At 38.0% G+C, this 142,308-nt stretch overlaps 16 protein-coding genes, 1 non-coding gene and 2 pseudogenes across 18 annotated transcripts; 6 read left to right on the top strand and 13 right to left on the bottom strand.

Moving 5' to 3' along the window:
* The first annotated feature begins 14,138 nt into the window (after positions 1-14,138).
* Positions 14,139-16,555, top strand: LOC103424673 (probable isoaspartyl peptidase/L-asparaginase 2). Its single transcript, XM_008362763.4, has 4 exons — positions 14,139-14,453; positions 15,064-15,297; positions 15,674-15,760; positions 15,858-16,555. Exons 1-4 carry the CDS (start codon positions 14,292-14,294, stop codon positions 16,350-16,352), a joined length of 978 nt encoding a protein of 325 aa, XP_008360985.1. The 5' UTR covers positions 14,139-14,291; the 3' UTR covers positions 16,353-16,555.
* Positions 16,556-22,447: 5,892 nt separating this feature from the next.
* On the bottom strand, positions 22,448-23,950 carry LOC103400151 (probable carbohydrate esterase At4g34215; annotated as a pseudogene).
* A 968-nt stretch (positions 23,951-24,918) lies between these two features.
* LOC103455937 (probable carbohydrate esterase At4g34215) lies at positions 24,919-27,566 on the bottom strand. Its single transcript, XM_008395549.4, has 2 exons — positions 26,895-27,566; positions 24,919-25,527 (listed from the first exon to the last, which is right to left on the bottom strand). The coding sequence occupies exons 1-2, from the start codon at positions 27,516-27,518 to the stop codon at positions 25,243-25,245; spliced, it is 909 nt and encodes a 302-aa protein (XP_008393771.2). The 5' UTR covers positions 27,519-27,566; the 3' UTR covers positions 24,919-25,242.
* A 17,665-nt stretch (positions 27,567-45,231) lies between these two features.
* LOC103431294 (transcription factor MYB44-like) lies at positions 45,232-46,533 on the top strand. The gene is given in 1 exon segment (NM_001328915.1): positions 45,232-46,533. A coding segment is annotated over 1 exon segment (954 nt). The 5' UTR covers positions 45,232-45,384; the 3' UTR covers positions 46,339-46,533.
* Positions 46,534-48,353: 1,820 nt separating this feature from the next.
* LOC103431295 (putative receptor protein kinase ZmPK1) lies at positions 48,354-50,878 on the bottom strand. Its single transcript, XM_008369434.4, has one exon. The coding sequence runs from the start codon at positions 50,871-50,873 to the stop codon at positions 48,489-48,491; it is 2,385 nt and encodes a 794-aa protein (XP_008367656.2). The 5' UTR covers positions 50,874-50,878; the 3' UTR covers positions 48,354-48,488.
* A 3,290-nt stretch (positions 50,879-54,168) lies between these two features.
* On the bottom strand, positions 54,169-56,729 carry LOC103424672 (putative receptor protein kinase ZmPK1). Its single transcript, XM_008362762.3, has one exon. The coding sequence runs from the start codon at positions 56,725-56,727 to the stop codon at positions 54,307-54,309; it is 2,421 nt and encodes an 806-aa protein (XP_008360984.2). The 5' UTR covers positions 56,728-56,729; the 3' UTR covers positions 54,169-54,306.
* Positions 56,730-57,335: 606 nt separating this feature from the next.
* Positions 57,336-59,985, bottom strand: LOC103424671 (putative receptor protein kinase ZmPK1). The gene has a single exon (XM_008362760.4). The coding sequence runs from the start codon at positions 59,962-59,964 to the stop codon at positions 57,490-57,492; it is 2,475 nt and encodes an 824-aa protein (XP_008360982.2). The 5' UTR covers positions 59,965-59,985; the 3' UTR covers positions 57,336-57,489.
* Positions 59,986-60,957: 972 nt separating this feature from the next.
* Positions 60,958-64,138, bottom strand: LOC103424670 (protein MRG2-like). The gene is made up of 9 exons (XM_070814755.1): positions 63,889-64,138; positions 63,710-63,760; positions 63,047-63,192; positions 62,618-62,658; positions 62,361-62,462; positions 62,194-62,270; positions 61,712-61,887; positions 61,443-61,527; positions 60,958-61,298 (listed from the first exon to the last, which is right to left on the bottom strand). Exons 2-9 carry the CDS (start codon positions 63,751-63,753, stop codon positions 61,208-61,210), a joined length of 762 nt encoding a protein of 253 aa, XP_070670856.1. The 5' UTR covers positions 63,754-63,760; positions 63,889-64,138; the 3' UTR covers positions 60,958-61,207.
* Positions 64,139-64,512: 374 nt separating this feature from the next.
* LOC108172162 (putative receptor protein kinase ZmPK1) lies at positions 64,513-65,759 on the top strand (annotated as a pseudogene).
* A 4,016-nt stretch (positions 65,760-69,775) lies between these two features.
* LOC103455930 (F-box protein GID2-like) lies at positions 69,776-70,872 on the bottom strand. The gene has a single exon (XM_008395543.4). The coding sequence runs from the start codon at positions 70,593-70,595 to the stop codon at positions 69,999-70,001; it is 597 nt and encodes a 198-aa protein (XP_008393765.1). The 5' UTR covers positions 70,596-70,872; the 3' UTR covers positions 69,776-69,998.
* A 15,168-nt stretch (positions 70,873-86,040) lies between these two features.
* Positions 86,041-86,167, top strand: MIR1511 (microRNA MIR1511). Its single transcript, NR_129526.1, has one exon. It is a non-coding gene; the product is annotated as a microRNA MIR1511 (primary transcript).
* Positions 86,168-88,172: 2,005 nt separating this feature from the next.
* Positions 88,173-89,156, bottom strand: LOC103415426 (MFP1 attachment factor 1-like). The gene has a single exon (XM_070813502.1). The coding sequence runs from the start codon at positions 88,949-88,951 to the stop codon at positions 88,448-88,450; it is 504 nt and encodes a 167-aa protein (XP_070669603.1). The 5' UTR covers positions 88,952-89,156; the 3' UTR covers positions 88,173-88,447.
* A 653-nt stretch (positions 89,157-89,809) lies between these two features.
* Positions 89,810-93,706, bottom strand: LOC103431293 (cytochrome P450 81Q32-like). Its single transcript, XM_029094321.2, has 3 exons — positions 92,846-93,706; positions 92,090-92,426; positions 89,810-90,690 (listed from the first exon to the last, which is right to left on the bottom strand). Exons 1-3 carry the CDS (start codon positions 93,418-93,420, stop codon positions 90,076-90,078), a joined length of 1,527 nt encoding a protein of 508 aa, XP_028950154.1. The 5' UTR covers positions 93,421-93,706; the 3' UTR covers positions 89,810-90,075.
* A 9,633-nt stretch (positions 93,707-103,339) lies between these two features.
* LOC103431291 (cytochrome P450 81Q32-like) lies at positions 103,340-105,632 on the top strand. Its single transcript, XM_008369429.4, has 2 exons — positions 103,340-104,402; positions 104,806-105,632. The coding sequence occupies exons 1-2, from the start codon at positions 103,494-103,496 to the stop codon at positions 105,421-105,423; spliced, it is 1,527 nt and encodes a 508-aa protein (XP_008367651.2). The 5' UTR covers positions 103,340-103,493; the 3' UTR covers positions 105,424-105,632.
* A 3,712-nt stretch (positions 105,633-109,344) lies between these two features.
* Positions 109,345-113,408, top strand: LOC103431289 (WD40 repeat-containing protein HOS15-like). Of its 2 annotated transcripts, none has more exons than XM_008369425.4 (14): positions 109,345-109,642; positions 109,742-109,890; positions 109,989-110,325; positions 110,407-110,501; positions 110,591-110,637; positions 110,914-111,064; positions 111,150-111,213; positions 111,360-111,518; positions 111,599-111,720; positions 112,006-112,080; positions 112,280-112,333; positions 112,411-112,484; positions 112,706-112,780; positions 113,007-113,408. In XM_008369425.4, the coding sequence occupies exons 1-14, from the start codon at positions 109,582-109,584 to the stop codon at positions 113,224-113,226; spliced, it is 1,683 nt and encodes a 560-aa protein (XP_008367647.2). In that variant the 5' UTR covers positions 109,345-109,581; the 3' UTR covers positions 113,227-113,408. The 2 variants fall into 2 exon arrangements, with proteins under 2 accessions (XP_008367647.2, XP_028950305.1); XM_029094472.2 differs by having other exon boundaries at positions 109,425-109,642; positions 109,981-110,325.
* A 1,472-nt stretch (positions 113,409-114,880) lies between these two features.
* Positions 114,881-117,524, bottom strand: LOC103431290 (putative cyclin-A3-1). Its single transcript, XM_008369426.4, has 8 exons — positions 117,019-117,524; positions 116,275-116,507; positions 116,111-116,186; positions 115,933-116,009; positions 115,787-115,820; positions 115,538-115,687; positions 115,323-115,457; positions 114,881-115,229 (listed from the first exon to the last, which is right to left on the bottom strand). The coding sequence occupies exons 1-8, from the start codon at positions 117,340-117,342 to the stop codon at positions 115,122-115,124; spliced, it is 1,137 nt and encodes a 378-aa protein (XP_008367648.2). The 5' UTR covers positions 117,343-117,524; the 3' UTR covers positions 114,881-115,121.
* A 4,030-nt stretch (positions 117,525-121,554) lies between these two features.
* On the bottom strand, positions 121,555-124,403 carry LOC103424667 (putative cyclin-A3-1). Its single transcript, XM_008362757.4, has 8 exons — positions 123,815-124,403; positions 123,348-123,580; positions 123,181-123,256; positions 122,991-123,067; positions 122,845-122,878; positions 122,602-122,751; positions 122,386-122,520; positions 121,555-122,296 (listed from the first exon to the last, which is right to left on the bottom strand). Exons 1-8 carry the CDS (start codon positions 124,121-124,123, stop codon positions 122,225-122,227), a joined length of 1,086 nt encoding a protein of 361 aa, XP_008360979.2. The 5' UTR covers positions 124,124-124,403; the 3' UTR covers positions 121,555-122,224.
* Positions 124,404-124,975: 572 nt separating this feature from the next.
* Positions 124,976-128,347, bottom strand: LOC103424812 (probable LRR receptor-like serine/threonine-protein kinase At3g47570). The gene is made up of 2 exons (XM_008362907.4): positions 125,828-128,347; positions 124,976-125,576 (listed from the first exon to the last, which is right to left on the bottom strand). Exons 1-2 carry the CDS (start codon positions 128,277-128,279, stop codon positions 125,182-125,184), a joined length of 2,847 nt encoding a protein of 948 aa, XP_008361129.2. The 5' UTR covers positions 128,280-128,347; the 3' UTR covers positions 124,976-125,181.
* A 9,772-nt stretch (positions 128,348-138,119) lies between these two features.
* LOC108172171 (probable LRR receptor-like serine/threonine-protein kinase At3g47570) lies at positions 138,120-141,568 on the bottom strand. The gene is made up of 2 exons (XM_017329428.3): positions 138,792-141,568; positions 138,120-138,593 (listed from the first exon to the last, which is right to left on the bottom strand). Exons 1-2 carry the CDS (start codon positions 141,445-141,447, stop codon positions 138,232-138,234), a joined length of 3,018 nt encoding a protein of 1,005 aa, XP_017184917.2. The 5' UTR covers positions 141,448-141,568; the 3' UTR covers positions 138,120-138,231.
* Positions 141,569-142,308: the final 740 nt, after the last annotated feature.

Here is a 142,308-nt window from a genome sequence, read left to right as displayed (position 1 = left end):
GAGGATTTTGTAAAAGGAATAACATGCAAGCTTTGGGTTCTATTGGCAAGGTTTTAACTTTTGAGAAAAGCTTCACAACCTTGAAAACAAAAACTCTTTCATTTTGCATATCCTTGCACATTTAATATTTTGTAATAGACTAGTAGTGTATGGATGTTTGTTTATTAGGCTCTTATTTTCAAGTGTAGATGTAATACTTAAACGAAAAATGTGTTTTAATGTTTTGAAGTAATATTTATGTGGCAATGTGTGGTATGTGCAAATTTAAGAAAAAAATTTATTTTTTTAACGGGTCATAAAGGGTCATAACGGGTGTGACACGACACGACACGACCCGTTAAGATAACATGTGTTACACGAAAATGACACAAACATGACAGACATGACCCGTTTGCCAGGCCTAAATCTGGTGAGTGTGATTATGGTATAGTCAAACTCAAATTTGAGAGGATTTTAAAAGACATTAAAATTCTAGTGTAGTCAATTAAAAGATTTTAAAATCCATTCAAATCTAGGTATAGTCAATTAAAAGATTTTACAGGATTTTAAAATCCATCCAAATCTAAGTGTATTAAAAAAATTAAGATTTTGGAGGATTTCAATAAGTTGTGGATTTTGTGGGATTTGAGAGCAAAAAATATATATAACTAAGACTAAAAAGAATCCAACGTCACCCTTTAGGATTTCAAATTCTTTTCCATCTGGGCAGTCCTCAAGTCTTTACCAATCCCAACCATACACAGGTAACCACCATATACTTTGGTGGACTCTCTTTTTGTAAGCATTTCGCAGTATTGCACACACATTAAGCTAGGTTTTTGGACGAGTTCGGTCGGTGGTGATGGCTGTTGATTGCAAAGACTGAGTGAGCTTACACCATCAAAGGACTTTTATGCCCTTTCCTTTTGGCCAATTTTAATATAATTACCATCCAAAGGCATTTAAAACTTGGAAGACACTCTGTGTTTGCGGCATCATCTACATAATACCGTTTGCAAAAACCGAACTCAAACCGACAAGCTCAAGCAATCCAAGCAAGAACTCAACCATGGCGGCTAGGATGTTGCAGAGGCGCTTAGGCTCACTCATTCTCCACAATCAACAGCCTAACTCTTATCTCTTCAAAGGTTAGGCCCGCCCTCTCAAAAGTTGATGGATGTTGATGCTTAATGCTCAACAGCCTAACATAGTCAGTGGTGATGGTTGTTGGTGGTATAGTGCTCAAAAGCTTACCAAAGTTATGTTGATCTATCAATTAAGAAAGAGATGGAGCCGTGGTTATATGAAAGGGGACTCGAAAATGGAGGTGATAAAGTGGCTATCGAGTACAGTAGGGTGAGGGGAAGGATTTTTCCTTTTTTTTTCAATAAAAAAATTATATGAAAATCCACCACAATCCACCAAAATCTACAAACTAAATTCATTCAAGTTCTTTAAAATCCATATGAATTTTGTAGGAGTCTTAAATTCTATCAATTCGACCACTTTTAAAATCCTTTAAAATCATAGTTTGACTATACCCCTTAATTTGGCGCCCTAAGTTGTCTGACCCTGTATTAGTAATATGTAACTTTTAATTTATTGGACTTGAAGAATTAGGGACAATAGAATAGGCTATGTGCTCCATAGCCTTGTGCCTATCTGGTGTCTGTTTGCCTTGTAACTTTTCTTCATCCTTTTCTTTGTCTCGTACTTGTTAAGGTCATCTCCAACTGAATGGTCCAAAGAACCAGAGGGCCGAAAATAGCCTGAAAATCATCTCCAACCGAGGGTTAGGCCAGAGAGCTGTGGAATCTGAGAGGGCCCCACAGAATCAGAAAAGGCTGGAGGGCTGGCCAGAAAAAATGGAAATCCTGTCAGTTCTAACCTATAGGAATGCTTTGAATTTTTTTAACAATTTTATGATTTTTTTTATTTACAATTTTTTTCCTATAACTTCTATTGTTCATATATATTTTTTTTAAATCTATTTTTTTTCCTATAACTTTTATTTTACAAAATTTGTTTCATATATTTTTTTAAATTCCATTTTTTCCTATAACTTCTATTTCACAAAATTTGTTTCATTTTATTTTAAATTCTATTTTTTTTCCTATAACTTCTATTTCACAAAATTTGTTTCATATTTTTTTTAATTCTATTTTTTTCTTATAACTTCCTAAGCCCTTATACAACATTAAATTAAATTAAGTAACATGAAACAACATTAAACAATATGAAACAACATTAAATAACATTAACCAACATAAAAATTATACAACATAAAAAAACATTTAACAACATGAAACTTAAACAACATTTAAGTTGTAGTTTTTAAATAATAAATTATGTTTGACCCTATGACCCTTTAGCCCTCGGTTAGAGACGGTTTCTTGTGACAGGGCTAAAACAAGCTCTTTGGCCATTTGGCCCTCGGTTGGAGACGGAGGCAAATATGGCCATGTACTGTTCATTAAAATATTAATATCTTGGAGGGCCAGAGGGCTAAAACGAGCTCTTTGACCAGCCTTCGGTTGGAGAGGGCCTAATTCTGATCTATGATCCATAAACCAGCATAAATTTACTAATACGCAGATCTGAAAAAGCTGTCCATTTGGTTTGTCTATGTGAAAAATACTTGTCTATAAGTGCTTATTTTTTTTTAGAAATGTCTTCGTAAAAATGAGTTTGTAAGCTTCTCTTTAAAAAAGCTCCTACGGCCCAAAGATACTGTTAAATTTTTATAACTACGGTAAGCAACGTGAATAACCACAAAAGGGATGTAGTTCTGTTGAAAACCAATGAGATATTTCGTATATTTTGTCATATATTCACCTCTTTGGCGTCCAACACATAACGTTGTTTAACTATACGATTGGTAATGGCTATTACCAATTAGGAGATTTGCTTGTATTTTATGCATATGCGGGATTGTAACTAATAAATCGTTTGCTCACATAAAATTCTATTAATTGAAACTATAGTTGACTTGATGGAATTTTTATGTTCCAAAAAACTTAATCTTTTGAACGAATTGAAATGTGTGAGATGTGGATTTTAGAAAATTAAAACTCTTGAAATGTTGGACATTTTTTGGTGATGTGTTGGAATAGGCTTAAACCTATCGAACCAAACCAATTAACAATAGTTTGGTTTTATTCGGTTACAATAATGATATTAGTCAAATCAAATAAATCGAACTGGTGAATGATAATTGAATTTTTTTTAAACAAACGATATTATCTAAACTAAAAGAATAGATGAGTGAACTAAGCCTCATAATACGTTAACAATACAAGTAAAACATAATACTAAGTGGCGAATGGTAATTGAATTGGTTATATCTTCTTTATGTCAAACCGAGCCGTTTTTTTCCTAGAGAATTGAATTAAGGCCCACACATTCACTGATAAAGCTTTTGGTAACAAATTTGGTCGATGAAACTTAATCTTTTGAATGAATTGACATGTGTGAGATGTGTGGATTTTAGAAAATTAAAACTCCTGAAATGTTGGACATTTTTTGGTGATGTGTTGGACTAGGCTTAAACCTATCGAACCAAACCGATTAACAATAGTTTGGTTTTATTCGTTTACAATAATGATATTAGTCAAAATCAAATAAATCGAACTGGTGAATGCTAATTGAATTTTTTTTTAACAAACGATATTATCTAAACTAAAATGATAGATAAGTGAACTAAACCTCATAATACGTTAACAATACAAGTAAAACATAATACTAAGTGACGAATGCTAATTGAATTGGTTATATCTTCTTGAGGTATTCATCAATTTCCCACTTGAACTTGTGACTATTGGCCAATTTCCCCCCTCAACTTCAATTTTGGCCAATTTCCCCCCTCAACTCTCATAATTAGTCAATTTCCCCCCTCAACTTTAATTTGGCCAATTTCTCCCCTCAACTCTCATAATTAGTCAATTTGCACCCTACTGTTAATTTTTTAATTTGATCATAATTAAACAAGTGTGTGTAAGAAACTAAATAAGATGTATGTTAATCATTTTCCTATGTCTTTATCCTATTACAAATAGATTAAAATTTAGAATTTTACAGTTTATCATAGATAGTATTATTAGTCATAATAAATCAGTGTGGAGTAATTTTATTTGATTTTTTACTATACAAAATTGATAACGAAAAGGATTGATGTGTACATTTTTGTATGTGAATACAATTTTCTTTATAAAAGTGAAAGCTAAGTTAAAGTAAATTGCGGAGAATCGAGCTTTAGTGCAAAAATGGCTAGTCAATTCATAATTTTCGACTCCTTATTAAGAATAACCCATTTTATTGAAATAGGTCTGATCCATGAGTTTAGGATTATTATTTCTTCTTCTACATGCTTTAAACCCGATTCATAACTTTTTCTTATAATCAACCCATATCACATACTAATTGTATTATGTTTTTGTACATTTTACCCTATATTATGCAGGTGAGTTTATGTTAATTTTAGTACTTTGTTGGAAGTTATTAGAAAGATTGAAAGAAAAAAAAAAAAGAATAGATGGAAAATTAAAAAAAAATTAACAGTAGAGTGCAAATTGACTAATTATGAGAGTTGAGGGGGGGGAATTGGCCAAATTAAAGTTGAGGGGGGAAATTGACTAATTATGAGAGTTGAGGGGGGAAATTGGCCAAAATTAAAGTTGAGGGGGGAAATTGGCCAATGGTCACAAGTTCAGTGTGGGAATTGATGAATACCTCTATCTTCTTTATGTCAAACCGAACCGTTGAGCCCTACAGAATTGAATTAAGGCCCACACATTCGCTGATAAAGCTTTTGGTAACAAATTTGGTCGATGAAAGGTGTTGTGATTAGCCATAAGGTCGGTGTGTTGAATATCTAAAGCCCAAATAGAAGTAAGCACATTGAAACTTGAAGACGATTTAGACAAGAAAACTTGGGCTTCACATGAAAGAAGAAGTGCTTGGACCTTTTCGAGAGATTTTTTAATATTTTAGAAATCCATAATGTTACACCATATATTATTATACAAGTAGATGAAAGTTTTTTTTTTTTTTCAAGAGTTCTTCCATTTGTATAATGACATATGACGTAAGTGCCCATCCTTTTGGTATTGAAAAATCTCTCAACCATTTGCACTTTATCAACTATCAAGTGTCATTTTGTACACAAAAAAAAAAAAAAAAGCTTTGAATGATTTTAGCTAGGGATTAAAGACAAAAAGCATAAAATATAATTTAAAAGCATTAAATGACTTATTTTTGTATAAAAAATGACACATTAGTCTAAAAAAATGACACGCTTGATAAAGTGAGAAGATCAAAATGCAAGATTAGTCTCAAAGAAGAAAACTAAGGGGAAAACTCCATTGATCATCACTTGAAGAAAACTGAGTCCAAGCATGCATTCATATTGTCCGTCTGAACTATGTAGGTCCAATATTTTGGGTTGGGTGAAGCTCAATGGACCTTTTGGTAGGTTTTTTAAACTTAAAAATCTCGGTGCAGTTAGTAGTGGATTGCCTACTTTTAGTATATAGATTCTCGTTGAGTGAAGCTACGCAAACAATCTCCGCATCAGCAAGATTCAAGCCAAGGTAAGCCGTCCACTACAGCACTAACTTCCCTCAAGATTGACATGGTCCCTTGCTTCACCGACTCTTGCTGCTCCTAGGATTTCCTTAGGCCAACCTGGGTATCAAAATTTTGTTCACCAAGAGCGTTCACCTCTAACCACTTGCGTCGTAGCCAAACCATTCACCTTAAACCATACGTGTTGCACTCGAAGCACCCTGCAATAGGGATTGTTGTGTGACGAGCCCTACCATAGCCCACTCCTATGTCCAAGCATGCATTGATCAATATTTTACTCACGTTAATCATTTAGGTCCAATACTTTGAACAGAATCGCCCTTAGGTAAGGGCATCTAGTGCCACTGCTCATGGCCCCAAACTTTTCATTTATTGATATATCGATATAAAAAAAAGTCAAATCAAGCTTTATTATACACCCTCCAAACAAACCCAATCCAATTTGTTCGGACTTCATATCAGTTGGGTGATCTGAATCAAGCATCAACGTATAATGCATGGAATGGATGGTGAGGAATGTTAGTTGTTCTCCCACTTGCCGACCTCTCTGGCTGTTGGAATATGCCTCAATGAAGAGTCGAAGAGTCAAGAATTCGTGTCGACTTATCAGGTGATACAGCACAAACACAAGAGTATGCATATATTTTTTGTTTTTCTGGAAGATCCATGCTCGTTCAGTGTTCAATCTCTTTCAAAATCTAAAATTTATCAGCTCTCCAACTATTCTCAAAGATTTTAAAGAGCCAAATTTGATTTGGATTTTTGTAGTTATCACGATTGTTGTCCCAAGTTTTGGCTCCTCCCAACCCCACTGACCCACTAGAATTGTAAAGGATTAATTTTCAACACTCAAAATTTGAGCAATATTAATTGTACAAGTCATTGTTTTGTATGTAATTATTGATAGGATATAATGCAAAGCACCTGTCCCAATTCTTCTTCTTCCTTGCTATTTTTCAGACCGTGATAAGTCAAATTAATTAGGCATGCTTCGTTGTTGTATACCGAGCTATCTCTTACCACAAAAGCGAGGGAATAATCTTTATTTTTGGAAGGCCAACAACAAAACTCATATTTTGACATACTTAGACCATCTTCAAAGAATATGTCAAATCTTAAGTGAAATATCACACAATCAAATTTAAGGATAAAAAAAAAAAAACTCCAACTAATATGCCAATCATACGTGGATTGATATATGAGTATTTTGCTATCAAATTTTACATACGAAAAAAGTATTGTCAATTAATTCTTTAAATATTTTATTATGTGGATTCTATTAATGTACCAATTATAAATCTTGAAAATGGTATAAATTCTTAAAATTAATATCACGGTTAGAGCTGAAATTTTTTAATTATTACAAAGACCTCTGAATTTTTCCAAGTAAATAAGGTGGCGTTAATTTCGTTGAGTACGTACCGACATAGGTTAAATATGAGTGACAAAGATCTATGGATCCATTAGCAAATCAAGAATATATCTTGCATTCCACATGATCTTTTCATTTCCCTAATTACGGGTTGGTTAAACTAATCTTCTCTGTAACACTGATTTATAAGAAAGAAAACTTTAATTGACCCATCCCCAAACAAAAAGGAAAAAAGAAAGAAATATCAGTGGCCAATAGCCGAAAGAGCCAGGATTAGAGGCCAAAATTAGGAGACAAAACTCACTAAAATAGTTAAATTAATTAATATTATTTTAAATAAGTGTGACTAGGGTTTGAGGGGGTCCCTTTTGTCTTTTTCACAAGAGTAGCGGAAAGTTGGGAGATACTCTGCATGGCAATGGGACAGAACATGTGATGCGTATCTTTTTGGGACAAGGATTGTCTACTCTCCCGTGACCTTATGTTTTGTGTGGTTACGATTAAATCATTTTAATATTTTATATTATTTTTTTTATAGAGATAATAAGACAAAAATAAATAGTAATATAAAATGTTGACGTGATTTAATCGTGACCAAACAAATAGGAGGGCACCAGAAGTGGGAGGGCAGACAATTCTTGTCTATCTTTTGGGCGCGAAAAAAACAACACAACATACTAGCACTGTGGAGCCATCAGATAGACAGTGGTAGCCATGGCCAACTCAGCAATTGGGTCCAGAAAGCGATTGGAGGAAATGGAATAGGATTGTCTCTGGATCATTTTTTAGGAATTCGGATAATCAATCAATCGTGTTCGTTTATCATATATCATGAGGCTAGAAATTATTTTAAATTTAAATTTTAAAATTAAATATAAATAATACATGATAAAAACTGACCACATAATATATAATGAACGAACACGATTAATTGATCTTCCAGATCTCCCACAAAGAAGATCCAGATAGGATACTTGTCCGGAGTAAAGGAATCATCTTCCAGGATTCCATGGCTCTAGTGGCCATGAACGACGTGACGTTTACCAATTTACAACGCATTTATTGCCGCCTCAGCATGCAGCTTTGCATGCTTGGCTCGAATGCACGACAACCTCAAAGGTCTTTGAACATGTGATCTGCATAGTCCTCCATTACCAAGTTTACAACTTGCTCTAGTTATCAGCTTAGCTTCTTGACGTTGATAGTAAAAGTGCTATACACACAAATTACTTTTTTCATGAATTAGTAGAGAACGCGAGAATTAGTCTCATGTAAGTGTTTGATATAGATTTTAAACTTATATTGATCATTCCGTAAATGTTAACATCAATTGTGTTCAAAACAAGCATGCATACAACCCATATTTAATTTATGTGTGTTTATATTTATAATTTTATACTAATTAATTAACCCAGTGTACGTACATCTCATACGACTATGTACTATTACATGATGTCAATACCAAAATCTTTTTCCAAAAGTTAGTAACATTAACCCTCATCCTTTATACATGAATAGTGACAAGTACGATGAGTTTAACTTTTTCTTTGTGTTGCGTGGTGTGTTTTGTGCCTAGCTAGCTAGCACAAGGTCCAAACCCACATCCAAATATGACCGTCATTTTCAAAAAAATCGCAATGACCTTATGGTGATAAGTAGTAGATAGCAATCGCTGACGTGAAACGTTCGTTGTGGAAAATACATAACATGTAGATTTCGACTGCTCTATAATTTAGTGATAAGTAGGCTGAAATTTAAGAGGAAATCTGATCAGCACTAGTTTTTTTTTTTTTTTTTTTTTTTTTTTGTACAACGATATTGTAGAATGGAGTTGGGCTAAACCTCACAGTGCGTCACAAATAATTTGATTTCAAACTCGATAATTCATAAAAGTTAAATTTATGACATCTTACTTATAAGTATAAAAAAAATATCAATCTTAATTACAAGTGAAGAAAAATACCTAAAATAAAGTTGTATGCCCCTACCTTGGTGAAGCACTTTAAAGCAAATGCATTTTGGGTGGTGGGACGCAGCAAATATATAAGCCACAAGGTTAGTGGATGTTTACGTGTTCCATAGGCATGTAGCAATTTCTAGCTAACAAGGTACAAAAGGAACCTTACTGTTAAAATGAGGCTCTAATTTTCCAGGCTTTTCCCCCACCTAATGGAAAGCGAGGCCAAGAAAATAAATCATAGATGTGGTATTACAGTATTCAACCGGGTCAGATGACACTTGATGAAGGAAAATGTTATTTTCTCAACCTACACAGCACAGCATATGATCTGGCCAGACTACACCCACACATTTGAAAAGAAGAAAAACTAAATTACAGTTTGCATTATTAATTAAATTTGCATGCAATTGCAACTTTATATATCATTTTAAAAATTTTGCATTGTCATAAACAAAATTGTAATTAATTGCAATGTCATACATCCGTTAAAAATTTGTTAAAGGAATTGTTAGTAATGACTTGGCAAGATAAATATAATTTTAGAAAATAATTATTTGAAGTAATTAAGGAAAAACTACACATAGAGCCAAATTATAAGAGCATAAAGAGAGACAAAGATTTTGGTTTATTTCATATAAAAAGGGCAATTTATTTATGTGATAGGTAATGTCATTATTATTTTTTATTGTCTTTGCATTTACAATTTTACTCCCCTATTTTTTTAAAGATGGATCTCTCCTTCTCTCTCCTCTTCTGTCTTCGACACTTCTCTCCTTCTTCCAACCCCTCTTTCTTTCTCTCCTCCTCCTTCTTCTTGGTCCTTCTCGCTCCTACTTCTTCTTCATACTTCTCTCTCTCTCTCCTCTTCTTCTTTTTTGTGTTGTTCCCTAGATTTATGAGTTTTTTTTTTCTTTTATGAGGACGGTTGAGATTTTTAGTTTTTGGTTTATTTTTGGGTATTTTTAAAAGTATTTGATTTTGAAGTTTTGATAATTTGGATGTATGAATTTTGAATATGGTCATGTGACATTGTATAATTAGCTTTAAGTGCTGAGTTTAATTATAAATCAAAGATAAGCCTCTCCACTTACACATTGGCTTACGTGCGTAATGTTAGGTATTATATATAATTAACATTGTAAAAGTCTTTGGGCAGAACAAGTGAATTTGTTCATGTCCCCACCAAAATGTACATAAGACAAACTGTTAGTGGGTACAATGTATATGACCACTAAAATGTGTTGCTTCCGTGAAGTCTCGTCCCCAACTTTGGGAGTTAATGCATTTTCCATCAATCAGTATTTGTTTAGTCCTATAGTAAGAAATAAAAATTTCAGAGCACTCTAGGTGTGTTTGTATATGCAGAGAGGATAATTTATCGAGTACGTCCGGCTCTTCAGTGAGGTCTGTAAATTTCATTTTACTGTGAGACAATTGCTCTATGCGAAAATTGTACCAAATAATCTTTTTATAGATGCATAGTATGCCCTAATATACGTACGCAGGGAAATCAATGTTGTATATATGCATCATTTAAGAAAAAACATATTCGTAGGTTTGAATGAGCGTTCCGTGTGTCTGAGAGCTTCATCCTTAATACATTGTCATCAGCCTAAGCAAGACCATTTAACCAAACAGTCTTATCATGTCATTATCCTGTGCTAATTAAAGTGATAACGCTCATGTGGGGATATATACTTTAACGAAATTCAGAAATAATCCTGCACCGTTGGGACCCATCTCACCTTTGAATTCATAATTAGGTCTCCGCCGCCAGGCCGGCCACACCTACTCGGCCTCTATGGAAACGTGTAGAAAGAAAGTCACATGAAATCAGCCAGAAATTTATAAGTCGCATGAAATTAGAATGTTTAAAGAAAGTGAATTGAACACAGTTTCATTTCTATAGCTTTCATCAGAGATGATTAATCCTTTCAACAGTTTCTCATTTAATTGTTAATTATGTTTCAGAATGGAGATTAATAGGGTATTAGCTGTAGCATGCAAGTTTAACATCACTTTCATAATCAATTCATGTTAAAGCACGAAGGCAAGGCAGTAAAAATTACAGATTCTGTTTCCAAACTATAAATTTATACATGGAACTGTAAAATATTAGGAAAACTAATGAAAAATGCTTGAAAACATTGAGTTTTAATAATAAGGACAAAATAAAGAGTAAAGTGAATAGTACCAAGTTTGACTTTTTAGTGTAAAAATATGATTTTTCGTTAAAGTGAACAGTACCGTGGGTTTTTCGTTAAAACTCTCTAAAATATTTGAAACAATAATTTAATGAAAGAAATTGAAAACTCTGTTCTGCCATCAATATAAAAATTACAGATTCTGTTTTCCAATTATAAATTAATTTAAAAATCAAAATTCAAAAGTATATAAATATATATAAAATAATGGACCAACTTGGCCGGAGAGACCATAGATATTTTTTTAGTTTTCGCTATTGGTTATTGGTCGTCCCACTGAAATGGAATGAAATACAACGCATTTGGCAGATTCTGATAAGAATCTTTAAGCTAGCTAAATGGCTAGACATTTTAACTTTGTAAATATTAACTAACAAAATTGAGCTAAAGGAGAGAAGACGTTAAATTTAGAAAAAACAATATCAAATATTTTAACTTAACCTGAAATATCTAGCATTATTAGAAACAAGGCTAGCTAAATTAACATTTAAATTATTTAGATTATATAATACAAAAATTTAACTAATATTTTATTGGAGATGCACTCACGAGTCACGACCACAAACGAAGAAAAATCAAGGAGAAAAGAAACAAAATAGTTATGATAACGAGGAATTTTCTACTTAACTATTAGCTCACGTTCAATGTGGTTACGAAATTGGGAAGAGTTATTTGTGTCCATTTGCACGAGTTCCAAAGCGAAAATATATTTTACCCTAAACTAGTATTTACTTGACCGAGTTGTTCGTGACTAGACTGCCCTGCGAGGTTATAATTATTAATCCGGATTCTCGTGAGATTCTCTTTGTGAGAATTTCAGGAATCTATCAATTTTATTTATTTATCGTACATTATACGGTAAAAAATTATTTTAAATGTTTTTATTTAAAATTAAACAAAAATATTATTAACAAAAATTAATCGTATGATATACAATGAACGGATTCTCTAGATCCCCACAAAAGGATCTGGAGAGGATCATGTTGGTATAATTATCAGTGGTGCTATAAATTTTTTATACACTTAAAATTTTTTGGTGTCCGACGAATGAACTCAAGAAAAAATGAACAAAATTAAGAAAGAATGTTTGGAAGATAAAAAAAAAATGTGTGAATAACACCTCTCATAATCATAAATTGTTTCAAAATAGATTGCGCGAGTGGATTGGTGAAAGTTTGATGAGATTGGAATTCACAAACCATGAAATATAAGTAATGTTAGAGTGACCATATTTCTAAACTAAATTTTGTAAACCAAATGATGTGGACATTGATGATTAGATTATTATTTAAGTGTTCATTAACATGCTTAATTTCTATTGATGCCACATCGTTTGATTTGCAATTTAGTTTAAAATTTTAATTTCCTTAGTATTACTTGAAATATATATATATATATATATATATATATATCGTCATTATTACGTACAGTGCTCTTAATACAACACTACGTATAAAGAAACTTATATATCATTCTAGGGTTAACTACTTTTCACATCTCCATTTTTGGAGTGATTTTAAAATCCATCAGGAGGTTTTACATTTCTCGCATTGTCATAAGGTTTTAAAATTGTATTAGTTCACATTATTTATCTAATGAATTATTTTGAGTCTTCATTAAATTGAAGACATTTTAAGCATGAAATATGTATCGCTATGATACTCACATGTAAGTCACATTTGCATCATATTATCTTTAAAAAATCATACTTAATGAATATTTAGACGTTCATATATTCCTAAATTGTAAATTGATATCATTTTAAAACCTTAAGAGACAATATGAGAAAATTGAAATCTCACGTCTCATTTTAAAAAATTACTCCAAACTTTAAAGGTGAAAATTGTAATTAGCCAAATCATTTTATTATTAACATAAACGTCATGAATCATGATAACTATACATTCAAGTATTTCCCCTCAAAGATAGACATGCTTTCTTTTTCTTGGGAAAAACCCTCATAACTCATTTCATTTAACATGCTTCCCAATCAAGTAGATTTGAAATACGTGCAGTCAATGGTAAACTTAAATTGGTTCCCAAAATTCCAAAAATCACCTTCCTTGCTCGATTTCACCAGCCTACCGTTGCATGCGCAAAATTCATGACAGTAGTGGCAAGAACGAATCAATTTAGGGCATTTACATAAAAACAAAAAGATAGGTTGGGGGCAGCTAAGAAATTAAGTGGGTTAAACTAAGTGATTAAGGGAAAAGACAACCCAAAAAAATAAGCAAGACCCTAAAAATCAGGGGTTATTAAAACTTGGGGTGTGATATCCACACATCCTATTTTACTTCTCACACATTTTTTTAATTTTCGACCATCGGATCAGATGAATTGAAGAAAATCAATAGATATAAATTATCAAAAGATGTGTGAGATTAAAATGAAGTGTGTAGATAACACATTCCTAAAACTTAAATACGAAACGATGCCATTTTGGAGTTTCGTGCGTCCCCTCGTTCCCAAGGCAAATTCTCCCTCCCACTTCATGTGTCATCCTGTTTTGTGTGGTCATGGTTAAGCCATATCAACATTTTATATTATTTTTTTATAGAGATAATAAGACAAAAATAAATAGTAATATAAAATGTTGACGTGCCTTAACCGTGACCACACAAACAAGAGATCACGAGAAATGGGAGGGTAGGGAATATACTCCCTGTTGGACACGGCTGGGACCAGAATAACCTCCCGTAACAAGTGGGGCACAAAAACAAATGCCATGCAGAGGAATCCTAATTTTTAATCAAGAAATATAAATAAAATTAAACGAAAATAGTGAATATAAATTTAATATCTCCGACCCAGTTTTATATATGAAATTTTAACGAAAAACTTTCGGTACTGTTCATTTTAACGAAAAATCATATTTTTACATTAAAAAATCAATCTTGTTACTATTTATTTTGTTCCTTATTTTATCCTTATCGTTTAAACTTAAAATTTTAAAATAATTTTTATTAGTTTTTTTTTATATGGGCCGAACCTTGGAATCAGCACGACCCAATTAAATTAAAATTTTAAGATCCGACTCAAGGGGCATTTGGAATCCGCCACGCCTATAAAATCCCCCCAACCCTGGCATTTCATAGCCACAACACAAAGAAAGCAAAAGAGAAAGAGATCTAGGGTCACACCAAAGCAAGTCCAGAGAGGCACAGAGAGAGAGAGAGAGAGAGGCAGAAATATGGGTGGTTGGGCAATTGCAGTTCACGGCGGCGCGGGTGTCGACCCGAACCTCCCCATGGAGCGTCAAGAGCAGGCCAAACAACTCCTCACCCGCTGCCTCAATCTCGGCATCTCTGCTCTCCGCTCCGATCTAGCCGCCATTGATGTGGTCGAGCTTGTCGTACGTCTCCTTCCTCCCCCTCTGCATTTCCAACCCCTACAAAATGTTATTCATGTTTTCGTTACGAGTTCAATGGATGTGATCTACAAAACATAGTCTAAAAAGATGATCTAACTAACATTTTTCTTTCGTCAGATCACAAGACGATATTCTGAACTATCCTATTCTATGAATATGAGATCAAACTTGAACGTAATTGACCTAATTTGCATCTGCATTTTATTTCGTATTGTTGTTATTATCGATTTTAATCCCTTTGATTTATCATTTTTCATATTAAAATGGTACTTTAATCTTTCACTGGTGATTTAATCCCATATCTATGTTTGGTTCCTGTGTTTTTCCATGACCAAACAAACCTTAATGATTTTGCAAACACATTGAAAACTTTCCTGTTCTGATTTCCGAGTTTTTAGTCCATGTTTTTATTTGCATGGCGTATTTTGGACCTCTCCTTTGTTTTTTAACCTAAGCTGGCGCTGCATCATGCATGCTGGAATCTTCTTACTAGTTTAAACTCCTCAAAACATTTTTTATTTTTTATTTTTATGTTTACAAAATATTGGTTTTATTATTAATGTTTGTGATTTGTTATGTTGTCTAAAAATAGGTTAGGGAATTGGAAACCGATCCTTTCTTCAACTCTGGCCGTGGATCAGCTCTCACTGCCAAAGGGACGGTTGAGATGGAAGCCAGCATCATGGATGGACCCAAAAGACGATGCGGCGCCGTTTCGGGATTAACCACGGTTAAGAATCCCGTTTCACTCGCCCGCCTCGTCATGGACAAATCACCTCACTCCTACCTCGCCTTCTCCGGCGCCGAAGACTTCGCCCGACAACAGGTTTGTTATGCTTTCACTTTCACCCCTTTCATTGTCCATAATAATATTCAATACCCAAATGAAGAATCAAAATCCACTTTGGATTCTGTAAATAAATCCTTACTAAAACATAAAAAATAAAAGTATAAACTCCTGTCTTTTTCAGGAGGTGCTTGAATCTAGTCCAAAGATTCCACCTTACTGTTTATCGTGCCACACGTCTAATTAAATGTTATTTTAACAGATGTTGAAATTTGGTAATTTAATAATAATAATAATAGTACTATTTCATATGTGTTTTTTGTTACTATTTTGTATTTATTTTTCTGGACAAATATCTCGTTTGTATATATTATTATTGTGTGGAATCTTAATGGGGTTTTGTGCGATATTTTAGGGCGTTGAGCTCGTGGACAATGAGTATTTCATCACAGAGGAAAATGTGGGGATGCTCAAATTGGCAAAGGAGGCCAACACAATCTTGGTAAGTATATTTTGATTTCATCAGTGGGTAATTAATTAATGGATTAGGTACTTAGTACGTTTTGTGTCATATATTAATTAATTTTGGTCACGTGCAGTTTGATTACAGAATTCCGTTAGGATCGGAGAGCTGCAGCGCAGGTGTGGAGAGTCCGTTGCACATGAACGGGCTCCCCATTAGCGTTTACGCACCCGAGACCGTTGGCTGTGTGGTGGTGGATAATCAAGGACGTTGCGCTGCAGCTACATCCACCGGTGGGCTAATGAACAAAATGACCGGCCGAATTGGTGACTCGCCCCTCATTGGTGCCGGTACCTACGCGTGTGACCTTTGTGGGGTCTCGTGCACGGGTGAGGGCGAGGCAATCATACGCGGGACACTTGCGCGTGAGGTGGCAGCAGTGATGGAGTACAAGGGCCTAGGCCTTCAAGATGCAGTGGATTTTGTGATCAATGAGAGGCTTGATGATGGCAAGGCCGGACTCATAGCTGTGTCTAGCAAAGGTGAAGTAGCTTATGGGTTTAATTGTATGGGGATGTTTAGGGGGTGTGCCACTGAGGATGGGTTCATGGAGGTTGGGATTTGGGAGTAGAGAGGGACTTTGAAAGTGAAAAATCATTCTGGGTTTGCTTTGTTTGGGGCCTTAGATACTAAATGATCTGTATCTAGGCTTTGCTTTTGATGTTTGTGTAGGCTAATATCAGAAATGCATGCCTTTCATTAGGTGTAATTTTTAGTTGAATTGGCATGTATTTTTCGACCATCATTGAATAAAAAGCCAGAGCATTTTCATAATCTCTGTTTCTTTTTTCAAAAGACCAAAGCATGTATTCTAGATTATTCTAGTTTACGAACACATAATTACAATTTAGGAATAAAGGATGGGAATCTAGATCCTCTCCGGATCTAAGGATCAATTGATCCGGTCCGTTAAAATTTGATTCAATGATTACAAACAAGGGGTCCCATTAAAAGTAATAATAATTGTAGCCGTTGAATCAAATTTCAACGAGTCGAATCAATTGATCCTAGGCTCAAGATCCTTAGATCTGAAGAGGATCTGGATCCTAAAGGATGGGCGGCATACGTACTCTCCTGATGAACTGGCACAACACAACTCTTCGTAATCTCTAGTACCACACCTTATTAGCTGTTAATTGGATGAAATAAATGTAACTAATTTTAGGTAGGGTATCCGAAAATTCTTGTTGTCACAAGTAGCCAAATGAATTCAGATTCTTGTAGCCACTTTTATGGTGAAAGTGCCGAGGGTTTGTGTTTGTCAGATTGCTGATTGTGATTCATCTGACATGTTTGATACCATAGCCTGATAAGGTTATAGGAGTACCTCAAACAAGTTGGCCTGAATTCCTCATGTGAAGAAAATGAAAAGGCACAAAGGGATCCATAGCTGGCCCATATTGATTGCACTAGATATTCATCCATACACAACAAACTTAAATTGGGACAATTTGGGACCCGATCAAACAAAACGTTGACAATTTGGGAATAATTTGGTCCTTTGGACATTATTAGTTGGGCATAGCTTGGCTGGATCTTTCTTGACCTTTTATAGATGCTCTTGGGAAGAAATTACTACTCGACTTGTTAACGAGTAAAGATTTTAAAGAGACGCACCAATTACCACATGCATAACACCGCATATGTGAGAACCATGGACTAGATGGCACTAAGGTGAAAGTAGGGTCTAGTAAAGTGGCCTAAACTCTTGTCTCCTGCAGACTCTGGTGGAAGGAGTTAAACTAGAGAGTTAACACTAAAGTTTCAAAGAGACGGTCTAAATGGTTAACACTTATATTTTCTCAAACTTAACTACTTATTCGTGAAGCAAAGTGGTGTTTTATCTTAAGAAATACAATCATGCAATTATAAATTGTAAATTATTTTGTCAAACTCTCGGAATGGATTTTAAATTAAAAGGAGGTAGGCAATTGGCAATATGGAGGGCACAACATCAGTGAGGATGTGAAGCAATTGAATTGGGCAAACGCTTATGCCATCTTTACTGGAGCAGTAGAGACGCAATTGATTTGAAGCAGCATTCTTTGGCTAGACGCCCTAATAACTTGTGTTGCATAATCATGTCAATCTTCCAAAAAAATTTGGTCTTGTATTATTTCATATGACTGCCCATTCGTAACATCAGCATACTTCCAATTGTTTGGGGTCACGGCTTTTGACTGCCGTAATTAATTTCGCATATTGCATTGATATTGTTGGGAAACTTAGCCAAACGTTCAATATCAGGTTGGACATGCCCAATACACTTTTAGGTGTAGGGTGTTCGTCAAAAAATCGTTGCAATATAGAGAGGACAACCAGTTAACAAGTCCATTTACTCAATTTTTCTTGAGTACTTATAAATATTCAGTGTCGACACATATTTGATTGTTGAATTTGATGTAAACGGTCATCGGTGGGACAATAGTATTTGATGCATAATTTCTAACAAAATTTTGCTATAAAAGAAAACCATATATGTCACAATGTCTTATCATGTCATATAGAACATATAACATGCCTAACTAAGCAAAAACAAAGAAATACAAATATATATACACTTGAACAAACAAACGAACGTTACATAATATCATGTCATCATGCACCAGCTGCTTTCACTTATTCAGCGGTCTTATCATCTTTGGATTTTTTGGCACCGCCTGAGATGGCATCCTTTGCTGATTGAATGGTGTTTGCTACGGCAGCAGCTGCACCTGCAAAAGGGTGAACGCCCTCACTCTTTGCTCCGCCGTCTCGAATCTCATGAACCACTTCATCGCCCTCCTTCTTCGCTTCTTTGTCTTCTCCCGCTGGGGATCGGTAATCTACTGTCTGCACCTTGATATCCTCGTTTGTTTCTCCAGTTGATCCCTGCAAAATTACCAGTTACTCTTAATATTAAAAAACCAGAATTACTACAATTAATCAAAACACTAACAAAACATATAGCACAAATAAAAGGAAGGATAAAATTCTTTACTTTCGAAGTATTCATTTTCGCAAAATTCAACTCAGACAATTCTAAAACTCCCACTTACAAATTATACAAAATTAGTTGGCCAAACCAGTAGATATCATGTGAGCTGTACGTTTCGTGTCCACGAATCTCATAGTGTTGCAGGTCAGCACATATTTCTTATGCTTTTTTTATTTTAGTAATGTCGGTAAGCAGGACATTGTAACGGAGGCTCACAATATATTTTCTGAAAAGCATACGAATATATGGGCCAGGGGAAATATTGCACCGGCCGGCTGCTATAATTTCAACTTGGACATAACACAACTTTTAAAAGCTCTCGACCTCAATTGTCAATGAGTCATCTAGTTCCCTCTTTCTGCACTAGGAGAGGGAAGGGATTTGGGATGGCTCATAGGTACCCATTTTATCCTTCTGCAGACATTAGGAGGATTTTGTGATTTTGTCACAAAAAAGGTTAGTGTAATCGATAAATGGACTGGGATCACCTCCGGATCCCATCAAACAAAGAACATGCACATGTTACATATTCTCATATCTAATGGTCTCACTCATTTGGTGATCTTATATTTGTCACTTCCAGAAATGGAATCCTTGGCTGACTTGAGGGTATGTGCAACTGCAGCAGTTGCATCAAGATCAACAAAGTCACTACCTCCTCCATCTCGAATCTCATGAACCACCTCAACCTTCTCCTTCTTGGGCTGTTTGTCTTCCCCTGCCGGCGATCGATAATCTACCGTCCTTACTTTGATCTCCACTGCTCCTTGCTCGTTTGTTTCTTCACTTCCCTAGCAAAAACACAATTCAAAACAAAACATAAAGTTACTACATTTAATCCAAATAAATACTACTTAAAAAAATCCAAATAAATATTAAACGTAGTGGTGCAAAAGAAAATGAACTTGGACAACTCTGAAACTTGCACCTCCAAATAAAAAATGATCAGGCGGGCGACCATAGATGATAAATATAGTGCCGTTCGTAGAGAACCAAGCTATAGTGTAGAAATAAGGGGGCACCAGGGCCGAGCACGTATCATGTGAGCTGTTCGTTTTGTGTCCACGTATCTCATTGTGTAGGTCATTGTGGCTAAATCCACCATGAATTTTTGTAAAATCATAAAACCAATGGAAGTCTTGTACGGAAAGAGATCTTCATCGGATCTCTTCCTTCAAAGCTATCTACTTAAGTGATACAGATCTTTGAAATTTAATCAAACGGTTAAAAACAGAGAAGTTGGTAAAAACTTTTAAAAGTTATAATAATTTTTTATTATTAAATCAAATTTTAAGGGCTCAAATGAATTGATTTGATGATTTTGGAGGAATAGATCTAGAGAGGCTCTATGCTAGTCTTGCACTTGATATATGTCCCCAAGGAAGTGGATCCTCTCCTGAGCTTTGGATGAGATCCTCCTGACTACGAAATCCAGACCGTTTAAATTTAATCCAACGATTGCAATTATTATAACTTTTAGAGGTTCCCTATGTTTGGAGTTGTTAAATTAAATTTGAATGACCAATATTTCATGATCAGGAAGATCTCAATCCTGAGCTCAAGAGAGGATCCTCTTCCGTCCCCAAGAACCGCAATTAGTGACTCAACTAGTCTAGTTGCCACTATCTACAATAGGAGATGGAACGGAATTCGATGAGACATAGGTACTGTAGGGTTTGTTTGGCTGAGAAATTTTCACATTCCAGGGTAGTTGGGCAAAATAAAGAAGAAATTGATTACAAAAAAGTAGCCGAAAAATTAGAAAATGCACAGCATTGCAAAAGCATGTGTGAGGCATTTCTAATCCATCATATATAACTTTTTGTGATCTAGGAGTTTGTTGGGTAGTGGTGTTGATGGAGTCGTGAGCTTTGAGAAATTTAAAGAATAAGTCTTCCACTTTTCTTTTTAAAATAATCTTTCAAATAATTTTTTAAGTTGTATCATAGTATTATTTTAGTAACATTTTTAATAAAAGAATGTCATTAAAAAATTAACCAAGTGTTATGAAAGTCTTATTTTGTAGCAGTGTCTCAAACTACTAAGCAAAATAATGGACCAGGATCCTCTCCTGAGCTAAGGATGAGGATCCTCCTCATCAAGTGATGTGGGTCATTGGATGAAAATCCAACAGTTACAATTATTATAACTTTAAAGGGATCTCCTGTTTGTAGCCGTTGAATTTTCATCCAACGGTCCACACTCGTTGATGAGGAGGATCCTCATCCTTAACTCAGGAGAGGATCTGGTCCCAAAATAATGCCATATATTCCTTCCGGCATTTGCCAAATGAACAGTTTTAATTAGGCCCATGGAGGAGAGTAACCCACGCTCCCAAAGAGGCGAAGACAGAATACCTCTTGGAATAAACCTCGTACAGTACATGAACCAAACTTTTAAGAGCACTTCCAAGAGATGTTTTAAAACAACTAAAATTTTATTTTAAAGAGTTAAATTTAAAAAATTCATCTCCAAGTGATGTTGTAAAAGATTATTTATTGGGAGACTTTGGATGCGGTCCTTAGTTATGAATAATATTTGACTGAAACTTTGTTGGTTTTCAATTTTTGATCCAAGTCCCTAAAATTAATTGATAATTTATTTCTATGTACGTTACTATATTTTTTAAATTAAAAATTAAAATTTATAGTTGTTTATAGTAATGAGATTTTAAATAAAAAACATAATTTTTGGGATTAAAAATATTAAAATATAAATATACTATTGTGTGTGTGTGTAAACATGGGTACATTCATAAAAAATAACCAAAAAATTATTGTATCAAAACATGGGTACATTCTTCAAAATGGGTACATTTAGCAAAAATAAAAATGGGTACAAATAAATAAAAAAATATGGGTACAATACAAATAAAACTTTAAAAAATATGGGCACAAAAAGAAATTAATATATGGGTACAAATTAAAATTGAAAGGAAAATTGGTACAAATTAAAAAAGGGTTGCAAATTAAAAATGGGTACAAACTAAAAATAAAAATATATGATAAAAAATTTAGCTATAAATATAAATATACTAATTGTAACATTTTTAATATTAAATGAATATATTTAGAAATAAAAAATATTTTATTATTGAAATAATTAATGATATTATTAATACAAGGGACCTTGATCAAAAATTGAAAAGTAATAAGGTTTTAATCGATAGAGTAGTAAAAATAAGGATGAAAACCTAATTACTCCTTATTTATTATTGCAACATAAACAATAACTCTTTAAATTTAGCGAGCAACTATTCACTTGCTAAATATTAAAAAAAAAAAAAAAAAAAAACTTAAGGGTGAATCCTTGATCAAGGAAAAGAAGGAAGAGATAGAAGGGTGTTGGGTTGAGTTTGAATTGTTAATTATAAACTATTTAAAGTTTCTTAAAATAGAGAGTATTGTTGAAGACAAAAAGTTAAACTGAATAGCTAAAATAATTTTTGACATTGTTCAAGTGCTAGTTTAACCAAAATTTTTGACATTCTTGCAAGGCTCAACTAGGTCACTAAACTCACTATGGATTATTTTTTAAATTCCCAATTACTGTTTTTAGACACTCAAGTTGACTGTGTATAGAACCACTCTAGCTACTGCGAGTATTTGCTTCATTCCAACTGGATTGATATTTTTTTACTTTGTTGTTGGAATTTTTAAAGACTAACCCAAAAGTGTGAGCACAGTAACGACCAAAACAAAGGATTCTATATTTGAACAAGTTTCCAAGGTATGGGGTACATCTCGGCTCTCAGAATCTCACCATCTGATTGGATATTTAGGGTTGATTTTGATCAAAGATGGTGGCCATAAGAATCAAGGAAGGAACGAGCAAGCTTGATGCCCAAGTGGACTTCAGATACAGTAGTAAGGTGGAGGCCATCTTCTTTGAGACGCAATCCTTTGGCATCAACGCATTTCACATTTGGTAACTTGACATCCAACTGACCTTTCCTCACTATTTCTACAAATTTGCCTTCTCCAGAAGCCAGTGCCACCTGCAACCACAATAATTCAAACGCTTAGTTACAAGGCACATCGTGTATTTTCATGTGTATTCCTATAAAACCGTTCTTTAGGAATGATTAAAAGCATAATATGATAATTAAAATGCTTTGGACAATGTTTAACTTAAAAAATAGTCTCACTTTTTTAAAAATTTAGATGACTAATTAGTGTAATTTCGCTAACAATTGACGCTAGTGAGAAACATTTAAAGTATCAAACTCTGAAAACAAAAATGTATGTATTAACTCAGTAACAAATATTTATAAGTTAATATCATATGCAATAACAGGTATGTTATGAAAAACCCAATTATAATCCCACCTTTTCTTTCGATAGGTATCACCACACTTTTTAAGTATCGCAAGGTTTTTCGACATGCTTCAATCAAAAACACTTACAGTAAAAGAATTAATGTCGAAACAAAAGCACTTTCTATGAGAACAAGATTGCTAGTCCATAATGATTTGGGATTACAAACAAACTAAGAGCAGTGCTGCAAACCTGGATGACAGGAAGGTTAGGGAGATGAAGACCAGAACGCAGGTCCAAAACAAGCATCTCGAAATTCCCTTTATACCCCTCAGCATCCTCCTTTCTCACGGTGTCACTCTCTCCCTGAAACCACAAAAGCGCCCGGATAACTCCACCGCCCCTGACCGACTCGCGGGCTCGTCTCACCAACTCACTATACAACCGAGTCACTTTACCCCACTCGCCTATTCTAGTCCCGCCTACGGCGCAAGGAACCAGACCCACTTCCCCAAATCCCGACCCCTTGGCTCGGAGGACCTCATTGGCAAATGTCATGCCTGGTCCAATCCCACACGTCTTTCCCAGGTCGATGTCGGCGTGGAGTGGCTCGTGTGCTTGCTCCCATATGAGCTGTGCACTGAGCCGGAGGATTGATGGGTTGGGACTGCACTCGGTTGGGACGTTCCCGTCCCACTTGCCGCGGCTGACACCCCCGCGCCATGTTGCTCTGACCTGCTAGGATGAAGATGCTCCTGGCAACGGAAGCAGCCCCATTGAATTGGGTTATTAGTAAAACAGAGAGAAACAAAAACCATTTGGACATGCCCATGATTTGATTTTTGCAATGGCCAATGTGGTTTGTTTTTTGTCTCTCTTTACTTGGGACTACGAGCAGCAGAGTAATTGTTAATTTCCGCTCAGGGCTTCACGCTGTAATTATTACTCGTGGTTGATACTGCGTTTTTTTTTTTTGCTTTTAGGGTTTCTATCTACTGCCCAAGGTGGCAGTGGTGGTGAAACTATAGCAGTGGATTTGTTTCTGTAGCATACTGACAATTGGATTATTTTCCATGTTTTACAACATCTATTCCAAGTCTTTGCAAGGAAATTTAGATATAAAACCAAATACTATTTTAGAAAAATGACATGCACAAATGGAATAATTGGTTGTAAATTTTAATCGAATATCAAATTTTGGAGTACTAAACAAACAACAAAATAGGCATTAAAATGTTAATATGTATTTAGTGTCCACTAATAAAAATGTTACTCTTATCTCATTTTTCATATCACATTTGTCTTATCTCATTTGTACCATCTTTCTAATAGATATAAAACACACATATATTGATAAGTCTTATATTAGACAGGTGATACAAATGTAGTATAAAAAATATGGTGAGTGGTATTCCTTTTTACTTGTAAGTGAGGGGTCTTAGGTTCGAATCTCGTGGATGGCGAATTCGATACCAAATTAGGTTGCTCATTGTGTGACTTAACCGAACTCTTCCTCTTCATAGTGTAAAATATATCGTTGTACTTAAAAAAAAAAGTAATGCTATTCATACTATGTTTTTGTACCATATTTTCATGCCACCTTAGGTGGCATTTGATGTGGATAACCATATCATTTGAATTAATCAGATTTTTAAATTTAGTTCATTATTTAATAAACTAATAATTAAGAAAAACTAGTTAATTAAATGATAATTGTGGTATAAGAGGAGTCTTTCTTCTTCCTTTCCTTAGGTTTTGCAAATTTTTCAAATGATGTGGCTGTCTATATCAGATGCCACCTAAGGTGGTATAAAAATGTGGTATGAATAGCATTACTATAAAAAAAAATAGTTAAGTCCAACTAGAGTTCCAAGTTCCAACATACATGAGAGAAAAACAAACTGTTGGGTCTATTTAAAATTTGGATTAAATTTAATTGGGTATTTGGACATATGGGCTGTGTTCTTGTCAGTCTCAAAGCTGGTCCTTAAGCAGACCCAGAGCAGAGAAAGGAGATCATCTAGGCTCCCAATCGACTCGGTTTAATGAATCGTTGGGCCTTTTGGATTTGAGTTCTTCATACTTTTTCGTCGTGATCGATGAATTCTTACAATTCTAATGCTTGAAGCACAAGGGTCCTAAAACTGTATCAATTAGGATAGTAGCTTGGCCATTACTCTAAATACATTTGGATTTGTGAACACTGAATAAAGGAAGTAACAAATTAGCTAGCTCGTGGTGAGAACTTTCAATACCAAATAAAGTAGAAAATGGAAAATATAATTAGGATATGTTACTGGAGCATGACTTATGGCGCTGGGCAGGAATTGAAGATATGCATCAGCCAACATTTTCCCAAGTTGAACCTGGGCAGGGGTGGTGAGGTGTAAGCCATCAGGTTCCAACGGAAGACCTTTCGCGTCGACGGTTCTCACGTTTAGAAAGTCGACTCCCAGCTGGGCTTCTCTCACTATCTCTATCAGACTTGCTTCTTCCCCAGATGCTAGAGCCACCTATTTATATAACCAAAACACATCCCACACTGTTCATTTTAGACTTGCAGATCAACCAATATTATCCAACTAATTAGTCCATCATTAGATAAATAAGTAATATGTTATTTGACCAGAGATTCTTTCTGTAAGACGTATGGTCTTTTTTAAGGAGTGTAGAGATCGAACGCGTTGCATTTCAATTCATCAACTCAATCATCAAATGACATTATTAATTTGATAGGTTTTGTTTTCATATATATTAGGGTAGGACCTCGAGATGAAAAGAAACAATTTGCCCATCAATTCCCTGTCTCCATTCCAACTCTGAGCTTAGATGTGAAATGAAATCCCTTGATTCAGAAATTTTAATATTTCAATTAAGAAATGCCAAGTTGCACTAGGTTTTCATAGGAATCGTCCAAACTTGTAAATAAATTAGTTAACAATGATACCGACTTCAACAACTTGTTACATTTTATAAATATCTAAACCTAGCTAACAACGTTACATCATATAGGAATTAGGAAATACTGCTTTTGCTTACTTTGGATTAACAAGATCAAGGACTAAGTGGAAAAGCCATGGCAAAAAGCCAAAGAGCTAAAAGAATAAAGTTAAGTATTAAAGTAAATGTGGTTATCAATTTTTTTTTTTTTAATATGGGCTTGTCTAGGTTTGGCATGACTCTTCTATGCCGGCAGTCTGTTCTTCTTGACATTCGGATTTTCTTGACTTGACTGTGCATTCCGATTCACATGTTTGTCCTTCATCATGATGTGTGTTTTTTCCTGATTTCCTAATCTATGCTATTGGTGCTTTGGAACTTGTTTTGAAGTTTAGACCTAATAGATTTTTCTTTAGAAAGGTTTGGCGCCTCGTATTTTTATTTATTTTCTTAAGAGGGATAAGATTTATGTCATCCTTTTTTTTTGAATTTCATGTTATTATTTTTTTCTTGTGCTATGAGGACCAATGTTCATGTCTCTGATTAGGTGTAACTTCATTTTTTTGATTCAATAAAAGTTTTCTAGTTAAGGTTTTTTGAAGAAAAAAAAAAGTACTAATGTAAATGTAAGTTACGCTAGTTAATTAGTTAGGGAAGTGTGTTCATTCTCTTATATTCGAATGCCACTATGAGTAGTTTATCTTTAGTATAAACAAAAACAGAGTAATTAATTAACAATACTAAATGTCATTTAGTACTATGTTCTAGTGATATTTTTTTTCACTTTGAAGTGAGAAGACTTATGTTTGATTTTTAACAAGGATAAATTTGAAGCTCATAATAGCTAATTCATTATGAAACTTGGCCCATTTTTCCAACTTATAGTGTAAATAATATCGTTTAAAAAAATAATAATAAAAACAATACTAAATAATCGTACCTGGATAATTGGGAGATCTGGAGATTGCAGATCCAAACGTACATCCCCCAAAAAAGTTTCCAATCTGTTTTTGTAAGACCGAGCGTCTTCTCTACGAGCTGTATCGCTCTCACCCTGATACCACAGAAGTGCTCTGATCAAACCACCATTCTGCAACGAAACCTTGGCCCTCCCGATCATCTGGTTGTACATAAAAGAGCCTCGTGCCCACTGGGTTATGTTAGTTCCACCGATCGCACAAGGGACTAACCCAATCCGGCCAACCGTACTAGAGTGATTGGCCAAGACCGCATTGGCAAAAGCCATACCGGGTCCAATCCCATTGGTCTTCCCTACGTCGATGTCGGCGTGGAGAGGCTCGCGTGCTTTAACCCACCTGAGATTTGCGTCGAGCCGGAAGACTGACGGGTTGGGGCGGCACTTTGGCGGCACGACACCATCCCAGGTGACGATGCCTGTGGTGGTGTCGTTAACCACACCACCTCGACCTGCCATGTTGCTCTGTCCGGCCAGGATGAATATGCTTTTGACATGTTGATCTGTTTTTTGGTTTGGTTGTTGGGCAGTTGGAGATGCTGAGCAGGCTTGAGCCACAAGGGACAAGACAAACACGAAAAGCAGCATTGTGGGACAGGTAATTGTGGGTTCTCCTTTCCCTTAAGTTTGAAGGCATTTTGATAGCAAAGAGTCTTGCTTTTTTAAATGATAGTGTTACTTACCACCAAACCAAACATGGACAAGTATGGTTGAGCAAATGTTAGACATTGAACTACGTTTGATCCAATGGCCGGCCATAAGCATGCTACTTTTTGGATCCTTTTGAGCTTTCCGCGACGTTGTCCTTTTTGAGTGTGAAAATGTATCTTTTCTCTTTATAGGGTTGGGGAAGCAGGATGTGCATATGGATGACAATTTAACTCGTCAAATTCGATTCCGGCAAATAACCGATTCGAATGGTTTGGTTTCAGGCATAAGATTCCGGGTATACAGTTATGGGTAACCGTCGGTAAAATTTTCTGTTTCGGATTCAGTTATGGTTATTGGGGTATCCATCCCAAACCCATACCCGAAACCGAACCATTTCATAAATGAATAAAAAAATATAAATATTTATTATATGAAAAGGGATTGTTAAATATCATAATGGGGAATACCGTTCCTTGATCAAAAGTCCGTCACCCAATGGGTTCGGTTATGGGGAAAATCTATTCGGGGATTCTACAGGTTCGGATTCGGGAAAAATAAACGGGTTCAGATATGGGGATGGCACATCTGAACCAAATTCGCCCCGGTTCCATCCTAGATGTGCATGTGCTCCATCGTTCCTGAATTGCATGATTTTTTTTTCATTTGTATCGTTTTTTTTTTTTTTTGCTTGAAGGCTTTTCTTAAAGCATTTGATTGCGTTTTTTTTCATAACGAGATATTTTTGTTGTAGATTTCAAATTTTTTTTGAGAGATCTAGAGGGTTTTCTAATAGACTTACTCTGATTAATCACGATAGCATTTTTTTGTTAGAAATTAACCCCGATCGCTAAAACCCGACAATGTTCCCCTCTTTTCAGACTCTATATGATCCTAGGTTCCTCGATTGATTTTTTATTATTTTTAACTAATTCGAGTAATGTTATTAGACAACAAAAACCTGAAACAATCACTAATAAAATCCCTAATACAAGTCCCGCATTACTTCACCTTGGTTCGACTGGATCAGGAAAGACCAAACTCTCTGTCGACTCAAGTCTACAAAGGCTTTCATAATGAACAAGGCAAGCCCACAAAATCCAAGGTTTTAAAAAGAAGTGGGATATCCACCAATTGGACGCGACATCTGTGTCTGAAAATAATGGAAAGGAAGCTCAGGCTGCATGGGAAAACTTAGTTTTGAAACCAACTAGAAATTAAGCCTGCGCGTTGGTGCTGAAATCAACTGTTTCAGGCATAATCGGATAAATAAAACACATTTAAGTCGAATAAATTCAACACAATTATGAACAAACAAAGAGATACATGAGTGAATAAGGTCAATAAGATAAGCAGTTTTGCTTTTATATACATTCAAGTGAGTTGATATATAAACACATTGTACAATGAGTGGGAAGAAACTGAACGTCTTTGAATAGAAATAGATGATTTCCAAAAAAGTTATGTTTCCTTAAGAAACAGAAGAAATATAAGCAACATGCAGTTCACACATATTTTGCCCTTGTAGTTAAGATGGCAAAATATGTGCAGTTAATAAAAACATAGAAAGTGTTAAGTACTTGTTCAAGTTGCTAATTTTCCAAGCACAAATGTTCAAAGCCAAAAATATGCAGAAGCCCTGTTTCCATATGAAAGAGAAGCAACATGCAATTCACACATATTTTACCCCTGCAGTTAAGATGGCAAAATATATGTCCTGTAGGCTAGGCATCTGTTTTAGCAGTTAACAAAAAAAAGAAAAAGTGTTCCATTCTTATTCGAGCATCTAAGTTGTCAAGTAAAATAAAAATACGAATGAAATACACTACAAATTGTATATTTTGTCTTTAAAATGCGATTCAAATCCGAAAGTAATAAAGATGGTAAACTGTAGTCATGGGTGGCTGCATCTACCGCTTGATAATTCACATTCTTCATCCTCCAATTTCTTGCAACAAATTTTAGTAATTACGAACGCCCCAAACTTACTAAAAGATTTTCAATAACCTTCCTTCATTGTAGGGTCCAAGAAGAACCAAACGATTTCGAGAACTCGCATTGCAAACATAATAGAACTAATTCAAATATGAAAACCCACAAATCACAATGCTCCTATCAAGTGAATCATCTCCATGGACCGCATCTTCTAAAATCGTAAAAGGCCTTTCTTTCTCCACTATTTGAATCTTACATGTCTTTTCTACTATTGATCTATGAAACCAAACTTATCACTTAATTAAATCTCAAACACTTCAACTAAATCTTAAATTAAATAGAGCTGTTTAATTATATTAAACTACATAAATTAAACTATAGGGAGGGGGAAAGAGAGGAAAGAGAGAAAAAAGAGAAAAGAGAGACCTGGAATTATTGGATCCTCAATACTGACCGGGCCATAATTCTGATTGGGTTTCAAAAGCGAAGTGTATACCAAATGCTATTCAGTGTTGTTGGATGCTGAAAAGTAATTGCAATCCAGGAAACCATTTCATTTATAAGTATAAAAAATAATAGAAAGAATCAGGGAAAATCTGCGATGGTGGAAAACATAAAAGCCAAACCAAAACTATAAACCTGTATTAGAGGTTTATTAAATCCAATGTTGAAACCCATTTAATAGTATTGTTCAAAACCTAAAAAAAGGATTGAATAGTCATGGTAGAGTGGAGGGAAAAGAAGAAGCAAGCCACTATAAAATTACAAGCATCGTCCAGCTGAGAACAAATATGTAAAAAAAGTTGGCCACTTATTTGCAAGATGGAGAATATATTAAGGCATGTTCATGGATGCGGAGGCTAATGAACATTGTTAGATACTGGGTATGCATATCATTCATTTAGTAGATATAGAGGGTAGGAGAATGTAGTTTCAAAATTGGAGAAGACCACTTACGAAGAAAAATATAATATAAATGTGAATTGCAAATATAAATCCAATTTTCAAACAAAATTCATTAATATAAATCTAAAATTTGAATTGTCTATGTTTTCTATTAAAACCCATTATTTATCTTCTAGCCATCATACGTCTCAAACAATACATTTTCATCAAAAATTTTAAAACCAGTCATACTCATACCAATCAACTCTATCATGCTCAAACCGGTTCGGTCTAATATGTAACAAAAAAGTTGTACTTCATATTTACTATACCATGTCTCATTTGTCCCTTGGTGAAGTCAATATCGTCCGACCAACTGACCATTATTTTGCAACAGTTAAACTCTACCCCACGGGATCTTGCCACTGGAGGAGCAGCTTTTGCCACTGTAAAAAGCATCGCTTCCTCTTGCTCCATCCTTTACCAAATTGTTGGAACCGACGCTCATATCTACTGGTTTAGTAGCTGGTTGTTTTGCATTTTTCGCAACCCAGTCTTCCCTCGTACCTGAAAGTTCCCAAGAAAGTTAAAAGCAGAAAGAAATAATAACCCATACATTCTCCACGTTGCACATAAAGCTCATAATTAATTTTAGAAAACAAGCAAGAATAAATTTCTCAATCCTACTTCTGTCAAAATTTGGTGGCAATTCTTTTTCCCAATAACTGTTTCCCTTTTCATTACCCATGGCTACACAAAAGTACATAGAAAGTTAACTAACAGGATAATGAATCAGAACATAGTAGTTGATCAGAAAAGATTAAAAACACACGAAACAAGAATGAGAACATTGAACCCTAAACCCTATATGAATACTATCAGACCATTCGTAACATGCATAATAGTTTTGACAATATGAGGACATTGAGGACAAACTTCAACACTGATGAAATCTTATAAAATTGCATTGTTTGATAAGAATCAATTATGTTTGGTTCTTTCTTGTTGAGGGAGATGTTACAACCAACTCAGCTAGAGAGTCATTCCTACAACAACATCACCCTATGCAAAATACGACACATGCACATACTATGCCACATATAATTTCTCCTCTTTTTTTTTTTAGAGGCTGAGCTGGTATGATATTTAGCATGAGAAATTAAATGAAATTTAAATAAGTTTCAAAGAGAAGAGAAGGCAGCAGATAATATCTTAATTCCCCATAATTTTGACAAAAACGGTAAGAGGAGACATATAAAATAGTGCCTGTAATTCACATTTACAATAGATATTGGCTTTCATTAGGTGAGCTCAATTTCAGGACACCAAAAATATAAATTTGAAAGGCCATCAATTTGTATGCCTTTTTCAAGAATGCCCGACAGATTGGGGAAGCATAAGAGGAATAAAACATTATTAGGCATAAGCCACATGATGGAAACATTGCTGTACACATAGATATGCAAGGTGCAAGACACATGAGAACTGTTCTCCAAATATAGTTCTTACAAAGAGTTAATTAGACCAGTACAATGATACACAAAGAAAGACATGAAAGAAGTGGGAGAACATTTATCGTCAAAGAAATTATGTGATAATCAACCATAGAATGCATTTCCCTGCATGTAGGTGTTTCATTCAAGAAAGTAATTCATGCTCCTGCATGTTATCGAATGTTAATGAAATTGAAAAGACATAACGAATTAAAGTAATGCAACTTAACAAAAAACAAAGACATCTGGGCTGTTCAAGAAATAAAGTCAAAATATTACCTCAAGAGTTTGATGAAACCTAGATATATTGTTGGGGGTGATCCTTGATATAGAAATATGGCTCAAATCCATGAAAATGGCACCAAACACTATGTCCTAGGATGATGCGACAACTTATCAAAGTCAGAAAATGCATTATCTCAGTTTATATTAGTTTAGTTTAGTTTGGTAGCATATATGATCCCGGTGCAGCAACATAGAATGCTTAGTAAATGTTGCATTTCTGAGAACAAATAACCAACATGATTGACCGAAAAAACAATGCAGATGCTTTAGTAATACAAAATTACAGTTTTATTGAGGTTTCTCACCAACCAAACATTGTCATAGCAGAAAAATAATCCTAAAAGAAATTAGGAGCACAAACTAACCTTCCATTGTCGAGCAGCAAGGAAGAGGGGGAGAAAATTGATTCCTTGAGGAGCTTTTTCGTTCAAAACTAAGTCGAGCAGCAAGGAAGAAGGGTTGAGGATTGTTGTGAGCTGGTGTTGCAGGTATAAACATATAGAAAGCTCCACTGTCTCATAACAAACACAAATCGAATATGATCACCATCTCACATTAATTACCTAAAATTCAAATGGTTATATACTATGTAGAACAAATTAGTTACATTTCATTAAACTAAAAAATTTACATTATGAGAAATAAAAAATTTGTATTGTTTATATGAAAATAGAATAACAAAGAACATCATTGACTACCATTTTATTCGGTAGTTTCCTCCAACTGCAATTGTTGAGATTGTAGGAAGTCTTCGAATAAAGCCTTCAATTCAACCATCCGTACACAAACATAATAGACAATGTTTTTTAGCGAATTATGGACAAAGCTTAATATTCAAATGCATGGAAAACAAAATCCAATTCTAGGACAAATGGGTGAGCATGACTTTCAAAGCTGGTTTATGTTTAAATTAGTGAATCACCATAAACTTTGCTGGTTGATTTTCACTCATGGCCTACTTTTTATTCAAGTTCCTGTAAACAAAATTGGTCTTTTAACATGCTATTTTCTAAATTTAAAAAGGATCATTATTTGTAAATAAATTCAAATCCCAAATTGAAATTGCAGTGTAACCAAGCCACAGTTTATCAGATGGTTTTTTTATCCTAGCCATAATTAGACTAATTGCTTTTTCACATGCTTTTTTCTCTCATAATTTATAGAAATGTGAAAATGATCATCACAAATTTCAAAACCTGCATTAACCAAAATTAATGCAGCTTTCGCTTGTATTGACTGTGAGAGATGAGGGTTTCTACTGTTTGAGAGGAAGGAAATCGATCAGGTTTTTTTCATAGTTAACATCACTAATTACTGTGTGAAGCTTAATTATCTAACTACTCCTTATATAAGTCCATACATACATATATATATATCAGAATGATGTTTTCAGATAACCTACCAGGCATGATACAGACCTAGAGGTTATGGATGCACTGTTCAGTTTAGAGATTCGAACAAAACACATCTTCAACATAAAGATACTTTATATAAGCCGATAAAATTAGTAGTCTTTAATTGAAATCAAGCAAGATGGTATCTTCTCCAATATTCAATCACATATTCAATCCAAACAACATGGCTAATATTCAAGAACATGTCCAATCTTTAAGCACATTTACAAAACAGATATAGAACATTTTAAAATCCTCTTAGCAGCATAACATAAACATAAAAATCCAACAGAAAGACAAAGCAACATACCAGTTCTCTATCTTGTATGTTGTTTTCATGTGGATCTTCCTAACTCATCCCAAAAAACCGTGCACATAGTTCACCTGCAAGTATCATCCCACAACAAAAAATTAGACAGAACCAAGGAATACATAAGGAACCAAGAAATGGGAAAAAAAACTCAACCAACAGAAGAATGAGAAGCAAACACCAGAAAATTTTGAAGAAGCACAGAAATGAGCATAATGAAACCCAAAAATCAAATGATGGTTCTAACAAAGCAAAAGGAAAACAAAACAATAAACAATTATTTTGAAATAGTGCATAACCTATTGAATCAGAGGGAAAAACCAAAAACCCATACTCTACCATACACCCCTTTGTGATTCTCTCCTCGATGACCCTGCTCACTAACCCATTAATTAATCCCAAAAAATGCACACAGCCATGCTTTCTCCTCCCTCTGTCTATCTCGATCGAAGGCAGATTCTCTGCCCTCCCACTTCCTGTGCCCTCCTATTTGTGTGGTCATAGTTAAGCCACGTCAACATTTTATATTACTATTCATTTTTGTCTTATTATCTTTATAAAAAAATATATAAAATGTTGACATGACTTAACCGTGACCACACAAAACATGAGGGCACGGGAAGTGGGAGGGCAGAGAATCTGCCTCCATCTCAATCTCCCTATCCATCTCTCTATATAAAATCACAAATCCCCCAAAACCGGACCTAACATACTAAACAATTAGAAAATCCAAGACAACATTAAAGAATACAATTTAAAAAAGAAACTTATCTTTGGATTTAAGGCATGCAGCTCAAGATCTGGCATACCCCACTCTTAGTAGGGTTTGTTGATGACCCCTACCCCGTCTCCTTGAAATCCCGACGACCCATATGGTCTTCTCTGACTATACCCACCTTCCCATCTGCATCAACAGTGCCGAGACCCCTACCCCTCCCCCTTGCTCTCTTTCCATCGCCATCTCTCTCTCTCTCTCTCTCTCTCTCTCTCTCTCTCTCTCTCTCTCTCTAATAGACCCTCCCCAAAACCGTAATTGAACGACAACAAATGATAGCTGCCCGCTGACCCCCTATCTCACCCAAAACAGAGTGACAAAATTGCCCGTCATAATAGACCATCCCTACCATTGGATTGTAATCTTTGATGGCAAAAACATAATTAAATAATTTGGGTCTTACTGAGGGTCGGGCTTCCCAGCTAAAGCCAACACATCCGGCTACTGACCCAAAACCAACAGAAATACGAATGGCATGGTTGTAAAACCTTTCTTTAGACTAAAGTAATTTGACCATCGTGGGCAACTTCTTAAAGAAAAATGGTCAAAAAATTTTCACAACTCCACATTTCATGTCACATTTACTTACGCTCGAGAGTAAGATTTTTTCCCTCCCATTCCCTTTTTTTCTAGTTCTCTCCTCTCTCTCTCTCTCTCTCTCTCTCTCTATCTATCTCTCTCTCTCTCTCTCTTCTTTTTCTTTTTCTCTCTAAAAGAAAGCAACATAATATGCTGACATGACTTAATCGTGAACGTTCAAAACTTCAAATAGGAGGAGACAGAAAAGAAAGGAAAATGGGAGGGAAAAGATCCGGATCCACAGGCCCTGGCCCTTTATGCAATAGAGCTTTCTATAATCACTGGAATGATTAATGTTCCTTCTTTATTTTTTTTGTCAAATTCAAATAAATATTAAGTACTTATACCAAGACACACATTACTTGGCTTCTTAGCTAAAAAAAAAGTTTACGCATGTTTGTACCATATTTAGGGCCTCCGTATTTAGACCTCGTATAAATACTCGAGGGACTCAAATGTAATTATGTAATAAATGGAGGGGCATATATGTAATAAGTGAGGAGCCCTTATTCTATAAAAGGGCCTTCTCACCCTCACAATAAGGAGGGCTCACTCTTATAGTCAGAGCTTTCATCCTCACAGAGAAGCTCTCTCTCCCTCACAATCATCTCACAAACAGAGAAATACAATATCAGTGTGGACGTAGCCCAAATATTGGGGTGAACCACGATACATCTTGTGTTATTTACTTTCTTACAGATTCACGGTCGGATTTACGTTGTTCCAAGACCTTCGGTTTTGTGCATCAACATTTGGCACCGTCTGTGGGAAATGACATGAAAAGCTATGTCGGTTCTCTTTCATTTTTTCATCTCACCACCGTGAAACCTTCACAACCTCACCAGAACAGCCACTGTGAATCTGCAGAAACCCAAGTTCCAAACAACCCGACACATATTATTTTTGTCAAGTTATAAGTTCCTCATCTTTCCAGTTCCGTGACTCTGGGTTCCAATTTGTCCAAATGTCTTCTGGTACTGAGTCTGAGCTATATTCTCCTTCTTTTTCGTCCTCACCTGGGTTACCTGACACATGTCGTCCTTCCACTTGTCCAACTATGTAGTTGGTCCCAAAATCTACCTCCGATTGACTTCTGCAGAAGTTCTTCGATGCCACGGTGTTCGACTTTGATTACGAGCAGAGCGGATTTTGGTCTCCTCCGGTCCAGCGTACGATGTTCCTTAGCTCTCAAGGAAAAATCGTCACTGAACAAGAAATGCTTGCCAGACTTTCAACCCTGACGGATGCTCATTCTGCAAGACACGATAAAGCTTGTTTTGGGTAGCAGCAGCTTCCCAATTCGATGAGCTCCTGGTGGACGACGAAGAGTTTGTTTTAGAATGAGGGCTGCATACCAAGTCTCCTGATCTCACATTCACGCGATCCACTCATCTGTCACCATCAACAACTGCATCGACGACCCGGAAAAGGCTTTCGGATCTAGGTTCGGACTCAAAGATCCAGTTTCAGCTCCATCACACCTTTGGGGATTCTGATTTCTCACCGGTTGGTACCTTCAGTGCCCGCTTAAAGACGTGGAATCACGGTGGTCAGAAATTTAAGCTGAAAATCGATTACAAAAGCATCCGTGATGAACACAACACCAACTGCACTTAGGTTTTTGGCTGTTTCTAAGGATTTATTGATGGTGGAGTTTCCTAGCACAAATCGAATTAAGTAGCTACAGATCAAGAAGTTTCCCTGGATCAAATCTTGATTAAAGTTGCTCACCGACAAGGACTTTAGCGGCAAGACTTTGATCAAGCAAGACTTCAAAACGTCGATATTGAGATCTAAGAGTTGTGGACTTTTCTTTGGCCAATGTGACAAAGCACAGAGAGAGAGAGAGAAGCAATGGAAAGCAAAAGGAAAAGAGAAAAAGAAAAAGAAAAATGAAGAGTGAGAATGGATGGGCACGACTAGGCTATCCAAGAAAAGCAAGTGGTTTGCAAGCAAAAGATACCTTACAAAGCAACATGAGTGGACAGAGAAAGAGCGGGGAGATCAGAAAAGCAGAAAGCAAAAGAAAATAAAAAGAAGCAGACATAATTGCGGTGGTGATGGCATGCAGAAAAGAGAATTATGGGCGTGACCCATTGAGCAGAGGGTCGGATTTATTTTTGAATGATGTAATTTATTTTTTTTATCTTTCGAAAACATCTGTATAAACCCCATCAGAGGGTAATCACAAAAAAAAAAAAACGGCAAGCCCAAAATAATGGGCTGGAATGTTATGTAGAGGGCGAAGACCCATATGCCCAAAAGAGCCAGGCCCTCTATTATTACCAACCAGGTGATCAAAAGTACGTCCAGTACTCCAAATTTATTCGGCACCCTGCCACTATTATCACCAACCAGGTGATCAAAAGTACGCACAATACTCCAAAATTATTCGGCACCCTGCCGATATTATCGCCAACTAGGTGATCAAAAGTACGCCCAGTACTCCACAAAATTTATTCGGCACCCTGCCACTATTATCACAAACCAGGTGATCAAAAGTACACCCAGTACTCCAAAAATTATACATGAACATCACTCATGTCAATCATACATAAACATTCATGAGCATCACTCATGTCAATCATACATAAACATTCATGAACATCATTTATGTCAACATTCATGAGCATCACTTATGTCAACATTCATGAGCATTACCTATATAAACATTCATGAGCATCACTCATGTCAATCAGCTTCGAAAACTTCATTTACAGAGCTCTAACTTCGAGAGCTTCATTTATAAAAGCTTCATTTACAAAAGCTCCAGCTTAAAAGCTTCACTTGCAAAGCTTCACCTACAAAGCTTCAGTGCAGGGTATACAAATACCGCCTCCAAACAACCGCCACTTCGGCTCATACATGGATTAAATTTGAAGTCTCCAGCCAACAGTTTCTATTGACTGAAAACTTGGGGGATTACATTATGTACCATATATTGGGCCTCAACTGGGCCTCATAAAAATACTTGGGGGACTTAGCCCATCACTTATGTATTGATGAGCGAACCCTTATTCTATAAAAGAGACTCCCTCACTTTCATTAGAGAGCACCCATTATTCATGTATTGAAGAGCGAGCCTTTATTCTATAAAAGAGACTCCCTCACCTTCATTAGAGAGCATCGCCATCAGCTGAGCAACCGCCTCGCCGCGAGCATCAACTCTAACCCATCACTTATGGATTGAGGAACGAACCCTTATTCTATGAAAGGGACTCCCTCACCATCATTAGAGAGTATCGCCGCCTGCTGAGCAACTGCCTCGCCGTGAGCATTGACTCTAGCCAATCACTTATATATTGAGGAACGAGTCCTTATTCTATAAAAATGACTCCATGACCTTCAACGCCACAAGCCGAGCCAACCAAGACAACATAAGCCACAAACCGAGCAGCCTCGCAACATGTGCTACTTCTAGTTGAGCATCATTTCAGATTGGGCACCGCCTCATATCGAGTATCAGTTCTAGACAACATCTAGTTACTTCGGCCCACACATGGACTGAATTTCAAGTCTCCAACCAAAAGACTCTATTGACTGAAGACTTGGGGGGATTACTGTTTGTACCATATTTAGGGCCTCCGTATTTAGACCTCCTATAAATACCCGAGGGACTCAAATGTAATTATGTAATAAATAGAGGGCAAATATGTAATAAGTGAGGAGCCCTTATTCTATAAAATGGTCTCTTCACCCTCACAATAAGGAGGGCTCACTCTCATATTCAGAGTTCTCATCCTCACAGAGGAGCTCTCTCTCCCTCACAAATAGAGAAATACAATATCAGTGTGGACGTAGCCCAAACATTGAGGGTGAACCACGATACATATTGTGTTATTTACTTTCTTGCAGATTCACGATCGGATTTACGTTGTTCCAAAAACTTCGGTTTTGTGCATCAAAAACGCATTCATGTCAAATTGCAAGTTGTTGGCAAAAAGGTTAATTCCTTAAATTTAAAGCATATCCATCAATGATGGAGAAATTTTTAGCTGTGATGGGAACACAAGTGGTACACCACGTGTTTTAACAGAGGTGGTGGAAATTTTTATTTTTTAAGTTATTAACTTTTTAGCACACATATATCACCATTTCTATAATGACACGTGGTGTACCATCACGTATACCGGTCACACTGAAAAATCTCTCACAGTGATGTCCAAATTTGACCTTTGAATTACACAAAAATTATTCATAGACTCATAGTTGGCCTCATAGTTGGCCATTTTAATAATATCACTCCGACAATACTCTCTAAATCTATTTCAAATTTTTATTTATTTTATAATGAGATCGAATCATTTGGATAACTGTTCACAAAATGAGATCTAGCTATGCCTTTGAATTAGTCTTTTGGGTGTGTTTACGTCAAGTTTTTCTTAAACGTCGTCCGCTAGGCTGTTTGAGATGCTCTTTTAACTCCAAATATTTCCATACCATGCCGTGTCCATAATCTCATGCTACGATGGTATGGGTCCCTTATATATCAACTTGTCCTTCAGTTGGACCAACCCGTATCTAGATTGCATATTCCATGTTGCGACTGTCGCTTATCAAAGACTTTCTTTTGTTGACAATCCTCTATGCTTCCTCGTGATCGGAATTGTTTAATTTTTATGTTATGTTTCAAAAAGTTGTACGTGCCAAAAATGGGTCGACTAATCCATGAATATTTAGCCATTTGATTCAATTTTATGTGTTTTTATATTTATACAATTTGCATGACTAAACATTTGCAAGCTTGGATTATATTACTATTTGTTTAACGTGCAGATCGAGAGGAGAGGAGATCAGGGTGCAGGGAGCCGGAATGTAGCCTTGATACAGCCTTAGATTTAAAAATCGATAATATTGGTACGTTTTTTTCATATAACGATATTTCGTGAGTATTCCTTTAAATTTCGTTAATATATTGCGATAATATCGATATTATCGATAATATCGCGATATTATGAATATTATCGCGATATTATATAATATATCGATAATATCGCGATATTATGAATATTATCGCGATATTATATATAATATCGCGATATGAACCTAAAAATATTTGAAAATTTCTGAAAAGTCTCAAACATGCACATAAAGGGGTTCAAACCCCTCCCATCTAACTCCTTCGGCGAGTTGACCACCATACCACTTACGTTTTTATGAAAACATGCTAAACTATTTATATATATGGTTTTGTTTTGAATTCTTTTTGCAAGAAACAAATTTGCACATATTCCAAATTTTTTGTGGTATTATATTTTAAATTGTGTCAATTAATTACTTAGTCAATGACATGTGGTTTTTAATTTTTCTATTTTTTATTTGGTCACTTACATGTATGATTGGAAAAAATTCCCGAAAATCCCAAACCAAACCGAAAAAGTCCCAAACCAAAACCATCCCGAAAAATACCGAAATTTTCGATATGGGATTGGTTTCCAAATCCCATTTGTTTGGTAATCCTAAAATCCCGAAAAATACCGAAGTATTTGGTTTCCTATTGACTTTTGGGTTTCGGTTCTTGAAAGCCATTGCTATGGTTGTTGACTACTCTTCACAATACACTTACTCTACACATAGTGATGATGAAGATAGTGAAAATTTTGAACCTCATAGGAACTCTATGTGGTACTTAGTCACTCATGTATCTTACCATGCAATGTATAAAGTGTAAAATATTGTACTAATTCATTATATATAAACGATTATGGTGTGTTTAAACTTCTTTCATTAATTATTATATATTTTCTACACTCACAATGTTTGCCAGCTCGCTATATAATCAACTTAAATCAGTTAAATCCATCATGCAATGCATTTCCTTCCAAATTTTTATGATAAATTAATAGATAATTGACTAAATAAACATCCTGTAAAGTTTCAATAAAAATTTCCAAGTTTTTCTTACAATTTCAGTGGTTTCCATGTAATTTTTATCGATATCGATATTATCCCGATATTTCCATCGATATTTCCGTGTTTTCGGACTACTGATATTTCCGATATTACCGATATTTTCTTCCTTGGATACAGCTTATGAGAAAGAAAGGACTGGCTGCGGCCCTGCCACATTTGTCCCACAGACAGACATATTAAACCCATTGGGGAAGGGAGAAGGTATTGCTTGTAAAAACCCATGCTATGCTATCCACTAGTGTGCCCACGTTTTGGGATAATTCTTCCATCCGCCATGTTCTCTAATATCGGCCAATGGTCCCTTATTCTTTTGCTTTTTAATTTTTTTTTTCTTTTTCAATACAAGTAATCAAGTATCACTTAGTACTATGATTTAGTGATATTTCTTTTCACTTGTAAGTGAGAGGTTTTAGGTTTAATTCTCACCAAATGAGGTGTTGAACCACATTATTCTAGCTAACCCATTGTGAAACTTGACCCACTTCCTCACCTCTTAGTATAGATACTATTTTTTGTTAAAAAAAAAAAATACAAGTGATAAAGTAAACTCGAAACTTTAGATACTGGACAGGAGTAAAAATTCTTAACAAACTAAGCCACATGTTTCTATTTTCCAATAAAAACACAAATTAATTTTCCTTTTAACAAAAGGCCTAGTATAAAAAAAAATAAAAATTCTACTTCCATTATAAATAAATTATTAGCATTATTCAATTTGGGATTCTCAATATAATGATAACACTAAACGTTTGATTATATATATAATTAAGGAAAACCAATACAAATAGGAAAAAAATTTAGTCAATGTCATAGAGGATTAGGTGAGACATACTACATATCAAGATCCGGACTGCAACTGCCAACGCAGTCTACTTCCCCGCTTAGAGCAATTGGAACCATGCCACTATGACATGAGCTAAGGAAACTCAATTACTAAATAGCAAGGTAAAACACATCCTAAAATATTTAAGGTTGTACTATAATTGTACTTAATGGCACAAAACATAATTATTACCATAACAAGTAGAAATGTATTTGGTAAAACAAAATAAAAAATAAAAAGGCAAAACCCATTGGCATTGCAAGTTGCAGTATATTAGTGGCTTCAAGATTAATTAGGCGCCCATTAGCACCTTGGGCAGGTGATGACTTCACCATTACCTTCGGCGTGTGGGGCTGCGTACCTCACGTGAGGTACACTCGTGTGGCAGTGGAAGTCGCGTGAGGAGTACGGCTAAAGGACAGGGTTAGGTGGGAGGCGGGTGCGGGTAACAGTGTGCCTACGTGTATTTGTTTATTTGACAGCTGTTTCCCGCGTAACGACATTTGCATGTTGGTTAAGTTAAAGATAGGGGAATACTCACTAGAGAGATAATAACCCTTTTTTTGTTGCTTTCCTTGCTCTCCTTTTCTCAATTTGTTTGAATGTACTATACACACATCTATTTTTACTTCTTATATATCTTTTATTAATTTCTATCATTTGATTTTCTTCAATTCATCCGATCCAACATCAAAAAATTATAATAGTTTTATTTTAGTTCTAGTAGCTCTCGTTTGCTATTGTTGTGAGTGAGTGAGTTGTCATATAGGCCAATCATGCTTAAGAACATCTTTCGTAATCAACGTTGGTCACACTTTGAACTACATTTGTAATTTTGCGTCTGATCATGTTTTATGTTCAACCAACTTCATATAAAGTTTGGTCCTTGTATTTTAGTCTCTTCAATGGTGTTGAGAAAGCTGATATATGCGACAATGCTACCAAAAATCTTTCTTTGTATTCCATATTATATTATATTAATATTTGAGTGAAAAAGACAGTGTTATTACAAAGTTAATCGAACCTAAAATTTGATGAATTTAGATTATAAATTCAACTTTTGATACGTTGTGTTGAAATGCTTTTGTGAGTCTTTTCGACTCCCGGAATGGTGGATTGCTGTGGCAAAACCACTAACGGGTGCCCTTTTATAAATAAAATAAAAATTCTTATGTACATCCTAACAAATTATATATGGTAATTGAAAATGTCAAACCATACTAACTTCTTTGAACCATTAATTGATGGATTTCTTTACATTCTATATATTAATAATTAGATGTGGTATTAAGTTGCAAAGATGTAACACCGTTGCTATAAAGACCTAAGGCGACCTCCACCAGATTGAAATTAATTTGAAGATCAAAGTCCAAAGGGATGAAGCAACCAGGAAGGGACCAAACAACAAACCATTCAATTGAATCAATTCCGCCGGTTAGACGGTGGGGTCGGTTATGGCAGTTCAGTTTCAGGTGGGGGGAGCGTGACCGGCACGTGGCGGTTGGAGAAGTAGGCAGTTAGGGAGATGGCCGCTGCCCACTGTAGTAGTGTGGGCCTGAGATTTTACAGGCTGGACCGGACAGATTTGCAATACCTTCGTCCCCCGATTCTGCTACTTAATTTTGGTCGTTTCGTAAGTCAGCTCATCAGCACTTCCGTGCGTCCGTTTCCCTTCTCTCTTAGAAAAAATCTTTTTCTCGCCCGCCAAATCGCCAGCCTGGCATTTGGTCAAAATCATCCGTTTGCTTACGCTTCCCATCCAATTCCAACCCCACCACCCCCAACTAAACCAAACCCTACCCTTCCCTTTCTAATTAACATCTAATTTCTCATTTTTCAAATTCAAAATTTTAGATCTTATTGTTCCAGATAAAGATCACAAATGTTATCTGGAGAAGTTTTTGAGCGTGATCGTGAAATTGTAAGTGATATTCGTGATTCATTTATAAAATAAATTTTTTATTTGATTTGTCTGAATTTATAATATATTATGTTGTCGTTTAGTTATATAATTACGGGTTTGACAAAAATGATCGTTTGAAGGCGACACTCAAATATGTCTTCCTTATATTGAACCCCATGATTGCGTTCAATTTAAATATATATATTTTTAATAAACAGTATTACTTACACTAAAATGAAGGAGGTGACTTAGCCTCACAATGAGTTAATAATAATATGATTCAAATTCTCATTTGGCGACAATCAAATTTTAAGACCTTAAAATTGATTACCACCAGACCGTAACTAAGTGACTTTTCAATTTAAATATTTGACAAAATAAGTTATTTTTGTTGGTATATTTAACAAAATAAGTTAAACAAAATAATAAAAAATCTAATAACAGCAACTTCCCGGTCATTGTTTAACTTCCAAAACGGCCGCTCAACATTTAAATCCCGCGGTTTTAGAGACGTGACATATCTTCAATTGTTTACTGTTACCGTCTTCACCTCCCACTTCTCATTTAAAGTTTCTCAATTAAATATGGGAACTTTAACGAAAAATCACATTTTTACACTAAAAAGTCAATCATGATACTATTCACTTTACCCTTTATTTTGTCCTTATCATTAAAACTCAAAGTTTTCAAGCCATTTTCATTAGTTTTCCAATTAAATATTTATTTAAAACTCAAATTAAATAAAGAAAAAAGGAAAATAAAACTAGCGAAATAACCATTGTTACCCGGTTATATTAAAAAAAACTAAAACTATTAGAAAAAAGGTGAACGTGAATGCAAAGAACAGAACAGACTGTTTTAATCATCTAACATAACTTACGTTTTTATCAATCAAATAAACGGTGATCATCGAAGTCAGTCAAGATTCATTAACTTGGAGGTTGTTGAACCGTTGGGGGCTCCACCATTGATCATCATCTCGGAGCCTATCGTTCAAATTTGAGAAGACTTTACAAGATTCTAGTGAAAAGAGTAGGGCAATGGCAAGAGTAGCCGAAGATAATTTTGAAATCACTTTTATTTTAATTTTTCCCTTTGTTTTTTTTTTCATAAATAAAAAAATAAAAAGGCTAAACAGATGGAGTGATTAGATTTTCTACGTGTAGGTTAGAGGGAAAAGGAAGCGACGCGTGGTAGTTGACAGCTGTATGCTAATAACTGCCTTGCCTGGAAAAATCCACACTCGCAACGGCTCAGACCGGTTACTCGGACCGGCTATCCCCAGTTACCTATATCTCTTTCCTCGTATATATCTATACCCACCCGCATCTGTATCACCTTCTTCTTCTCAGAATAAGGTGAGGCTCCGCCACCGCCTCCACCGCCGCCAACGCCGCCACCTCTTCTCCTTCTTAAACCCTCTAGCCTGCCTCTAGAATACTATTTATCATTATTTTCGAGCTTTATTTCAATTTCTATTTAATTTGACAAAAATTTAGGATTTGTTTTCTATGGCTTCCACAAAGAAGGTGGTGGATCGGATAAAGGGTCCATGGAGCCCCGAGGAAGACGAAGCGTTACAGAATCTGGTCAAGATCTACGGCCCAAGAAACTGGTCGCTGATCAGCAAGTCGATTCCTGGTCGATCCGGCAAGTCTTGCCGTCTGCGGTGGTGCAACCAGCTCTCCCCGGAGGTGGAGCACCGCCCCTTCAGTCCCGAAGAGGACGACACCTTAATCAGGGCCCACGCCCGGTTCGGAAACAAGTGGGCCACCATCGCCCGGTTGCTCAACGGCCGCACCGATAACGCCATAAAGAACCACTGGAACTCCACCCTCAAGCGCAAATGCTCCTCCATGTCCGAAGATTTGTGCTCCGACGTCCATGACCACCCGCCACACAAAAGATCCGCCAGCGTCGGTGCCGTTTCGGGTACGGGTCTCTATTTTAACCCGGGTAGCCCGTCCGGATCCGATTTGAGCGATTCTAGCTTGCACGGCGGTGTCTCTCCCTCGTCTCAGGTCTTCACCCCCATTGCGAGACCCGTACCTCCTCCCATTGCTCCGCCGCCGATGGAGGCCGCGACATCAGCTGTGGCCGTTGATCCACCCACCTCGCTCAGCCTCTCGCTTCCCGGATCCGAGTCGGAGTCGTGTGACGGGTCGAATCATATGGGGTCCGGATTCGGATCCAATCCGATTGTTGGTCCCACCCAGATGGTAGAGCAACCACATGAGGTAGCAGCTCCACCGCCGGTGGTAGGATTGCTGCCGCCGCCGCGTCAGAGCAATTTGAACAACAATCAGCAGTTTTTCAGCTCGGAGTTCCTGGATGTGATGCAGGAGATGATCAGGAAGGAGGTGAGGAACTACATGACGGGGATTGAGCAGAAGGGGCAGTGCATGCAGACTGAAGCCATCCGAAACGCTGTCATAAAGCGTATCGGGATTAGCAAAATCGAGTAGCTACAGGAAGGAACCAGATAGAATGACGTAGTAGTGCTAGTGATGATGATCATCAAGATGATCGAGAAGATGAGTCCGACCCGGATAAATTTAGCCCGAAAGCTCAAACAAAAAGAAAAAAGATCCAACTCTGTTATTAAATTTCCCTTTTTCGTTTTTGTTTTTATTACTAGTGAAAATAATTTTGGTAGTGTACAGATGGCCGAAATGCGCATGTTTATTAATGGAGGGCACAACTGGGTAGACGCAAATTTCAAATTTTACCAATTTGTTTTCAAATATTTTTTTTGGTAAATCAAAAATATAAATTGGGAAATTTTGAAGAATTGAAATTCTACTCAATTAGGTTGGTTAACAATGAAGATGTTGACGGAACCACAATTGGTTACAGCAGGCAACCCAATTAACTTGTTCTTATTCACACTTTGTATGATACTTATTTTATTTTAGCACAACCAGACTTGTAAACGGGTCAGGTTCATTGGGTTTGGATCAGATTCAACCTGTGAACCTGATCCGTTAATTTAACAGGTCATTCAAACTTAACTCGTTAAGTTAACGGATCATTTGTTTTCTCCGTTAATAATTTTTATTTTATTTTATTTTATTTTTATTTGTACATTTCATCCAAATCAATTACAGCCCTGTTTTATATAGTAGAATTCGAATTCCAGAGAGGAAATAACCAGATCAAGGATTCAAAATCGAAGGGCTTTCCCTGCTGCACAATGTGAAGTACACAATAAGAATACACGATGATCGGTTTCTTAGTCTTTTGGTTTAGGGTTTATATCTCAAATCACACCATCTCGCATATCCCATTCAAAATTTCAAGCAAATTCGGAACTGAAATTCCGAACAAACTTTCAATTAAATTATAACATCGTCTAAACTGTGGAATTTGCATATAATCGTTCCATAAATAAACAATTAAAAATAGATAAGAAAAGGAATTTTATGTATCAGAAAGACGATAGGTAGGAATTGGTCACCAGCAATTTCGGTATGGCTTCGATCTTGGGTCTGGTAGCTTTGTGCTTCTCTAGAGAGAGAAACAGTGAGGAGAGAGAAAGGACGTACAGAAACACGGGTGTTAAGTTAACGGGTTTCTTTTAGGACTATTGAAATTACATAAAAGTCTTTAATAACGGATGGTTAACGGGTTTTACGGATTTATCTAAAATGATTCGTTATTTAACGAGTGATTAACGGGTTGATCCATTAACCACTTGACCTGTTTATCACTCACCAAAATACTAATTTTAACTGGTCGAATCGGTCAGGTTGAAAATGTTAGGTCTATGTACAACTCCATCATTGTTAAGGGCAATGGCATTACTATTTATAAATATAATTTTTTACTTTTTATACTCTGTAGGTGTGATGATATTTTTAATTACGCTCGTTAACCTTTGTAAGTTTGTTTAAGTGTGAATATTGTAAAATAATAACAATAAAATTCATAATTGTTTCCTATTTTATAATTTTTGCTGTTGTATCATTTTTTACAGTCGATATCCAAACTCATGAGAAATTCAATGCACCTAATTTTTCCACGACTTAAAATGGTAATTTTTCCACACTTTTTTGCCATTTAAAATCATGCGGTCTAGATCATCGGGTCGTTTAGAAATCCAACGACTGAGAATTTGCTACGTCAAAGAGGCGTTGGGATGCTCTAGTGCAATTGTTGCAGCTCTTGTTGGTTCACACTCTCTTCTGCGCATGAATTGCACACACCACACACAAAAAAAATTAAACAATGTGGCTGACGTTACGCTAACATTAGCTTTACTTGCTGGTGCAAAGCCGGACGTAACTTGCTCGGGCTTGACATAGCCTACCACTTGCCTTATTCTTCCTGGACCTGTGGCTTTTTGGGCTGGGGGGTACTCCAAATTTAGGGCCCTTACCCTTGTCTTGCACCAACCGGAGATGATGTATGTTTGAACCATTTTCTCAATAATTTAGTTTAATTTAAAGAGCATATTAATAATTTAAATAATTAAAAAAGATTATAGCCAAGGAAAAAATAAACTGAGTAACATTATTGGACATCGATACAGTTTTTATCAAATTAGGGAAGAAAAAAAAAACCTAAGCGGTTTTTTTCCAAAATATAACCTTAAAGAGTTTCCAATCTCGGACTCTCAGTCATCTTGATACTGTAGAAGCATCTCAACTACTTGCGTCATAGTAGGCCTTGCATCTCTGTCTTCCTCCGAACACCGAAGAGCCACTTTCATGAGCCCTTCTCCCTTCTTGCTCTCTGTATTTTCAAATCCTCCGTTCATGTTCTCCCTCACCCGTGAAACCATCATCTTCTTCTGCGTCTCCCCTCCACCTTCCGATGATTGAACACCTTCCGCCGGGCTTTTTCCGGTCACCATCTCCAATACAACAATCCCATAGCTGTAAACATCCACTTTAGAAGTGATGGGCATGTTCTGAATCCACTCCGGTGCCATGTAGCCTCTTGTTCCTCGTATCCTCGAAAACTTCGAGTTGCTGACTTCACTTCGGTTTAAAAGCTTGGACAAGCCAAAATCCGCCACTTTCGGGTTATAGTTCGAGTCCAAGAGTATGTTTTGAGGCTTCACATCACAATGTAGTACCCATTCCAAGCATTCTTCGTGCAAATAAGCCAGCCCTTTTGCTGTCCCCACAGCAATTTCGAACTTTTGATTCCAATCGAGCACATTGGAAGATAACTTCTCAGCCAAGGAACCATTCTTCATGTACTCATAAACCAGAAGCCTGTGCTTGCCTTCCACGCAATAGCCCCACATTTCGATCAAGTTCATGTGGTAAAGCTTCCCAATCAGGCTCACTTCCGCTAAAAACTCTGCTTCCCCTTGGGTTGCAGCATTCAACTGCTTGATTGCTGCGACGCGTTGATCAGACAATGTGCCTTTGTACACAATTCCTCCCCCACCTCTCCCAATTTCTTCTTTGAAACCTCGTGTCGCCTTTTTCAACTCGGAGTAGCTAAATCTTCTGAAACCGGTTACAGCATGAAGGTAGCCTTGTGTAACCACATCCGACTCTTCTTTCTCTTCGCTGCTTCGCATCACAAAATACCACACAACAATGATACAGATAAGTTCAAGACCCCCCAATGCAGATGCAAATTTCAGCATAAAATTGACGGAACCATTTGTACTTTTTTTCTCATATGTTCTGGAAAGCTGGCTTGTGAGTTTGCTCGAGCACATGTTGAATCCTTTTGCAGTAGCATTATACGAAGAAAGGATGGATTTGGGCAGCTTCAGATACAGCTCTCCTGTAAAACCAGGCGTGCGATAACCGTTTCGAAATTGAGTCTTGGGATAACAATTGTGATGGCCACCTCCAAACTTGTAGTGGAAACCTGGACAGTTGCATAACTCTAAGCATATAGCTTTGCACTTTTCTAATGACGTGTTAACGTAAATGAAGTAATCGTACCCGAAATATTCAACCCTCGGAAGATACATAAAGTCGAACTGATCTCGAGCTGTACTACTTTTACAAGACACATTGAAACCTTCTGTAGTAGGCTGGCATCCATAAGCCCAGTCGTTTTTGTTTCTCATTTCGTAGCCTGGAAGGCACGAGCATTTTCGACCCGAACTAGGCTCATACGTGCACAAACCATTAGGCCCACAAATGCCATGAATTTTGCAGGGTTCAGCAATTGCTTGCCATGAAACAACCCATCTATCTCCCGGGCTTTTTCGACTGTACAATCGGAGATTACCATCAACATCCGCCTTCACTCTTCGCTGCAACTTCACGCCATAATCTGATGACATAAAATTAAGTCCATCCGATGCACTGAAATTCCCCAAAGCATCTAGCACTGCAACCCTAGAGTTGTTGTAAGTTGTCCTTCCAGCTTGCAAACTTAGCAGCCAAGGATCATGCCAGTATATGCTCGAAACCTCTGGGCCGTCGTAAAGAAGCCGAAGCGTGTTATCATTGTCGAAAAATAGAGAGTAGAACCCGGATGAACAGTTAGTGAGGCTTCTTGAAGAGACAAGCTTTGTGTTCCTAGTAAGTTGCTGCTGTGGTAAAAGTGTGTCTGTGGGGGAAGCAAAGCTTTCCCACAAAGCAACACCCTTGAGAGTGAGAAGTACAAGATTTCCGTTGTCTTCGAGAATTAACTGGGCCAGAGAATTAGAAAAAACAGTGTTGGAGGACCAAATGGTATATTTTCCAGCATCGGTTAGAATAAGGTTGCCGTTTTTTTGTAGGGTGAACTTGGATCCCCTACCGTTGACCAGCTGGTCGCGGTTGGCCGTCCAAACGACGGTGAGGTTTTGAGTGGCGGCGTCGGCTGCTGCTGGCTCGGTGAACCATATCCCGAAACAATACGCATTTTCACCCACCGGAAAAAATCCAGCTGAAAACATGCCATTTGTTGAGATCAATTTGTCGGCTGAATTTTCGACCGAGAGAGACGATCCGGGTTTGAGATTATTGGACGCTGATGATGCCAACGGGGAAGATTGTGCTAGAAAAAGAAGAACAATGCACAAAAATGTAGAAGCCATGTATGCAAATTGTGATTGAAATTAAAGAAAAGGCTTAAAATGTTGTGGTTATTATAGAAGATAGAGTTGCAAGTTGCATGAATTAGGGTTTTTTTTATTTATTTTTTGGTCAATAGAGGTTTTTTTTTATTAGTTTGTATTCTTTTGACTATTTTTTTCTTTGGAATTGGAACAGTGGTGGTTGTTGAAGCCTTCTTTGAAAAATTGTGGAAAGGGAGAAGTAATTGGACTTGGATTGTCTGCCCTCTTAGTTATGGTGCCCTTCCATGCCCTCCTATTTTGTGCGGTCACGGTTAAGCCACGTCAATATTTTATATTAATTTTTTAATAAGATAATAAGACAAAAAATAATAAAAATATAAAATATTGACGTGGCTTAACCGTGACCGCACAAAATAGGAGGGCATGGAAGGGCACCACAACTAGGAGGGCAGACAATCCAAGTCCGAAGTAATTAGCATCTGCCCAAGAGATTTTTCAATGTAACTGGTACACGGGGTGGTACACCATGTATCACTATACAAATGATGGGATATGTTCAAAAATAAAAGGCCTAATCGGATAAATGGTCCCCGTGGTCATAAGGTATTCGGATGATAGCCCCTGTGGTAAAAAAATTCGGATTTAAACCCCTGTGGTCTAAATCTGTTAGGATTTATGCCCTTCTGTTAAATAATGCTGACGTGGCTGCCACAAATATGCCACGTGACTGCCAAATGTCTGCCACGTGGCAAAAATAATAATTTTTATTTAAAAAAAAAAAACTGAATTTTTACAAAAAAAAAAAAAAAAAAAAAACCAGGTCTGCAAGAAGAAGAAGAAGAAGAAGAAAGAGGGAGGAGTCGCGAAGGGAGACCGGCGGGAAGAAGAAGAAGAAGAAGAAGAAGAAGAAGAAGAAGAAGAAGAAGAAGAAGAAGAAGAAGAAGAAGAAGAAGAAGAAGAAGAAAGAAAGAGGAGTCGCGAAGGGAGACCGGCGGGAAGAAGAGGGAGGAGTCGCGAAGGGAGACCGGCGGGAAGAAGAAGAAGAAGTCCGACGGGGGGGGGGGGGGACGGGTGGAGGGTGGGGGAGCTTCTGGGTTTTTTTTGTTTGTAAAAATTCAGGTTTTTAAAAAAACTTAAAAATTATTATTTTTGCCACGTGTCAGACATTTGTCAGCCACGTGGCATATATGTGGCAGCCACGTCAACATTATTTAACAAAATGGCATAAATCCTAACAGACTTAGACCACAGGGGTTTAAATCCTAACAGACAAATTATTATTTTTGCCACGTGACAGACATTTGTCAGCCACGTGGCATATATGTGGCAGCCACGTCAACATTATTTAACAAAAGGGCATAAATCCTAACAGACTTGTACCACAGGGGTTTAAATCCTAACAGACTTAGACCACAGGGGTTTAAATCCGAATTTTTTTACCACAGGGGCTATCATCCGAATACCTTATGATTACGGGGACCATTTATCCGATTAGGCCAAAATAAAATTTTCCACCACTTCTATTAAAACACGAGGTATACCACTTGTGTTCCCGTCACAATTAAAATTTTCTCCACCTGCCCATGCATGTAATAATTGCAAGTAAATCCAGCGCTTCAGTTTGAAGATAGAATTAGACTATTTGTGTTATCTAGTTTCAAAATAAAATTAGACTATTCGTATTATTTAGTTTCAAGATGGAATTAGATTATTCATGTATGAATAAGAAAACGACGTAATTCATGGAAAAGAATTAAACTTTTGTTATCAAGTTCCAAGTGGCTAGAAGAAACGATGGAAGGGAAGGTAGTGGGTAGCTACCTTTGAGTTTGAAGGCTGCTCCTTGTGTAATCGATGCATATGATTCAACAGGAGCCGCTGGGTATTATAAGCATCCAAAGTTCTTTTATATATTTAATATTTACAAATTGCAGCACAATATTCAGTGATATCTTCAAATAACATGCAACTAGTATTTTGATTTTTCAACTCATGTACACTTTTTTAATTAATGAAAACGTTTCAAGTATATGCATTAGAGCTACTAATTAGAACTACTAAAAATAAAAATAAAAAAATTGAGAAAAAACCTCATCCGTAGCCGACCCTGCCTTTAGCCTTTGGGGTTAGCAACAGTCTTTCTTGGCATTGTCCCTCTCTTCCCTTCCATGTTTTCCCTATATTCTAACTTCTCCGTCTTCATCTCCTAGTTGCGGTAGCTCCTTCACTCTGGCAAGGAGAGCGCCTTCTATGTTTCTTATGGTTTGTGTGGTTAGACAAAGGACCACAGAAGGAAGCTCGACCATTGTCTCTCATGGTTCTTTGATGACTCATACCATGGCTTTTTTGTCAACTGTTACAAGATCATCAGAAAGTGGTGAGACCATTTCCCTCGTGTGGTGCATTCTTGGTAGTATTCGACTTGCAAGGTTTAGTCCTTGTAATACCAACTCCAATTGTTGGGGTTAAAGCTTAAAAATTTAAGCTAGAAAATTGTAAGCCATAATCCATAAATTGTTTTTCTCCTTCAATGGTTATGGCTTAAAATTTTAGGCCGAGATTATTAAATAATGATTTTTGTCTAATTTTTTCCGGTAACTTAAAAAAAAAAAAAGATATATAGACTATCCTAATTTATTTTTATGAACATTTTTACCTAAAAATTTAAATTTCGATAAATAATGGAAAATCAAACGACATACCCCATTCTTAAACCCAAATCTATAATTCAATCTTACAACAAATACTAATACAAACAATAATTAAAACACTACATACAAATTAAAACACGATAATTAAAACAATAGACATTAGTAAATAAAAATTACAAAAATTAGGTACATGATCTTTTGGAATCTTGAAAAATTTAGGAAAGGGAAGAAATAGTTTGAAAGTGGATGGAAAGAAAAATGGGAAGAATTGTGTGAAAAAAGTGAATTTCTTATGGATGTTTCAACAAAAAATAGGTATTTATAGAGTTTTTGATGAAATTGATTTACCACTATAACTTTTTCTAAAATCGTTGTAGCCGTTGAATTTTAGGCCATCAAATAATTTTTTTACCATTAGATTTAATCTCATTTAATCACAATCGTTGGATTATAAGTAAAAAAAAATTGAAATATGACGATTGGATAAACCTTTCTAGCCCCGACTCACGAAGAACCGTTGCTAGTGGCAGACAACTCTGTCCACAAGGACTCCGCCATGATCTGTTCGGCGTGTGGCGAGTTGGTCTGGGTTTTGGGCTTCAGTTGAGAGCCCACACACGCGATCGAGATGATTTGGTTGGTGCAGAAAGAATTAAGCCAAATTTTTGGGGAAATCTAGGTTTAATGAGTTTGCCGATGGCACTGATTTAGGTGGAGGCGATGGTAAAGGTAACATAGTACAGTAATAGTATGCACAACATTACATATATAAGAAACAAACAGATGTGTAATAAGACCGCTTAATGGTCTCTGTGTTTGTGAATCCGCAGGAGCTTTTCAACCACTTGGGTCATGGTAGGTCTTGCATTTTTTTCTTCCTCTACACAACGCAAAGCTACTTCCAACAGAATCTCCATCTTTCTCACATCATAATTCTCTCCAACTGAACGGTCTATGATCTCTCCCATCCTTGATCCAATCCCACCACTTCCATCAACCTTCTCCCTCACCCAATTAATCAGTCCTCTCTGCTCACCCTCAACGCCACCAACGCCAATGGTAGGGTTCTTTCCGGTCAACATCTCCAACACAACAATCCCATAGCTGTAAACATCCACTTTCGACGTAATCGGCTGGTTGTACACCCACTCCGGTGCAATGTATCCTCTCGTTCCTCGTATCCTCGAAATGCTCGAGTTTTCAAGGCCGCCCCTGTTGATTAGCTTGGAGAGTCCAAAATCTGCAACCTTTGGTTGGTAATCTGAGTCCAAGAGAATGTTTTGAGGCTTAACATCACAGTGCAAAACCCACTCCAAACACTCTTCGTGCAGATAAGCAAGGCCTTTCGCTGTCCCGACAGCAATCTCAAACCTCTTCTCCCAATCAAGAACATTGGAAGATAACTTATCAGCCAAGGAACCATGCTCCATGTACTCGTAAACGAGAAGCTTGTGCTTTTTCTCTGAGCAATATCCCCACATGTCAATCAAGTGCATATGGTTCAGCCTCCCAATTGTGTTAGCTTCACCTAGAAATTCAACTTCTCCTTGATCAGCCTCGCTGAGAAGCTTAATCGCTGCAACTCTTTGATCAGCCAGCACGCCTTTGTACACGATTCCTCCAGCCCCTCTTCCAATCTCTTCACTAAAGCCCCGTGTCGCCTTCTTAAGCTCGGCATAGCTAAATCTTTTGAACCCTGTTCCAGCAAGAACATATCCCTGCATATCCTCGTTGGAATTTCGCCGAGTAGTATTGCTTAACAATCCCCAAACCAAAAGGATACAAATGATCTCAAACCCGCCAACTCCAATGGCAAACCAGAGCAGGAATTTCACTGAACTAGCCACACTGCTCTTCACATAATTTCTATTTAGACCAACAACAACTCTGCTTAAGCAGCTTAACCTATACTCTTCCTGGGGCTTTTGATAATACGAAACATGGGTTTTAGGCACTCTCAAATACAGGTCCCCAAAAAAGCTAGGGGACCGGTATCCATTGAGCAATACCGTCTTGGGGTAACAGCTAAATATCGGTCGGTCAGGGATGCGAGAGTATTGGAACCCTTTGCAGTTACATAGTTTCAAGCATAAATTCTCACAATCCGTATAGGTGTAGTTTTCAAAGTAACCGTAATCATACCCGAAAAACTCAAGCTTTGAAAGTTTAAAGAAAGTTGACTCACCTTTGTTGCAAGTGTAATTAAATTGAGGCTCACAACCATAGTACCAATCAGTATGATTTTTCATCTTGTAACCCGGAATACAAGAGCACTTTCTACCATGAAATGGATCGTAGCTGCAGACGCTGTTAACTCCGCAAACGCCGTGAATTTTACATGGATCGGAGAAGACTTGCGCTGAAACGCTCCATTTGTCTCCGGGCTTTTCTCGACTATACAATCGAACATTTCCATCAGAATCAACCGTCAGTCTTCTCTGCAATCCTGCACCATAATCAGCTGCCATTAATGTGAAACTATCAGACGAAGTAAAGTTGCCTAACGAATCAAGCACTGCAGTTCTGCTGCTGTTATCCGTGGACCTTCCAGCAGTCTGGCCTGTAAGCCATGGCTCAAACCAATATACGCTTGAAATCTCAACACCATCGAAAAGTAGACGCAGAAGATTGTCATTGTCAAAGAAAAGCTTGTAGAAGCCAGAGGAGAAGTTGCTCTGGCTTCTCATAGAGACAATCATTGTGTTTCGGGTGAGCGGTTGATGTGGAAGAAGGGTGTCGGTTGGAAAATCAAAGCTCTGCCATAAAACGACAAGATCAAGGTTTAGTAAAACCAGATTGCCTGAGTTCTGGAGGGACAAGTGAGCTGCCGAGAGTGACGTAGTGGTTGTTGCCCAAACAATAGACTGGCCGGCATCAGTTAAGATGAGATTGCCAGAACTTTGGAGTGAGAGCTTTGAGTATTTCCCGTTCACCGGTTGGTCGCGATTCGCCATCCAAACAACCGCGCGGTTTTGGTAGTGATTGGAAGAAGGCTCGGTGAACCAAATGGCGAAGCAAAATGAGTTGTCGCCAACTTGGTGAAAGCCGGCAGTGAAAACCCCATCCGGTGAGATTAAGACATCATTGGGTTTCTCCACAGAGAGGGATGAGCCTCTACGCAAAGTGTCCGATGCTGAAGACGAAGGAAGGGGACTAATGGCTAGAGAAAGAAGAAAAATGAGAAACAAGGTGCCCATGTGACCAATGAATGAATACAACATTTGAGATGCAGCACTTAATAAACCAGTCCTACAACAAATGGTATTATTGCTATGTAGGACCACAGGCAACAAAGATTTCTGCTTCCAATAATTGACCAAGACTAATATGGTTTTCTGTTTCCACTCTGTACTTATGGTGGTAAAAAGGAGTTTCTAATAACTCGACTGATTGGAAACGGAACTCAAGTGTGTGAACTATGTCAAGGCGGCCATATATTTTACTTGAGCGAGGGACTGGGGCGTTCTATCAGGGGCTAGATTTCCTCCAACTGCTTTGAGCAAGAGTAGGTAGGCTGCTTTACTGCTTTAGTAGTTGGATAACTTGGCCTAGGAGTGTAGTTCCGCACCAAGAGATGGTATCATTGCTATGCTGAGGAAAATTGGACTCACAAAATTATATTTTGTCTTCAAGTCTTAAAGACTGTTTTTAAGTCATCGTTTAAATGGTCCAAAATTTCTCAATGATTTCATCATTTCCGCCATTAGGATTTTCTCAATGGAGAACAGGAGAATTGAGCAATTCCTGCTAGAGAAGTTGCGTACAAATCGTAAAGTTGTGTTTTTCTACCATGATAAAACCTATTTTCAAGACATTTAACTGGTAGAAATTTGAGAGAGAGAAGTTGAGCAAGCATTAGAAAATCGATACGACAAGCAAACATGGCAGAAACAAAACTACCAATCAAAGGAAATAATACTAAAATTATATGTGCTGCTGAGTCAAGCGAGCCTCACAGCCTAAACCTCACAAGACATAACTACCTAACAATCTTCGTCAAGGTGTAAAAGCATCTCAACAACTTGTCTCATGGTTGGTCTGTCATCTTTGTCTTCCTCCACACAGTGTAAAGCTACTTTCAGAAGAACTTCTACCTTCTCCACATCGTATTCGCCTTCAAACGAAGAGTCTATGATCTCTTCTATCTGTAGTTTGATAGAGCTAGTTCCATTTACCTTCTCCCTCATCCACGAGATCAGTCTTCGCTGCTCACCATCAAAGGCATCCCCTCCCATCATAGGATTCTTTCCTGTCACCATCTCCAACACAACAATCCCATAACTATACACATCCACTTTTGATGTGATTGGCAGATTGCACACCCACTCCGGCGCAATGTAGCCTCTGGTTCCTCTTATCCTTGAAAAGCTTGAGTTCTTAAGCTCGCCTCTGTTAAATAGCTTGGAAAGTCCAAAATCTGCAACTTTTGGTTGGTAGTTTGAATCCAAGAGTATGTTTTGAGGCTTAACATCACAATGCAAAACCCACTCCAAGCACTCCTCGTGCAGATAAGCAAGGCCTTTCGCAGTGCCCACAGCAATCTCGAACCTCTTCTCCCAATCAAGCACATTCGAAGACAAATTTTGGGCCAAAGAACCGTGCTCCATGTACTCGTAAACAAGAAGCTTGTGCTTTCCCTCTGAACAATATCCCCACATTTCTATCAAGTGCATATGGTTCAGCCTCCCGAGCATGCTAACTTCTGCTAGAAACTCAGCTTCTCCTTGAATAGCTTCATTAAGAAGCTTAACCGCTGCAACTCGTTTGTCATCCAATACACCTTTGTACACAAATCCACCTGCACCTCTTCCAATTTCTTCAATAAAACCCCGAGTTGCCTTCTTGAGCTCGGTGTAGCTAAACCTTTTGAATCCGGTTGCAGCAAGAAGGTACCCTTGTTGCATATCCTCATTGGACTTTTTCCGAGTTCTACTATTTAACAAACACAAAAACAAAAGAATACAAACGATCTCAAACCCTCCCACTCCACAAGCAAACCAAAGCAGGAACTTCACTGGCTTACTAACATGGTTTTTCACGTAATTTCTGTTGAGATCAATGACTCTGTCTGTACATATAAGCCCGTAGTCTTTTGGTGCCTTTATGCCAGAGCCATTCGAGAGGAGGAAGGCTTTAGGCAGTCTCAGATAGAGGTACCCTTGAGAATCCGACATGTGCCCACTTCGCAATTGCGTCTTGGGATTACAGTTATAAAAACCATTTCCACGGTCAAATGTGTACTGAAACCCCTTGCAGTTTTCCAGTTTCAAGCATATGCTCTCACACTCCATGTAACTGTAATTTGTGTAGGAGTTGAAATCATAACCATTGAACTCAACTTGTGCAAGTTTGAGGAAGCTAGACGCATTACCTTTCGTGTAAGAGAGATCGAATTGAGGTTCGCACCCGAAGGACCAATCAGTAAGATTTCTCATATTATACCCTGGAAGGCACAAGCATTTCCTACCAAAACCGAGGTCATAGCTACACACGCTGTTTGCTCCACAAGTCCCATGAACCTTGCATGGATCCGAAATGGCCTGCCATGAAACCACCCATTTTTCCCCCACCCTTTCGCGACTATACAATCGAACATTTCCATCAAAATCAATCCTCAATATCCTCTGCAACCTAGCACCGTAATCAGTTGACATAAAAGTCAAGTTGTCCGACGAGACAAAACTGCCTAAAGAATCGAGCATGGCTGTTCTGGTGTTGTTGTAGGTGGACCTTGCATTGTCCCAGCTCACACGAGAAGGGTCGGGCCAGTAGACGCTGGAGACCTCGAGACCGTCAAAAAGTATACGGAGGAGGTTGTCATTGTTGAAGAAGAGCTTGTAGAAACCGGAGGAGGAGTTGCTCTGGCTTCTTGTGGAGACAAGCATTGCATTCCTGGTGAAGGGTTGGAGCGGAAGAAGGGTGTCGGTCGGAGAATCAAAGCTCTGCCACAAAACGACATGATCATCGGAGTTTCGTAAAACCAGGTTGCCGGAGCTGTGGAGGGTTAAGTGAGCCGGTGAGAGTGATGTGGTGGTTGTGGCCCAAACGATGGACTGACCAGCATCAGTTAAGATGAGGTTACCGGTTTTGAGGAGGGAGAGTTTTGAGCGTTTTCCATTGACTGGACGGTCGCGATTGGCAGTCCAGACAACGGTGGGGTTTTGGTGGCGGTCGGAGGATGATGAAGGCTCGGAGAACCAAATGGCAAAGCAATATGAATTGTTACCAACTTGGTGAAAGCCGGCGGTGAAAACTCCATCAGGTGAAATTAGAACATCTTCTGGTTTCTCGACAGAGAGGGAGGAAGCTCTGCTCAGAGTGTTGGAGGTTGAAGACGAAGGTGGAGAATTAATGGCGAGAGAGAGAAGAAAAATGAGAAACAGAGTAGCCATTTGAGATGAGAGAGGGGAATGGGATTGGCTGCAGAGAGCTGAACTAAATTTAGAGAACACGGTCATGAACTGTGCGTATGTAGTTGTAGGACCACACCCGCATCAATTGGGTTGATGGAGACCAAAGTTGGAGCAAAACTGGACATTTTTTATGTACATCAAACTACGGAGGGATTTTTCAGTGTTCCCGTTACACGATGTGTTACACCACATGTTCTTATATAAATGATAGGTTATGTGTGTTAAAAGGTTAATAACTAAAAAATTAAAATTTTTCATCACTTGCATAAAAACACGTTGTGTATCATCCATATCCCCGTTACAATTAAAAAATTTAACCGCACTAAATATGATTCATTATTAAAAGAGAAAAATGAAGTAAAATGTCCGACCATGTTATTCGTAGGGCAACAAACAATCTTGACCGTTGAGAATTTGCAACAGGCAAAACAGTTGTACCACTCAAGCGACACGGTTTCCAATTGGACGGTCGGAGGCCAAAGACCCGTTGCCCGCTTAACGTTCTGCATCTTAGGGTTCAAGTAGCAGCTTGTGGACCGTCACAATCTCACAAGATGTGACACGATCGAAAAGACAACGAGAGGCGGCTGCCGCAGAAAGAATAGGACATTTACATGTTGGTCCTACTTAACTTTACACTAGTCTCACCTAATATGAAAGTTGTTTGATCATGCAGTCTACCTTAACTTATTATTTTTTGTTCCAAATTTTCAAGTAGAACTTCATCTTCATGTGAAGACATCGTTGGAAATTCAAGACAGCAATTTTGACGAAATGATCTGCATCCACTGCTTGTGTGTGACGGAATTGAATTAAAAAATTAACTCAATTATTTGATGTGTTGGAAATTCCAACGGAATGAAAGGGCTCCTCAATTATTTGATGTGTGAAATGAAAATTTTCCACCCTTCATTATCATGGAGGTGCTAGAAAATTAGACCTACCCAAACGGATCAGCACGGTTGCAAAATTTGACAAGAACGCCGAAGTATCGAATCCCCCGGGTAACAAACCATGATTCTTTGGCCCTCCCCCACATTAGCAGCAAGCCAATGTTGTAACTAGATTAATCACAAAAGATACAACCTCGACGGCATAGGGCCGCAGACATTTATAAGGCATCGGCCATGTTCCAACTAGATATTTTACATGATAATATGTGCACCCAGAGCACATTAAGTTTCAACGGCTTTTCGAACTAATGAAATATTCAAAATGGTGCCGAGACATCATGAACAGCTGCTCTTCTGCGGTGTTACGTACAAAAATGTTGCGAGTGTGCCCGCGCTTAGACATCTGGTTTGTTGGTGCTGGTTTCAATATCGTCTGGTACATAATAGGTAGAAAGGAAAAACGCACTCTGGTTCGTCTGTAGGAACCTTCATGACAAGATGCATGATCAATCGGCAAGAGTAAAAATGAGGTCAAAAAAGCAAAAACTCGTGGGATTACGAAAACCTGCGTACTATAAAGAAAGATATAATTTTGGGTATTTATGTAGGAGAGCAAGTAGAAGTAAGTACTTGAGAAAGTCGACCAATTTTTGCTGCAACGCTTTCGACGTCTCCTCTTCAGTGTTAGCATCCAACAATAACTCGGGTAGTTTAACTGCAAATACCAAAAAATTACATCTCAAGTCCAGATCTTATGATGACTACCTCTTAATATAATAAAGACTTCAAAAGCATAAAAAACCACAAAATCAACAGCATGCTCAAGCATGATATGCATTTTTCAACACAATTCTATTTAGAAACACACCATTTGGTTACGTAGTAAAGTATGTTCATACCGAAGAGCCGTAATAGATGCTCGGCACCATAGACAGATGACGGAGAGACATCATCTGTGATTGCTTTCTCATACTGCTGACGTTCATTTTTGTACAAAAGCATTGCCGGTAGTGCTTTGTCAAAGTAACAACACAGTCCTTTCAGGATTTCTTCAACAGATTGAGCTTCAATCTTCCTGGATTCACATTAAGAATAGTCCATCAGCTAAAATCAAGTGCATATCTGCAAACTGGATTCTAGAAAATACAAAAGTTGAAAGTTGTGAATGTTGTAGGTCCAAATTAATTAAATTAGACCCCAAATTCCAGTTGATGACCAACCGGTAGAATGTATGAGAAGCGGCATTAGTAAATCCTTGAGAAAATTAATTTACTCTCTCAAAAAAAAAATCAAAATGGATAAATATTTTGTAAAATGGAACCCGAGAAAAGAATTTAAAAAAAAATATAGGATGCCAAGGGATGGAAGAAAGGAAACTTACTTACTGTCCTTTGATCTGTAATCTAGATACTTCTTGAATATGTCATCCACATTTGGAGTACGTGGAAGTTTAACAAGCTGCAATAAAATATGGATATCGTTAATTGGGATTTCATCATGAATAAATCAAATGTATAAATTCAGGTTCGAGTAATGAATTCACAATACCTTGCCCAGATGAGTAATAAATTCGCAATCATCAACTAGTTGTTTCTTTAGTGTTTGTGGCATTTGAAGGACAAGATCTTCCATCGGTATGGCACCTTTGTCCTAAAATTTGAAAATCAAAAGAAAAAAACTGTAACATTCATGTTGGCCTCTAAATTAAGTACAAACTTCTGTATAGTGATGGCAAAATATCTGGAAGAGATAAGCCTGGATAGGCAATCTAAGGATGGTTTAGGAGACAAATGAACAGAGCATACCTTACAGACAGAGTCATTCTTTCGCTTCTTCCCTCTAGACGCTGCACATAATTTCATACCAACAGTAAGAACAATGCAGATTATATACACCTTCAAATTGCAAGAGAAGTTAATAAAACAGGATATATTTTCAGTACCTAACCTCTTGGCATCCTAATTCAAGAACCATATTCAAGTTATGATCGTGAACGAAGAATGCATGTTGGTAAATTAGTTAACTACATTGTTACTTTTTCAGTATCCCATATCCATTATATTTACCCCTACGAAGGGTAACACTTATGACCGTTAAACCTCAAAGGTCGCCCAAAAATAGGATGGTTCATGTAACATGCCAGAATTTCCACACCCTACATCTAACATTCAAGAATAAATCCAAACTTCATGATTGGGCAACAACAAAAGAAAAGTTAGAGATGATAAACCAACCATTATAACTTTTTGGTTTAGCATGCGCTGTGCGTATTAGCTTCGCATTCTTGTCTGTTCCTTGTTTCTGGTTGAGGTACTGGTGTTTCTTCTTATTCTCGTCAGTGTTTTTCATCAGACGATCCAACCCTACCCACTCATCCCAACTGTTGAGAGCAAAAAAGAGAGAAAAGGTCAATAAGATAAATCAAACAGAAGTTTCAAGAGATATTAACCAATGAAAGCTTAGGCATTAGCCTTCATCTCCGATAAACCTCCGTCATCAGAATCAATTACAATATAATGGTCCCATAATAACATCTGCTGCGGTCTAATAAACTAAGGCGAAAATACCACTTAAACTGAAGCGAAATGGCAAATGATAACCGAAAAATAAAAAACACACAAACTGAAGTAGGGCATGCTTCCAAAATCCACCATCTTAAATCAATGAACATGAACCCAAAATTCGGAAACCTTAAGCAGGAAGGCGGGCTCACCTTTTGTTCCATCCCTGCAGGACAGAAGAACATACAATCAAGAAATGCAACCACACACAAATCAGACGGCATTTAACTTCCGAGAAAAGATACAAAATTTGAGCTTACAGATGAAACAATCACGCATTTAGTATGTTTGATCAAAGAAAATCAGAAATTATAGAAAATTAGTGTTCATACTTACAGCGTAATGAACATAAAACTCCCAATCCATCTTATATCGGACATCGGTTACCTTGCAATCAAAACGCACAGCACGAGCGATTAATCAGCAAAAAGTTGAAATTGTTGTCACATTTAGGGAAACAAAACCCTAATAACCATACAGAAATACAATTCAATCGCCTGCAGAAAAGCGAGTACCTTGGCCTCGTACAGTCGTGCCTTGTGAAAGGCGAGGGCCTTCTCGCCCTCGGTAAAGGGGCAGGAATCGGGGGAAGGGGGCGAAGCGTCGTAGTTTTCGTCGTGGATCTTGTCGGAATCGGTCTTGGTGGCGGAGCTGTCGGACTCGGCGGCGGACGAGTCAGTGTCAGTGGTATCACTCGCCGCAGTCTTGGACTTGGAGCCTTTGCGTCTCATTTTATTATTGTTCAGGGCAATTTGTTTTGGCGCTAATGCTTTGCATCGAGAATTGTGAGTATATACAATGAGGTATTCGTGGAATTTGCGGAGTCAATAGCGCATGCAGATATGATCCAAAATATGGTAGGAAATGCTCTTGCATTCCAGGCTACGAAAAATGACTAATCACATTGATTGGCAATATGGTTGCGAGCCCGAATTTAATTTCAAAGGGTTCCAATACTCTCGCATTCCCTGGCAGACCGAGTTATAGTTGTTACCGTAAGACAACCTTGCTCAATGGACACAGGTAACCAAGCTTTTGGGGAGACTTGTACTTGAGAGTGCCGAAATCCATGTGTTGTATTACCAAAAGCCCCAAGAACAGTATCAGTTAACCTGCTTAAGCAGAGTTGTTGGTCTAGATAGAAATTATGTGAAAAGCAGTGTAGCTGGTCCAGTGAATTTCCTGCTCTGTTTGCCATTGGAGTTGGCGGGTTTGAGGTCGTTTGTGTCCTTTTGGTTTGGGGCTTGTTAAGTACTACTACCCGGCGAGATTCCAATGAGGATATGCAGGGGTACGTTCTTGCTGCATGGGTTCAAAAGATTCAGCTACACCGAGCCCAAGAAGGCGACGCGTGGTTTTAGTGAAGAGATTGGAAGAGGGGCAGGAGGAATAGTGTACAAAGGTGTATTGCCTGATCAGAGAGTTGCCGCGATTAAGCTCCTTAACGAGGTTGATCAAGGAGAAGCTGAATTTCTAGGTGAAGCTAACACAGTTGGGAGGTTGAATCATATGCACTTGATTGACATGTGAGGATATTGCTCAGAGAAAAATCAGTCCGTTTTTTACGAGTAATGGGGCATGGTTCCTTGGCCGGGAAGTTATCTTCCAATGTTCTTGATTGGGAGAAGAGGTTTGAGATTGCTGTCAGGACTGCGATAGGCCTTGCTTGTCGGCATGAAGTGTGTTTGGAGTGGGTTTTGCACTGTGATGTTAAGCTTCAAAACACACCCTTGGACTCAAATTACCAACCGAAGGTTGCAGATTTTGGACTCTCCAAGCTAATCAACAGGGACGGCCTAAAAAAATCGAGCTTTTCGAGGATACGAGGAACGAGAGGATACATTGCACCGGACTGGGTGTACAACCAGCCGATTACGTCGAAAGTGGATGTTTACAGCAATGAAAGTGGTGCGATTGGATCAAGGATGGGAGAGATCATAGACCGTTCATTTGGAGGGAATTATGATGTGAGAAAGATATAGATTCTGTTTGGAATTTGCTTTTCAGTTTTTCTTTTTTCAATTTTTAAAAATTCAAATTGATACAAATTGAATTTTTTATTTAAAAAAATAAAAACTAAAATTTGAAAAATGAAATCGTAATCAATGACTCCTAAGATATCATGATGGACTAGTGACATATGATTCATGAATGTTGATTAATTGTTTTCATGGCTGCATGGTTTTTGTGAGGACAGGTGTTTCTTCAGGTTTGGTTTCTTCATTTGCCGGTCAAAAGCATGCACCATCCTCAATGAAACAGAGCCGCCCTACACCTTGCAGCTTCGGATATTGTTTCCATAAACAATTGATACAACGTGTCCCGGCGGCATACTTTACTCCTTGTTAGGATTCCAATTGGACATACCTTCTGAACCATTTGCTCTTTACCCTCCATGACAAGGATGAAACTACCTCATTTGGAGGAGAACAATTTAATACTGCCACATAGAGTTACGTATCAATAAAACAAGAATATATGAACAAAAAGAATTTATACATCTTTATTTTATTATTACGAGATGCTATTATGATGATGTACTCGTGTCGTATATGTTTTCTACTTTGTGATTATCCCAAATCGGAGAATGAAAGTCGAGTAATAGCAAACCAACTTATGTGCCTAGCGGTAGTCTAGGTATTACAAATAAAACATACTTTTATTATTTTATATGATTACATCATAGCTGAGCTGCATTACATTACAATTAAAATAAATTGAACTTGTTTATGCAATATACCTAAAAACTGCATAAAAATATTTAGCTTAAACATCATGAAAGAGTCAATCACTAGTTCGAATGGCAATGGCCGACTGCAATCAGTGTCCCGGACCGCTAGGTCCAGGACCAGAATCTTTTATCCCTCCTAGGGTTTCCGACTCAGTGAACGCATGACCCTTTCCTGCGTCGCTCGGACCTTCATTCTTCATTGTTCCAATATACAATCCATCGAACACACTCTCCATCTCTTTGTCTATGTTCCCCAACTTAAGAGGACGAGCCTCCAACATACACGAAACCAAAGAGCTTACGACGAGAAGAACAACAAGTGAGGAGCACAAGGCTTTCAAACTTTTTGCCATCTTGAAGAAGAATATATCGCAAAATGATCGACGATGGTTTGATTTGGTTTGGAAGAATAGAGTGGGGATTCGGGTGCTATAAATAGTAGTGTCCGAGTGCGTGGGGAGGAGGTGGGAAAGTGAGATTCATATTTTTGACTTGGGAAGGAAGAAATGGCTGGGAAAGTGCACGAGGGTTGGTTCAAGACTTGAAAGATTCACTGGAGGACGTAATCTGATGGACTCGGATACCGCAAATCCACCCCAAGTTCAGTTCGGAGTACTTAGATATTGAATATTAAATTTTCTTTGACAGGAGAAAATGCTTGTTACTATTAACTCTCTCTCTCTCTCTCTCTCTCTCTCTCTCTCTCTCTCTCTCTCTCTATATATATATATATATATATATTGTATGATTTATACGTTTTGTCTTTTGATTCCGCCCACAAATATTGATCCAAATTAGTTGTTTCTGAGTCTGCACACATGATTTGAGCTGGGTACCCCGGCCCAACTAAGTATATTGAAAAGGTACAAGAGCATAACTGATACAGTTAAGAGTATTTTGCACTCGATAATTTCTGTTTAATTTCTTCTCCACAGTTGGTCTTGAATGGAGGTGGACTAGAATTGATAATGGTCTGAATCGAATTTTAGTAAACATTCGGTTTGTTGATGTGTCAAACTTTAAAGTCTCAATTAGGTATGGACATTGCTTGGCTCCTGCTATAGAAGGTGTAAGATCCCACGTTGGCCAATCGAGAATGGATAATGTGCCTTATATGTACATGCTCACTTCCATTTAGCATGAAGCCTTTTGGGAATTCACTGGCTTCGGATTCTATTGGAACTTCGAAGTTAAGCGAGTTTGGGCGAGAGCATTTCCAGAATGGGTGACCCACTGGAAAGTTTTCATGTGAGTTCTCAGAAACAAAACCGTGAGCGCGGGGCCCAAAGTGGACAATATCGTGCTACGGCGGAGCCGGGACTGAGATGTGTTAGATTGGTATCAGAGCTACCGTTGGGTGTGGATGTGCCGACGAGGATGCCAAATTCCCCTTAAATGGGGTGGATTGTAAGAGCTCGCATTGACCAACGGAAAGGGGTGATATGCCTTATATGTACATGTCCACCTCCATTTAGCACGAGACTTTTTGAGAACTCACTAGCTTTGGATTCAATCGGAACTCCGAAGTTAAGCGAGTTCGGGCGAGAGCATTCCCAGGATGGGTGACCCACTGGGAAATTCTCGTGTGAGTTCCCAGAAACAAAACCTTGAGGGCGTGGCCGGGGCCCAAAACGGACAATATCGTGCTACGACGGAGCCGGGACTGGAATGTGTCAAAAAGAATCACTCATTCGCACAAATTATAATTTAACACATGCATAATAACTCGTCAAATACATAATATAAATTGTTTTGTATACATTTCGAAAATGTGATACGGTTTCACACTAAGTGAGACGCCCCCTACCCAAAAAAAAAGAAAAGAAATTCTTACGAAAATGATTTCTCTCAAAGAAATGAGCCAAATATTCTACTTCATATTTGATCTGAACTTTTGAGTGGAGACATTTTCCACAATCAGATTTGAAGTATTTTCGGGTCAAAATTTCATGTCATAAGTAGGAGTCTATCCAAATAACAAACGAATTTGCCCGACGAAATTGAACAAATTATCTATGTTTTACTTCTTTGTACAGCAAATGCATAGCAAGGATGTCAAAACTGGAGGAGAATGTGTGTTTCAGTGGGAAGCTACAAACCAAAAAAAAACTGAAGAAACCTGGGAAATTACACAAAAGTAAGGTGGCGAGAATTGAAATATTAGTACATGGAGTTGGGTGGCAAATCTTTATACGCTGCCTACGAATTCCAAACTAGCATAATTCACAGTTGGTTCAGAATTCAGAAGAGCAATGAGTAATGGAGTCTAGAAATTCTTGGTCCAAATGGGAAAAAAATTCATGGAAAGGTATGTCTTGCCAAACAGAAGACCAAAGAAAATATTTTTACTCGTCACTCACCGCATTAGCTATCGCCTATAGACTGCATTGGTTAAATTCCGAGTTTTGTATAGTAAATAGACTAATCACACTGGCCTAACTAAAATCAATGCAGTGAAATTATTAATCACCGATTTAGGACGATAGCAAATGCAAAATGAAACTACAAAGGAAATAGAGAATCTGACAAAAAGCTAATTTCAAGGAGACCAAAACTCTTGAAGTTTACCGGCCAAAGAAAAAAGAACAGGGGGGGTTTAAGCAAAGGGACGCCACAAAAGACTAAAACGGCAGTTCAGTTTACCAACATCCATCGACCCATCGATTCTCTCTATTTTGTTGTGTCGTAAGCCTCACCCTTTTGCTTGCCGTCAACAACATGCATCCAAACCTCAGCATATTAACAGTAGTAAATAACTGAGAATTCTTATTAGTTGTCCATCACGGTCACGGGCCAAGATACTGTCACTCTGTGTTTTTATGCAGTACATGTCCATGGAATCGAACATGTATTCGCTTCTCCACGGATAGGGTTTTGTGCCTTTTCATGTACAAGTATACAACTTTGTACGTACAAGGTTATTTTCTTATGCAGACTGAGAGTTTACATTTGATACGTTCTATCTACGTGTCCGAGCCATGCACTTCAAATCAGAATGAAGAGATTCACCATGTAGCAAATGTTTCTTGGACTAGTAGCTTATTTTTTGTACACGTGACATTAAATGGATGGCTAAATTGGCAAGAGAAAATCTATGTATTATATAGAGGACTAAATTTTATGCTTTTGTGCTTATAACCCTCTTATTTGGTTTTTTTTATTTTTTTATTTTTTTTTTAAATGATGGCGTTGAAACGCCATCTGCCCTACTACTTGAATTTGGCTCTCTCTCGCATTGATGACATAATCTATTGAAACACAAGAAGATGGCATTCCCTTCCTCCAGTTGGAAGGAAAACCCCGTCAAAGTCTGCAGCGGCAAGCCAACATGAGGAGACAAATGGGCACAAGAAGCCAAAGACAAAATTACGACAGAAACCAATGCGGCAGCAAGCAGTCTGGCAATTCTCCAAGAAATACGAGCACTCCCAATACATACGACAACTTGGTCCTTCGAACCTGCCATTTTGCTATTCGCACCCTTTCGAACCCGCCAAATACCCAGAAACAAGCCTTTTATTACGACCGTACCCCCCCCTTCCGCATTTGGTATCTCTTCCCCTTTCTGTCTGTCCGTATTCGCCAATCGAATCATCCGCCCCGCGAATCAACACCACCACCGCCAAACTTCCCCCCCCCCCCCCCAAATCCCCAGAAACAAACACCAGATAGAAAGCAAACCCAAATTCCAATAGATCAAATTGTGGAATTACAGTGCATAATAATTCAGAAATTACCTTAGTTTACACAAAAGGATTCAAAATCTAACAAGAATTACAGATCCAAATCAGGGAAATTTAGAGAGAAAAAACTCAAATCTAAAGAGGGAAAACCCAACTGAAATTACGAGATATATATAATATATATAATTTCATTGTGGAGTTTAATTTCTGATCATCTTCCCCTGTTCGCGTAGTTCATCTTCTCATAAAACCGAATCGAGAGAAGCGAGAGCGACAGATTCACCTCGTCTTTTCCCCAACGAGCGGTTGGCGGCTTTGGATTCGGCATCGGCTTCACCGGAGCCGTCGCCCAAGGCGAAGCCGAGGAGGACGCACCCGACGAGGAAGAAGAAGGAGCAGAGCTGGAAGAGGCGGAGGAGGGCTTACTGAACGGCCAGATGGATAGGGAGTGGAGCCGCCGGAATCCGCCAAGCGCGAGGACCACAGATCTCAGCTGCTGGTTGCCGCAGCCGATGTTAGCCCATTGCCTGGTACATATCAGCTCCCAGAGCCGCTCGTCCTCCGCCGTCTTGTGCCACTGCTTACTCACGCACGACGCCACCCCCAACGTCCGCGCGTCCACGTGCTTGAACACCTCGAAGATCAGATTGTCGTCCAGATTCGAAAACCCCGCCCCTTTCAGCTCATCCTGGTCAACGCAGTCAACCACCATCTCCTCCTCCTCTTCCTCCACCTTAATCCTCTTCATCTTGACATCCGCCGAACTCGCCGCCGCCATCGAATCGTCCCCCGATGATGCTCTCTTCATCGAACGATTACAACCCACCAGTCCGAATCTTCCTATCGATCGCTTACAATCGGAGGTTTTAAAGTAATTTAGGGAAGATTTGGTGGGTAATCGGAAAACCCAGAGCCCAAATTGTACAAGCTGTGGGGGTGTGTGGAAAGAAGGGGGTGGGTAATGCGGAGGGAGGAGGAGGAGGGTGGGGGTGGATATAGAGGGGGCGGGGGGGAGTGGGGGACCTGTTTTCGTGCGTTTTGGAAGACGACAATTTTGTGAAATGAATGCGCCTTTGGGTTTGTGTGTCTCGTTTGACGAATATTCCCACTTCTTTTTACTATGCTTTTTCTTATCTTTTACCTGCCTATTCTCCTTTTTATTTATCTGGCTGCTTCCTTAACTTGTTTCCTGCGTTAACAACAAAAATTAAAATTACTTTATTAATCCAAAACATATGGCCAACTGTGTCCTAATTCGTCAATATATATATTTTAAGGATTTAACTATAATATTCACATAAATTTGTTTAATATTGCGTAATATTAAATGATTTGTGAAATGAATGAGTGAAATTGAAAATCAAACACCTAACAGTTGTAAAAATCAATAATTATTTTTTCTTTAATATGACATCTTGTTAGGATATGTATAATAATATTTTGGGTAAATTACATAATACCCCATCAGATTTGAGGTCTATTACAATCTCATACAACATCTTTAAAACATTTCACTTTCATACCTCAAATATTATTTTATTTCAATATAATACGTCTGTTACATTTTTCATTCATTAATCCGTTAAATACTGACATGGTTGCCACATTTATACCATGTGGCTGCCAAATGAGTGTCACGTGGCAATTTTTTTTTTTTTTACCTGAATTTTCTCAAAAAAAAAAATTGAAATCCATTACATATGCCCGCAACCCCCCACAAAAAAAAACCCAACCTAGATTTCGTTATCCCACCAAACCCTTTCCTTCACCACCCCCCCCCCCCCCGCGCCACCCTCTCCCCTCCTTCCCGGCTTCACCCCATTCCCCCCCCCCCCCGAGTGCAACGCACCTCACTCAGAACCCCCAACCCCCTATCAACCCAGCTCACCCAGAACCCGACCCCCACCCTTCTTTCATCTACAACCCCACCCACCATTTTCTCCTCTCTGCAACTCGCACTCACCTTTCTTTCCCCATCTGAATCCTGCTTGTCGGTGAGTCGGTCGACTTCAACAACGAGGTATGCATTTAATTTTGTCCTTCAAATTTTGAAATTTTCAGTGCTTGGTTGGTGGTGGTCTGGATGGAGTTAGGTTTGCTGAGGGTGGGTGGGGTTGCAATTGAGAGAAAGGAGAAAGGGGGTGGGGGTGAAGAAGAGAAAAGGATCAGGGAAGGTGGGGGTGGGGTGGGGCTTTGCTAGGTTCTTTTATGGGATGAGAGGTGAAGAGAGTGGAGGAGAGGGAGGTGGTTCAGGGGGAAATGGGGGTAAGGTTTCTAGGTTTGTTTGCAGGGGTGGGGGGTTGCTGGAGGTGGGTTTCAGATTTTTTATTTTTTATTTTTTAAGAAGATTCAGGTGGTTTTTTTTTAATTAATTTTTTTTTTTGCCACGTGGTGTGCCACATTGGTAGCCACGTCAGCACTTAACGGATCAATGGATGGAAAATGAAACAGATGTATTTTTTTTTAAATAAAATAGTACTGAGGTAAGAAAGTGAGATGTTTTAAAGATGCTGTATAGAGTTGTAACCTCAAACTTGAATGACTACTATGTAATTTACCCTAATATTTTTTACAATAACCTTCATAGCTTTTACCATAAGAATAATGCTTTCGTTTCCTTTTAGAGCTCATTTTCCCACTTGAAATATGTATCTTCACCATAAAGATTTTTGTAATTGGAACAACTCAATCTCTTAATCTCTATACGAAGATTCTCTATACAAAAAAAGTCATTCAATAATCAAAATAAATTAACAGTTCATCATAAAAATGTTACCTAGTATTTAAACTGTTGAATAATCAAAATAAATTAACGGTTCATCATAAATATGTTACCAGTATTTAAACTGTTGATTTATTTTGATACATTTAGATGACTAGAAGATTTCTGATTTGGGTAGTGTTTGTAGATGATTTTCAAATGACAATTAAGTGATTTTAGGTTCCATTTACAAAATTTTAACGATAAAAATATGTTATTTGCAAGTGGAAAAATAAGTGAATGCAACGAGATGATATGAAGACTATTACTACTATCCATCTTTTTACGTTCTTTTCCTCAATTCACTCATAGTTTCTTTTTTAATAATTCCTTGGTTAATTTTAACGCTAGATATAAGAGAAGCTGTAACTTGTATTTAGACTCAAACTCTAACATTCTTTTCTTTAACATTAACCCAATCATGAGTTCATTCACACAAATCGATTAAAATAAGAAAATGAATTATTCTCTCATTTTTCTCATTGCGCTTTTTTCTAATCGTTGAATTAAACAAATTAAAAACAAATCAAGTGGCAGAAACAAAATAATATCATAAAATAAAATAAAATAAATCGGATATCATTTTATTAAAAAAATAGGATAGAAATCTGCATAACTATTGCTTGATCATCAAATCGAAGGCCACATATTATTTTATAGAAAAAGATGAAGCTTAAGTTGAGGAAAATGAGAGATTTTTCAGTGTGATCAGAACACGAAGTGGAACACCACATGTCATTATACAAATGATGAAATATGTGTGTTAAAAAATTAATAACTTAAATATTAAAAAATTTCACCACTTATATAAAAATACGTGATGTACCACTTGTGTTCATGTCATAATGAAAAAATTTCTCAAACAAAAGCTCAAAGGAGCGTTGGGGCGGAAGGGGAAGCCAATGCCTCCGCCACACTTTCTGCCGTTTCATTGGTCCAATGAGATTAAATAAAAAATAATTTAAAATAATTAATTCGTTTATGAAAGGGTCTATGTCGAGAAAAAGGCAGAAAAAACAACAAAAGGAAAAAGTAAAAAAAAGAGAGAGAGAGAGAGAGAGGGGAGTGGTGGGCACTAAACCACGTTCTCCTCTTCTTTTTGAAGCAGTCTCTTATCTTTATCGTCTAAATCCAAATTTATTCTTGTTTTTTTGTATCAAAGATTCCCAACAATTTTTTGTTTTCCAGTATCGTCAATGAAATTGACGTTTCTGGCACCACCCAACTTTCTACCTCAAGTCAACCGAATATTTATCCGGTTTCCTTCATCTTTTTATGTTTTTATGTTCCCATTAATTGAGTTTATTATTTAATTTCAAGCTGATTTAAGCAGACGTCGCCCTAATTACATCGGTTAAATTGGATGCACTTACACTTGTGCACTTTATTTTGCAACATTTTATTTCTGTGTGTTTAGGTTGAATTAAAGTAGAATATCATTTGTATTAAGCATTGAAAATAAATTAAGTTGATGCTTTTCAAGGTTTAATTATAATTATGCCCCGTGAAACTCAACTCGTCTCATTTTATCCTTGAAACCTTAAAATGAGTTGTCCATGAATAAGCCTCGTAAAGTTGAAACTCACTTTGATAATGTGGATGTGGATGTGGATGTATCTATATTGGCTAGAGGAGATTCACTTCTTCTTATGCATCCAAGCTCTAATTCTCCTTATATTATGGCTTATTTAAGTAGGAAAATCCTACTTAAATGGTAAAATTTTAGGAAAACTAATAAAAAAAAACTTGAAAACATTGAGTTTTAACGATAAGGAAAAAATAAAGGGTAAAGTGAATAATACTATGATTGACTTTTTAGTGTAAAAATGTGATTTTTTGTTAAAGTTCTCTAAATTTTTTATATAAAACATTATATTGGAGAAAACTCACGGACCAACTGTTAAACTGCACTAAATCTTTTTTCCACCAGGCTGCGCAAAGAACATCCTTATCACTCACAGTGGACTTCACCGGGTACAGAACCAAGGCCAATTTGGAAACAGATATAGAAGTCTAACCCAATTGCAAAACTTAGGTAATGAGCCCAACCCAATTGCAAAATTCAAGTTAGTTGTTTTAAGGTACATTGGCCCAGCCCAAATGGAAGCATTATATTTATTTATTCTTAATTAAATACATTTATGCTTATTGTATGAATTGTTTTATTTTTTAATTTTTATTTCAAATTAAGAGTATTGATTATTATTTAATATATGTGTAGAGTCCAGTTTACTTGGTCACCCGATGGCTAAGAATTCATGGTCATTCACGGTTAGATTTGATATTAAGGGTGGAGATTAAAACTGTGAAAATACATCTAATTATTTTCCACCCTTGATATATGATATCAAGGTGAGTGACCATATATTACCTTATCACCTACCATTTATGTATATGCCATGGGTAATACTATTTCAACACGCAAGTTAACACGTTTTCAAAATGCAAGCGAATCCTTGTATTATTGATAACTTTAATAGAATTATTTATTTGTAAGTAGTGCAAAACAAACTTCAAAAAGAAACTTGTGAAATATTATATGCATGCTAAAATTAAAGTGAAGTGGTAATCCTACTTCTAATTATTCTTTTAAATTTCCAACAAGCAAGTTACAATCTCACTTTTGCCATCACAAATCTTGTTTCCCGCACACAACCACCATTCCTTGTTTCCCCTTCTCTCGTTTTGAGGGGAAAAAAAAACTTTAATTTGATTTGAACATGGACATGAACACAACATCTTGCTTGACATCCCAACAACATTTTAGGAGACCAAGAGAGTAAGCAGTACAAAACTCATTTCTGCACAAACAACTGTCAAATGTTTCTCAACAGAAACAAAAAAATAATAATTTGTAAGATGGAAATGAATAAATTTACAAATTAAAAATAAAATTGTGATGATCCATCGGGGCAATTGCTGCACGGTGAGTTTGATGATCTAGTGGCCAACCCCGCCTTTAGCCGGACCGGAAAATGCTTTAGCCGTGGTCAACTTCTTGACTTGAGCTCTCGGAGAAGAAAGATTGATATGCAGAAAAGCATGGGCAGCCCCTCTCCTACTAGGACCAGAGTATGCTTTAACTATCTTCAACCTGTTACTTATTGAACTAGTAGGAGATATCAGCTTATCTACAAGAGACCTCGAGCCTTCGATTTCCATGGCGGATGAGAGGATGAGGAGAAAGATGATTACAGACAAAATGGAGAACTTCATTTGGAAGGGATGTTTAATGGTGCCAATCATGCCATGCTGCTTCATTTTGTTTTGGTTTATTAAGGCATGCAACACATTGTGCAAGTATATATATAGGCCATTGAACAAGAGGGGCAAACCCTAAAACATTGGAAGAGTTTTGGACTCTTGTGAAACATGATCTGTTTGTTTATTATATTAATCATTATCTCCCTCCAACCCGATCTTATAACAACCCTAATTTAAATTTTGGTGGCTTGTAGAACCAAAACATGCAAGCCATTGAGTTAGTTAAGTTACTTCCCTTTTTTTTTTTTTTTTAATTTGGTTGATGGTACACGTTTCTTCTGTTTTTTTTGGGACATATACAAATAGATTTTGTCTTAGAAAATGCACCATGATTCACATGTTAACATGTTAGGATTAACGTTGCAACTAATAGGGGTGAGATTTTTATGAAAAAGCCTTCATACAATTAGAAGTAGAACTGTTTAATTGAAATTTGTTTTATAAGATGACTGATACAAGACTTTTAATATTATTCAACACATTCTTTATATATAAACTCAACGTTTGTCTGTAATCTACATAATATATATGAGAGAGGTGTTGTACAATTCCAAGTTCAATAACCTTAATATATAATCAATCAGTTGATCCGGTGGATCAATACTAGAGATATAATCTAAATCAACTTGTAGGTTATATCATTATTGCTCGTTTAAGGTTCTATAATATGTATGGTTTCTTATTATTATACATATTAGCATGTAACATCAATTCCGGCTGGTTCACAATAAAATATGAACAAAGTATAACACGAGCTATATCTAATTCATATCTAAATCAGAAAAGACAATTTCAACACTGAGTTATAAGATCTTTTCGGATGCATTCATATGGAAGTAAATCGAGATCTCAGTTGCAAAAAGTAGAATTATATCAAATCCCGTGAACATATGAATATCCGATGGAGGATGTCAACTGTCAACTGGGCAGATAGATGCCGCCTCAGGCGGCGGTTGCCGGGTATGGTGGTCCGTGGTCCTCAATTGCGGTCGCCGTCTTTGCTTGACATATCACATATATGTACTACTCTTTGGTTACAAACCTCACGAGAGTCTTATTTAGTACTGGTTTGATACTGAGGTGCTTTTATAAAAAGTGAATATAAAAAAAAACTGAGTTCAAAAATGTGTTTGGTAAATACTTAAAAACAGCTTATTTTTACAATTTTGGGTGAAAAAAGGCTGAAAAACGTGAAGCAGCAAAAATGAGTTTATTCTCACACCACAGCAAAAATCAGTTTTTTTTCAAAGCACAGCAATACCAAACCAGCCCTTAATATGTTGTTGATGTTGAGTTAGTTGACCAAAACACACAAAGAACAAAAACATGCTGTTGGAGTTAAAAATATATCATATTTTCATTCCTTTACACGCCAATTAGGTCAATATTTTATGACCCATATGATACACAACTCACTCCTAAGTCCTAATTAAGTTGTAATTAATATTATTTTGTTTATGACTTCAGTTGTCAAGCTCATGACTCACGAGCAGGGTTGCTAATTTTTCATGGGCTAATTGCTAAGCTGTATCGCCAAAATAATGAGGAGGCTGGTGTGTTTAGCAAGCAATGAGTGGTATATTCAAAGTTGTCCATTAGTTAGATCTCAGTTGTGGATTAAGAATAATTCTGCTGAAATTATAGTTTTCCCAGAATTAGTAATATGCTTGGTTAGGTGACAAGCGCTATAATATTGATTTAGGTTGAGAGTAAAATATTCATGTATTGAGTATTAACCAGCGATGAAAATAAAATTAATTGACTAAACACAGTTGAGGGTATGAATCTCATATTAAAGAAACAAGAGGCTTGCGTGTTTATATATAAAGAGTTGAGTTACTCTTCATATTGCCAATTTATCTTATGGCGCAACCTCAAATTTCTTAAAAAAACGAGTTACAAAATTATTTATTAACCTAAATCAAATTTGATATTACTATTAGGATTTTTTTTGTTAATTTAGTTAGCCATGTAGAAGGAATATGTAAATGACATCTTATTCGCAGCCATAAAAAACAATTAACTAAGATTAATAGTTTCGATTTTAGCATATATATGGGGGCTTGGGTGAGTAATGAATATGTGATTAGTGGTAAACATGAGAAACTAATTGTCCAATGGTGGGTATAATTAAGTGGCATTTGTCATTTGAAATCTATTGTATATCATTGGTAGCAGAATTTTCATCCTCTAATCTCTTTTGTTCGTATTTTTATGCTCTCTATTTTATTGACTACGCAATTATCATGCTCACGGAAGCTTGAATTATATACTCTCTTTTTTTTTTTGCTTTTTTTTTTCTAATTTAAAAAACCTTAATTAATTTATGTTTTGATACAAGATCTTGTTTGGTGAGATTCTCCTTCTGATTCCATTTTGGCGTATTCATCGTGATTATATAGGGCTTGCACACTACTGTTTTAGATAAGTCATCTTTTGTTGGCCTATCTTGTATTGGTTGTTGGGGATTTTGTTTGTTATGGTTGTTTTCATGGTTAAGATTAGATTTTATGCCCCTCTTCGTAGATCGTATTTTCCGTCTTTTCTAATAAAATTATCTCATTTTCACTTCTCATGATAGTAATGCTGGAGTGAATTGACTTTGTGGTTGTAACAAAAAAATAATAATTATCTAATGATCTGCATTTTATCCATAAATTAAACAAGTGGGTATGCGGGGTCATGGCTTGGAAATCAAAATGTCCAACTTTTCGTATACATGCTAAAAAGCTGGACAATGTCACGGTTCCATACCAACTCCTCTTATTCATACTTACCTGTAAAACGGGGAGTGAATTAGAAAATCCACACAATCAAAGGAGTATGTTTTTGAAAAGTGGCTCGTTGAAATTCTTGCACATCCGAATGCCTCCCTTTGAACAGCCCTTGAAATTGGCTCTCTTTGGACTAATTTAAGTATGCTTTGAAAAAAAGAAAACACACCTAATATGGCACATACGTAACCCTCTTTTTAAAGCATTTTAGCCAACCTTGATTTCGGAAAATCAATGTTCCCTGCTCTCCCCTTTGTCCCCACTACACACATCACCGTCTTATCTTTTATTTTCGAAGTAATATTTTCCACCGTCACATTTGCATGGGGTGTTATCAATTCATCATTTACCATGTGTATCTCTTTATTAATATTATATAATAGGTTTATGAACTACTAATTAGTTATCTTGTGCATCTATATATACTATAACACATGAGTTAATAACACTATATAATGGTACGACTAGTGAAGAAATGTGACACATAGAAAGTTCACCAAATCTTGCATTCATATTTTATAAGGAGTTGGACTAATTTTAGTAATGCTAATTGGTTTTTCATTGGAACCAACTTTTTTTTATCATATATCAGAGTGCATGTTGGCCCATTTGCGAAAATCAATGACAGCACGTTATTCACGTCACCTAATCTGTATTCTCCACGTCTTAAGCTTAAAATTTCTCAAGATGCGAGGGTGCATGTGAGGGTATCTCAAAAGTTTACCAAACTTCATATACATGCCCTTTCAAGCTATTATCTATATTACCAATTAATTTATGATGTAATCTCAATTTTTCTTCACGACGATCATTATCTGAGTCGACTGTTCAATAAAGAAAATGGATTTCATAAAAATTAGATATATGTCATACATGCCACTGCTTTTAATTGTCCCTCTCAAATTGGCTGTCCTGCATTTTTATGTATAAAAATAGAAATTAGAATAAGGAGAGACAGAGTTACAGATGTAATGTAACAACACACACGCGTTAGATCGATCATAGATGACGACCATGGTGTGAACCTTTTAGGGTATCGAACGTGACCATGCAAAAGGCTCCTACTAAAAAACACAGACACACTTAAAGGATTTTTAGACCAACAAACATATTCTTGCTCTTTTCGTTTGGAAATATTAAAGTCAAATTCCACCAGCACAAACGAACCAGAAATTTCAACGTAAAAGCTCACCTCCCTCGCCTTGCTCGCCACTCCATTCCACACACACAAGTAAACTAGCTACAACGAAAAAATAAAATAAAAAATACAGGAAAACAAGGGAAAGTCAAACGTCTTGTTATTTGACCCCAATACATGAATAGCTAAGCCACACCGTCATCAGCAACTAAAATTCTTGTATATATACAAGTGGCTATCCCTTCCTTTTCGACACAACAAAATAATTAACCAACCAGAAAATTGAAGAGAAAATATTGTGTGTTTTGTTAGTTGAAGATGTCAATGAAGAACTCAGCAGGTTCCAGCTGCGTGTGGGTTGTGATGGGGCTCATGGTGCTGATTGTGTTGTCGCAGTTTGCTCAAGTGGATTGCCGAACCCTAAAATCAAGGACGGCGAGCGATAATGCCACCACCACTCGTGGCGGATGCAAAGGTGGTGATGGGGCTGAGAAGGCAGGAGGAGGAATGGCTACCTTTGCTGTTTCTTCTAATTACAGCTCGAGCAGCAGTACGGATCGTCGTCCTTCGATGAGGAGCTTGGCCTTTAGATTGGCCTCTGGACCTAGCAAAAAAGGCCCTGGCCATTAACTTAATGAATCCCTGCCTCTCCTCTCTTTCTCTCATTCATTTGTTTGATATTTATTATATGTTCACGCTGCACAAAGGTGTGACGTTTTGGATCTTGTTTTTGATCCGCCTAGGAAATTCACAAATATACTTGTAAGTTTTCAGTCTTAGTTCATCATCAGTGAAATAATTAGGAAATCTGTAAAACGGATTACGCATGGTTTGCTGTTACCTAATTAAGCTCCAAATATTAGTAACTGGATTCGTTAAATTCGGTTTTTATTGTCTGGCCTATTACATTGTTGTTTCCGCACTGTGTTTATATCATGTAGCTGATGAGTGACGAGTCTACCAAATAATCAAAACCTGGCTCAGTTTCTACTTTCCTTCTATGGACAAGTTGGACTTTACTTTTTTTTTTTCTTTTCTTAGTTCAAAGTTGAAGTTTTCTCGTTAAGATCACACAGGTCACTTAGTATATATGTTACTAATCCACTTGTTATAACATAAAAGGACAAAAAAAAAGTTACATCGTCGTGCAATGTTATTAATTCACATTTTGTATATATGATCACGCAATGTGACAACCCTACTGAAATTTCACATTGATTACTGTAAGAGTGGGAAATGGAAATCCTTTTCGTCTCCTACTCGTTGGCCTGATTTGGTTTGTGGACTGTATTTCTGTCCAGAAATTGGCGGTACTTTTGCTAATTGGAGACAGATTAGACCAATTTCATAACCGAAGCTTAACTTTATGAACCCATAACTTAGCTGCGAGGGATGACATTGAATCATCCGGAAAGTGAAGCCCAACCCATGTGTTCGAAACCAAAGAGTAAAATCTGAGCTTTTTAACCACATTCTCTGAAAGAAAAAACAAGGAATTCTTAGCAATATGAGTACCCAGTTAAAAAAACAAAAGAAGTGAGCAATGATCTGAAGATATACAAGACAAAGTACTGCATTCGGAAGAAGCCTATTAATCAACCCCAATTCAATCTGTCTGATGCACAAACAGAATTCCAGTCCAACAAGGAATCCTCAGAAGATGCCCCTGCTGCACCGCCTACTGCAGACCATGTTTAATCCTGATTCAACTTCTCTTTAGTCCACGTGTTGTAATCCTAGTTCTACATATGTATGACTTGTAATCCTATAAATATCAATGCACATTGCTCACTCGATCATTGAGTTGAGATTCATAATTACTATGTTTCATGGTATCACGAGCCAGTGTCTCACGACAAAGGTTCATATTATAATTTTTTTTTCGGTCTTTTACAGTTATGGCGTCTTCTTCCTCCTCCGCTGTTGCTACTCCCTCTGTCACGAACTTTCTCACCATCAAGCTCGACCGCAACAACTACCCTCTCTGGTGTTCTCAGTTCCTTCCCTTGCTGCATAGCCGCAACTTATTGTCTTTGGTTACTGGTGAAACCAAATACCCGTTTACTTTTCTTCTTGATGACAATGGAAAACTCACTGACAAGGTTAATCCATTATATAGTGAATGGATACAAACTGATCAGATGATCATTTCTTGGATTACGAGTTCACTTACTCCCAAGGTTCTTGCTACGATTGTAAAAAAAAATTGACTCAGCCTCTGCCTGGTCGTCCCTTCAGGAACAATATGCTTCTAATTTTCACAATCATATTATCTAGATGCGTACTGAATTGATGAATACTTATCGTGGTGATCTTTCTATCGCTGACTATCTTGACAAAATCAACGTCATTGCCGACAATCTTGCTCTTTTTGGTGCCCCCGTCTCTAAATCCGATTTAGTCGCCATTATTATGAGTAGAGTCGGTCCTCAGTATAAGACCATTGTTGCGTTTGCACAAGCTTGTGACACTCCCATCACCTACAATTCATTAGAAACTTTATTACCAAGTGTCGAGCAACCTGCCACCAGTCGCACCCACTTCACCGGTTTCATCTACTCTCGAGGTAAGTGACTTGTCTCATTCCATGGTCACTTGAGGCAAAATGGGCATTGGCAAACCTAATCCCAAATATGCTTGTGTTACTACTTTTGCTAAAGGCTTAGTTGAGCCTACATGTTTTAGTCAGGCTAATAAAGATTATGAGTGGCGAAAGGCGATTGCTGACAAATTCAATGCCTTACAACGTAACGACACTTGGACTTTGGTTCCATTTCAACACACTATGAACATTCTTCCGAATAAATGGGTGTATAAAATCAAGCGGCGCTCTGATGGATCAATTAAGCATTACAACGCACAGTTAGTGGCTAACGGGTTTCATCAACAAGAGGGTTTGAACTACAGTGAGATGTTTAGTCCCGTTGTTAATCATGCTACTATCAGGTTAATTATCTCCATCGTTATTCATTTCAATTAGCCACTTCGTCAACTTGATGTTCAAAATGCGTTCCTCCATGGTTCTTTGAGGTACCGTTTGGTACGTGGGATAGGATGGAACGGAGTGGGATGAGGCGTTCCGTCTCACGTTTTGTGATCCTAAAACGAGTGGAACGCGCTGTTCCACTGGACGAATTTTGGGTGAATTTTCGTTCCGCCTCACCCCCATGGAACGACTCGTTCCACATCCGTGGAACACAAAATTATAACCTCTCTGTCTCCTTCTTCTTCCTCCTTGTTTCCATCCGAGGGCATCTTTGCTCCCTCTCCGTTCCGTCCCGTCCTGTCCCGTCCTGTCCCATTCCGTTCTGTCCCGTCCCGTCGGCATACCAAACGATACCTGAGTGAAGAGGTCTATATGCGGCAACCACCACATTCATTGATCCTCAACGTCCATCTCATGTGTGCAAATTGCAGTGTTCCTTATATGGTCTTAAACATGCTCCTCGCGCATGGTTTCAATGTTTTTCCTAACACTTGGAGAATTTGGGTTTCATATATTCTCATGCAGATTCGTCGTCATTTACTTTCTTTGATGGTTCAGTGGTTATTTACCTCATTCTTATTCTTGGTAATAAAATGCACCATATAACTCGTTTGATTCATCAGTTGGGCACATTATTTTCCATGAAGGATCTTGGACTACTACATTATTTTTTAGGCATGGAAGTTCATTGTACTAGCACCGGTCTTCATCTTACGTAGACAAAGTATATCATTGATCTTCTCAAACGCACCAAAAGGTTGGAATGCAAGCCAATTTCGACACCATCAATTAGTGGCCAACACCTCAGTCTTTTGGATGGCGAACCATTGTCTGATAACATCGAGTTTCGTAGTGTTGTGGGTGCCTTGTAGTATCTTCTCTTCACTCGTCCTAATATTGTGTTTGTCGTTAACCAGGTTTGTCAGTTTATGCATAAGCCCACAACGATTCATTGGGTTCTGGTTAAACGAATACTCCATTATCTTAAAGTTACTCCAAATCATGGGATTGTCTATCACCCGAGTTATTGCCCAAGTTCCCTTCAACTCACTGCCTATGCTGATACGGACTATGCTGGGGATCCTGATGATAGTCAGTCAACTGGTGGTTATTGTATTTTTCCTGGTGACAACCTCATCTCATGGAGCTCCAAGAAGCAAAGCGGTGTCTCACGATCAAGTACAGAAGTTGAATATCGTTAATTTGCCTACACTGTCGTTGCTCTCTCTGGGTATCATACCTTGTTTCGGGAGCTTCATCTCCCTCTTTCTCCACCCCGCATCTAGTGCTACAACATTAGTGCAATCTCCATAGCCTCCAATCCCGTTTATCAACAGCGTATGCGGCATGTCAAAGTCAACTATCACTATGTCCGTGAAAAAGTAACTCGCAAAGAGATCATTGTTGGCTATGTCTCCTCCACTGATCTCCTTACCAAGGGATTGTCTGCAATTCGTTTTGAATTCTTGTTGTCCAAACTTCCAGTTCGTGGCCTCCATATCAGTTTGCAGGGGAGTGATAAAACCAACTCCAATTCAGTCTCTGTCCGATGCACAAGAGAATAATCTGCTTCCGATACTACTCCATAGCATCTGTGATCATTTGTTTTTGAGCCAGCAACACTTGACCAACTTTATTAGGTAATGGAAGAGAATCACCCTCAACCTGATCAATCTTTTCAACCGTATCCACCATCGGTTTCTCTTGGGGTTTCTCAGATTTAGAATCAATCGAGATATCTTACATGCTGAAAGAAGATGTACAATGTTGCGATATCTTGAACCTATATCACTATTTATCCGTTCTACTCGAAGTTACGTTAGAGGAGCAACGACAAGATCAACATCTATTAACACTTTGACAAATAAACCAAACGAACACATTGCTTTGCATTGGTCTGAATAGAAGTAAAAAATAAAAATAAAAATAAAAATAAAGCATATTGAACGTTTAAAGTTGTTTGGAGTCACCAAAGTCCGTTTCATTTTTTTTTTGAAGTTTTAACGAAAAACCCGCAGCACTGTTTACTTTAACGAAAAACCACATTTTTACACTAAAAAGTCAAACATGTTACTATTCATTTTACAATTTATTTTGTCCTTATTGTTGAAACTTAAAGTTTTCAAGCTCTTTTCATTAGTTTTTTTTTTTTTTTTTTTTTTTTTTAGTGTTTTTTTTTGGAAACTTCACCAAAGTCGGTTTGTCTCATGCATAAAACCTAAACTCAAACTCAAGGTTTCAATGAAGAAAGAATCAAATATTGTGTGAAAATAATATTTTAATTTCATTTTAATCTTTAATTGATTAAGTAAAGCTCTTAATCTGGGGTCTGCAACAACAAAAGTACCACCAAGTGATGCGAGTTTTATGCAAAATTTGAACGTTGCAATGATTCATTACATTTTTATATAAAAAATCTATTGTTAATTTTTCAAACCATTTACTAACACGTATCATGAAAGAAAAATTGCTCAATCGAAAAGAAAATAAGCTGAATTCGACGACTATATTAGCAACAAGACAAAAATTTATCCACCTGGAGCCAGCGGCCTGCTTACTTTTACTTGGCAACATCTTATCCTTAAAATTCCAAGTCCAATCCACCTAAAGTAATCAATCCGTTGATGACCGAATAATAAAAGAAAATTAATTGAAATAGTTTGAAATCATTCTCTTGCGGCTTCCTAGGGAATGATACAGGAGACCAATTAGTCAATCGAACAAAATAAAAATGTGTTATATAATAACTTAAAAGGTATTTGATTATTTTTAATTTAATCAAATTTTGATATTGCAGTATTCTCTCTCTTATGAAATTTTTTAGTGTGATCGGTATACAAGATGGTACATCACGTGTTATTATACAAATAATGGGATATATGTGTTAAAAAGTTAATAACTTAAAAAATAAAATTTCCTACCATTTATATAAAAACACATGATGTACCACTCGTATTCCGGTCACAATGAAAATTTTCTCAACCTAACGAATCATAGGTTGTCTAATTTTTGTGCTACTTCGGGTGTGGTGAAATTTTGGTGGCCGAGTTACGTGACATCTTATTTGCTCTCCAACAAGCTTGGATTTCAGCCATTCTTTGGATTTGAGCTACATCTAAACTTGCGTTTTGAGGATATTATTGGGCAACATAGAACAAAAGACAAGTATTTTACATCATAACAAGATAGAGAGAGTATAAAAATGGAGAAGCTCCGAGTGTTGTGTTGGTGTGTTTTGTCGCTCTGGTGACAACTAGTTTTGTTGTCCCACATCGCGCAATAACAATTTCGAATTTTAATTTAAAAACATGATTTCTCCAACCATTGGCTGTGGGTCTAGTTCTCATTCCATTGTGGTATCAGGACTATGTTATGTGAATGTTGTTACACAATATTGTGTTACTCATCTGTATAACCTAGCTCTGATACCATGAACAAAATTAAATCTACGACCCATAGAATTTTTTTTAACTAAAGAATTTCGTTACGGTGTGGAGTTTACAATATATTATGTATTGTTCTTGTTCATGTGCATAACCGAGCTCTAATTCAATAGGAATTCTTTTACTAAAGTAATATTGTAATCAACTCTAGTACTAAAGAATTTCGTTACGGTATAGAGTTTACAATATATTATGTATTGTCCTTGTTCATGTGCATAACCTTGCTCTAATTCGATAGGAATTCTTTTACTAAAGTAATATTGTAATCAACTCTAGTACACAGAATGGGAAGAGATTTAAAATTAGGTGCAAGTAGTCGATCCGGTTAGATATACTGACGTGACTAATTGATTTAACTCACATCTACTAGTTAAGAAATTCTTTAAAACTGATTCTCAATGATTATATACCAACAATGTATAGCCCTAAAGCACATAATGAAGGCAAAATAAGAAGACCTCAAATCACCAGCAGCTCTTGAATATATTCCAAGGGCCACAAGAAGAAGCCGAAGTTTCATAGCAAATAAAAAGGCCCTATCAAATAAGTTTTCCAAAGTCATTAGTTTTCTACTTGATGTATCAGATTCTAACAGAGAAGGATGAACTAGGGAAGGCCAACTACTAAACACAACACGGGGCCGTTCCATAACGTTATTACGGGACGGAAGACGAAAATACAATGCACAACGAATTTCTGAATAGAGAGGTAGAATATACAGAACATGTCATGACAGATTCAAACCTTGATTTGATGAGTAGAAAAAAATCCATGTGTGTGGTATTTTCATCATACATCTTCAAAGCTTGATGCGCCATCGCATAAACCGTCTAACACGGCATGCTCAACCGCTGCACGTCCACTTGTTAAGAAAATGCAGACAAACAAGCAATGGTGTGCGATCAGCAAGACAAACAAGGTTCCAGCTAACTGAAAAACTAATACAAATATCAATCCACTAGACAAACTGGGAGCTAGTCCAAAGATTAGATGCACTTAGGAGAAACTTGCAGTGAGAGGACGGCAAAAATCGCTTATTGTCAAACGAGACATCCACTAAAAAGAGGCATCTGCAAGAAAAACATCCTCGGCACAGTAGCAGTAACACAATTAGAGTTACAAGACATCAAACAACCTAACATAAAGAAAAACTTCCAAGGTGTGAGTGCCGGGAACTCAGGATACCATTCTAAACTATACTCAACCATTTCACACCGATAATACTCTTAATCAAATCCTAGTCAACCTCAAGGGAGTTCAAACTACTTCAAACTGTACTTCAAACTGTAAAATATCAAGCAAATTACATTTACCCAAAATGTTAGTCACCTTTGTTTTCCAGATTATCTACTACTGGTGGAACAAAAGCAGTCGCACGAAAGATGAGATGAAAAAAATTAGATTTGCATACACAGATAGAAAGTAGACTACTTTTGAGTTTAACATGCTTGGACAACAACTAGAACTCGATAAGAAAGCTCTGAGCAACATTAGCCAATATCACTTTCACTGAAAGCTTAATTTGACACGAATACTGAACCTTTCCAAAAATGAAAATCCTGTACATTTGGTCACAACGAAGGAAAAAGGTTTCTTATAATTGTGAGAAATGTGAACTTTGTTTCCATAAATGAAACATAGAAAATAGGAAGAACTACTTCCGAAATAAGGTTTAATTCAACGAAGAATGGTTCTGATTAAGTCTCGTACCGTTGCAATCACATTGTACCGACAATCTAAACTCTCAAAAGAGTACAATGCAACAAGAGTTTAACATGGTTTACCAAAAAAACCAGCTGTCAAGCACTCGAAAACACCTCTGATTATGTAAAGGACCAAATGCATGCTCCAAGAAGCAACATTATGCATAAGTAAACATACTGAACTATAACCACACAAATTTGATTCAGAAATTGGGATCTAGCTAGTAGTGAAGTCGAAATGGAATTGCCAAACAGTTTGAACAACCGAAAGCGCCATAAAACACGTAGATTATGCAATAGGAAAGATTTCGAAAAATTTCAAATTCCAAATGCACCGACTTCCTTATAAATTCTTGAGCATAAACATCTCCGAACAAAGCAGATCAAGACTCAGTAGATCAATACTCACAACAGAAATCCAGATAATATAATCCACAGAACATTGAAGCACAATGCGAAATTACCAAAGTTTAAATATTTAGCAGGTCATTAAGTATATAGGCATCACAAGAAATCCATGATAAATACGAATAGATCTCGATATGAAAGCCCTGATACGAAGCTAAGAGTGACCTAACACACATGGAGAGATCAGTACTCTTCGCCCTTAGCATCCTCACTGGCGGCAGCAGCGGTGGGGTCCACGTCAGAGCTCGCAGCCTCGGACTCCGAGGCGCCGTTTTGAGCAGCGGAAGCAGCGGCGTTCTTGGACTTGACGGTGTCGAGCATGCGCTTGCTGATCTCCTTGGAGTAAACCTGCAGGATCTGAATCCCGTCCTCCTCGGTCGCGGCGGAGCCACCGGCGGCGGCGAAGGCGTCCTCCTCGATGAGGCGGGCGGTGGCGGAAGCCTCGTCGGCAGCCATGGTGCCGTAGCGCTTGGAGAGAGGGGAGGGCGTGGTGAGGGTCTCGATGAGGCGGTTGACGACGGCGTCGCGCGTGCGCTGGGTCGGCGGCCATATGCTGAAGGAGGTGAGGACGCTGGGCTTCTCTTTGTGAGCTGGTGCGTCGTGGTGGTGCTGCTGTTGGGATTCGGGCTCCATGGCGGAGGTTTGGTCTTGCGGTGGTGCTACGGCGGCGCTCTCGGAATCCGACATTTCGATGAGGATTTGTGGAGGTAAAATTAATATAGAAATTCAAAAAAATAAATATAGAAAATGAGAGACGGTAAACAATTTGTTGGTGAATTTCAAATGCGAGAAAACAATCTATATATATATGTATATATGTATATATGTGTATATATATATATATATAGGTGAGATTAAAGCTTAACAAGATGGATTACCTTAGAAGTGAGCGCTGATGGTGAAATGTTTGACGGTTCACCTTTTTCCTTCTTTATTATTTCATTTAATTTTTTGAAAAAGGCTAATTAGATTGGTTGCTGGGTTTCCTTGGTTAGGTTAGCTGTTTAGGGTCTTGGGTTTGGGTTAGGCCCATTGAATGAAGTGGGCCGCTTACGTCTTCACGTATACTTTTTAACAGTGGGCTAAGTTTGCAATGATTTTCTCTTGTATTATAAGCTGCTACTGTCTAAGTTACATGTGCATCATGTGGACAAAAAGAATTCATCGTAAAGCTTCAACTATTCTAAATCGATGCTTTACATTCCAAACCAAGAACTAATCACAATTTGGTCCAAATAGTGCAAATGTGGCTTATATGCTTACAAGTAGGTATCACATATGAAATGTCATCGATATTTAACAAAGGATTAAATGTTCAAACAAACAAAAAATATAACTTCATACAATTTCAAAACTTCAAAGTTACTAGTATAATTTAGTTTTTAGCAACTTTTAAAAGATATGGACTAACCTGTCACACCTTAACAACAATCATGTACCGAATAAGTCACACTTTTTAAGAATAATATAGAATTGTTCATAACAAGGGGTCAATTTAGTACCATCAGTCTATCACCATGCATGAACATAAGGTCTTCTTTCTGATTTTCCCTTTTCAAAACAAAAAAATAAAATTGTTCATCTAATGAGTGTTCCTCCAAGTATTCAATAAGTCTCTTACAATTTATTGAAAAAATAAAAAGTAAAATTGAAGTTATCTATTTTTTATCTAAGTGAAAGTTGCGATCTATGAGAATTCCTAAGCGGGCTAGTGGAACGTCTCATCAGGTCGAAATGCCTTTCTTAATTCTTAAACTCTTAAAAATTGATCGTGACGGTGGCCAACGCTTAGGGCGTAGGCCAATGTCATTTCACATAGAAGACAGCATGATTGGGCGTGGTTTACAAATAGCCTCCAATGGCTCGACCCTTGGCATGGCAAGGCCCAAACCTTCACCCATGTCCACCTTCTCTTCACCAACCCTCTCCCACTCAAAAGACTGAATCAAACTCCCCAGCGCCAATCCAACTAACCTGTTTCCTAAGCCAGCCCCAGGACATCCACGCCTTCCATTCCCAAACGGAATTAACTTGTACCCTTGAGAGCCCTCACCACTCCATCCTTCAAACCTCTCTGGCTTAAACTTTGTAGGGTCCTCCCAAATCTCAGGGTCCCTATGAATGGCCCAAGCGTTGATCACCAGCATTGTGTGACGTGGCACATCATATCCCCCCACCACACAGTCCTCAGAAGCTTCGTGAGGCACTAGAAGTGGGACAGGTGGGTACAAGCGATGCGTCTCATGGATCACATTTTGTAAGTACTTGAGCTTTGGCAGGTCTTGCTCTTCCAACGGACGCTCTTGTCCAATGTTTGTGTCTATCTCAGCTCTCACTTTCTCCATCTCCTCTGGATGGTTGAGCAATAACGCCATTGACCAGTCAAGAGATGATGATGAAGTGTCTGTCCCTGCTACTAGCAACACCTACAATAATGTATGCATTTCTGGTCATATCATGGTGACATGTGAGAAATAGAAAGAAGATAATATATACGGACAGGATTGTCTGCTATCCAATTTTAAGGTTACAGTTAAACCACGTTAATATTTTATATTATTTTTTTGTAGAGATAATAAGACAAAAATGACTAGTAATATAAAATGTTGACGTGGTTTAACCGTGACTACACAAACAAGAGAGCACGGAAGGGCACGGGAAGCGAGAGGGCGGACAATCCTTGTCCTTATTAGAGAGGTTAAATTTGTAGATAAAAATTTTACAAACAACAGTTAATAGTTGAATTATTACTTAAGGATTTTGTTACATTTTTTTTTTGTTGGTGTAATGAAGGTAATATTAGAGAGGCTAAATTTGTAGATAAAAATTTACAAACAACAGTTGATGGTTGAATTATTATTTAAATGTTGATTAACGTGTTTATTTCTTATTAATGACATATCATTTAGTTTGTAAATTTAGTCTACCTAACATTATCCATTGATGACTATATTATACATATATTTGATGTCGGCAGTTACATGCATGTATAAAATAGTTGGATAAGAATTTTGTGAAGGGAGTCTTAACGATACACTTATGGTACTATTCACTTTTAATGTTAAAGATATTTTTACTCTAAAAAATCACTTCTGATACTATTCACTTATCACATCTTTTTGTCATTTTGAGTAAAACTCAAAATTTTCAAACTATTTTCATTAATTTTCGTTTTTGTTAATTGTTTTACGTCAACATGTAATTCGGTGTATATTTTTCAATCAGTCTTTTACTCTTTATGTAAAGAGTAACATAAATACAATCGTCAGCCCAAAATACTGCACAGATATAAATGACAAAGAGACATGAATTGTAATGTGTGGTGTACAATAATCACATAATGTTTATCTTTGGAGTTGATTCGAAACTTATTTCTCCATATGGTTAATGTATAAAGTGTGGATAAGACCACGATATGACCAGAAATCAATTGTATATATTGGACAAGGATTGTATGCCTTTTTACATTTTTTCGTGTCCTTTATATGATCACGGTTAAACCACATATATATTTTATATTACTATTTATTTTTATGTTATTATCTCTATAAAAATAATATAAAATGTTAACGTGATTTAACCGTGATTACACAAAATAACACAAGAAATAAGAGGACAGACAATCATTGTCCCTCTAATAATACCCTCGTTATACCAACCCAAAAAAAAAAAAGTATAATATGATGTGCGACAGCTGCTACGCATGACATTGACAAATTTTTCTTTTGATTAATAAGTCCATGAAACCGGCAACTAATTATGAAATCCCAAAAAGCTAATGGTTGGAAAGTAAAACAGCTGCAAATTTAATTAAAAATTACGCACCAGAATAATTCCCTTGATTATTTCGTCGGTGTAAACCTGGGAATCCGTTTCTTGGAGCTTCAACAAATTATCAATCATCAACTTGCCAACCTCTTTGCCATTAGATGCAAAATCTGAAGACAAAATTGCACGACGCTCTTCCACCAAGCCCTGCAAAAAGCTATCCAACTTTGCCATTATTCTCACCATCTTCTTCTCAATCCCCGTTATGTCCATCCACTGTAAAAAGGGTAAAAAATCTCCAAGATTTGTTGCCCCGGACAAGTCCACTCCGTCCCGCATAACCTTCTGTATATTCTTCGCCTCTTCAACATCCAAAACATTTTCACCATAATACCTGTTGAGTATCCAACATCGAGAAATTGACAAAACAGTTTTGAATGTATACTAACTTGGTTTCATTCCTTTGGATACTAGATGCATGGACAAGGGGGAAAACCAACGTATCCCGTATCTGACACGCGGGAATACGGTTACATGAGGGATACGTACGGATACACAATCGATACGTATCCAAGTCAATAGATACGTTGTTGACTGATGGAATACGTGTATCTTACTGTTGAGATACAAGTATCCTACTTTTCGGATACATTTCAAACTATAATCAGAGGATAATCACACAAAAAAATTAAGATAATTACACTTAATCCGCACAGAATCGTGTTAATTGACAGTTGATTGAGATTAGCTGAACCGAAACGATCGAAATTAGAAACAGCATCTGTGTTAGAACAATTGAATTATTGAAAGTACCTCTTTCCCAAAACCATCATCGTCATCGCATTAAACGAAAGCTCGGTAAACTTGGACTTGAGGTCGATCGGTACGCTTCTACTCTTCATTATCTGATTCAGTAAAAGCCGAACTTCTCCCTGTCGAACACTCGAAAACATGACGAGGCGAGAGGAGGAGAACATCTCGAGGGTCATAATCCGGCGAAGGTTGCGCCAGAGGTCTCCATAGGGAGCTACAGAGACCGTTGTGAAGTCGTAGTTGAAGTGTTTTCCCGCGAGCAAGCGCGGGCGGTTAGCGAAGATGATGTCGTGCTTCGTCAAGCATTCTTCGGCTATCAAAGGCGAAGACACTAGGAGGACTTTGCGTAAGCCCCAGCGGAGGAGTATGGTTTTGCCGAATTTTGAAGAAAGGGATTGGAGAGTTCGGTGGACTGGTTGTTTAAGAAGATGGAGGTGGCCAATGATGGGAAGAGATGGTGGGGATGGAGGAAGATTCTTATTGCGTTTTTGTGTGATTGTAGTGATGGAGAGCTTGAGAATCACAGGGAAGATGATGAGTAGTGCTAGACTGTACCAGAAGTACGTTTCTTCCATTCTTTGGTATTTGATTGTGGTTTTACATATGAATTGTCCAGAGCTACGAGTTTGCACACTACAGTTCTTAATATATGCAAGAATCTTTGCATAATATTGTCCGCCAGGATTGACTTGGGACTAAATAAGTATGTGGTGGGGATTAGGAAAAGACCAATATTATATTTCAACAGGATAAGGCACTCAAACTAAAAAAAGGTTCATATTGAGGGAGAAATTGGTGTGGTTGTTGGTAGCACAAAGCAATCATATTGAGAGTAACACAAAATATTATGACGACATGCTTGTGTGGTGAAGTATGCCGGCCTCCCTATATATATCGAGAGAAGAAAGACTTAGAGTCTTAAGATCGAGGAGTTTCTCCTCAAAATATTTTGTGACTAATACACTGAATTTTGTGCTCATAATTGAAATTGTTTATATTACAAATCATTATGTAAAGATCATTTTTGCTTTAATTTAATAAAACATGAGATCATTCAGTCATCAAACAGTATAAAAATATGGACGGATTCAGTAAAAGAATTGTAAATTGTCTATGTATTTGCTACAGTTAACTAAAATTCCTTATTTTAATTGATTTCTTGCAGAAATGATATTTTCAAAGCGACTTGTAATATGAACGCTTTTGATCATAAAAACAAAATTTCGTGAACTAATATAAAATATCTTGAGAATGAACTCCTCCACAATCTTAAGAAGCCAAGTTAATTCCTATTCAAAGATGTGGAGCACATGGGTTGTGTTGCGAGTTATATATTAGTTAAAGTGTAAATAGTAGTTTATTGTCCCATATTGGTAAAGTATGTTTGTACCATACTTGACCAATCCCGAAACTACTGAGCACCGATCAAAGTTATACCGTCAAAGACCCAGAAGAGTTTCCCTCCAACCAGGAGGCCAATTACAGCACGACACGTGTCGACATCAGAAGCCAATCATAGCGCGACACGTGTCGACATCAGAAGCCAATCATAGCGCGACACGTGTCGACATCAGAAGCCAATCACAACACGACACGTGTCAACATCAGAAGCCAATCACAACACGACACGTGTCAATGTTAGAATGAAACTAGAAACTCTCTTCTATAAATAAAGATCATTCTCTCACAATATTTCCGAATGTCATTTGTACTAAATCATTCACTAGTACTTACTAAAGGAGAGTTTGAACCTATATATTTGTGTAAACCATTCACAATTAATGAGAACTCCTCTACTCTGTGGACGTAGCCAATCTGGGTGAACCACGTACATCTTGTGTTTGCTTCCATGTCCCTATCCATTTACATACTTATCCACACTAGTGACCAGAGCAATCTAGCGAAGGTCACAAACTTAACACTTTCTGTTGTACCAAAGTCCTCGCTAATTTTGTGCATCAACAAAGTACATATGTAATACCAATTGTAACTCCTATATATACTTCACTTTGGAGATTAATGAATATATAAGAAATTCCCAAATATTGTCATATATACTTTTGGTATTTACTATGTTTAGTTTAATATTGGTATTTACCATGTTTAGTTTAATATGGCATCAGAGCGGTTCACTCTTGGTGACCTGTGTGCTTTAATTTTGTGTCCACATTTTTCGTGATTTCCTTCGTGGAAAAAAAAAAAAAAAAAAGTGAATAGTAACGCTACAGTACAGTGCGTGAATAGTGGTTTGCTTTGTGAATAATGTCCCAGTGCATGAATAGTGGTCCTCTACAGTGCCGTAAACAGTTATTGCTACAGTGACATGAATAGTTCTATGCTACAGTGCCGTGAACAGTGCTCTGCTACAGTATTCTAGTAAATTGTTTTCATTCTGCTGTGTATCTTTTGTGCCTTTATTGTTCGTGATTTTTGTTCAGTGGCTCAATATAATCATAATATTGTTATGCATCTTGGTGGAACAAATAAATGGATAATAGATACTGGGGCCACTGATCATGTGACTAGTGACCCTAAAGTGTTTGATGAGTTATGTGACTATGTTCGTGATCCGTATATTACTAGTGCAAATGGAGCACATTCCCATGTGAAGGGTGAAGGCACTATCTCTCTGATTCTAACCTTATCACTGGTCCGTACTTTATTTGTTTCTGATGTTAAGTGCAATCTTTTGTCGGTAGGAAAACTTCTTGATACCTTATATTGTTCTGCTCACTTCTACCCTACATATTGTTATTTTCAAGATATTCAAACTCAGAAGATAATTGGTCATGGTAAAAGAATAGGGGGTTTGTACATCTTGACTATGGAGGATATTGTTGTTTCTAGTTCAAATAATCATCAAGTTTTAAGTGTTAAAGTAGATGACAGACATCAAATTTGGTTGTGGCATCGACGATTGGGACATCCATCATTCAGTTATATGAAACATCTATTTCCTTCTTTGTTTCGCACTTATAGTGATTCAAAGTTCAAGTGTGAAACATGTGTCATGGCTAAGAGTCATCGTGCTTCATTTCCTGTAAGTGATTCTAAAGCTACTTTACCATTTGATTTGATACATTCTGATGTGTAGGGTCTGGTAAAAGTTACTTCTAATGGATTCCGTTGGTTTGTTACTTTTATTGATGATTGTACTTGGTTAACTTGGGTGTTTTTGATGAAGAATAAGAGTGATGTTCCGTTACTTCTTCAAAAATTTTGTACAATGGTGTCTACTCAGTTTCAGACCAAAGTTAAGGTCTTCATGTCTGATAATGGAGGAGAATATGTGAATCACACTTTGGCATATTTTTTTTTCATGATCATGGTATTATTCACCAGACAACTACTCCGTTTACACCCCAACAAAATGATGTGTCCGAACGGAAGAATCATCAAATAATGGAGGTTGCTCGTTCCTTGATGTTGGATAAATGTGTTCTTCATCATTCGTGGGGTCATGATGTTTTCGCTGCTGTGTATTTGATCAATCGTGTTCTAAATAGGGTTCTTGATTTTCAGACACCGTTTGATGTGCTACAAAAACATGTTTATCTTGTTTTTGTATCAAAGCTTCATCCGAAAGTGTTTGGGTGTATTGTGTATGTGCATGTCCACTCTCATCAGCGGAGTAAACTTGATGCATGTGCTCTCCGGTGTGTCTTTATTGGGTATGCTAACAATCAAAAAGGTTATAAGTGTTATCATCATCCGACTCAAAAAACTTATATTACCATGGAAGTCACCTTCCATGAGGAAGTTTCATATTTTGTGAAGCCCTCTTCCGCCTCTCCACTTCAGGGAGAGAGGGGGAGTGAAGTGCAGATTTGAAGAGATGGTATAGATGATGTGTTACAGGCAGAGTTGGGAACAGAACCTATTATGTTGCGTGATACTGATCAATCGGCTACAGATAATGATCGGTCACCTGTTATTCCCGGAACTATTTCTATTGACAACAGATTAGATGTGCCCAGCGAGTTGCCTGTTAGTATGTCTGACGAATTACCTTCTAATAATCGGTTGCCTGCTGCTAATATGTCTAACGAGTTGCCTGATGATGGTTCGTCCAGTGATGATTCTTCTAACAGTTTGGTACAAGATGGTGGCATACATGAGGTAAATTCTGACGATTCTTCTACTTATCAGTTGCCTCCAAGAGCTAATCGTGGAAAACCTAAATTACAATATGAGTCTGATATGCATGCCAAAGCCAAATATCCTATCAACAATTATATGTCTACTCATCGTTTGTCCAAACCATATGCATCTTACATATGTCAGCTATCTAGTGTATCAATTCCAACAAAATTGCAAGATATTTTGTCTGACCCTAAGTGGGTTAATGCCATGGAAGTTGAGATAGAAGCTTTGGAAAAGAATTCTACTTGGGATTTGGTTCCTTTACCAAACGAGAAGAAAGTCGTTGGATGTAGATAAGTGTTTACTATTAAGCACAAAGCAGATGGTTCTATTAACCGGTATAAAGCTAGATTAGTTGCTAAGGGTTATACTCAAACCTATGGGGTGGACTATCAGGAGACCTTTGCTCATGTTGCCAAACTTAATATTGTGCATGTTCTTCTATCCTTAGCAGCAAACCAGGATTGGCCTCTGTTGCAGTTTAATATTAAGAATGCTTTCCTTCATGGTGATCTTAAGGAGGAACTGTATATGGATCTTCCACCTGGTATTGGAACATCTCCTGGAAAATGTGTTGTATGCAGGTTACGAAGGGTCTTGTATGGTTTGAAACAATATCCTAGAGCATGGTTTGGGAGGTTTACAATGAAGAAGTTTGGATATATCCAGAGTCATTCAGATCATACTTTGTTTCTAAAGCGACAAAATGGTAAGCTAACTGCATTGATTATTTATGTTGATGACATGATAGTGACTGGTGATGATCATAAGGAGATACAACGCATTCAAAAGTACCTAGCTACTGAGTTTGAGATGAAAGAATTAGGTGAATTGAAGTATTTTCTTGGAATCGAGGTTGCACGATCCAAGCATGGTATTTTTCTGTCTCAACGAAAATATGTTCTTGATTTGTTAGCTGAAACAGGTAGTTAGATTGCAAACCTGTTGATACTTTGATTGAGCAGAATCATCGTCTCGGTTTATTTCCAGATCAAGTTCCTACTCATAAGGAACGGTATTAGAGGCTTGTGGGGAAATTAATTTATTTGTCTCGCACTCGCCCTAACATTGTTTATGCAGTTAGTGTGGTAAGTCAATTTATGCACTCACCTAGTGAAGCTCATATGGATGCAGTAACCTGTATTTTGAGATACTTGAAAATGGCTCATGGCAGAGGCCTGGTTTTCTCCAAGAATGGTCATTTAAATGTCGAAGGGTATACAGATGCAGATTGGGCAGGTTTTATCACTGATCGGTGATCTACATCTGGATACTTTACATTTGTGGGTGGCAATTTAGTTACTTGAAGAAGCAAGAAACAAAAAGTGGTGGCTAGGTCAAGTGTAGAAGCTAAGTTTCGTGGTATGTCTCATGGTGTATGTGAGTTGTTGTGGTTGAAAAAATTGTTGAGAGATCTTCGGTTTAAACCCAAATGTGCTATGAAACTTCATTGTGATAACAAGGCTGCTATTGAGATTGCTCTTACTAAGTGTAACATCCCACTTCGTCCAAGGGAGTGATCCTTAAATGTATATTCTCATCCCTACCTAGCATGAGGCATTTTGGGAGCTCACTGGTTTCGGGTTCTATTGGAACTCCGAAGTTAAGCGAGTAGCGCGCAAGAGCACTCCCATGATGGGTGGCCCACTGGGAAGTTCTCGTGTGAGTTCCCAGAAACAAAACCCTAAGGGCGTGGTCGGGGCCCAAAGCAGACAATATCGTGCTACGGTGGTGAAGCGGGCCCGGGAAGTGATCACTTCCCGGGCCGAGATGTGACACTAAGGCTGTGTCTAATAGTATGTTTTCCAACTCGTTTGACAAGTTGGGCATGCGTGACATCTTTGCACCAACTTGATGGGGAGTGTTGCGAGTTATATATTAGTTAAAGTGTAAATAGTAGTTTATTGTCCCACATTGGTGAAGTACATATGTAATACCAATTGTAACTCCTATATATACTCCACTTTGGAGATTAATGAATATATAAGAAATTCCTAAATATTGTCATATATATTTTTGGTATTTACTATGTTTAGTTTAGTATTGGTATTTACCATGTTTAGTTTAGTAGGTTGTTGGGCTCATCACTTAAAACTTGCTCTAGTTCTATAAAAGTTAAGATTCAACTATAAAATTGGCAATATAAAAAGTAAATTTGGTCTAGTATCTAATGTGAAATCGACGCTCACTATAATAAGAAAGTGTCATCGGACTTGTTTGGAAGTACTTTTAAAATGACGGAAAACACTTGTAGTGAAATATTTTTGAAACCAATCCTTAGTAAAAATCCAAATGAATCATAAAAAAATAAAAAAATAAAAACACTTTAAGAAGCAAATATTTGGTACTTCTTCCAAAAAGCACTTTAAAAGCTTTTGGAACCCAAATTCAATTTTACAAAAAACGTTTACTGTCATTTTAAAAGCATTTTCAGACAAATAATTTTTAAAATAAATAATTGAAAACTGGAAAGTGCATGTCGTGGTTGTGGTTGTTGCCTTATCAAGTGGGGCTCGAGAGTTTTTGTTTTTGTTTTTAATTATGATTTGAGAGTAGAAACAATGAAACATATAACAGTTAACTATTAATCTAAATGATTAGCTATAATCCTTAGATGTATTTAATATAATCATCACCTACAATCAAATATAATTTATGTCAATATTATATTTAATACCATCTAACGGTCAGATATAGTTCATGTAAATACATGTATTTAATACAATCACTATCTGGCTATCAAGATTGAGTAATGCTATTTATACCATATTTTTGTACCACATTTTCATATCACCTTAGGTGGCATTTAATGTGGACAATCACATCATTTGAATTAATCAGATTTTTAAATTTAGTTTATTATTTAATAAACTAATAATTAAGAAAAAATAGTTAATTAAATGATGATCGTGATATACGAGGAGTCTTTCTCCTTCATTTCCTTAGGTTTTGCAAATTTATCAAATGATGTGGCTGTCTACATCAGATATCACCTAAGATGGTATAGAAATATGGTATAAAAATATGGTATGAATAGCATTACTCATCAAGATTATGATTGTATTAAATACATGTAACTTGTTTGTACCATACTTAGGGTCTCCGTATTTAGATCTCGTATAAATACTCGGGGGACTCAAATGTAATTATGTAATAAATGAAAGGGCAAATATATAATAAGTGAGGAGCCCTTATTCTATAAAAGGACTCCTCACTCTCCTCATTAAGAGAGGCAAATTCTTAGGTCATGGGAAATAGCTCTCTCACCTTCTCATCCTCTCACAAACAGAGAAATACAATATCAGTGTGGACGTAGCCTAAACATTAGGGTGAACCACGATACATTTTGTGTTATTTACTTTCTTGCATATTCACGGTCGGATTTACGTTGTTCTAAGACCTCCGGTTTTGTGCATTAGCATTTGGCGCCGTATGTGAAAATCGACACGAAAAACTATGTCGGTTCTCTCTCAATTTTTCATCTCCACCGTGAATCTGTAGTCCCCCATCGACTTTATTTACTAATATCATTTGGGAATCTGTAGTCCCCCGGGCGACTTGGGCAATTCAAGCGACACAGTTCTCTTCGGACGGATTGAAAACTTAGGGATTGGCAACGAACTTGGTGAGGGAGAGATGGAGTAAGCCGGGCCGGCCGTTCATTCCACCCTCTCCTTTCAATCCAACTGTTTGTTCCACAGACCTTGTTCTGATGCGTCACATTTTATAAAATCGAGCAACCTAGCGGGGTTATAACTTATACATCCGATTCTTCTCACTACTGTTTTTCTCCATTGTTGCCGGTTCAGAGTCTTAAAACCCTCAACGCCGAAACCAATAATTTTGGGCGGGATTTAGAGTCTTCGATTCTCCGTTCACTGTCTCTGTCTTCACTTTCTATCAGTTCGTCACACTCGCGCTATCGTTGCGCTATGTGTAACAGAGTTTCTGTCGTCATGGCATCATCAGCATCGCCAAGCTCCTCCGCGGGTGTCCAGAACTCAAAGAAATCGTTGGGGTTCATAGCAAATGCTGTGAAGCACAATGACAGCTTTATCCAGTTATTCGCAATGACTGAAATTCGGCTACTGAGCATCAGATCGCTGGGCCAGAAGTACCCCTCCACGATCTTCAGGAGGACACGACAACTCTCAAAGAGGAGCAGGAAGCCCTAGCCGAGCGCACGAGGAACATCAAGCGAGACCTCATCCACGAGGCCTCTTTCGAGCCCACTGGTCTCTTCGCTTCTAGGCTTCGCCTTCTCTTAGGCGAACGAGAGTGATCGCATTCAGCCGCATCTTCACCCAGAGCAAGAGGCAGAGCTGATAGCAGATTGATTTCAGCGATCCTGACTGGAAATCCAAGTTCCAGAGGGATTTCGAGAAGCGGTTCAACATCCCCCACATCACTGATGTTTTCCCTGACTCTGTTCCCATTCTTTCCACCTTCTTCTTAAGAATGAGGACTCCGGTGATCAAAGACTTTGCAGGTGAAAGCTCAAAAGAACGTTTGCTCCCGACTCGGATCCCTCGAACTCGGAATCTCAACCCAGTGACCATGCAGCAAAAAAAAAGGAAACAAAAGCAAAAGTAGAAAATGAAAAGAAAAAGCAAAAGCAAGTCTGCAGGCGTTGGAAAATAGAAAAGGAAAAGTAAAAGGCAATTGGCTAGCGACAGTAGTGCAACTTTGTGGCTTTCCTATCATGCTTCCCTAATATTTCATCCCAGCAAGCAGAAATAATCCAACCCCTACAGTTTTGAAAGTTGTAGGAAATGGAGTGGGAAACAAAAGCAAAAGCAGAGCAGAAAAGAAAAGAGAAAAGAAGAAACAGAAACAAAAGCAAAAGCAAAGCAGAAAGCAAAAGAAGATAAAAAGAAGCAGACATAATTGCGATGGTAATGTCATGCAGAAAAGAGAATTATAGGCCGCGTGACCCATTGAGCAGAGGGTCGGATTTATTTTTTGAATGATGTAATTTATTTTTCTTATCTTTCGGAGATATCTGTATAACCTCATCAGAGGGTAAACAAAAAAAAAAAAAAAAAAAAAAACGGGAAGCCCAAAATAATGGGCTGGAATGTCATGTGGAGGGCCAAGGTCCATATGCCCAAAAGAATCAGGCTTTATGGCTCCAAATTTATTCGACACTCTGCCGCTAATATCACTAATCAGGTGATCAAAAGTACGCCCAATAATCCAAAATTATTCGGCAACATGCCAACCAAGTGATCAAAAGTACATCCAGTACTCCAAAATTATTCGGCAACATGCCGCTATTATCACCAACCAAGTGATCAAAACTACGTTCAGTACTCCAAAATTATACATTATTGGCCACCTCCATCTTCTCCGGGAACCAATCCACCGCACCCTCCAATCTCTTTCTTCCAAACACGGCAAACTTCTATTTCTCCAGTGGGTTTCCAGTAGAGTCCTGGTCTCTTCGCTTTCCATCGCCGAAGAATGTCATGCACATTTGTTTATTTTCGTTTCTTGATTCTCCTTTGCTTCATTTCCAGTTTGAGGAGTGCATAATTTATATATTATTTAAGTTGAAAGACAACCAGGAAAAAAAAAAAAAAAACTGAGAGAAAAATGCAACTCGAAGTCTGGAACTATAAGTTCAAGGATGATGGCTATACAATGGGACTTGGATTGTCTGCCCTCCCATTTAGGTGCCCTCTCCGTACCCTCTTGTTTTGTGTGATCACAGTTAAGTCACGTTAATATTTTATATTATTTTTTTATAAAAATAATAAAACAAAAAGAAATAGTAATATAAAATGTTGACGTGACTTAACCGTGATCACAAAAACAAGAGGGCACGAGAAGGACACAGAAATTGAAGGGTAGACAATCCAAGTCCTATACAATGTATCCATTAACAAAGACTTGCCTAAGGTAAATGTCTACGGTCTTGCTCGGGATTACATCTCTAGAAAGTACGGGCTTGTTGGGATTGCTTCTTTAAAAAGTACTTTTCTTCATAAGTAATGCTTTTGCTTCTAAACAATGTTGAAATTTAAATAAAAAATGTTCCATAGCGGCTCTGTTCAAGAACAAGTGTCTGCCATTTGTCTTATCTCTAGCTCCTCAACTTTATGCCTTATCTTGCACTCAAATAATTTTGATTTCTTTACATTATTTTTCTTTGGTATTTATGCTGATTGTTTGTCTTTCTGTTTGGATGTTCTTTTTATCATTTTCTATTTTGTACGATCATGATTAAATCATGTCAATATTTTATATTAATTTTTTATAAAAATAATAAGATAAAAAATAATAATAATATAAAATATTAAAGTGACTTCACCTTAACTACACAAATAAAAAAGGATTAGAAGGACACTCAACCAGGAGATCAGTCAATCTGTCTCCCTTACAAAGTGCCAAAATCTTTAAAAATTATGCAGTAAAACTCAAATTAAAACTAAAGAAAATGACCAAAAACACTGAAAAGGAATCAAAACTCAACATTTGACCAAAAAAATCAATCAATCAAAAGATGGAAGAACAGTCGCCCTTCTTCTGGTATACTACTTCAGCTCTCATCGCCATCTTCCTCACATTTCTGCTCACCAAAATTAAACCAAAACCCAAATTTACAAATCCACCCCCTTCCCCGCCATCTATTCCAATCATCGGCCACCTCCACCTCCTCAAACATCCAGTCCACCGAACCCTCCAATCCCTTTCTTCAAACTTGGGTAAAATCATCCTCCTCCAATGGGGTTCCCGCGCAGTCCTCCTGGTTTCCTCCCCTTCTGCCGCCGAAGAATGCTACACCAAGCACGACGTCGCCTTTGCCAACCGCCCAAGCCTGCTCGCCGGAAAACACTTCCACTACAACTTCACAACCGTCGCGGCGGCTCCCTACGGCGACCACTGGCGTAACCTCCGCCGCATCATGACTCTCGAGATTTTTTCCTCCTCCCGCCTCGCCGCGTTTTCCAGCGTCCGGCAAGGGGAAGTCCGTCTGTTACTGACCCAGATCATGAAAAGGTCAAAGGTCGAGCTCAAGTCCAAATTCACGGAGCTTGCGTTCAACGTGATGACGATGACGGTGGTGGGGAAGCGGTACTTTGGCGAAGACGTGGCAGAGGACGAGGAGGCAAAGAATTTCCGGGAGGTGATGAGGGAGGCGGTGCACTTATCGGCGGCGACGAATTTGGGAGATTTTTTTCCGGTTTTGCAGTGGACGGATGCGACGGGGTTGGAGAAGAAGATGGTGAGGCTAATGAAAAAGATGGACGGCTTCTTGCAGAGTTTGATTGAGGAGCGCCGTGGGATTTTGGCGGCGGGTTTTGAATCGAACGGCCAAGAGGTGAAGAAATTGATGATCGACAACTTTTTGGCGCTACAACAAACAGAGCCTCAATTATACACCGACGAAATCGTCAAGGGAATCATTTTGGTAAATTACACATAATCCTGCAACTCTTTTTGTATGCAGCAATGTTCTAGTTAAGTGAAAATTTAGGCTAAACATACCATGGTTCTTCCTAATTTGATATCAAAGTCGTAGTCGATATTAAATATGAACTTTTCATAATAAAAATCATGGATAAAATGCCCATCCCTGTCCACATGAACTGATATAGGTAGATGCATTGATCAAATATTTGAGTGATTATGTGTATACATCTGTTTGTATGCATCTTTCGTCATATGGTCACGGAACCACGCGTTTGTACATTGAGTAAACGTGATCACGATATAGGTGGCCAAGTCACGCCACAGGTGTGTATCGTCTCGATGATATAACAGAATCTCTCCCTTTGAATTATCAATGTCTACTAATCAAATACTAATTGTAGGTGTTGCTGGTAGCTGGGACAGACACAACGTCAACAGCCCTACAATGGGCAATGGCGCTCTTGCTAAACCATCCGGATGCAATGGAGAAATTAAGAGCCGAGATAGACACCAAGATTGGACCAGATCATCGTGTGTTGAAAGAGCAAGACTTGCCAAACCTGAGCTACTTACAAAATGTGATCAACGAAACGCATCGTTTGTACCCTTCATTTCCAATTCTAGTGCCTCATGAAAACTCAGAGGACTGCGTGGTAGGGGGATTCGACGTCCCACGTCACACAATGCTGGTGATCAATGCGTGGGCTATCCACAGGAACCCTGAGATATGGGAGGACCCCGAAAAGTTTAAGCCGGAAAGGTTTGAAGGGTGGAGCGGTGAGGGATCCGAAGGGTATAAGCTGATTCCATTTGGGGCTGGAAGGCGAGGGTGTCCTGGGGCCGGCCTAGCGAACCGGTTGATTGGGTTGGCGCTGGGAAGCTTGGTTCAGTCGTTTGAGTGGGAGAGGATTGGTGAAGAGGAGGTGGACATGAGTGAGGGCTTGGGGCTTACGATGCCAAGGGTGAAGCCCTTGGAGGCTATTTGCAAACCACGCCCGATCATGCTATCTTCCACGTAAAAATTGGACCATAAATTCCATTGCACAATACTACTGCTAGATTATTTCCTTTGCTTTGCTTGATAGTTAATCAATATATATGGTTTGACTGTAATAATCAAGTTCAAAGTTATAATTCTTGCAGTTAAAAAGTGCTTATTCTTTTCTTGATCGGATGATCCGTACAGATTTCAACGGTCAAAAGGCAATTTTCAAATTTGCTTCTCAAAGCAAGGAGTTTTTTTTTTTTTTTGTTTTTTTTTGGGGGGGGGGGGGGGGAGAGGGGGGCAAATGGCAACAGCATTCAGGATACAGCTAATGCAACCAGGTTATCATCTTTATGTGAATTTCTCGTAACATCTATTAATATAATAATTTTTATGGTTGCTGTTATCCACACTTTATTTTATTTTTATTAACTTTTTTTTTATTTTTGATCATTAAATCAAATGAATTGAAGAAGATTAAAAGATAAAAATTAACAAGTGAGTGTGGATAGCACCATTCCAACCTTATATACATGAAGGATTCTTACTCAACAAGTTCGTAAGTTTATGCATGACATTTCGTCAAAGGACAATGTATGAATTTGTAATTATGTGGTTCAAAGTTAGAGGTTGTAAAATATAGTTTACTCCTTTATTTTATTGACATGAATATAACAACAACAATACAACCGTGTGTCGTGAAAGTTCAAGGATAATAAGATAATAAGATGCCGTTGAAGTTGAAGACACATAAGTAGCAAAAAATTGCAATGCGGGTAAAATCGTGGCTACTAAAACAAGTATCAGACTACATATAGCAACTGATCTCTCACTGGTACATTGCATATCCTAAAAAAAGACCTAAAATTAGAGAACTGGAAGGGACAGAAATGGACAATCCAAAAAAGAAACAGGAACTTTCAGGTTCACTTCAGGCTTCTTTTCTGAAGGGGTAGGGGCCCGACGGTGCTAATATAATTAACAAGTTCAATTTACACAACAATTTGGTATACTAAACAACCAAATAGATTAATATAGGTGGGCACACTCCGAACCCACGTCTGTTAAGAAAAACCATTTACCGATGAAGCCTGATGAAGTTGACAAAATGAGTAGTTGTACCTTCAAAACGTTAATTTGTTTGTTGCTTCAGATTAATTCCTCAACGATTATGGAGAGGATCTGAAGCGTTAGGAACTCTCCTCTTGCTTGAAAAGAAGGCCTCAAACGAGTGCTTTGAATTCAAACGCCGCTGCTGCTTATTATTCTCTTGTTCCTTGTCTGCTTGCTTATTCGGTGACGACGAGGAGTAGTGCTGATTGCGCAAACCAAGTTGCATTGTGTTTTCCTTGTCCCCGGAAACCAGCATTGGGAGAAAGACCAAGACTATTAGCACCACGAACTTCTGAAATTGCATAACTGTGGCTTGTGGGGTTTCAACTTTCAGGTTTGAGAGGAGAGATGAAAAGAGGAGGGGTTTGAAGAGGGAGTTTCAGAAAGGCAGAGTGTGGAAAAGCTGCATGACTTTGTTTGGAAGTGTTGAGACTTGAGAGAGAGAGAGAGAGAGAGAGAGAGAGGGGAAAATAAAAGGTGACATGTGGTGCAATTGAGTATACCCTGCAGACAAGGGACGCTTCCCACGAGAGCACATTTTTTGTTTGCTTTTCCTTTGTTTTGTATAAAATTTCTTTGTTTTGCACGAGAACTCTTTTTCCTGGCTTTCTTTTTCTGGTCAGAAACCCTCCCAGGCTTTCCAGTCCCCTTAAAACTCATGCATCTCACTCCACTCCAAGCCAAGGTTATTTTTCTTCTATTCTGTTAATTGCAATTGTGTTCCTTAACTTTTGGAATGGTTTCACTTTGGTTCTTAGATTATTTCTCGTCGCAACTTGGTCCTGAACTATATAAAGTGCATCTAATGAGGACAATAGTGACGTTTGTTATAGAAATTGACATCAATCGGGTGACTATGCCTTGGATCTGGATTGGGTGGAGTATTGGGCGAAACCGCGCCGTGCCGACATATCGGTTGGTAATCGTCCGATGCACTAAACTAAGAGGAAGTACACTTGCACAAATAGAAAGGGATACAAGGAATATAGCAAACACTAAATGGATTTATTGTAAGTAGCTTATTGATTTTTCAAACCGACAATTGATCGGTCGATGTGAATTAGTTTTCATCTTCTATCAGTCGACATAATTGGTTGTATATCATGTTGCACGAATTATTTTGTTTCTTCAATCCCTCAACCCTACATATGATTACTTTTTATGCGCATTCTGACTAAAGCAAAATAGATTACACCGACATGTTGTTATTGAGTTTGCTTTTGTCACTCTAAAACTAAAAAAATATTAAAGAAACAATAGATAGAGAGAAACGCTGAGAAATAGAAGAATAATGAAAGGGTGCAACCAATTTTTTTATAGATAGAAAAAGTCTATTTGTTTTTACCTACATCTTATGTCACGCCACATGATTATTTGTATCAACTTTCATAACAGAGAGTAACAAATTGTCCTAATTAAAGACAATTGTAAATGTTCATGGACCAAACTATGAAGAATAAAAGTTAGAAGGACGAAGGTGAGAAACCCTAAAATAGAGTATAGCGAAGTTGGCCATATCTTATGCTAGTTGTGTGGACGGGTTGTGCTTGTCGGCTTTGGAAGGTAGTCAATGTTATTCTCTCTCTAGCTGCTTAATACAGAAAGAAATATCAGAAATTTTTCGGTGTTTCGCAAACACAATTAAATACAATTAATTAAATTTAAAAAAAAATCAACTTCAACTAATTGTATTATAAAATGTAAAATGAGTCATGTTTCTAATACCGAACAATTTCCCATGAAAATATATATGTTGCTTTTTTACAACATTGGAAAGTGTGAAACCATCACCCTCATATTTGCTTTTTACAACATTGGAAAGTGTGAAATCATCATCCTCATATGCATCCAAAGAACAAGGACTTTCCTTCTTCATGCAAAAGGTTACCATACGAATTTGCAACTATACAATAATTCAAATCTTTTTTCTTTTTCTTTGTTATTTACGGAGACAGATAAATTATAATATATCTCAATTATTTGCTTAAAGTAGAGGATTACTTTGAGTGGTCAAATCATGCGTGCGCGAGTCTTTTCCAAAGTTTTTATTCTCCTTTCGTCCATTTTGAGAAATTTTCGTTCACGAAAATACAAGTAGTACACCATTCATCATGTGTTTTAATAAAAATGATGATAAATTTTATTTTTAAGTTATTAACTTTTTAGCACACATATCTCATTATTTACATAATAACACATGGTATACCACTCTGTATACCAATCACATTGAAAAATCTGTCTTCCTTTTCATGCTTTATTTGAGAATTCCTTTCCTTCCCAATGAAGCGCCAAGACATGGCATCCACCCATTTATTCAAAGATCCAAGCTCTGACGACCATTTTTTGCTTGTCTTATACGCCACCGTGACTGGTACTAATCTCTCTCTCTCTCTCTCTCTCTCTCTCTCTCTGCATATGAGCCATGCATGGAAAGCCTACGTCTTGAAATTCTTGGATGGACTTGGAAGCAAAAGAGTTTAGATCAATCGCTTATAGATATTTGGGGTGTAGTTTTAGGACATCTCTAATCGATCGATCATAAATTCTAACAAGCTTCATCACAGAAATTTAAGTTCGATTTTTTTTATCGCATGACTATCTCTTGAATACCTTATGATCCCGACGAACAATTATCCGATTAGGCCAAATTTTTTATGTCCAGCTGGCCTAAAACTGCAATTATTTTCTTTAGTTTAAAGTTTGGCCCAACTGTAAAAGGAACCTAAAAACTTTGGCCCAAACTTCTGAATCCTTCTAGTGCAGAGTTAATCCGACCCAAATTTTTGGTATGCAAGATGGGCCCAACCCAACCAAAACGCCACGCCGGCTGCCGCCGCTCAACTACAACATAACTAACAAGCGCCCAGCCGCGCCAGATATGCTCCTCATTTATTACTTACAGTTAAAACACGTGACACTTTCACAAACAGCCCCCCAACGGCCATCCCTCTCTCTGCACAGCCAGTAAGTTACAACAACTCTGACCAAAAGAAAAGTGAGTTACAACAACTGAGGCGGTGGACTGGCGGTTTTACCTGAACCCTAGGGTTTGAAGGCTGAGCTTTGAACTTTTCCGGCGATGCTTTCCCTCAGTTCCACCGAATTGAACTACCTGGTCTTCCGCTACCTCCACGAATCAGGTCTCCTTCTTTTCCCTCTCCAATTTTGCTTCCAATTACTCATTTTTCTGGCTACAAATTGTTCCGAAGCTCACTGATTTAGCTTCTCGATTTTTTCAGGTTTCACGCACTCAGCTTACGCTTTCGGATTCGAGGCGGGCATCGATAAAAGCTCGATCGACGGAAATGTAGTTCCGCCGGGCGCGCTCGTTACTTTCCTCCAGAAAGGGCTTCAGTTTCTGGAGCTGGAGGCGGACTTGAGCAGCAATGTAAGTAGCTTTCTTTTTTATTCGTTGTTGAATTTCGTGGTTTCGGAATTTGGAAGTGTGGAGTTTGGGGCTGATGTGTGGCTGTGTTAGGTTTACAGAGTGATGCGGAGATGGAGGAAGACTTGTCGTTTCTGCAACCGTTGGATCTCATCACGAAAGATGCATACCAGTTGCAGAAAATGGTGAGGGAGAAGAAGGATAGGATGAACGCCGCGGCGATTGAGAGGAATGTGAGCAAGGAGGAAGGTGGAAGGGAGAATGGGAGGGAAGTAGAGGAGGAGAGGAGAGATAAGGAAAAAGAAGAAGGGGAGGATGGAGACGATAAGCTGGAGAAGGACAAAGAGCAAGAAATTGGTAAAGTTGAGGAGAAGACACACGAGGAGGATTGTAATTTGATGGAGAAGTTGGAACCTGAAGAAAATGAAACTTCTGGGGGTAAATTTCGCGTCTTTATATCTGTTTAAGCTTCCCAATTGTAAAGTTTAAGACTTTAAGTTGCACATGAATATGAAATAGGGGTGGAACCAATGGATATCACTCCAATCTCAACATCCTTGCCTTGTGAAATTCCAAGTCGCGATTTAACAGTTCTAGAAGGCCATACCTCTGAGGTTTGGATATATCCCTGCGTTGTACATTTTCTTAGAATTTTCAATTCATCAAGTATGATTGACGTAACTTGTTACTTTATTCCTGGCAGGTTTTTGCTTGTGCATGGAGTCCATCAGGTTCCCTTCTTGCATCTGGGTGAGTATATTGTCTTTCATAACCGGGCAGATTAGCATCAAATGATTTATATTGTGTTTTATCCCTTAATGACTCGAAAAGAAGTGGCTTGAGTTGAGATATTGTTTTTGCTAAATTTAGGAGTGGAACCATATAGTAATAGGAAATAAAATCCTACAAGGAAACAAATAAATTAATAATTACATTCCTTAGCTAAAACAACTCACGCCAACAGCTTTGTAAGATAAAAGGTGGGGGCACATGCGTAAACATGGAAGATGTATATTATTTGTGTAGGTCTGGAGATTCAACGGCGCGAATTTGGACCATTGCAGATGGCAGTTGTGGATCTGGCATGCAAAATGAACCTGCAAATGTTGCAGTGTTGAAGCATTTCAAAGGTAGAGCCAATGAGAAAAGCAAGGACGTGACGACACTTGATTGGAATGTGAGTTTTTATCACCCTCTGTAGTTGAAAACCTGACATGACTCTCTCACAATATATATTTGCTAAAACATTTGTCATTTTGTAGGGTGATGGGACGTTGCTTGCTACAGGTTCTTATGATGGACAAGCAAGAATATGGAGTAAAGATGGTGAGTTGTTATGTTAACCGTCGTAACATGCTTGCGAGTAAAGTCTGGTGAATGTAATGTCGAGTTGATTTTAAATAGCATGCGCTTATCCCTAAGTTCTTCTTAACATTAATTTACTTCTAATTACTGATGACATTTTTATGCAGGAGAGTTAAAGACTACATTAACCAGACATAAAGGCCCAATCTTTTCTCTGAAATGGAACAAGAAAGGTGATTATCTTTTGAGTGGCAGTGTGGATAAAACAGCAATTGTTTGGGACATAAAGAGCGGAGAATGGAAACAGCAGTTTGAATTTCATTCAGGTACTGCACTCCATTCTACGGTTGGCTTGTTCAATTTCAATTTCTGTAATATGTTAAGCAAGCCACAAATTATTTTTCAGCTCCAACCCTGGATGTTGATTGGCGGAACAATATTTCTTTTGCAACTTGCTCCACCGATACTTTGATACATGTTTGCAAGGTTGGAGAGATCCAACCAATCAAAACTTTCTCAGGGCATCAGGTTTGTTCTAGAATTCAACAAACCAATCTTCTAGTATCTCCTTGCTTTTTAGTTACTATGTCAATTTTTGAATTAAACACAATGTTTACAGTTATAAAATAGACCAATTAGCACTCTGCTATGCCCATTCCAAGGTGTATGATATTATGAGTGAGTGCCTGACGAGTCATGATACATTTGATGCTGCCCATTAGGGAATACGTGTGAAATAAAATAACTTGAGGAGGCATGAATTTCAAGAGCTACATACACTTGGCTTATTCTTACATAGTTTTACTGTTTCAGGGCGAAGTTAATGCTATTAAGTGGGATCCAACCGGGACCTTGTTGGCTTCTTGCTCTGATGATTATACCGCTAAGGTGAACTAGACATTTGACATGCTTTTGTTTTCAAATGTCCAATCTGTAACGTTGCATGATATTACACTCGTGTGACGGGTTTCCTGATTACAATACGTTGACACCCTATTAATGTCTCCTTAATACAAAACAGTTGTTTCAAGGGTTTCTCATTATTGTCGGTTTCTTGAATGTGCCGAAAACTCATCTTTTCATGCAGATATGGAGTACGAAGCAGGACAAATATTTGCATGATTTGAAGGAACATGTTAAGGTACCTGCTTGTTTCTGTTTGTGAATTTGTTGAAAAGTATCCCAGGTCACAATTTGTGATGGATGCATTATTTTCAGGAGATATATACTATACGATGGAGTCCTACAGGACCAGGCACAAATAATCCCAATCAGCAGTTAGTGCTAGCAAGGTAAATCTGCGGCTCCTTTGGAATGCATGGAAGTGGAGCCAAAGTACTTGCACCCTTGTTGGTTTAATCATATTACATGATTTGTAGTGGTGAACGCCTTTTCTATATGTGTTTCTGCATGCATGATTACTCGCGTTTGTTTCAGTCATTGGCTTAAAAGGGTAGATGCTGTTTCCTTATTTATACATTCCTTATGTTCCTCAAAATTTTATGTGGACCAGTGCTTCCTTTGACTCAACTATAAAACTATGGGATGTGGAACAAGGGAGACTTCTCTACAGCTTCGATGGCCACAGGTACTTCCTAGCCATACCATATGGCTGCTAACAGCCCTTACTGTATTAAACCTGAAAACAAAATGAGGCAAAATGAATTCAATTTCAAACCAACAAACACAAGAGCCACTTGTAAAATTTTCATATTTGAGCATAGCGTTATGTTTACTTGTCGATGAGAGTGTAATGTTTTCGTTGTTAACTTGTTGTATTTGCAATCTACTGACCGTCCTTATGGCAATCGTAGGGATCCGGTATACTCTGTTGCATTCAGCCCAGATGGTGAGTACTTGGCGAGTGGATCAATGGATAAGTGCATGCACATATGGTCCGTGAAGGAAGGCAAAATTGTAAAAACATACACAGGAAATGGTGGGATATTTGAAGTTTGTTGGAACAAGGAAGGCGATAAGGTTGCGGCATGTTTTGCTAACAACATAGTATGTGTCATGGATTTCCGAATGTAGAACGTCAACTTTAATGATTTACCTTGAACTTTTCTGTTCCTTTTTCTTTTTTTTTTTTGGTCATGTTGGATTGTAACATAGAATATAAGCTTTATATCTTAATATGTGACATCTTAAATTTCTCACCGATTACCAATTATTTCTGGATTGTATGCGTTAAATGACATCAAAACGGTCGATTTTTTCAGGTGTCACTTAATATTATTAGTGCTGCTAAGCTCATTCAATTGTCTTATTTTCTCACCTATTTGGAAATAATAATTTTATTGATAAATTCATCCGTGTAAAACGACCCTTAAAGACCTAAAGACCAACCAATCAAGTTTTGCCACATAATTATTAGTTGTATACTTAAAACATCATAGTGAGAAGTTGGTGATTGCTTTCATCTTAGTGAACATTCCAATACAATGAAAAATTCTTGTCAGGAATTGTATTTGTATCCGTCATTGCAATAGGATCTGGTGGTTTTGGTTTTCCCATCCTTGCATTTACTGGTTTCATATTCTTTGGTTACCAAGGAACCAAAGTGGAGGAAGGCGAACGCAATATTGAGTGAGTTGTTAGAATGATCGTCATGAGGTTTTCACAGAGGATTTCATGGAAGATTCCACAGAAAATTTATATTAAAATGGATAATGATAGAGATTATGCACCGGAGCAGTTTTGAGGCGTGGTGGTATTGCGATGGGTGGCTACCGAGGCGGGGAACTGGGTGTCGGTGTGGCGTGGTTTTGGGGGGTGTTGCGGTTGGGTTGAGGGTTTGGGGGTGTCCATGGCAGTTTGGCTTGGGGTGTAAAGAGATGATGAGTACAAATTCACGTCAGTGAGAATGGCACCCATCCTCCATTGCTTTTTTTTTTTTTTTGAAAAACCTCGACGGTACGAGGGTAATTTTATTGATAACGAAAAAACAAGTTACACCTAGTCAGGGGGGGACATAAATCTTACCCCTCAAAAAACAGAGACAACAAAAAGGAATACACTAGAAAAAAGGGAGGACATAAACCTTACTCTTCTAGAAAAAAAAAACGAGAATACTACAAAGAAACGAGGGGGAACATGAAACCTAACCCCTCTAGAACCAAACATGGTGTAAACCTAACCCATCCTCCATTGCTGTAACTAACTAAGGTCTTAATAAGGGAGCTTTAACGAAAAGCTCCCGGTACTGTTTACTTTAACGAAAAATCATATTTTTACACTAAAAAATCAATCTTGGTACTATTCACATTACCCTTTATTTTGTCCTTATCGTTAAAACTCAAAGTTTTCAAATATAACTTTTTTAAATCTAACAAAAAATTATGTCAGGTTGTTTTGGGAATATTGGTGGGTGAGGAAAGAGTATCTGCGTTTTCACTTTTTATGAAGCATGGAAATACAACACCACTCTATTATTATTTCACAATTTAAGTATGGAATGCTATTTCAAGAATAAATAGCATTAACACTATTTGTTCAAGCGATATTATCATTTAATCAAAACACGGAATTAGAACTTGAATGCAGAGGGCGCTATTGTTGTAAACTTGTCAACACCGAGGTCTGCAATTATGTGTAGCTTATTGTGTTGAATTGCCTGATTCAAATCTATCAAGCAGAATGCGAGTGAAACAAAAGGAGGAAAAAAAGATAAAATACGAGACTGGGATTTATAAACACCATTTCTAAATTTCTAGGGATTGAAAACACATGGAATATTACAAGCTTTCACACCCTTTAAGCATCAACCTAACTTCTCTCGACTAACAAATAACCTACGATCAAAGAAAACTAAAACCCTACTGGTAGTGGGGACTTTCTAAGCAAAACCATTGAGAGTTGAAACCCTACGAAATTATATCACAACGATTAACGTAAGCAGCTGCATCATCAGAACGGATTTTGACAAACTAACTGCCTCCCGGATTCATCTCACAGCTAAAGTTAAATTCTTTCGGATCTTCAAAATAGTTAGATGGTACTTCTGCAGGAGAAGAAATGGTTGCGACGCATTTGAACTGTTTCAAGAAAACAACGCAATTCAGAACATCCCTCTGGTGTGGATAATGAAATCAAAATCAGTAGGGTTAAACATTTTAGCCTGAATATACCTTATGCTGTTTGTACTTTGCTCTTATGGATTGTAGAGACGCTCCTCTTTTATTACAATGCAAGTCGTATATGAGAAGAACGCATTCCTTCAAATCAGCTGGTTTATATCCAGAATATCGTTGCAGGGACAAAGTCTGCAAGAATGAAATGACTCAGCGATTGCCTTCAATACTTTGAGTTGAATGATGTTAAAATTCTCCAACGAGTTACTTACCCAAGGATGGTCCTTCGGTCGGATCATAAATCTTGCAAGAAATGTAACCGACGCAGCCACCAAAGAAGGCAAAAACTTAACACATTCATAATCTAACAAACTTAACTCTGCCAGGTAGTATCCCAAAAATTCTAACTGTAGATTAGGATCCTATAAAAAGAACAAAGCAATTAATTAGCTTCTCACATGAACTGACCCGCAACACCAAGTAGCACATTCACATGCCAGAGAGACAGAGGTTTTGCTTACTTTGTAGCTCTCTTGAGCAAATGTAGTGAATCTCCTGCAAACCAAAACGAGAAGGAACTTTAATCAGTCTGATAAGCTGTCAAACTCAGCACCTCAGTAGAATATGATAAAAACTGTCCAAGAACATCAGTACCAAGACTTCTTACCTTAGTAATGTCTTTATTGTCGGATTTCCCAAGTTGAAATTTAAGGACTTCAGTATATCAGCCTCCATTGCTAACACCTTCAATGAAAATAAGTATCAACTAACTTCTACAATTACAAAACCGAATGAGATGCAAGAAATTAAAATCTAAGATGAGGAAAAGATATACGAAAGTTTACCTCGTCCCTATCATACCTATTATCAGTTATGTAGCAAAATTGTTCTACATGTGGAGGGCTGATCCCTTCATACTTTCTGTTTGCCACATTAACCAAAAGATTACCAATTTGGATCTCTAGCAATAAGAAACATGACTTAAAATTTCTTTGATTTGGGGACTTACGAGGCAATGAGCATTGAAGAAACACCGAGTAACTGAAGCCTCTTCCGATTGAGAACATTCACAGATAGGAATCTATCAATATACATAACGGTGAGGAAAAGAGTGTCAGAAAGGAGTTCACATTCCTCTGCAACATCAACCAACCAGTCCACTAAGACTCCTCTCATATTGGCAGTGACATCCTTTTGAATCTTTGTCATGTAATCGGGTGAAGGTCTTCGATCTTCATCCTCCTGAATGTTAACCGATCATCACCATTAGCCCAGATACCCCAAAACCCAAAATAACCCCCAAATTCCAATTCAAACTAAAACAAAATACAGAGACTATGAGACTTACTAAATTAAGCTTCAAACTTTTTGCTAATCAAAAGTTGCATAAACTATCACCAGAAAGCTTCAGCCTTTATCCTTAATTCAAATTTCAGAGCAACCAGAAGAACCACTAGTAAATTGAGAGCCGAAAAATTAACAAAACTCACCTCCAATTTTCCAGTAAATTCCACTTCAAACCAAGGCCAGACTACAGATATTCCAGAAGTTCCTATATATAGCTTAATCTTTAGCTAATAAAAAATGACATAAACTAATCACCAGAAAGCTTAAGCCTTTATCCCTAATTCAAATTTCAATGCAACCAGAACCCACAGATAAATTAAGAACCCAAAAATCAACAAAACCCAGCTCCCAATTTTCCAATAAATTCTAATTTAAAAACGAAAGCTGCAATTCGATAACCCTTTACCTCGAGCTTCTGAAGATACTCATAAATGTCACGAGCATACGGCGCACACATTTGGGGGTCATCCGACGCCGCATCAACGTCCTTGGCCGTCTCCGGCTGCTGTATCGTTTTGGTCAGGGGCACTGCTTTCTTCGCCTTGCCTTTGGCGCCGCGTTTCTGGATCTGCTTCTCCGCCCCGGACACTTTATTCGCCGGAACGACGGCATTCGGGAGCTCTCCCAACACCACGCGTTTTTTGGTGGCCCGCTGCTCCGGGGTCACTGCAGCCTCGGCCCTCCTCTTTATCGACCTCGTGAAGCGCAGGCAGTTCTCCTTGTCCGCCATGGCTGGCGCTGTTTGAATCTGTGAGTCCCGAGGTTTTGGGTCGGAGACTCAGAGAGAGAGAGAGGGTTCTTCGGGGTGAATGTGAGGGAGGAGAGAGAGTTTTGTAGTGAGTAAAATGAGAGCGCCATTTTGAAAAAGTAAAGTTGGCGCCTCTGGGTTTCTGCTGTTTCCAAAAATTTTGGAATCGTATGCAAACGGGACGGAACGAAATGGGACTAGACGGGACAAGACAAGACGGGAAGGAACGGAGAGGGAGCAATGATGCCCTTGGATGGAAACAAGGAGGAAGAAGAAGGAGACGGAGATGTTATAATTTTGTGTTCCACAGATGTTGAACGAGTCGTTCCAAAACGGTGAGGTGGAACGAAAATTCACCCAAAATTCGTCTCCGTGAAACAGCGTGTTCCACCCGTTTTAGGCGCACCAAACGTGGGACAGAACGCATCGTCCCACTCGGTTTCATCCCGTCTCACGTACCAAACGGTACCTTTGGTTCGCCCTTGCTTCAATTTTGGTTCAATTTTTTGAAATTTTAGAATTTTGCTTGAATTTTCGTCAAGCATTTTTTCTCTTCTATATTTTTTAATTTTACAATTATCGAAGTTTTTAAGACATTAATAAATTTATTCTCAATGTTAAGATAATATTCTATTTTGACTCACCATTCCAACAAAAAGAAAGACCCACCAAAAAAAAAGTAATAATATTTCACTTCTTTTTTTTGCCAATATTATTTCAAAATTAAAATTGTATATATTTATTTCAACTCTCTCTCCTCAGCTACCATGTGTTTCTTAGACCTTGTGGACACTCATTTCTGCCATCTGATGAGAAAATTACAAAGGATTGTACAAGCTTAATTGACGATTTTAACCTTTTCGAATTGATAAATCTTCGTAGAAAAAATCATATTACGGAGGCTTTTCTTTAATTTAACATTTTTACCCGAAAATAAAAAATAAAAAAATTGGCTCAAATTTCAGCGGATGAAATTGAATGGAGCTGAGAAATCCCACTTTTGTTGTTCCTTATCAATTTTTGTTAATGGAATTGGTTTAGTCCACCGAATTTCTGTATAATTAAAAAGGTTTTTTTAATCTCATCTAATAGAATGATTTTGACATACAACTCATGCATAGACGCAATGTTTTTAATTTATAGGAATTTGAGGAAGGAATAAATGGCAAGGTTTTTTTTTTTAAATACATTTTTTTTTTGGGGTAATTTTTTTTAGACCCAACCAAACTCTTTCTACACCCAGCTAAAAAAAAAAAACTTTATCTGTAATTCCTATTTTACCCCTTATACAAAATAAAAGAAAATAAAAATTAAATATATTTCTACACCCATTCAACTGATTCAACCGAGATAGTATCAGCACCACCACTCAACCACTACTCTAAACCTCCTTCTCCCTTCTCCTACATATAGAAGTTAAGCAGGATTGCAAAAGCAAACATTGCCTTCAATCAACAACCCAACCCAAAACAAAATCCATTTGACTCCATTTTGGACTTCAGCAACAAGTCGCTTATGAGGTCAACGATGCCGCTTAGTTTTGCCTCTTAACAGCAAGTCCCTATCACGCACAAGAGAAGAAAAATGAAAAGATTCATCGGACGTTTGGTGGAGTAGCCACCGCAAGGAATTGGTGGGCATGGGAGAGGTGGGGGAAGACATCGAGAATATCATAAAAAAATAGTCGAGAAGGAGACAGACCCAACAAAGATAGAGAGGAGTTGCTGGAAGTAGAGAGAACAATCAGGAAATGGTTTTTGACACGCCCCAACCCCAATATCCCCACATACCAGGTAGACACGTGTTGGTCGACACCTGAGGGTGACGAAACCATTTTGAACATGCTTACCGATAAAATATTTAATTAGAAAGATATAAACCGATGCAAAATCGTGTTCAGAGCATACAACTACTAAGAATAATATGAAAGGATTACTAAGAAAATATATGAACAAGAAAATGATACCTATACAGAGAAAACTTGAGGATAACTAAACTGAAGTGCCCTGACGCTGGAATTATGTGTCTCAATCCTAATTCCTAAGGGGGCGCAAAACCAAAAAAGGTGAGTAGACCAGAGTTTATAATAATACTAATAATAGGAAAACATTTTATTTTTTAACATAATAACCCCATGTTCTGAAAACATATATGTAATACTACATAGTAGGTTTTATGAAAATCCTAGCATGCAATGAAAGATGTTTGTAAAATTGATATGTGTAAAACCATTCTTAAAATATTGAAAACGTTGCCAGAAGGAAAATTTGTAAATGTCATCAGTGAAGTACTCAACTGGGGTATCATAGTCGCCCGAAGGCAGTATATGTCCATCACCCGAAGGTGAAGCTGAATAACTTGTCCATCACCCGCAGGTAAAGTATAATCAAATAGCATACATCCACATCGACACTAGCCGCAACTAGTGAAGTTGTCTGACACCGCTTTCGGCGGTGAAGCTGGGGGTATATAATATATCATATTTCACTCCTCCATCATCTGTGTCCTATGGCCATAGACAATACATGTGGTGTGCGGATGTGCCGTATGATAACCCACTAGGTAAGTATCGAAAACATAACTCAAAACTTGTATCAAAGCTCAAACCATCTTCATAACCATAATAAATCTATATTCGTAAATCATAATTGAAATCCATAAAAATCCATATACGCAAATCCAATAATTCATATCTGCTCATAAAAACGTAATTTCAATAAATCATAATATTTTGTAAAGCAACTTAATTAAATCATGAATTCTATATAAACCATAATTATAGAAATCGGGAAAGCATAATGTAAAACATATTAAATGCACGAAATATGAAATGCATGCTAGGCCAATATTTTATAAAAATATATAAGTTATGAAGGGGTCCACCCACTAGTTTTCCATTGCCCGAAAGCCGCTCGAACTATCGAGAATGTGATCACTTCTTGCCAACGCACCTAAACACAATTAGGAGCCTATTAGTAAAACTCTACTAAAACGTTATAATTTTGGAAAACGGATGGTGGATTTGAATTTAGTACGTTGAGGAACCTCGGGTTTTTCCTTCACACGCCGCCACGTGTGGCGGTCGGCCACCTGACTTGCCGGAAAATCCAATAACTCAAAAAATTATCAAATTTTACAGGAATTAAAATCTCGATGTGTGGAGCAACTTTCATACCTGTGACCAACACCAATTTGGCCGGAAAAAAGCTTCAATTTCACTAAAACCCGTCGGAAACCCTATAAAGGGTCGGCTTTGTTCCTGGACTCAAGGGAAGTATGTTGGTGGTGGCAATTGAACGAAAACGTTGCAGGAATGACAGATTCATCGTCGTGGGTACCCTTGAAGCTGTGCCTTCGATCTTCACAAATTAAGGCCCAAATCCCTCGATTTTTAGGTGTAACGTGAAAAAAGGAGGTCGTGGGGTTGATTTTAGGTGGTGGCAACGGTCAATTCGCCGGGAAATCGTCGGAATCACCACCGGGTTGTGTAGAAACCAAGTCGGGTCGGCGGGGAGGAATCGGGTCAAGGGTTATCATGTGCTCCTCATTTCTCTCATTTCCCCTCCTTTTTCTTTTCTCTAATTGGTCACTCACCCTCTCCCTTCTCCCAATTGGTCCTCACCTCTCCTTTATTTTCCATCTCCACCGATCATCTCTCCTTTCCTTCAATCTCAACCACACACGTGGCTTTTCGGATTTGGCTCCAAAAATCTAGAGCCTTATAGAAATTAATCAATTTACTATTTTGTCCCCAACTTCGTTTGTTAATAACTCCAAATTGTGTTCCATTTACGCCCACGTGTTCGTAGGGATGAGTACTACGAGAATACGCCAAGAAAACGAATCTTATGTGACACGACAAAGCAATCAACATATTTGTTTTGAAGGGCATTTTCATAAATTCACAAATTAAAATTATTAAAACCTTAAAATTTAGGGACGGGTCGTTACAATTTTGATGAGTTTTTGTTTTTCTAGTTTATTTATTTTTATAATTTATAAATAAATCTTGCTAATTGATATGTTCTTCGCTAATAAATTCATCATTTTTACCTCCAATATCACTTTTACTCTTCCTCATTCGCTAATAAATTCATCATTTCCAGCTTTCAATACATTTTTCATTAAAATTTCAAATATACAATGTAATTAAAATTTGGAATTTCCTATTCGCCAATTTATGAGGAAACATACTTGAGTAAGAGATCATGATTTTCTATTCTCATTTACAGCCAAACTTACCAGAAGTCAGCAAACTTCAAATTTGCATCATAGCTTATTACATGAACAAAGGTGTACCCATGAAATTCTACCTAGAACTATAAAGGGACCATAAGCAATGAGCATTCTTGTCCTCAATACTGGGAGATCATTAAATTAGTTTCATCAACGAAAAGGGCAAGGGCTGGCTGTTTCAGTTTAACAAGGGCAATGCTCTTGCTCATGTACATTGTTCCACCTGTGGCTCGAAAATCTTGGCTTGCCACAATTAGGTCCCATGTTCACATCATTGCACCACATTTGGTTGGAAGTGCAATGTCCCCTTGGTTTCAGATAATTTGGTTCAGTGCTCGACCATAACCCTGCATCAAAGCTTATTCGCTGTTGATCCAATGAATGGCAAGCATAGAACCACCATGTCTGAAGTCCAACATGAAGAAGTTTAATCATGTGCTAACCAGGAGTAACGGTTTTTGGAAGTGAGCATCCAATCATGAAAAACCAAAGCAGATCAAACTTGATGCCCCATCCTCACCGAATGGCAATTGGCCACATTACCACCCTTTCATTGAGCTCGCCATAATCAACTTAAAGCCAGATCTTCCTATCACATTGGACAAGCCCTTGCCTCAAAGATCATTCTTCATGCTTTCAGATCTTGAAAGAAATGAACTGGTATTTCTTGAGGGCAAGGAATATGTGCCACACATTTGAACTGCATTCGAAAAATAAAACTCCATCAGAATCATTGTTTCCGAAATTTAGAAAATAAGAAAAGGTCAAACATATTTTTGATATAAGTACCTTAGGTTGTTTGTATTTCTCTTGAATAACATTCAAATTTCTTGCTCTTCTTCCCAAGCACATCTCATGTATGGCAAGAACACATTCTTTCAAATCAGCTGCTTTATATCCGGTATACTGTTGTAGTGCTGGACACTGGAATGAATGCATCTTAGTAATTGCTTCCATACATATAGAACTATGGAAGCCAGCATAAGTAATTCATCATATCCTTACCCAAGGATGTGTTTTTGTTCGAGTCATAAATCTTGCCAGAAAAGCAGCTGATGCAGCTATCAAAGAAGGCAGGAATTTGACAAGTTTATAATCCAACAAACTCAGCTCCGAAAGGTAGGCAACCAAGAACTCTAACTGCAAATTGGGAGTCTGTAAACCACACAAAACAGTCAAGCAGTTAGTACAAGAGACCATAAACATGTCAAATCGACATCTATGTTAGAGGGCAGAAGGAAAGCTTACTTTGTAACTCTCTTGAGCAACATCAGTGAATTTTCTGTAAAACAATACACCAAAGGAACAAAAACACTCAGCCAAGGTCATTTAAGCTTGGGAAGCAACTAAATATACCAAAAAGAGTGACCTTTGAACATCGGGTTCATCCTTACCTTAAGAAGGTACGAGTAGTTGGATTCCCCATTTCAAACTTCAGGGATTTGAGGATATCAGCCTCCATCTTGATCACCTTTACAACCACCAAAAAATCACTCTTAGTATAAAGCACATGTATCTACTTGAGATCCTGATGTAAAAAGAGACAATCATCACAGATAAAACACAAAGTAAAAGATCAAATACCTCTTCTTTTGTGTATGTATTTTCGGTTATGTCACAGAGCTCATCCACATTACGAGGATCAATCTCTTCATATTTCCTATCAGTTAAAAGTATCATTAATTTCAGATCATAAGAAACAGAACCAATCAGACAAACTCACAAACAGATCCAAAGATATGCAAGCTCACGAGGCAATGAAGATCGAAGAAACTCCCAGAAGCTGAAGTTTCTGCTTGTGGACAACATTCGTTGAGAGAAATCTATCGATGTAAGAAACAGATAGATGAAGGGTTTCCGGAAGGAGCTTGTATTCCTCTGAAACCTCCACTAACCAATCCACAAGCACTGCCCTCATATTGGCATTTGCATCCTTCTGAACCTTCTCCATGTAATCAGGCAACGGCCTTCTCTTTGGCTCCGCCTAAACAACAACAACCCATCATTAATGCAAACCGAAAATCCCAACTTCACAAAACATAAACCCCAATTGAGATTAAGCCCAAAAAGTAGCAGGATTTTTCAAAATTCAAATCACCATTATCAAAATGGAACCCCAAACCCTAACCCAATATCAAGATCGATCGAACAATCCAACACCGTTCAACTTATCGAATGAAGAAATCGAAAAACTTGGGAAAAGGTGGGATCTTTGTACCTCCATACGACGGAGATATGCATAAATGTCGGAAGCGTACGGGCCACAAAGCTGCGGATCCTCAAACTCACGCGCCGCCTCGGCCCTCTTTTCCTTCTTGGTGACACAATGGGGCTTCTGCAGCTCAACCCGTTTGGAGTTCCCCGAAACGACGACGTTAACCAAATTCGTAACATCTCCAAGCACCACGCGCTTCTTATTACCCAACTGGTTCTCCTCCGCCAAGGTGGCCATCGCCCTCCTCTTGGCAGCCGCGCGAGTGGTGATGCGACTGCGGTTCACTTGCTCCGCCACAGTGGTAGAGGCCATTGCTCTCAGAGTACCGAGCTTTGGACTACTTGCTGTAGCTTGGACGCAGAGAGAGAGAGAGAGTTGGAGGTGTGTAAAGTGAGGGAGGAGATGGGGATTTGTAGAGGAAGTTGAAGACTTTGAAGTTTTGAGAAAGATAGGGAGAGCGCCATGTTGGAAGAGCCTCAAAATTTTCTTCTTTTCGCGCTGTTTGATTTGATGCGAATTGTTTTTGGATTTGGAGCTTTTAATTTTGTGTTTTTCAGTAATTTTTGGAGCGGTTTGTCGTGTTCGTTTGGTCGAATTTAAAATTTGTGGAAACGCACGTGACGTGACTTTCTAATGAACCGGATTCAAAACTTTGATTTTGCGCGCTTTGTGAACCTGAAATTGGGGTTTTTCCCGGTCCGGTTTGTTTTTGGGTCTGATTTGGGTTACAAATTTTGAAACTTTCATAATTCACTTTTGGGGCAAACAAATTTGGGGCGCCATGATTTGAAAGTGCTACTCTTCTAAATCAAGTACAATAATTTTTCTTTTAAATATGTATAAGTCAGTTGATTAAAGAATTATTTTATTTTATTTGAGTTTGAATTTCTTTTTTTGTAAATTGTAAATTAGCAAATCATTTAAATTGGTTTCTTTCACTTTAGCGAGACTAGAAACGTGCAACTGATTCTTCTTTTGATCGAAAAAGGCTTAGCCCAGACCCTTTTTTTTTTTACTTTGTTTGATTTCAATTAAAACTTGAGTGGTTCTTCATTTTTATGTTAGACGTTTGTCTAATTCCTTATTATTATATTCAAAATTTTTGTTTTTGAATCAATCGATATTCAAACATAGCAGAATGAAAAAGAAAGCTAAATCAAACAATAACATAAAAAGGCAATAAATTATTCTTCTCATCATCGTCCTTACAAATCCAAATACTGAAAACACAATGTTTTATACATACCAGCCGTAACTATTGGTTTGGGTGTGTCATTCACAGCAATATATGTCCGAGCCTCCGAGAGTGCGAGATTCGTGTTTTCGGAAGATTTTCGCTGTTAACATATTCGTGAATGTGCAATTGTTGTTCAAGTTAACGCTTGACAGTTGACACTCTCAACTTTGAACAGAGTTTGCCTAGCAGTTTCTAGTTTGTAAAGTGCCTCCCTCAAGCTACTGCGTCCGTCAGGCGAAACGCAAGTGCAAGAGAGTCCAACTTCGAAAATTAAGACCAGGCAATTATGTTCTTCTGCTGGGATGAGATACGGCCCTTCATTAGGCAGGCAGTGCATGAGGTCTAGCAGCTCGGGGTCTAGCACTTTGATCATGTTGTGAGGGATGGCTGATTGCACCCATCTGATGAGGTTTTCGTCTCCTGTGAAACTTTCGTCGGTTGGACTTTTTCCAGTGAAGAGCTCCAACAACATCACTCCAAAACTGTATGCATCTCCCGCTGTCGATGGTTTCTGTCCAAAACCATACTCTACATTGTATTGTAGTGTTCATTTTCAAAGTCAGAAAATTATAAAGCAAGCACATTTGCTAAAACAATCACGAATAACTGATACCGAGTATCAATCTATAGTACTTAATACATTAACAATATTCATTAAAGTTACAAAGATTGACCAAATATCAACACAATATGCAAAATATAACGGCAATGAATTATGGAATATACTGAACATAACTAAAAATGTTTGCAAGTGAGGAAATAGAATAATTAGTACTAACCTGGTGGTATGTATCCTATAGAACCCTTTAGAACATTTGTGGAGCTAAGAGAATGTTGAGTAATCTCTGTTCTCTCCATGAGCAGCTTCGCCAGCCCAAAATCTCCAATCTTTGCAGTCATGTCTCCATCCAAAAGAATGTTGCTCGGCTTTAAATCACAATGTACAACTGGAACTTCGCAATCGTGGTGCAGATAATCTAATCCACTCGCCACATCAATGGCCACGTTGAGTCTCTCCAAAATGTTCAATCCATCTCCATCTGCTTTCTTTTTCTTGCCCTTAATCCAATCTTCCAAGCTCCCATTACTCAAATACTCATAAATCAAGGCCAGAAACTCCATGTTTTTAAAATCCACCCTCGAGCACGAAGTGATCAACTTAACAAGATTGCGGTGCCTCACGTTCCTCAACGCCTCACATTCTGCCAAAAAACTCTTCCAAGATCCTGTCATTTTTATATCAAGCACCTTCACTGCAACTTCGGTCCCTTGTCTTAAAAACCCTCTGTATACAGTCCCAAAGCTCCCACTTCCAACCAAATTTTCCGGGTTGAAATTCCCAGTTGCGCTGCGGAGCTCTTCGTATGTGACCAATTGATGTTGCCCTTTTATTAATAAATCAGGAGAAGTTTCTCTAATTGTTGTTTTGCAGCCTAAGCCTTTTCTTTTCCTAACACAAAGCAACCAGCCAATTACCACAATGCCTACCAATGCTGCCAGAACAGATGTTATGATAAGAACTAAAACCAGTACTTTTCTCCTCTGACCACCACTCTTCGCACATGGCCAATCTCGGCAAAGTTTCCAGTTTCCTTCTAGATATACACTTGAGATATTTCTAACAAACACTCCACCATTAGGAATTACTCCCTCTAAGCTGTTAAATGAGAGGTTCAAGAAGCTAAGGACCTGTAGTTCTTGAAGTTTATCAGGAATAAAACCAGAAAGCTTGTTCGAGGAGAGGTCTAAAATCTCAAGACCTCTGATTTCTCCAAGAGCATTTGGAAGAGGACCGGAGAGGTTGTTTCTTGCAATGAACAATCTCTCCAAGCTTGTACATTTTCCAATTGAGCTGGGAATTGACCCCGATAAGCCATTGTTGGAGAGGTCTATAGTGACAACATTTGCTAGTACTCCAATTTCTTCAGGCAAAGGTCCACTTAGAAGGTTGTTAGACAAATTCAAAATTGTGCTCAAACTAGGAAGGTTTAGAAATATTTCTCCGGAAATGCTTCCGTTGAGCGAATTGTCAGATAAGTCCATGGAAAGCAATTTCTGAAAGTTTGAAAATGAAAGGGGTATATGGCCAACAAAGTAATTTCCAGATAAATCAATGCGGTTCAGTTTCATCATATTACCTAAGGAGTTCGGAATTGTGCCAGACAATTTGTTTCTTGCTAACCCAAGCACTTGCAACTCTTTCAGCTGCCCAATTTCTGATGGGATTTCACCAGAAATTGAATTGTAGCTCACATTTAGCAAAGTTAAGCTACTGAGTTGACTAATTGAGGCAGGTATGTTACCATAAATTCGATTCCCTCCCATGTACAATTTAGAAAGAACCTTGGAGAGGTTGCCAATGGACTCTGGAATTAGGCCTTCCAACCGATTTTCGTCAATTGCAAGCCAACTTAAGCGACTGCTGTTTGTCAAAGAAGTAATGAAATCAAGACCATTGTCACCATAGCTAACGATCCGATTGAAACCAATGTTGTACATTTCAAGGAAGGGAAGATTTCCGAGGCCTGGTGGAACTGAACCGTCATGGAAATTGTTGGACAGTCGGAGCTCTCGAATCCTTGTAATGTTGTGCAAGGACGCTGGAATTTTCCCTGTAAACAGATTGAAACAATTTCTGAAGTAGAGAAGGTTTGGCAGCGTGACGCCAATGTTGCTTGGAATTTCACCCCAGAGTTGGTTTGAAGCAACGGTGAAGCGAACTAGCGAAGAGATGTTGTATATGGACAAGGCAACAGTGCCGGTGAGTTGGTTGCCGGCAAGATCAAGTTCTTTGAGCTTACGAAGAAAACCTAATTCCATTGGGATTATACCGGTGAGGCTGTTCGTGCCAAGATTCAAACTTGTGAGGGTGGAAGACAGGTTGCTTATGGATGGCGGGATTGGACCGCTGAGATTGTTGCGCGCCAAGTTCAAGACTTGAAGCTCTGTCAAGCTCCCAACATGGTGGCTTATGGAGCCAGTGAGTCCGAAGCCGGAAAGATCGAGAGAAACAACCCGTTGAGTCCCACCGATTCTGTTGCAAGCAACTCCGGTCCAGTTGGTGCAGGGGGATGAGCTTTGGTTCCACAAAAATGGAGGGAGATTGGCCGTAGATTGGAATGATATCAAGGCCTCCTTGTCTGTGACATTGCTTGGAGTGAATGCTGAGTCTACACTCAAGAAAATGCATGCAAGAACAGATAATAATGTTACGGCAATGTGAGAATTCATGGTGTTTTGGGGGGTTTCCTTCTGAACTCGTATGGAAAAAATATTAAAACATGCATGTTCAGTTCAGAAACTGATATGTAGGTGCTTGGTCAAATTTGGTGTGCTAATACCAGAATAGTGACTTTTCAGTGCCCAAAAGCAAAAGATGACCCGGTTCTTAGCATCAGGTCAAGTGCGCGTGCTGTCTTAATTTCTTGAGCGTTTTGAGAATAGTTCCCATTGGTGGTGGTTGAGTACTTAATGTTCATTTCCATTGATACTTATAACCTAAGCTATCTAGTTGTTATGGGCACTGTGATTTGAGAGTTGGGTTCTTGTACCATGCAATATTGGTTTTTAGTTTAAATTAATTTTAGTGGAACAAGAGGAGTTATCATGAATTTCTGATGTATATTTGATGTCTGACTTCACTCTAGTGTAAATTGTGATATCTCTACTTCTTGTTTCACAATGTTGTAAATTGTAATCAATGCATTCGACTTTAGACGTATCTCAAAGTCAAAGTGTGATAACCAATACCAGTTGGTTATGGGAACCACTAGCATTTTCCTGATATAGTTTGTTGCCTTTGTGGGATCGGTAGCCTGTTGTTATGAGAGCAACTCTACCCCTAAAAAATGAGCTGGTCCAAAGTCCATTTACTCCATTCAAACGAATAATAATTGACTCCAACAACAACAACAACAACAACAAAGCCTTTTCCCACTAAGTGGGGTCGGCTATATGAATCCTAGAACGCCATTACGCTCGGTTTTGTGTCATGTCCTCCGTTAGATCCAAGTACTCTAAGTCTTTTCTTAGAGTCTCTTCCAAAGTTTTCCTAGGTCTTCCTCTACCCCTTCGGCCCTGAACCTCTGTCCCGTAGTCACATCTTCGAACCGGAGCATCATTCGGCCTTCTTTGCACATGTCCAAATCACCGGAGCCGATTTTCTCTCATCTTTCCTACAATTTCGGCTACTCCTACTTTACCTCGGATATCCTCATTCCCAATCTTATCCTTTCTCGTGTGCCCACACATCCCACGAAGCATCCTCATCTCCGCTACACCCATTTTGTGTACGTGTTGATGCTTCACCGCCCAACATTCTGTGCCATACAACATCGCTGGCCTTATTGCCGTCCTATAAAATTTTCCCTTGAGCTTCAGTAGCCTACGACGGTCACACAACATGCCGGATGCATTCTTACACTTCATCCATCCAGCTCGTATTCTATGGTTGAGATCTCCATCTAATTCTCCGTTCTCTTGCAAGATAGATTCTAGGTAGCGAAAACGGTCGCTTTTTGTGATCTTCGCTAGATTGCTCCGGTCATTAGTGTGGATAAGTATATAAATGGATAGAGATAGGAAAGCAAACACAAGATGTACGTGGTTCACCTATATTGGCTACGTCCACGGAATAGAAGAGTTCTCATTAATTGTGAAGGGTTTACACAAGTACATAGGTTCAAGCTCTCCTTTAGTGAGTACAAGTGAATGATTTAGTACAAATGACATTAGGAAATATTGTGGGAGAATGATCTCGTAATCACGAAACTTCTAAGTATCGGAGTGTGGAGTCGTCTTGACTTGCCTTATCTGTCTCATAGGTAGATGTGGCATCTTCTCTGGAAGTACTCTTCCTCCATCCAGGGGTGGTATCTTTAACTGGTGGAGATGCACAAGGTAATGTATCAATTTCACTTGAAGCTTACTTGTAGTTTCAGGCTTGGTCAAGCGCGATACAAACCATGTAGTAGGAGTCCCCCAAGTCGCCGAGCTAGGGGGTCTGCTGAAAAAGGTGACAGACAAGGTAAGCAATCAGAGCTCTGACTGATTGTTCACCTTCTCCCCATCTTGTAGCAGCATGAAGGATAAAGAGAAGAAAAATGAGAAGAGATGATATGAGATACTTTTGCTTTTGAAGAAGTAACTTTCCACAGGCTTATTCTTGAACTGAGCTGGAGGGTTTTCTGGTTTCCTCAAGAGTATAAGGCCGACTGAAGAATTTGAGGGTCAAAACAAGTCCATCAAATATAGAGTACGTTCCACCCTGATGATATGGGATACTTTTGCTTTTGACAGAGTAATGGATGTATCGGCACGTGTGCTGTTACGCTTGTCTCCACATGCTTCCTTGTATCATTCGCACTTGCCCTATCTGTTCCTCAAGCAAATGCGGAATCTTCCCTGGAAACATAAGATGTTGAAGATGAGTACTCGAGAGCAATGCCAGGTAAGTAATCAGGTAAGGGGTTCCAGGCAGTCAGTTCCTGGCTGGAAGCTTGATTCCAAGTGCTGACTGATTGCTCTCTTTCTCCTTGTCTTGCAGGTAAAAACAAGGCCAAAGGAAAAGACAGGGAAAAAGCATGATATGGGATACTCTTGCTTTTAACCCTGATGATATGAGATATTCTTGCTCTAGTATAGCTTGTTTGCAGAGGTATTATCGGGGGGAAAGAAAGCTGAATATTTCGAAAGGCTTCGTTGGGAGTGCCCTCTCAGATATGATGAAGGGTTGAGCATTTTTGCAGGTCTGCCTGTCCGTTGGGGATGGAGGTCGACATATATAGGAGTCTCCCTAACAAGTAGTAATGCTATTCCTTTACCCTGCTTGGTCATAGCACGGTAGTGGGAGCTGCCAGTTTCACATGTTTTAACTCTGTCAGAGCACTTTGAAAAAGTGGTCTGTGGTATCTGGCTTTCGAGATTCGGAGAACGATGCCTCTTCGATTTTTGAGAAAGCAATCATGCTGGGGGTCTGGCTCTCGAGATTCGGAGAGCAGTGTCTCTTCGATTTTGAGGAAGTAATCATGTTGGGAGTCTGGCTCTCGAGATTCGGAGGGCGGTGCCTCTTCGATTTTGGAGCAAGCAATCTTGTTGGGAGTGTTGTCTCGAATGTGAGTAAAGGTTGGGCATGTTTGCTAGTCTACCTTGCCACGAAGCACAAAGGTTGACACACAGGGACTTTCCAATTATCCAGCAATGGTACTGTTCCTTTACCCTCTCTTCGATTTTGAGAAAGTAGTCATGTTGGGAGTCTGGCTCTCGAGATTCGGAGGACGGTGCCTCTTCGATTTTGGAGCAAGCAATCTTATTGGGAGTGTTTTCTCGAATGTGAGTAAAGGTTGGGCATGTTTGCTAGTCTACCTTGCCACGAAGCACAGAGGTTGACACACAGGGACTTTTCAATTATCCAGCAGTGGTATTGTTCCTTTACCCTTGTGGGTAATAATATGGTAGCAATACCTTCAAAATTTATGTGTCTAAACTTTGTTAGTGTTGTTTCTTTGCTATTCTTTTACCTTTCTTGGTCAGAGCGATGTAGTGGGAGCTGCAAGCTTCACGTGCTCAACTTTGGCAGAGAACTTTGGCAAAGTTATCTGTGGTACCCATGAGTTATTGTTGCGTGTGGGAAGTGGGTGATTGAACAGTAAGATTCATGTGCTTTCTACTTCACCAGAAGTCTTCGACAGAATGCCCATAATTTCTGCAAAGCTGAGTGTGCGTGTGACAGGTGCTGACAAGGCTAGAAAAGTAGGTGCCTCTTCGATTTCTGAGATCGGCCCTCGTGGTCTCTGAGCAGCCCAGCTTTTGAGAAAGCGAGCGCCTCTTCGATTGATTCGGAGAACGATGCCTCATCGATTTTTGAGAAAGCAATCATGCTGGGGGTCTGGCTCTCGAAGATTCGGGGAGCAGTGTCTCTTCGATTTTTGAGAAAGTAATCATATTGGGAGTTTGGCTCTCGAGATTCGGAGGGCGGTGCCTCTTCGATTTTGGAGCAAGCAATCTTGTTGGGAGTGTTTTCTCGAGTGTGAGTAAAGGTTGGGCATGTTTGCTAGTCTACCTTGCCACGAAGCACAGAGGTTGACACACAGGGACTTTCCAATTATCCAGCAATGGTACTGTTCCTTTACCCTCTCTTCGATTTTTAAGAAAGTAGTCATGTTGGGAGTCTGGCTCTCGAGATTCGAAGGACGGTGCCTCTTCGATTTTGGAGCAAGCAATCTTATTGGGAGTGTTTTCTCGAATGTGAGTAAAGGTTGGCCATGTTTGCTAGTCTACCTTGCCACGAAGCACAGAGGTTGACACACAGGGACTTTCCAATTATCCAGCAGTGGTACTGTTCCTTTACCCTTGTGGGTAATAATATGGTAGTTAGACCTTCAAAATTTATGGGTCTAAACTTTGTTAATGCTGTTTCTTTGCTATTCTTTTACCCTTCTTGGTCAGAGCGATGCAATGGGAGCTGCAAGCTTCACGTGCTCAACTTTGGCAGAGAACTTTGGCAAAGTTTTTTGTGGTACCCATGAGCTATTGTTGCGTGTGGGAAGTGGGTGATTGAACAGTAAGATTCATGTGTTTTCTACTTCCCCAGAAGTCTTCGACAAAATGCCCATAATTTCCGCAAAGCTGAGTGTGCGTGTGATAGGTGCTGACAAGGCTGGAAAAGTAGGTGCCTCTTCGATTTCTGAGATCGGCCCTCGTGGTCTCTGGGGAGCCCAGCTTTTGAGAAAGCGAGCGCCTCTTCGATTTCTGAGATCAGCCTTCGTGGTCTTTGAGCAGCCCAACTTTTGAGAAAGCAAACGCCTCTTCGATTTCTGAGATCAACCCTCGTGATCTCTAAGCAGCCCAGCTTTTGAGCAAGCAAACGCCTCTTCGATTTCTGAGCAGGCGCCTCTTGGATTTCTGAGGCTCCGTCGAGTGCAGATTTTTATAAGGGCTGGCATTAAGTTCCAAAGCACACTTGAATCTCCACCAGTAGAAGCTTCATTCTTGCACTTCTAAGATCTTGATTTGTCCGACCTCTTCTCTCTTCAACGCCTTTGAAAATGTCTGGCCCCTCCGACCGTCGTTTTGACTTGAACCTTGTTGAAGAGGCAGCCCCGCCTTCTCCAGACAACATATGGCGCCCATCCTTCGTCTCCCCTACTGGTCCTCTTACCGTTGGGGATTCCGTGATGAAGAATGATATGACCGCTGCGGTGGTGGCCAGGAACCTTCTCACTCCCAAAGATAACAGACTACTTTCCAAACGGTCTGATGAGTTAGCTGTTAAGGATTCGCTGGCTCTCAGTGTTCAGTGTGCAGGTTCTGTGTCTAATATGGCCCAACGCCTATTTGCTCGAACCCGCCAAGTTGAATCATTGGCGGCTGAAGTGATGAGTCTCAAACAGGAGATTAGAGGGCTCAAGCATGAGAATAAACAGTTGCACCGGCTCGCACATGACTATGCTACAAACATGAAGAGGAAGCTTGACCAGATGAAGGAAACTGATGGTCAAGTTTTACTTGATCATCAGAGATTTGTGGGTTTGTTCCAAAGGCATTTATTGCCTTCGTCTTCTGGGGCTGTACCGCGTAATGAAGCTCCAAATGATCAACCTCTGATGCCTCCTCCTTCTAGGGTTCTGTCCAGTACTGAGGCTCCAAATGATCCCCCTCCGGTGCCTTCTCTTTCTGGGGCTCTACCGACTGTTGAGACTTCTCCTAAGCAACCTTTGTGAAGGCTCCCTCTTGTGTGTTTATTTTGACTCATGTATATGTACATATTTGTAGCTTATCGGGGATATCAATAAATAAGCTTTCCTTCATTTCAACGTATTGTGTTAAATACACCAAAGCCTTCTTCGCTAAGTTCTTTGAATTTTCTTTTGTTGAAGCTTGTATGTTGAAGCTTTCTGAGTGGAGCATGTAGGTTGGGGTAGTGTTCCCTTAATTTTCCGAGTGAGGAAAACTTCTCGGTTGGAGACTTGGAAAATCCAAGTCACTGAGTGGGATCGGCTATATGGATCTTAGAACGCCATTGTGCTCGATCCTGTGTCATGTCCTTCGTTAGATCCAAGTACTCTAAGTCTTTTATTAGAGTCTCTTCCAAAGTTTTCCTAGGTCTTCCTCTACCCCTTCGGCCCTGAACCTCTGTCCCATAGTCGCATCTTCTAATCGGAGCGTCAGTAGGCCTTCTTTGCACATGTCCAAACCACCGTAACCGATTTTCTCTCATCTTTCCTTCAATTTCGGCTACTCCTACTTGACTCCAATGAACAATAATTGGCCAAGTGTATCTCTACCCCTAAAAAAATGAGCTGGCCAAGAGTTTAGTCAATTCGTATTAAAATATTATTAATTTTTTAATAAAATAAAAAAATAATTTTTTAAAAATTTTGTATAGAATTTTTAACCAATCTTGTCATGTCACCTGTTATTTTCTGAAAGTACCATTTTTGTGAAATATGGTTAGGTAGATATAGGAGATGGATTGTCTGCCTTCCCCTTTCCATACCCTTCTCATACCCTCATGTTTTGTGCGGTTACGGTTAAGCCACGTCAACATTTATTTTTTGTCTTATTATTTTTATAAAAAAATTAATATAAAATATTGACGTGGCTTAACCGTGACCGCATAAAACATGAGGGTATGGAAAGGGGAGGGCAAACAATCCATCTCCGTGTATATATATAATCCTTTTTTTCTATATTTTTTAAACAATTTTTATTAAATTAATTAATCTAGACCGTTGGATTTAAAAAATGATGAAATCCAATAGCCTAAAAGTAGAAACGTGGCCCACGATAAGATTATGACATTTTATTTATTTATTATTTTTTAAATGCTGGAACACGGGCCCACGTTTGCATGTATCCCACGCGCCAACGGCAAAAAAAAAAAAAAAATTCATATGGCTGACGTCAGCCTGGCGTTATGTAAGCCGATTTTTTGCTCAATTCATTATGTGATGGGCTTAAAGATGGCCTTCACTTTGGGTCAACCTATTGTGTGGGGTGGAGTGGGTTTTTTTTTTGGGAACTTTAAAGAAAAGCACCCGGTACTGTTCACTTTAACGAAAAACCACATTGTTACACTAAAAAGTCAATCCTGGTACTATTCACTTTACCCTTTATTTTGTCCTTATCATTAAAACTCAAAGTTTTCAAGCATTTTTCATTAGTTTTCCTTTTTTTGGGGGGGAGGCTGGCCTAAAACTAAACTACAACATTATGATGACTCTTTGGCCTACTAAACTACAGCATTATGATGACTCTTTGGCCTAAAACTAAACTACAGCATTATGATAACACACACATTCTCTCATGCAACTAACTTTTAGACCTAATAGCTTAACTTTCAAATAAACATTTGCTATGTGTTCAGAAAGTGTATTATCTGTCTAATGACTAATTGTCATGTGATGAAATAATGATGAGAGATAATGATGCATTGTAATACATTGAAATCAAACGAAAATCTTAAGCTAGAATCCATTAGCAAATGAAATCCATAAAAATTTGAGAAAACCTCAAAGTTTAGTGTTGAATGATATGAATGATAATTCATATACAACCTCAAAAATGTTTAAATAGTCGTAGCAAATCCTACCTCCAAAAAGAGAATAAATTATAAAATAATAAAATTTCGAAAACCTTCTAGGGGGTGTAGTCAAATGAGGATTTTAAAGGATTTTAAAATACTTTGGGTATTCATAAATTCATAGATTTTGAAAGATTTCTTTCAATAGGAGATTTTGTAGGATTTGAGAAGGGATTGTAAACATAACAAAATCCTACCTCCACCCCTAAAATTTATTTTCAACCCCCTTGCTTTCTTTCTCTCTCCACTTTGCAACTCGATCTTTGTTTCTCACTCTCCATTTTCTTTCTCTCTCTCCACTTTGAGACATTTGATTTAAGAAGCACTACTTGTTTTGGCTAGTTAAAATTATTTTTTGTAAAGAAATCACAATTCAAATGCGAGAGAGAAAGACATATTCGATTGATTTATATTTCCATACAAATATATATATGCTTATGTCTTTTTCAGATTGTGCACTGAGAAAAAAATTTATGTTGTAGAAGTCAAATAAGAAATCCTTACAAATCCATAAAAATCCATAATAATCTATCAAAATCTATATGAAATTGTAGAATCTATTAAAATCTTTCGAAATCTATCACTTAAAAAAGTTCATTAAAATCCTTTGAAATCCAAATTGACTACACCCTTAAAATTTAAAAACCACGAGAGAGAGATAGAAAGTTTATATTATTTTATTTTGAAGTATTAAATTTCATTTTTTAATTGGAGTATTAATTTTTTTTATTGGGACTCAAATAGAGTAATACTAGGGCTGGGCTCAATTTTGAAGGGACCGGACCGAACCGGGGTGTAAAAGAAACGGGCCGGATGTAACAAATTTTAAAATAGAAATCGGATCTAACCCGGCCCGTTTCAAATGGACCGGTTTGGGCCAGGTACAAGGGTCCTTTTTTTTCGCCCATTTTCCAAATCATCCAGAAAACAAAAACAATTCAAGCTTCAAGTTTTCTCAAAGAATCCCAGAGTAACAGTAATAAAAGAAAAAACTTAGCCTGCATCACTTTAACAAGCTGGGAAATGTACTAATCCGTCACAGCTACTAAATCCTTTTCAGCTTTCTGCAGAACTTCCTTTTTGTTATGTTTACTGATTCTATTCAAGTTCAAATTCCACAGCAACATCATTTCAGTGATGATATAAATAAAATTATTAAAAAAAAAACCAAAATCCAAAACCCAAAAAACAAAAACAAAATTTCAAGCAAAAGGTCGCAGCTTTATTACATGTGAACCTTAAAGATGACCTTTTAGCTATTAATGGTGATATCGCGACTTGCTTTTACGACCCTTTCCCGCTTGTCATTCTACAAACCTTCGAGTTGCTTGCAGAGCTGCAAATTGGTGAAGTTTAAATTAGGGATTACAAGATTGTTGAGGTAATCAGAATATTTGGAGAAGGCGTCTTTCATGGAGGGGGTTTCGACAGCGGTGGTGGTGTTCACAAGAGGACTCGACTCAAGTGGGAGAGGGGAGCGACGACTCTGATCTGAGAGAAGATGGGGTTGGGGTAGCACCGATGAAGACAACCGTGGCTTCAACGAGAGGAGGAGTAAGTGGTGGAGTAGGCGCTGAGGAAACGGTGGAGTAGGCAAGAGTCCATCTTGAGAGAGGATGGATCCTGGAAAAGTTGAGAGAGGAGGCGAGAGTCAGCGACTAAGAGAAAGAGGGGTAGAAATGAATGGTAGAGATTTAATCTTTATATATGAACGGTGGAAACGATCTGGGCCTGGGTACCCGGTTTTTCAGAAATTTAGACCCGCCCCGCCCCGCCAATTACATGGACTCGCCCCATTTTGAGTTTACAAAACTTGTACCCGCCCCTAACCGGCTAGACCCAGCCTGCCCCGTGGTTCCTAGACCCGTTTGCCCACCCCTAAGTAATACTATTATTTTAGACACTAATTGACTTTGGTAGCAAAAATATTACAAATCTAAACTTACTCTCCGATTGCCAATAGAAATAGTGACTCTAAGAGTAATGCATACCAATGATGTTTTGGTGACAAAAATGTAATTAAGCAACGGACATCATAATTAATTGGTGACAATATATTAGTGACTTTGCTCACTTTTCTTGTAGTGCTTATGATGAAATAAGTTTGAGCGTGTAAATACAGAAACGGTCAACTAAGTTACCGAAAGCAAAGGGCTCAAGCCTGATAGGGCAAAACTTTGTGTTCATCGCTCAAAACTACTCGAAAAGTTACAAAAAAATTCACTTTCGAATATGACAACATCAAATAATATATTAGCCGTGAATTTTCAATTCTCAAATCATTTCCTAAACATTGTTTTCCTTCTTTTAATTTTATTGCATTTGAAATTATAAAATCACCAATAATCAGTTGAAAATGAGAATATACATAACAAACAGACATAATATAACTTTATTAATTGAAACGAGAGAGATGACTACAAATCACCGATACGACCACATTGTGACTAACTTATTTTCTATAGTTACATGACATTATATTTATAACATAACCCTAATACTAATAGGCTAGACCCAAAACTAATCTTAAAAGAAAACCCGAATAATAACCCAAATACTATTATTTTCCAACATAATCAGTACATAAACTTGCAATTGTTGTTAATATTGATGCTTGGCACTCTTTGCGCTGAGAAGGGTCTTTCTGGCAGTTTCCAATTTGTGAAGGGCGTCCCTCAAGCTTATGCGTCCGTCGCGAGAAGCACACGTGCAAGAGAGGCCAACCTCAATGATTGAGATGAGGCAATTATGTTCTACTTCTGTGATGATGAGATCGTCTAGCAGCTCGGAATCTAGCACTTTGATCACGTCGTGAGGGAAGGCTGACTGCACCCATGTGATGATGCTTTGATCTCCTGTGAAACTTTCATGGGTGGGGCTTTTCCCGGTGAAGAGCTGTAACAACACTACACCGAAACTGTATGCATCACCCGCTGTCGAGGGTTTCTGGTGGATACCATACTCTACAGTGTGGTATTCATTCTCCAAGTTAGTATATTAAAAAGCAAGCAAATTTACTTGACACCCGTGATTAACTGGTACGAAGTGTTACTTATCACGAAAATCGACCAATGATTGACATGTATCATATGGCATATTGAAAAATAAATAAACATTCTTTCAAGTGAGAAATAGTTCAGAACTGTGTAATTAGTACTAACCAGGGGGTATGTATCCTATAGAACCCTTCAGGACATGTGTGGAGCTAAGTGACTGTTGCGCAATCACTGTACTCTCCATCAGCAGCTTCGCCAGCCCGAAATCTCCGATCTTTGCATTCATATCTCCATCCAAAAGAATGTTGCTCGGCTTTAAATCGCAGTGCACAACCGGAACTTCGCAGTCATGATGCAGATAATCCAATCCACACGCCACATCAATGGCCACATTTAGTCTCTCAAAAATGTTCAACCCATCTCCATCTGCATTTTTTCTCTTGCCTCTAATCCAATCTTCCAAGCTCCCATTACTCAAAAACTCGTAAACCAAAGCAAGAAACTCCATGTTTTTAAAGTCCAAGCTGGAGCAAGAGGTGATCAGTTTAACAAGATTCCGGTGCCTCACGCTCCTCAATGCTTCGCACTCTGCCATAAAACTCTTCCAAGATGCTGTCATTTTCATATCAAGCACCTTCACTGCAACCTCAGTTCCTTCTCTCAAAAGACCTTTGTATACAGCCCCAAAGCTCCCTGTTCCAATCAAATTTTCGGGGTTGAAATTCCCAGTTGCCCCACGTAGCTCTTCGTAACTGACCATTTGATGTTGCCCTTTTAGTAGCAAACCAGAATTAGTTTCTGTTGCTTTGCCGCCTGAGCCTCTTCTTTTTCTAAAACGTAGCAAAAGACCAACTGTAATACATGTTGCCAACGTTGCCAAGGCAACAGTAGTGATAAGAACTCGAACAAGTACCTTTCTCCTACGTTTCACACATGGGAAATGCATGCATAGCTTAGGGTTGCCTTCAAGATGGACACTAGAGATATTTTTAAAAACTCCACCATTTGGAATCACTCCTTCTAAGTTATTAAATGAGAGGTTCAAGTATCGAAGGACACGTAGGTCTTGAAGTTTATCAGGAATAAAGCCTGATAGTTGGTTCGAGGAGAGGTCTAAAATCTCAAGACCTCTCATTTCTCCAAGAGCATTTGGAAGGGGGCCTGAAAGTTTGTTTCTGGCCATGAACAATCCTTCCAAGCTTGTACACTTTCCAATTGAGCTGGGAATCAACCCCGAAAACTGGTTGCTAGAGAGGTCAATAGTGGCAACACTTGCTAGAGATCCTAATTCTTCAGGCAAAGCTCCACTCAGGAAATTGTTAGACAGATTGAGAATAGTGCTCAAACTAGGAAGGTTTAGAAATATTTCTCCGGAAATGCTTCCGTTGAGCGAATTGTTAGATAAGTCTATGGAAAGCAATTTCTGGAAGTTTGAAAATGAAGGGGGTATATGGCCAACAAAATAGTTTCCAGATAAATCAATATGGTTCAATTTCATGATATTACCTAAGGAGTTTGGAATTGTGCCAGACAATTTATTTCTTGCTAAACCAAGCATTTGCAACTCTTTCAGCTGCCCAATTTCTGATGGGATTTCACCAGAAATTGAATTGTAGCTCACATTTAGCAAAGTTAAACTACTGAGTTGACTAATTGAGGCAGGTATGTTACCGTAAATTCGATTCCCTCCCATGTACAATTTTGACAGAACCTTGGAGAGGTTGCCAATGGACTCTGGAATTAGGCCTTCCAGCCGATTTTCATCAATGGCAAGCCAACTTAAGCGACTGCTGTTTGTCAAAGTAGTAATGAAATTAAGACCATTGTCACCGTAGCTAACTATCCGATTGAAGCCAATGTTGTACATTTCCAGGAAGGGAAGATTTCCGAGGCCTGGTGGAACTGTTCCTTCAAGAAAGTTGTTAGACATGCGAATTGATCGAAGTCCAGAGATGTTGTGTAGAGAAGGAGGAATTTTTCCTGTGAATTGATTGATACAATTCCTGAAGTACAAAAGATTTGGAAGTGTGTCACCAATATTGCTAGGAATCTGACCCCACAGATGGTTTGAAGCCACAGTGAACAAAACTAGAGAGGAAATGTTGTATATGGATGAGGCAATGGTCCCGGTGAGTTGGTTAACGGCGAGGTCGAGTTCTTTGAGCTTATGGAGGTGACCTAATTCACTAGGTATAGTACCACTGAGTCTGTTTGTACCTAGATTCAAATTTGTGAGGGTGGATGAAAGGTTGCTAATCGATGGTGGGATCGGACCGAAAAAATTGTTTCGTGCCAAATTCAGGACTTGGAGATTTTTCAACTGTCCAAGGTTTTGCGGGAGGATTCCTGTGATGTTGTTTGAGGACAAGTCAAGTATTTCGAGTGCCATCAATTGGGTTATGTTTGGTGGAAGTGAACCTCGTAGGGTGTTGGAGCTTACGTTGAGTGACCTCAAGCGAAACAGGTTGAAAATTTGAGTGGGAATTGTTCCGGTTAATTTGTTGTTATGGAGTTGGAGGGAATGGAGGAAGGAGAGGTTACCAATGTGAGGGCTTATGGAGCCTGTGAGTCCCAAGCCTGAGAGGTCAAGAGCAATGACTCTCTTGCCATGTTTGTTGCATACAACTCCAGTCCAGTTGGTGCAGGGGGATGAGCTTTGGTCCCAGAAATATGGAGGGAGATTGGCCGTTGATTTGAATGAGATCAAGGCCTCTTTGTCTGTGGAAATGCTTGGAATTACTGACTCTATGGTCACAAAAAAGCATATCAGAAGAATAGAAAATGTGGAAAGTTGTGGCAATAGATGGAAGTGGAAATCCATCTCTTGGCTTTGTGTTTTGCTTTTCGATTTGGAACTACAAGATGGGGTTTATAGGGGAGGGAAAGCATTGTTAGTCAACTAATTAGTCGAGGAAATAGCTTGGTCTCTCAAATGATGAGAAGGAGTTCTTTCGCAGAATAATCCGTGCTTCGTTATCAAAAAATTGTATTTATGATCGAAACTGTTAATATTGTAAATTTTTATATGAAAATTCTCTCTAAAAAATCAATAAAATATAACTTTAGCCCTTGAAATACAAGTTTCTTAATGTAAAACCCAACATAATTTTTTTACTTGAATAAAACTCATTGACTAGGTTCCACATAAGCAAATTCAAAAATATTATTTGATGCAAAATAAGTGATTGTACAAAGGGTTTTTATATACAAAAAAGATCTGCCTATTATTTTTATCAAACACACACACACACACATATATATATATATGTGTATATATAATACAGGAAATGGAAATTATATGTTACTTGTATCTATGATACAGGAAGGGTAAAATTTCCATATGGGTTTAATTGCTAATCATAATTAGGGTGAAAATATTTATTGAAATGCATGAAAACAGATGGACGACTTACGAACCGTGAAACAAACCTCACTAGTCAGGCCTATAGTATGGGGAAGGATTATTTTCTTAGTCAGTGCATATATAGTCAAGTGGGATTTCATTGATTGAAGAAGATGGATCTTTATTTTGACAATTTGTCTTTGCTGGACGTGCTTGACTGGGTCCAAATGATTTGATGCGCTGAATCTTAAACCTTGTTCGTCAAATGATGTATTGAAAATTTACTTTGTGGTACAAGTTAATTATAGGGAAATGATTTATGCACATATTTTATTTAAA

This window comes from Malus domestica, chromosome 15 (genome assembly GCF_042453785.1).
Source record: "Malus domestica chromosome 15, GDT2T_hap1".
In the NCBI taxonomy this organism is placed as follows: Eukaryota; Viridiplantae; Streptophyta; class Magnoliopsida; order Rosales; family Rosaceae; genus Malus; species Malus domestica.
Note: the sequence above shows the minus strand (reverse complement) of the source record. Positions and strands in the feature narration are given on the sequence as shown.

Bases quoted from the DNA above. Each gene is read 5' to 3' on its own strand.
- LOC103424673 (XM_008362763.4), top strand. From the start codon at position 14,292: ATGGGTGGTTGGGCAATTGCAGTTCACGGCGGCGCGGGTGTCGACCCG. The intron at 14,454-15,063 runs GTACGTCTCCTT...GTCTAAAAATAG, and splicing joins TTGATGTGGTCGAGCTTGTC to GTTAGGGAATTGGAAACCGA. The intron at 15,761-15,857 runs GTAAGTATATTT...GGTCACGTGCAG, and splicing joins AGGAGGCCAACACAATCTTG to TTTGATTACAGAATTCCGTT.
- LOC103455937 (XM_008395549.4), bottom strand. From the start codon at position 27,518: ATGCTGCTTTTCGTGTTTGTCTTGTCCCTTGTGGCTCAAGCCTGCTCA. The intron at 25,528-26,894 runs GTACGATTATTT...TTATATAAATAG, and splicing joins CAGATCTCCCAATTATCCAG to GTGGCTCTAGCATCTGGGGA.
- LOC103431295 (XM_008369434.4), bottom strand. From the start codon at position 50,873: ATGGCTTCTACATTTTTGTGCATTGTTCTTCTTTTTCTAGCACAATCT.
- LOC103424672 (XM_008362762.3), bottom strand. From the start codon at position 56,727: ATGTTGTATTCATTCATTGGTCACATGGGCACCTTGTTTCTCATTTTT.
- LOC103424671 (XM_008362760.4), bottom strand. From the start codon at position 59,964: ATGACCGTGTTCTCTAAATTTAGTTCAGCTCTCTGCAGCCAATCCCAT.
- LOC103424670 (XM_070814755.1), bottom strand. From the start codon at position 63,753: ATGTCCGATATAAGATGGATTGGGAGTTTTATGTTCATTACGCT. The intron at 63,193-63,709 runs GTAAGTATGAAC...TGCTCTCAACAG, and splicing joins AGTTTTATGTTCATTACGCT to TTGGGATGAGTGGGTAGGGT. The intron at 62,271-62,360 runs GTATTGTGAATT...ATTTTATTGCAG, and splicing joins TTATTACTCATCTGGGCAAG to CTTGTTAAACTTCCACGTAC.
- LOC103455930 (XM_008395543.4), bottom strand. From the start codon at position 70,595: ATGAAGAGAGCATCATCGGGGGACGATTCGATGGCGGCGGCGAGTTCG.
- LOC103415426 (XM_070813502.1), bottom strand. From the start codon at position 88,951: ATGTCGGATTCCGAGAGCGCCGCCGTAGCACCACCGCAAGACCAAACC.
- LOC103431293 (XM_029094321.2), bottom strand. From the start codon at position 93,420: ATGGAAGAAACGTACTTCTGGTACAGTCTAGCACTACTCATCATCTTC. The intron at 92,427-92,845 runs GTACTTTCAATA...GATACTCAACAG, and splicing joins ATGATGGTTTTGGGAAAGAG to GTATTATGGTGAAAATGTTT. The intron at 90,691-92,089 runs GTGCGTAATTTT...ACATTATTGTAG, and splicing joins TAATCAAGGGAATTATTCTG to GTGTTGCTAGTAGCAGGGAC.
- LOC103431291 (XM_008369429.4), top strand. From the start codon at position 103,494: ATGGAAGAACAGTCGCCCTTCTTCTGGTATACTACTTCAGCTCTCATC. The intron at 104,403-104,805 runs GTAAATTACACA...TACTAATTGTAG, and splicing joins TCGTCAAGGGAATCATTTTG to GTGTTGCTGGTAGCTGGGAC.
- LOC103431289 (XM_008369425.4), top strand. From the start codon at position 109,582: ATGCTTTCCCTCAGTTCCACCGAATTGAACTACCTGGTCTTCCGCTAC. The intron at 109,643-109,741 runs GTCTCCTTCTTT...CGATTTTTTCAG, and splicing joins CCGCTACCTCCACGAATCAG to GTTTCACGCACTCAGCTTAC. The intron at 112,334-112,410 runs GTACCTGCTTGT...CATTATTTTCAG, and splicing joins ATTTGAAGGAACATGTTAAG to GAGATATATACTATACGATG.
- LOC103431290 (XM_008369426.4), bottom strand. From the start codon at position 117,342: ATGGCGGACAAGGAGAACTGCCTGCGCTTCACGAGGTCGATAAAGAGG. The intron at 115,821-115,932 runs GTAAGAAGTCTT...TTTGGTTTGCAG, and splicing joins ACAATAAAGACATTACTAAG to GAGATTCACTACATTTGCTC. The intron at 115,688-115,786 runs GTAAGCAAAACC...TTCTTTTTATAG, and splicing joins TTGCTCAAGAGAGCTACAAA to GATCCTAATCTACAGTTAGA.
- LOC103424667 (XM_008362757.4), bottom strand. From the start codon at position 124,123: ATGGCCTCTACCACTGTGGCGGAGCAAGTGAACCGCAGTCGCATCACC. The intron at 123,581-123,814 runs GTACAAAGATCC...GTTGTTGTTTAG, and splicing joins CATATCTCCGTCGTATGGAG to GCGGAGCCAAAGAGAAGGCC. The intron at 122,297-122,385 runs GTACTTATATCA...TTTCGAATGCAG, and splicing joins AGAAATACAAACAACCTAAG to TTCAAATGTGTGGCACATAT.
- LOC103424812 (XM_008362907.4), bottom strand. From the start codon at position 128,279: ATGAATTCTCACATTGCCGTAACATTATTATCTGTTCTTGCATGCATT. The intron at 125,577-125,827 runs GTTAGTACTAAT...AATACAATGTAG, and splicing joins TATAGGATACATACCACCAG to AGTATGGTTTTGGACAGAAA.
- LOC108172171 (XM_017329428.3), bottom strand. From the start codon at position 141,447: ATGGATTTCCACTTCCATCTATTGCCACAACTTTCCACATTTTCTATT. The intron at 138,594-138,791 runs GTTAGTACTAAT...ACCACACTGTAG, and splicing joins TATAGGATACATACCCCCTG to AGTATGGTATCCACCAGAAA.